General features: G+C 39.9%; 23 protein-coding genes and 2 long non-coding RNA genes across 46 annotated transcripts in view; 13 read left to right on the forward strand and 12 right to left on the reverse strand.

Moving 5' to 3' along the window:
• LOC100679396 (leucine-rich repeat-containing protein 40) overlaps positions 1–846 on the reverse strand; it is a 3,143-nt gene extending 2,297 nt beyond the window's left edge. The window contains exon 1 of one of the 2 annotated variants that reach the window (XM_008210445.4): positions 234–846. The gene's annotated coding sequence lies outside the window, so the exon portion shown is untranslated. Of the gene's footprint in view, positions 183–233 lie in introns of those variants that run through there. The other variant, XM_016982788.3, reaches the window with a different exon arrangement.
• Positions 847–903: 57 nt separating this feature from the next.
• On the reverse strand, positions 904–2,207 carry LOC100113507 (ribosomal protein S15). Its single transcript, XM_001599686.5, has 3 exons — positions 2,099–2,207; positions 1,785–1,870; positions 904–1,289 (listed from the first exon to the last, which is right to left on the reverse strand). Exons 1-3 carry the CDS (start codon positions 2,105–2,107, stop codon positions 941–943), a joined length of 444 nt encoding a protein of 147 aa, XP_001599736.1. The 5' UTR covers positions 2,108–2,207; the 3' UTR covers positions 904–940.
• A 77-nt stretch (positions 2,208–2,284) lies between these two features.
• On the forward strand, positions 2,285–3,303 carry LOC103316509 (mitochondrial import inner membrane translocase subunit Tim10 B). Its single transcript, XM_008210480.4, has 3 exons — positions 2,285–2,821; positions 2,884–2,979; positions 3,040–3,303. Exons 1-3 carry the CDS (start codon positions 2,804–2,806, stop codon positions 3,214–3,216), a joined length of 291 nt encoding a protein of 96 aa, XP_008208702.1. The 5' UTR covers positions 2,285–2,803; the 3' UTR covers positions 3,217–3,303.
• Positions 3,267–4,098, reverse strand: Ndufa13 (NADH dehydrogenase (ubiquinone) 1 alpha subcomplex, 13). Its single transcript, NM_001172328.1, has 3 exons — positions 3,888–4,098; positions 3,668–3,818; positions 3,267–3,591 (listed from the first exon to the last, which is right to left on the reverse strand). Exons 1-3 carry the CDS (start codon positions 3,988–3,990, stop codon positions 3,387–3,389), a joined length of 459 nt encoding a protein of 152 aa, NP_001165799.1. The 5' UTR covers positions 3,991–4,098; the 3' UTR covers positions 3,267–3,386.
• A 121-nt stretch (positions 4,099–4,219) lies between these two features.
• On the forward strand, positions 4,220–7,991 carry LOC100113558 (nuclear cap-binding protein subunit 1). The gene is made up of 10 exons (XM_008210517.4): positions 4,220–4,486; positions 4,572–5,535; positions 5,623–5,794; positions 5,872–6,077; positions 6,162–6,265; positions 6,344–6,579; positions 6,660–6,838; positions 6,917–7,163; positions 7,235–7,348; positions 7,433–7,991. Exons 1-10 carry the CDS (start codon positions 4,447–4,449, stop codon positions 7,544–7,546), a joined length of 2,376 nt encoding a protein of 791 aa, XP_008208739.1. The 5' UTR covers positions 4,220–4,446; the 3' UTR covers positions 7,547–7,991.
• Positions 7,191–8,472, reverse strand: LOC100678481. Its single transcript, XM_032596395.1, has 2 exons — positions 8,243–8,472; positions 7,191–8,176 (listed from the first exon to the last, which is right to left on the reverse strand). The coding sequence occupies exons 1-2, from the start codon at positions 8,441–8,443 to the stop codon at positions 7,997–7,999; spliced, it is 381 nt and encodes a 126-aa protein (XP_032452286.1). The 5' UTR covers positions 8,444–8,472; the 3' UTR covers positions 7,191–7,996.
• Positions 7,197–13,214, reverse strand: LOC100113582 (NAD-dependent protein deacetylase Sirt6). 9 transcript variants are annotated; one of them, XM_032596387.1, is made up of 8 exons: positions 13,020–13,214; positions 11,443–11,922; positions 10,628–10,755; positions 10,422–10,540; positions 10,089–10,212; positions 9,835–10,008; positions 9,628–9,751; positions 7,197–9,547 (listed from the first exon to the last, which is right to left on the reverse strand). In XM_032596387.1, exons 2-8 carry the CDS (start codon positions 11,506–11,508, stop codon positions 9,071–9,073), a joined length of 1,212 nt encoding a protein of 403 aa, XP_032452278.1. In that variant the 5' UTR covers positions 11,509–11,922; positions 13,020–13,214; the 3' UTR covers positions 7,197–9,070. The 9 variants fall into 9 exon arrangements, with proteins under 9 accessions (XP_032452278.1, XP_032452277.1, XP_008208770.1 ...); XM_032596386.1 differs by having other exon boundaries at positions 11,443–11,916; positions 12,943–13,214; XM_008210548.4 differs by having other exon boundaries at positions 12,943–13,214.
• Positions 13,215–14,001: 787 nt separating this feature from the next.
• Positions 14,002–16,520, forward strand: LOC100113646 (GPN-loop GTPase 2). Of its 3 annotated transcripts, none has more exons than XM_008210535.4 (7): positions 14,002–14,376; positions 14,532–14,639; positions 14,727–15,025; positions 15,105–15,310; positions 15,376–15,490; positions 15,563–15,758; positions 15,830–16,520. In XM_008210535.4, exons 3-7 carry the CDS (start codon positions 14,905–14,907, stop codon positions 16,065–16,067), a joined length of 876 nt encoding a protein of 291 aa, XP_008208757.1. In that variant the 5' UTR covers positions 14,002–14,376; positions 14,532–14,639; positions 14,727–14,904; the 3' UTR covers positions 16,068–16,520. The 3 variants fall into 3 exon arrangements, with proteins under 3 accessions (XP_008208757.1, XP_016837414.1, XP_032452281.1); XM_016981925.3 differs by having other exon boundaries at positions 14,179–14,376; positions 14,451–14,639; positions 15,830–16,139; XM_032596390.1 differs by having other exon boundaries at positions 14,179–14,376; positions 14,473–14,639; positions 15,830–16,139.
• On the forward strand, positions 14,309–14,892 carry LOC103316816 (proteasome assembly chaperone 3-like). The gene is made up of 3 exons (XM_008212493.1): positions 14,309–14,376; positions 14,532–14,639; positions 14,727–14,892. The coding sequence occupies exons 1-3, from the start codon at positions 14,309–14,311 to the stop codon at positions 14,890–14,892; spliced, it is 342 nt and encodes a 113-aa protein (XP_008210715.1).
• On the reverse strand, positions 16,096–18,104 carry LOC100113612 (trafficking protein particle complex subunit 13). Its single transcript, XM_001599868.6, has 9 exons — positions 17,946–18,104; positions 17,659–17,827; positions 17,515–17,599; positions 17,323–17,450; positions 17,018–17,238; positions 16,721–16,947; positions 16,560–16,660; positions 16,345–16,492; positions 16,096–16,261 (listed from the first exon to the last, which is right to left on the reverse strand). The coding sequence occupies exons 1-9, from the start codon at positions 17,986–17,988 to the stop codon at positions 16,169–16,171; spliced, it is 1,215 nt and encodes a 404-aa protein (XP_001599918.1). The 5' UTR covers positions 17,989–18,104; the 3' UTR covers positions 16,096–16,168.
• A 90-nt stretch (positions 18,105–18,194) lies between these two features.
• LOC100113687 lies at positions 18,195–19,254 on the reverse strand. Its single transcript, XM_001599922.6, has 3 exons — positions 18,961–19,254; positions 18,666–18,899; positions 18,195–18,588 (listed from the first exon to the last, which is right to left on the reverse strand). The coding sequence occupies exons 1-3, from the start codon at positions 19,129–19,131 to the stop codon at positions 18,460–18,462; spliced, it is 534 nt and encodes a 177-aa protein (XP_001599972.1). The 5' UTR covers positions 19,132–19,254; the 3' UTR covers positions 18,195–18,459.
• LOC103316528 lies at positions 19,187–20,221 on the forward strand. Its single transcript, XR_512441.4, has 3 exons — positions 19,187–19,376; positions 19,442–19,706; positions 20,043–20,221. It is a non-coding gene; the product is annotated as an uncharacterized LOC103316528 (long non-coding RNA).
• Positions 20,173–21,231, reverse strand: LOC116416397 (suppressor protein SRP40-like). The gene is made up of 2 exons (XM_031924859.1): positions 21,095–21,231; positions 20,173–20,820 (listed from the first exon to the last, which is right to left on the reverse strand). The coding sequence occupies exon 2, from the start codon at positions 20,812–20,814 to the stop codon at positions 20,191–20,193; it is 624 nt and encodes a 207-aa protein (XP_031780719.1). The 5' UTR covers positions 20,815–20,820; positions 21,095–21,231; the 3' UTR covers positions 20,173–20,190.
• Positions 21,232–22,407: 1,176 nt separating this feature from the next.
• LOC103316821 (uncharacterized protein DDB_G0271670-like) lies at positions 22,408–23,634 on the forward strand. The gene is made up of 2 exons (XM_008212502.2): positions 22,408–22,484; positions 22,759–23,634. The coding sequence occupies exon 2, from the start codon at positions 22,765–22,767 to the stop codon at positions 23,305–23,307; it is 543 nt and encodes a 180-aa protein (XP_008210724.1). The 5' UTR covers positions 22,408–22,484; positions 22,759–22,764; the 3' UTR covers positions 23,308–23,634.
• Positions 23,635–25,594: 1,960 nt separating this feature from the next.
• On the forward strand, positions 25,595–27,668 carry LOC100678804. Of its 3 annotated transcripts, none has more exons than XM_016981926.3 (3): positions 25,595–25,998; positions 26,283–26,672; positions 26,755–27,668. In XM_016981926.3, the coding sequence occupies exons 2-3, from the start codon at positions 26,292–26,294 to the stop codon at positions 26,803–26,805; spliced, it is 432 nt and encodes a 143-aa protein (XP_016837415.1). In that variant the 5' UTR covers positions 25,595–25,998; positions 26,283–26,291; the 3' UTR covers positions 26,806–27,668. The 3 variants fall into 3 exon arrangements, with proteins under 3 accessions (XP_016837415.1, XP_016837416.1, XP_031780682.1); XM_016981927.3 differs by having other exon boundaries at positions 26,286–26,672; XM_031924822.2 differs by having other exon boundaries at positions 25,595–26,672.
• Positions 27,669–29,728: 2,060 nt separating this feature from the next.
• LOC103316535 lies at positions 29,729–31,309 on the forward strand. Of its 2 annotated transcripts, XR_512444.4 has the most exons (4): positions 29,729–30,463; positions 30,789–30,902; positions 30,975–31,200; positions 31,287–31,309. It is a non-coding gene; the product is annotated as an uncharacterized LOC103316535 (long non-coding RNA). The 2 variants fall into 2 exon arrangements; XR_004226834.2 differs by having other exon boundaries at positions 29,731–30,902.
• Positions 31,310–45,884: 14,575 nt separating this feature from the next.
• On the forward strand, positions 45,885–89,225 carry LOC103315305 (alpha-1,6-mannosyl-glycoprotein 2-beta-N-acetylglucosaminyltransferase). 8 transcript variants are annotated; one of them, XM_031924816.2, is made up of 9 exons: positions 45,885–46,144; positions 70,819–70,865; positions 71,466–71,495; positions 72,682–72,871; positions 82,687–83,139; positions 83,498–83,807; positions 85,770–85,958; positions 86,985–87,235; positions 87,322–89,225. In XM_031924816.2, exons 3-9 carry the CDS (start codon positions 71,489–71,491, stop codon positions 87,563–87,565), a joined length of 1,644 nt encoding a protein of 547 aa, XP_031780676.1. In that variant the 5' UTR covers positions 45,885–46,144; positions 70,819–70,865; positions 71,466–71,488; the 3' UTR covers positions 87,566–89,225. The 8 variants fall into 8 exon arrangements, with proteins under 8 accessions (XP_031780676.1, XP_031780681.1, XP_031780679.1 ...); XM_031924819.2 differs by lacking the exon at positions 45,885–46,144 and adding an exon at positions 46,609–46,670; XM_031924817.2 differs by lacking the exon at positions 45,885–46,144 and adding an exon at positions 61,834–62,123.
• Positions 89,226–92,484: 3,259 nt separating this feature from the next.
• On the forward strand, positions 92,485–94,083 carry LOC100115457 (pleiotropic regulator 1). Its single transcript, XM_001600126.6, has one exon. It carries the CDS (start codon positions 92,676–92,678, stop codon positions 94,017–94,019), a length of 1,344 nt encoding a protein of 447 aa, XP_001600176.1. The 5' UTR covers positions 92,485–92,675; the 3' UTR covers positions 94,020–94,083.
• A 1,819-nt stretch (positions 94,084–95,902) lies between these two features.
• On the forward strand, positions 95,903–99,689 carry Rffl (ring finger and FYVE-like domain containing 1). The gene is made up of 6 exons (NM_001142869.1): positions 95,903–96,634; positions 96,755–96,947; positions 97,027–97,153; positions 97,232–97,523; positions 97,616–97,796; positions 99,446–99,689. Exons 1-6 carry the CDS (start codon positions 96,524–96,526, stop codon positions 99,619–99,621), a joined length of 1,080 nt encoding a protein of 359 aa, NP_001136341.1. The 5' UTR covers positions 95,903–96,523; the 3' UTR covers positions 99,622–99,689.
• LOC100113711 (mitochondrial import receptor subunit TOM22 homolog) lies at positions 99,681–101,715 on the reverse strand. Its single transcript, XM_001600152.6, has 3 exons — positions 101,283–101,715; positions 100,792–100,897; positions 99,681–100,653 (listed from the first exon to the last, which is right to left on the reverse strand). Exons 1-3 carry the CDS (start codon positions 101,394–101,396, stop codon positions 100,448–100,450), a joined length of 426 nt encoding a protein of 141 aa, XP_001600202.1. The 5' UTR covers positions 101,397–101,715; the 3' UTR covers positions 99,681–100,447.
• Positions 101,716–102,676: 961 nt separating this feature from the next.
• On the reverse strand, positions 102,677–104,459 carry LOC100679700. The gene is made up of 3 exons (XM_003424868.5): positions 104,307–104,459; positions 103,580–104,072; positions 102,677–103,502 (listed from the first exon to the last, which is right to left on the reverse strand). Exons 1-3 carry the CDS (start codon positions 104,338–104,340, stop codon positions 102,989–102,991), a joined length of 1,041 nt encoding a protein of 346 aa, XP_003424916.1. The 5' UTR covers positions 104,341–104,459; the 3' UTR covers positions 102,677–102,988.
• A 73-nt stretch (positions 104,460–104,532) lies between these two features.
• Positions 104,533–111,694, forward strand: LOC100115570 (protein flightless-1). The gene is made up of 21 exons (XM_001600207.5): positions 104,533–104,964; positions 105,256–105,366; positions 105,497–105,735; positions 105,818–105,979; positions 106,065–106,294; positions 106,381–106,597; positions 106,682–106,923; positions 107,011–107,102; positions 107,187–107,257; positions 107,377–107,623; positions 107,699–107,884; positions 107,960–108,262; positions 108,345–108,517; positions 108,602–108,851; positions 108,914–109,117; positions 109,200–109,321; positions 109,394–109,645; positions 109,716–109,842; positions 109,918–110,100; positions 110,181–110,294; positions 110,376–111,694. The coding sequence occupies exons 1-21, from the start codon at positions 104,902–104,904 to the stop codon at positions 110,508–110,510; spliced, it is 3,723 nt and encodes a 1,240-aa protein (XP_001600257.1). The 5' UTR covers positions 104,533–104,901; the 3' UTR covers positions 110,511–111,694.
• Positions 111,548–112,503, reverse strand: LOC116416395 (essential MCU regulator, mitochondrial). The gene is made up of 3 exons (XM_031924815.1): positions 112,499–112,503; positions 111,884–112,197; positions 111,548–111,804 (listed from the first exon to the last, which is right to left on the reverse strand). The coding sequence occupies exon 2, from the start codon at positions 112,173–112,175 to the stop codon at positions 111,900–111,902; it is 276 nt and encodes a 91-aa protein (XP_031780675.1). The 5' UTR covers positions 112,176–112,197; positions 112,499–112,503; the 3' UTR covers positions 111,548–111,804; positions 111,884–111,899.
• Positions 112,504–117,837: 5,334 nt separating this feature from the next.
• LOC116416343 (alpha-1,6-mannosyl-glycoprotein 2-beta-N-acetylglucosaminyltransferase-like) lies at positions 117,838–120,671 on the reverse strand. The gene is made up of 4 exons (XM_031924270.2): positions 120,579–120,671; positions 120,359–120,519; positions 118,687–119,139; positions 117,838–118,328 (listed from the first exon to the last, which is right to left on the reverse strand). Exons 1-4 carry the CDS (start codon positions 120,669–120,671, stop codon positions 117,926–117,928), a joined length of 1,110 nt encoding a protein of 369 aa, XP_031780130.1. The 3' UTR covers positions 117,838–117,925.
• A 3,265-nt stretch (positions 120,672–123,936) lies between these two features.
• LOC116416342 (ankyrin repeat and SOCS box protein 10-like) lies at positions 123,937–125,789 on the forward strand. Its single transcript, XM_031924269.1, has 3 exons — positions 123,937–124,239; positions 124,325–124,949; positions 125,043–125,789. The coding sequence occupies exons 1-3, from the start codon at positions 124,022–124,024 to the stop codon at positions 125,787–125,789; spliced, it is 1,590 nt and encodes a 529-aa protein (XP_031780129.1). The 5' UTR covers positions 123,937–124,021.
• The last annotated feature ends 2,558 nt before the right edge of the window (positions 125,790–128,347 follow it).

Below are 128,347 nucleotides of genomic sequence, written 5' to 3' on the forward strand. Positions count from 1 at the left end.
GGTTACCAGTGCACTTTCGGTTTCAAATAACATCGACGAGCGACGAGCTTGCGACTACTCTAGTCAGAAGCGTCAAGCTCGTGCTTTTTCCCGGACTATTTATTACCGACTTGCGCATTCTGCTTGATATTCCTGCGAACAAAATATCTCCAACGACCGCAAGTTACTTTGCTCGTTCATCTCAAGACTCTATTTTACGTGTATGTTATGTTAAGAATTGTAGCTTTCCTCACCTCTTTGACTTGGGAATTTTGAATTCACAAGCTCGAGCGTTGCTTTGGGATAAAAGCGCTTCAACGGAAATTGTTTATTACGCAGCTCATTATTTCAGCGTTTAACCTAGCGGATAAACGCTAGTAGATTGTCTTATTGCAAATCGATCATTACGATGACAAGAAGAATCGATTGAAAAATATTATCTCAACGTACAAAGCTCCGATGCCGGATGAAGAATCGGACGATTAATGCACATAATGCGCAGACGTGACCGAAAATCTGTTCGCCGATGCAGATGTGCGGTGAAGCCGTGAAGGTCACGGGCATACACTCTCCTATACTATATTTTCTCACATGCCTGCAGCAGTTCGTTCCACGTTCCTTGTACTTAACACCGGCACTTTCGCCGGTTCGTTACTGGATACTTGTGCGTTGACTGAAGTCGAGCTACCCAATTCTTATAGCGTTACTATTAAATGATACCTCGAAAGAAACGAAATAAATAAAGAAATATCAACTGTACGAGATTAAATGTCCTCGTTCACCTTTTAAGCATGTAATATTTACATACATGTGGTTGAACAATTAAAATTTTAACTTGTATATAATATCAAATAAAAGCTTTGTAAAGTAAAGTTTGTTTTGGTTTTCTAGTTTGAACGGCAGAGGGTAAATAAAAGAGTTTGATTCGATTTTTTATATAATTTTTGTTTATTATACGAATTTACTTCAGAGGTATGAAACGAGAAGAGTGGGTGGCACCAATACCAGGTCGACCGTGCTTAACAGGTTTGTACGTCACAGAGAACTCTCCCAAGTAGTGACCAATCATTTCTGGCTTGATTTCAACCTGGTTGAAAGTCTTGCCATTGTAAACACCAACAATGGAGCCAACCATCTCTGGAACAATGATCATGTTCCTCAAGTGTGTCTTGACGATTTCGGGCTTCTCATTTGGTGGGGCTTCCTTTTTGGCCTTGCGCAGTTTCTTGACAAGAGCCATGGGTTTGCGCTTGAGACCATGAGAGAAACGCCTGCGGGCTCTGGCGTGCATCAGATCCATGAGCTGGTCACTGAAAAATAAAAAAATTTAGTTAAATATTCAAAGCATATCATGTCTAAAAGATCTATTTGAAAAATCAGAAAGAATTTAGTCCTAGCAATGAAGTAACAAGGAAATTGTCATACGCAAACATTTAATAGATCTTTAAATACTAGTTTGACATGAACCGATGTGAAAAATGGTGTATTGTTACTGTACGTCACGTTTAAAAGCAAAAGTTATTCAATACTAAGGATCACTGTTATTTTCATAATAGAATTAGTAATGTTCTCTTCGTTGATTGCAGAAGAAATAAAACTCGATAGTTATAATAACTAAATAAGTAACTTATGTGTAAAATATTTTGCATAGAGCAGCAGACTAATGTAATTCATGTTTCTATCACTTTGAAACTTTTGCAACGATTATAAAACAATTGAAGGAACAAGTCTGCAGTGCTATTGAACATTAACAATCACAGTGTCCCACAACTTCAACAACAGTCAAACACTGTAAATAAACTTACTTGGGCATGTCCAGGAGCTGGTCCAGGTCGACACCTCGGAAGGTGAACTTCCTGAAGGTCCTCTTCTTCTTAAGAGTTTCGTCCACCTGGAATAAAAACAATAATTATTAATGTTAATGCGTTCGCAAACTAACCTCGAAAACGTCAAACATTCTTCGATTAATATCATTTGCAAAAACAACTCGCAGTGTCGTCATATATTAATAACAATGTAATAAAAGTAAACCGCGTCAACATTGGTGGTATTTTAATCGAAAATACGTTAGGATGATATAGATTTTTGCAGATTTCTAAAAAATATTTTTGAGCCGTACCTCAGCCATGTTGGAGCGTAATCAAAAGAGAAAATCCAGATCACTGAGCAAGGAACACACGAGAATGGACAAGAGTTGAAGTTTCTATGACTATAGCTATAGTTGAGCTCTGCTCAACAAGAGATGGCGCCAAAGGTTCAAAATTACAATTTGTTCATCATAAATATTGAATAATGCAATTGTTGCTAAATGAAATTTCATTGCCAATTATGTTAGTTCATGCACATAATTAAATACTTATAAATAACATGTGGAATACAAGGTAATATGATTCGAAACTAATAATTGGACAAGAACAAAGAATCTTAAGTATGTGATTGGTCAATGGTTATGATCTAAACAGAATATAGTGTATATACCTATACGACGTATATTTTTCAATAATATATCTAATATCATTATTGAGATTTTTTTCACAAATACCTATTGATGTTTTCTTTAACGCAAGAATACATTAATTTTCAAAAAATGGATTCATGATATACATATTGAGCCCAGTTGGGGAAAATTGTGCGAATATTTAAACTGCTCTAACCTGTGATACATGCATGGTGTATCATCTCATCCAGTACTAATACTACACATGCAGGCATAGACATCATCTTTCTCATACAGAAAGGTCTAGCTGATGAATCAAAATTCCTTAGCAAAGCATTTTTCAGCATTAGATATTACTAATAAAGTTTACAAGAGTCAATTCTTACTATGGATCAAATAAGAAATGTAATTTTAATTTAAAACAACTATTCTTAATATATAGTTTGTAATGAATATGTCTATTTCAGTTCCGAGACTTTTTGCGTCTCTACAATCAAATCTCAGACACCTGTTTTACAAGATGTACTAATACTTTTACAACAAGGGACATTGAATTGGATGAGGTATAATATTAGATGTAATAAACATTCAATGTCATTCTTTTATTAAACTGAAATTTGCAGGCGAATTGTGTTGATACTTGTGCACAAAAATTCATTCACACAAATCATAGAGTGATGGAAGTGTACATGGAAGTGCAAGCGGCAATAGTTCAAAAAAGGATTGATGAAATGAACGCTGCTCAAGCAGCGATAGAAGCTAAAAGTGCAGAAGAACAGAATGTCGAAGTTGTTAAATGATCATTTTGAAACAATTATTTCTTTTTTATAATTTAGGACTAACTTTTATTGTATGTTAATTGTAAATAAAAACAATAGCTTTAATAAGTTGATTTTATTAACATTGATTCACCTTTGTATTGTACAAGATGAATATTTTCTATTATGTAAACAAATTTTATACTATAATTTTACATCAGGTGACGACGGAAAACACGGTAGCAAGTATCAATGTAGTCTGCGTGAGCCATGAATTCAAAATAATCAGGTGAATGAAATTTGTCTGGCATGGTTATGTAAATTGGCTCCCTAAAGTATGTGCCTACATCCCACTCGGGTACATTCTTCATCAATTCTCTCTCCTCATCACGGTTGATGCGCAATTGTTTCAAGAATCTGGGTACAAGAATAATGCAATTCATTAATAATCTGTCTCTGTAAATATTGATTTAATTACCATCAAGTAACTTACGCTCTATCTCTTTCTGCCATTAAGATCGGCAGTAAACAGTTTCGAGCACTTCTCATCTCAAGCTCTTCTCTCTTGACTTGTTTGTAATTGAAGAAGTATCCGGTAAAACCGATAACAGAAGCTCCGGCCCAAAGCGCAACAGTCAGTTTCCCTGCAAAAACATGACATTATTGAATTACGTATCGTTGGAATACCCAAGACGAGCAATTCAGTTTCTTACAATTAAAAACCGTCTTCAACTTAAGCCTTTCCCAATTGATGGGCCCGTAACCACCTTTGGGTGGCATATCTTGGGTGAACCCATGCTTGGCTGCCGTCGCCATCGCCTTCCGACTTTTTCGTTATCCACTATATAAAATCAACATATACGATTTTCTGCAAATCAAAAGAACTGGCCTCGGAAAAGAGGAAGAGAGTCCATTACTGAATTTTCGTCTGGTTAAAGAACAGCTGATTCGAGGTGGGTTTTCAAGCACATCTGATTTTGCATCGATATCAGCGATTCGTCGCAAGCCCAACGTTCCAGTGAAAACTCGCTCGGGTTGACGCCACGACACGAAGACGACGACGCCTGGACGCCGCGTTTCGAAAGAACCGCAATCTGACCGCAAGCAGAGATCATTAGCCGCAAGTTATCAAGTTTAGTCAGATATACTTAGTTGGATTCACGTAAACTCTTCTTTCAAGTAGAGTAAAACAATTGCAAGACGCAAGCGAGGGTCGAAATAGATACAAGCAGATTTTTCATGTCTACTGGTGATTAATTATCCTTAGAAAAAATGAGCCGAAGGAGAGGTCACGATGATGATGATGGATATGGTTAGTTTAGCCGGATTTATTTGCATGTGTTTGTTGATTTTACCGAGTTGCGTTTACGATGATGATCGATTTATTTCGTTTCCAGATCGTGTATACAAGAAGCGTAGGAGGGTTTCCGAGAATCAGGAGATCGAGGATCGCCTTGAGTCTCTTATTTTGCGAGTCGGTGAAAAATCAACTTCATCTTTGGAGAGCAATTTGGAGGGATTGGCTTCTGTTTTGGAAGCCGATCTCGGCTTGTTTCGGAACAAGATCCTCCGCATTTTGACTGATTGTGCAATCAAGATGCCGGAGAAATGCACAATTTACACTACGCTAGTTGGATTACTCAATGCTAAAAACTTCAATTTTGGTGGAGAGTTTGTCGATTATATGGTAAAACACTTTAAAGATGCACTTAAGGCAGGCAAATGGGATGTAGCCAGATACTCGCTAAGATTTTTAGCGGATTTGGTCAATTGTCATGTCTTGTCATGCGGTTCTTTGATGCAGCTCTTTGATAATATGCTTGATGCGTCAAACGAAGATAGCGTACCTCAAGTGAGACGAGATTGGTATGTTTATGCTGTTTTGTCAACACTGCCATGGGTTGGCAGAGAGCTTTACGAAAAGAAGGAGCAAGAACTTGACCATCTTATGGTGACAATAGAAGTTTTCTTGAATAAACGCAGTAAAAAGCATCAGCCTGCTCTCAGAGTATGGTCTAGTGACACGCCACATCCACAAGAAGAGTATTTGGATTGCTTGTGGGCACAAGTACGCAAGTTAAGACAAGATAATTGGGCTGAAAAGCATATTCCAAGACCATACTTGGCCTTTGATTCCATATTGTGCGAGGCCTTACAACATAATTTACCTGTCCTTATACCCCCTCCTCACCATGATTCGTATGTTTACCCACTGCCAACAGTTGTTTTCAGAATGTTTGATTATACAGATTGTCCTGCAGAAGGACCACTGCTACCAGGAAGTCATGCTATAGAGAGATATTTAATTGAAGAACATCTCAGACAAATTATTGACACCTATTACTTGGAGAGAAAAGACTGGTATAAAGTTTTTCAGTATTTCTTGCTCTACCGTAAATTATAATTTATTTGTTACAAATTTTCAAGTAATTGTAAATTTTTTTTCAGTGCTGCTCAACTACTGAACTTTCCCTACAAAACCAAAATACCCTTGGATTATTGTATAGTAGAAGTCATGTTTGGAGAGTTATTTAAGCTTCCAACACCCAAACATCTGGAAGTATGCTATGGATCTATATTGATTGAGCTTTGTAAATTGCAACCTTCTACTATGCCTCAGGTAAGTTGAACATTTTTAATATCATTTGCGTTGCAATGTAAATCACATGCTCTAGAATTTTGATCTTGTCTCTTCAGGTATTGGCGCAGGCAACAGAAATATTATTTCGACGTATAGACAGTATGGCAGCTACTGCATTTGATCGATTTGTTTGGTGGTTCTCTTACCATTTAAGTAACTTCCAATTTAGATGGTCTTGGGAAGATTGGGACTCGTGCTTATTACGCGACGCCGAACATCCACGTCCCAAGTTTATTCGTGAAGTTTTACTCAAGTCATTGAGGTACGATAACTCGAGATTACTGCAGTCTTGACCTAAACAAATATGTAAATACCTACCATTAATTCATACGTTTTTAAATTCTAGATTATCATACTATCAGAGAATCCGAGATATGATGCCAGAATCCTATGCTGAGCTGTTACCTGCAGTACCTGAACCAATTTACAAATATTCTTCCGAGGGTGCAAGTATGTTTAAACTTGGATATTTTAAAATAACTCTGAACAATTGTAATTTGATAATGTATGACCACTTTATTTCCATAGGTTCTTTACCTGGTACCACTGTGGCACATGAACTCGTTGTAGCTATAAGGCGTAAATGTACTCCAGAAGAAGCATTAAACGTTTTAAATTCCTTGCCAGGACCAGGAGAAAATGAAGAAAATTACTCATTCAATCCTCTAAAAATTGACGTATTTGTACAAACTTTATTGAATTTAGGCTCGAAAAGCTTCAGTCATAGCTTTGCAGCTATTGGAAAGTTTCATTATGTCTTTAAAGTAGGATTTCTCAATGCCTAATCTGTCGTTTTGTCAAGCAAAAAATATTTTATGTAATATTAAACATGTAACTATTGTAGGTTCTTGCTGAAACTGAAGAAGCTCAGATCTGTATTTTGAGGAATATGTATGCCCTCTGGAAGAACCACTACCAAATGATGGTTGTGTTAACAGATAAATTTTTGAAAACTGGCATCATAGAATGTAGTGCTATAGCCAATTGGATCTTCTCAAAAGAAATGGCTTCTGAATTCACCAAGTTGGTATCTTTTGAGAAAAAAAAAACTCTTATTTAGATTACATACTATAAATGTAAATAATGGTTTTGTTTTTTTAGGCTTTACATTTGGGAAATATTGCACTTGACCATACGCAAGAAAAATAAGCACGTAATCAAATTAAGCAAAGAACTGACTGAGGCGAGAGAGAAATTGCGACGAGCTGAAAGTAGATCCGGTTCTTCTTCAGATGACGATGACAAAGACAAAGGTGAAAGACCATCTGAAGATGCAGTAGAAAGAATGGAGGAGAAATTGGAAGCAGCTCAGGCTGATCAAAAGAATTTGTTTTTGATTATTTTCCAAGTAAGTCATTGCGTTTAAGAAAAACTGTTTACAGAATTTATAAAGACTGATTTATTAATATATTTGTTTAGCGTTTTATAATGATTCTTTCCGAACATTTGGTAAAATGCGATACAGATGGCATTGACTACAACACACATTGGTATAAATGGACGATCGGAAGGCTTCAACAAGTTTTCCTTACAGTAAGCATAGATAAACATTTGAATTTCTTATTATATTTTTAAAAACATTATTTATATATTAATTATTTATTATTATTTTTGTAGCATCACGAACAAGTACAGAAGTATTCCTCGACATTAGAAACATTACTGTTCACGCCAGATCTTGATTCGCACATTTTAGACGTTTTCCATCAGTTTGTATCCCTTCGTGCGTGATTATTTAATCTTAATTTCGTATTCGACATCATCTTTAATTTCATGACTGATCATCAAACGTTGGTTAAGGACTTGCTTCTGACATTCAATTAAAAGCATTGAATAAGGATTATATATAGTATATTAGTACAAGATTCGAACTAGGAATTTTGAAAAAACTAATTACGAAATGTTTGGAAGATTTTTGCTTTGGATAGCAAATTTTAAAACATGAAGCAGATTTTTATTTGTATTGTATATTATCAATCCACATTCTTTAATCCAAAAAGTAAATGATTTATCGTTTAAATAAAATAGCTGTTGCGAAACCACTCAAGAACGGAAAGCGAAATTTCTTGAATTTGCGCGATATATTCAAGTTTTCATGTGCATATGTATATACTATTTTCTGTATATCATATTTCTTTTGATGACAATTAATAAATACTCTTAAAAAGCCAAAAAATTGTCTTAAAATCCATCCAAAGGTTCTTCCAATGCAAGTTCAGGTGGTGTTGTAAAAAGTGATCTTCTGACAAAAGGTCGTTTTTTATTTCGAAATTCGGCAGTAGCCTTTAAATTACCTTTATCAAATTGTTCTTTGTAATATGTTTGTACATTTCCACAATACAAAGGATTTTTCATAAGTTTCTGTTGAAAAATAGCTATTAATTTATGGCTTTGAAAAAATTGAATTTAATAATAAGTAAGGTGTACCTGAATATCGAATTCAGAATGTTCCATTAACGGAGTAAAGTCGTTGTCGCAAAAGTTGTCTATATATTCAGTTAAACAAGATGATTCAGGTAAAGGTGGATCACCAATAATTTCTTCTAATGCAGCTTTAGAAGCACGTATTCTAAAATATTTCATTAACAATTCTCTTCTTTTGCCTGTTACAATTATATTTTCAATCATCAGAATATTTTACATGTACAATAATCTTTTTAAACAATTACCGATTTTTTTATCTTCAACTCTGGGTAATACAAAATTTTCTTGTGTTTCAGTATTCCATTTTGTCAAATCACACGTATTATCATCTAACTTAATATTTGTCTCATCGTGCTTTACAATAGGATATGTTAATTTGGAGCAATGATTTAAACTTTCTACTGACATTTTATGTTTATAATTGTTATTATTACTATCACCTACAAGGTAGGTTAAACTTTTCAACTATGTTTACAGTTGCTTCGACGAGAAATGAAGTAAGAAACAACAGTATGGTTTCCATAGAAACACATAAATATGCCATTAGCATGGTACAGGAGTAAATTTGATTACTTACCAACTTTTTGGAAAGCAAAGAATAGATAATAAAAATAAATTTTTAATGTATTTTTTAATTAAAAGCATATAGTCATTATTAATCGCATTATCTTTTTTTCGAATAAACATTTACATCTTTTTACGCTTAAAATTTTTTTTTTGTGCACGATTACAACGACATATTACGCACATGTAAACTAATTTTTTGTTGCGTTTAAGAAATATAATGTAATAATCATCATATATATTTTTTTCTCTTTATTCAATATTTTACTACGTAACGTTACTTTCCTCAGTTGGAGCATCTATGCACGTTGTAGCCTCGTTGGAATCGTCGTTCAATGGCTCCACTTTTGGTACTTTACTTGCGTTGCTTTCTTCGTTGTTCAAGTTGCTGAAGGTAGCGTTACTGAAGGTAGAACCATGATCAATTTCTTCCTTCTTCACTGTGAATTCTTGTTTCTTTTCCTTGCGTTTAGGCGTGTACTTTGTTGTTATTTGTTCACGTTCATACATGAACGTGGCCCTGCGCTTTCGTTTAACCGGCGTACAAACCTTTTTGTACAATATTTTCATTTCTTTGATTCTACTAGTAGGTATCGTCCAATCCATCTCACGCGAGTTTATGTCAGTGTTTCGCGTAGGATCTAGCGAGCTTTCATACTCTGGAATCTCTAATCCCAATTTTTTCATGACACTCTCAATAACATCATCCAGTTTACCATTGATGATCAAATCTGCTTTCTTATCCTGCAAACGAAAATATTTGGTATTCGTATTTCGCTTAACAAAAATACTATTTCGAGAATCGCGGGGGAAATATTTCTTACATGTTTAGTTGGTTGAAGATTACATATAACTAAACGTCCACCGTATTTTTTTGTGTAAAGAGGCAAATTTCCACTTGGAATAATTTGTAGTGTTGTCCCTAAACACACACTCAGATCAGCAACACTAAAAAAAAAAAAATTGAAAGTTGTTAATTATATTTTATTAATTGTAAGAATAAAGAACTTGGCATACGGTATATTCTATACCTTGAATGAAGATCAGCCAATGCCAGATCATTGTCCGGTAAATTGTGTTCCCAATCTAGAATAGTATCGTGCATTTTTCCTCTGCAAGGCCTACCACCAATTTGTTCAGATCTGCAGACAGTTTCTAAACACTTCTTACCAACACTTTTGGTAGCGAAATTTCTAATAAATTGCCTATAAATAAAATTTTGATTAATGATTACAAATTTAATTACATCAGTTTAATTTGATTGCAAAAAAATGATTTTGCACACCTTCCACATTTATCACACTGCTCCACAAACATATTTCCGTGCAATTCTGCCAAATATTGTCTTGGGACTCCTGAACGAAGATGTAGACCATCTATGTTTTGACTTATAATAAATTTGACTTTGTCTGGAAGAAAAAGAGATACAAACGTAAATTCCAGTTAGTTAAGTTATAGAAAGCAATAATAGGTTTTAGAGTTTTGTCAATGACAAAAAAATATAATTTATCATAATTTTTACATTGTGAGTTGTACCAAGAAATGCTCTATGTATGTAAAAAGTTATATTAAAAAAAAAAATAATAATAAACAGATTGAGAGTTTTATTCTATCTTACTAGTATCAATCAGCTTCTTTAGGGCCATATGTGTTTTTGTAGGAATTGCCTCATCGAACGATGTACTTGAATCAGGCTTTAAACCCTTCTGTTCCAAGGTCCACACTCCATTTGGGCCGCTTTGGAAGGCATGAGCAACAGATATTAGGACATTAGGACAAAAGCACACAATCAATGAACATAAATGTATGTGTGAGAAGAAATACCGAAAATCAGGAATCCCAGCTGAGGTGCTGATTCCAGCACCAGTGTGAACAACTACATGTCGAGCCCCTTTGATCCAGTCTGCCAGTAGCTCGCACTTGAGTCTCAGTGTCTCATCCGTGTCAAATTTCTGAAATTTTCCAAAAAATCATGCATTTTTACGTCAGCAGAGGATAAACCGCCAAAGGATTGGTAAATTGGAAAAAAATTTTTTTTTAAATTTCTCGAAATTTTGAAAATTGTTACGCAATAAGACACTTTACGAGAAGAAAACGAATAAATAAAAAACAGTAGAAATAATCCAAATGAAAAAATGTAGTCAAAAAAAGTTTGGCAAGTATCCGGTCAGATGGCTGCAAACGTAAACATCGGTTCTTTTCCACGAGCAATAAACATTTAATTGGCGCGCTATCTAGCTTTAAAACAACAACGAGCCACAACAATTAACCTTTAAAGCCGTGTCGGAGCGGACTACTGCATCAGCGCAGCGCATCGAGCATGCTCTTGAAAAGTTAAAAAATTTAAATATCCCCGATGTAAATAAAAAATAAGGCTACCTATATACGTGCGACACGACACACACATATACATTATATACGCCACGGAATGAGAGGCGCCGATCGCATCAACTGTCATAAAGGAATCGCGGCGTTCCGCAATCTCTCCTGTGGCGTGCAAGATCCGCCGCGGCGGCGATGCCCGCCGTTGGTATATAATACAGCATTTACTCGTCAAGTATATACGGAGAAAAATAAAGGCGGTTTGGGAAGCGGGAAAGAGAAGAGCGCGAGTAAGTTGTCGCAGCTTTTCGACTCACCTCTTCGAGGCCCAAGACGCCTTTGTCCTCGTACGGCGACAGACCGTCAGCGTAGGTGCACGACATTTTGTCGCCACCGAAGATCTGCTGCCCTTGCGAATCCAGAGTTAAGGCGCACTTGTCTCTCGCACACGCTCGCTCTCTCTCTCTCTCTCTCTCTCCCTCCCTCCGTCAAGGGTCGACGCGCTCGCTGCTATACTCTCTCTCTCTCTCTCTCTCCGTTTCTCTCCCGTCCGTCGCTGCTGCTGCTGCTGCTGCTGCTGCCTACGGCTCGGACCCTTTGTAATCTCTCGCTCGCTCTCGCCCTTTTGCTGCTGCGCTGCTGCTGCTTTCTCTCCGCTAGCTTGCCGCGCGACGATGCGGGAATCAGGCGCCGCGCGCGCGAAAAAAGCCCGATGTGTGTGTCCTCCTCCTCCTCCTACTCCTCCTTCGCCACCGCTGTGCTCTTCCTCCTTCGCCCCCCACCGTCGACTCCTACAACTGCTCCGTTTCGCTATTTCTCTCTCTCTCTCGAGCGTATAATACCTACTACTCTCTCGTGTGCTCGCGGTATATATATATAGGTATATACGGGAAAAGCGAGATGTTTAGGACTTGGCCAATACTCGCCTTCGAGTGTGAGAGCGATAACGTTTGCCCGTGCGTACGTGTGCGTGTATATATGTATATCGCGTGTATGTCGCCCGCGCGGCAACGCAGGATGCAGATCCGAGCGCGCTATACTTATGTGGCCTACGTATAGGTATACAGCATACTGGCGACAATAGGTGCTATGCACTGGAAGCGCGACTCCTCTCTCTCCCTCGCGCCTCTCGGTCGCGCTCCGAAACAGAGAACGGAGCAACAATTCGGCGCACAGCACTCGCGCGTATATATATATATATATATATATATATATATATATATATATATATCTATCCAGCGACGCAGCGTACAGTGCCTATGTGTTATGCATATGTGGGTATGTGGGTATATAGGTATAGCGGTGGCGGCGGCGCTGAGCCTTCGGAAGAAAGTGAGTAATCACACGCGGGCAGGCAAGCGCGCGCGCGCGTGTGAGAGAGGGAGAGAGTGATAGAGATAGGATAATAAAGAGAGCAGTCTCTCGCGCACTCTCTTACACCCGCGCAGCTGCACACTCTACGCGAACGGCGAACCCGCCAACAGCACTGCTGCTGCGCGCCAGAGACGGAGAAAGAAGTATGTACCTGCGGCGCGAAAAGTTCTCTCTGTTTTGTTTATAACGCGACCGGCGCTGAGAGTACTGCGCGCTGCAACAAAGGGCTGACGTGTTTATATGCACGTACCGTCGGATATGCCGCGCGCAAACGTGTGGGTGCGCTGCAGGCCACTCGCGCGACTGATGGACACACCGCGCGCGCGAGAAAGAGAGTATAGCTCGCACCCGCAAATATACACAACGACAGCACACAGAGCGGCAGCGCAGCACACGGGAATATAATACCTATATGCCTACTCCTACTATCTAGCTATACCTACTGCAGCGGCTATCTACATTCGCGAGCGCGCCCTCTGCGCACTTCCGCTCGGCGCTTCGAATAATAATTCGCGCATACTTTGCACTGTACGAGACGTACAACTGGCCGACCGTATTATATATCGCGGTGCTGGCGCGCGAAATTTCCGAGAGACGCGCCGAGATAGAAGTACTATATATACTGCCTGCTGCTGCAGCGGCGAGAGCAGGCGGACGGACGCGAGAGAGCTACTGCGCGAATATTTCGCGACGGACTGTGCGGCTGCGAAGGGCTATACTGTATACAGCGCATAGCGGCGCGGCGGGTGGGAGAGGGAGACCGAGCGGTAGCGGAGAGCGAGCGAGAGAGAGAGAGAGAGAGAGAGAGAGAGCGTGCGGCTCCTTTGTGCGTAGCTAGTAGTATATACGAAGGGTCGTGTGTAGGGTTTTGCGCTATCTCTAGCGGTGGCGGCTTATCGATTTTCGCACAGCCAGAGAGAGAGAGAGAGAGAGAGAGAGAGAGAGAGAGAGAGAGCTACCTCGGCGGAAGAGAACTACCTACTCGCGCGCGCTTATGTGCCACCGCATATATATATATGTATATACGTACGAGAGTGTGTACCATACGTATGTACAGATGTATGCGTTATGTGCATGCGAGGAGAGAAGGGAGAACGCGCGGGGCGGCGGAAATTGCCGCGGCCCGAGCTGGATTGGCCGTCTACGAATTTCGCCAGCGATCTTCTTTCGGAAAAATCAATAGTTTCGCGCGCACCCACACACAGATGCGAGCTGAGCTGAGTAGCTTTTGCGATGCCGACTCGGCGCGGCGGAAGGCTTCTTCTGCGGAAAGGGAGACGCGACACGATTTTTAATGAGCAGCGAGATTTTCAAAGAGTCCCGCGTATATATACACATACTATACATATGTACATATAGAAACGATGCGCGGGCTTGCGTGTTTCACGATGACGAATGTATATATTGGCAAAAGAGCGATTTCAGCCGAGCCATAAGTATAACGGAGCGAAAGCTTTCGGTTACCTACTTTCGCCGGCTTGCGCCGCACTCTGATATGGTTGTACCACCTGCGAAGGCTGCGAATAGCTGTACCTCGCGGCCTATATAAGTATAGGTATGCCCGACGCTGTGCTTTAAGCTATTCTCCCGTTTCCATTCATTCATTCGTTCGAATTATTATATTATATACAGTCGAGCCTCGTTTTTTTGTAACTTGCACCCACTGAGAGAGAGAGAGAGAGAGAGAGAGAGAGGGAGAGAGAGTGGCGCAGCGGTATATAGCCCGCATATGCCCGCAGTTCAAGAATGAATGCGAGAGCCAGCTGATCCATTAATACTTATATCGCGCGTTGATTGTGCAGCTGCAGTATGCTCAGCAAATCTTGTGCCGTCATTATCAACGATAATCACACGGATATCGTCGTCAACGTCTACAGGTGAGTTCTTTTTTTACTCTTTTTTTACTTTAGATCGAAACTTTAGATTCACGCCCGGTTGCATTTATCGAGAGGCCTCTTTCCGCGAGTGTACAGCGCGACTTGCAATTAGCGAGAACCTAACCTGCAAATCGCCGGCTTTTCTCTCTTCTCAGCAATCGAGTCTTCCTGGTTCTGAGTCAGTACAAGAAGCTCGGATCGCTGGTGACCGTCGCCAAGGAGTCCGTTCTTCGCGAATTCAACAGCGATGTTTACAGCACCAAGTAGGTTTCTCGTTTGAGAATCTTTCTCCTACGCGACTGCGGCCAGTTTGCTGCAGCGATCCTCATTTGCCCATTTTCCTTTTACAGAGTGATTTTCGGGAAAGATGAACCGGAAATTCACGCGGCCTCGAGGTACATCGCCGGAGAATTAAATTTCGACAAGCCGCTGCTCGTCTCCATTTGCTTGAAGGACTTCCAAGTCGAGACTCTTCGCGCAGTTGTCAAGGCTGTTAAGAAAATCAAGCCCTCGTAAGCTTTCATCAAGATGAGTCTCATTTTTGGTCAGCTGGTGATAGGGCCACCTGGTAGTGGGAAAACCACCTACTGCAATGAGATGGGCAAGTTTCTTGAGAGTTTGGGCAGAAAAGTGGCCATAATCAACATTGGTTAGTGGATATTGCTTTTTTAATTGGCAAGCTTGGAGCTATTTGAAAAATATCTTGAATAAAACAACTTGATTTACAGATCCTGCTAATGAAAACATGGGGTACAAACCAACAGTTGATGTTTCTGAGCTTGTAAAGCACGAGGAAGTCGTGGAAGCCTATAAACTTGGACCCAATGGAGCTTTGGTTTACTGCATAGAATTTTTGGAAAAGAACATTGACTGGCTCATTAAAAAGATTCTCAATTTGAAAGATCACTATTTGTTGATTGACTGTCCTGGGCAGGTAAGATGGAAGTTTGAAAAAATATTTTTTATTGACATAAACACCCTGTAACATTATCATCCTAGGTTGAACTCTACACACATCATGAATCAATGAATAAGATAACTGAAAAACTGGGAGAAAACTTGGTCAGGCTTTGCTGCGTTAATCTAATGGAATCTCATCATTGCAGTGATCCAGGTATGCATTCTATATGTGATATGCATGAATCAATTAAATGTGATCATTAAAAGATGCATCATTTCATTTTAGGCAAATACCTGTCCTCTTTAATGGTCTGTACGACAACCATGTTACAGTTGGGTTTACCTCATGTGAATGTTATGACAAAACTTGATGAAATGAAACGTTTTAGTGACAAGCTGGACTTTAATATTAACTTTTACACAGAAGTTCTGGATTTGAACTATCTTCTTGAAAGATTGAATGATGATACAGTTGACCCTCAGTAGGTATTTGTTTTTATTCCAGTTAATATTTTCTGTGTATTCTTTTTTAATTTTAATCTAATATTTTCAGATATAAAAAGCTGAATGAAGCACTTGTTTCTCTAGTCGGGGAATATAGTCTTGTATCTTTCATACCGTTAGATATTTCAAACAAAGCCTTACTACTTAATGTTAAAAATGCTGTTGATAGAGCAAATGGTTATATTTTTGGTGGCAACGAACCACAGGATGTACAAACTCTTTTAGCTTGTGCTGTGGGAGCTGTTAGTGAAACAGAAAGGACAGCAAGTCTTGATACCTACATATGATTAACATTACTAATAAATTATTTTCTCCTTACATTTTTTAAACAAATAAACATTTTTTATTTCATCTATAAATATAAAATTTAATATAATAAAAATTTAACCTAATCCATGTGATTAACAAAAATCTGCGCCAAGTCATCATAATCATATACTCTTTTGAGAAAAGTATCAGTCAACTTGAGACCTGAAACCGCCTATCAAAACGAAAAAAAAAACACGTACAGTAACGTTTAAATTTATTATTAATATTTTCTAACATACGATATTAACTACTTACAACAAGACCCGATTCTAGCGGGATTAAACAAAGTGGGAGATGAACCGATTCCCCTGGCTTAAGTGTGCCAATCATTTTGTCTGATATGCCACTCCATGCAACAGAGGTATTCGATTGCAAACCCAAGAGTAAATCCATTTGCCTTTCTCTGTTGAATAAAGTTGCGTTAAACATTGGATTTGTATTTTTGTATTACATTTAATTCATATACTTACGAGGTATTTATTATGTGAATTTTGAAATTTACAGGTTCTTCTATATAAATTTTTGAGGGTATATCTTTTGCACTGACCCTTAAGTCTCCATAGTCTGGAGCCTAAAAAGATAAGCATTAGTCATTGTTCCTTTTTATTAATATTTCTAATGCTCTACAAACCATTCTCTGTAGTTGACTAGTTTGAAGTCGCCCTCTCTCTCCCAAATTACTTCTCCACACTATATCTAGTTTACCAATATTTGTTGCATTGTGCATCATCTTTGGATCTTTAGCCAAACTGGGTGTTGGCTTTAAACAATAAAGATACTGCCTGCTGTGTCCAGAATCTAACAGGTTGAGTTTGCCATATATTGATTCTTGTTTTTCGTTTGCACTGAGAGTTGAAACTGGATAGTGAAAGAAAGTATTAGTTTTGTCAAATTCTTTGAAAACTGCTTTCACAGAGGAGTTATTTACCAGTAAATAAATGAGATGATTCCAGTGCTACTTTTTCCAAGCAAATAGGACCAGCTGTCAAATTTTGAATCTGGGCTTCAATATATACTTCATCATTTTCTGCATTGTAAAATTTTGTTTTAACATCCAATGGTTTTACAACTTGAAATTTAAAGAATTTCCTAAATGATAATGGTTGACTGCCAAGTAAAAGAGGTGTGTACGTGACTTCACAAACCAATCTGAAAAAGTTAAGATTTTTTCCATGTAAAACTATAATTATCAATTGATTGACTGCCTAATGTTGCTATTATTTGAGTTCATACATATGGGTTCCAGTTTCTTTGACTTCGTGATGGATGACTTCGTCAATTGTATGATTTGGTGCTAATTCTGTTGCTTGAGAATTTTGACCAGATAATGGAATGGTTTGAGTACTTGTTTGCAAGTTAGCCTAGAAGATTTTTCAAATAAATATTAGTAAGTCAAACAGCATGCACTGTTTTATTTTAACTTACTTTAACTGTAACATCCTTTACGGCTTGATGACTACCATTATGGACACATAAATAACTTGAAAATATCTCTCCTAAATAAATATTTCTGAAAAAACACCGGGAATTATTTAGATGTTAAATAATTACTGGTTTAAAAGAACTTACCCAAAGCTTTGTGGCAAAATCATAAATTGTCCTATAGCTACAGTTTCCATTCCTTGAAGAGCAGTACAATCATTCTTTAATTCAACATTTAGTGTATTGCCTGGCAGATCCGTCGAGTCGCATGTCACAACTACTGGGCTGGCTAGAGTTGGCCTTGTTAACCTCATAACTGGAGATTGATAAAAAAATTGTTAACAAAGTTTTTTCGTTTATTTTAAGAGTAAACAGCATAACATTTTTTAATATTTTCTATTAGGTTATTACTTAAGCATTCGTTATAGCTTTACCTTTTAAGGCTAGCAAGTGCTCACTTTTTGGTTTGGACTCCATTTTGACAAATTTTACTTATTCTAAATTTTTAATTAAAACTAATGGTAAAAAACAATACTACAATATTTATAAAGTGTCTTGTGTCTCTTTGACAGACGTCAAAAGAAATAATACCTAACCTAAAATTTGTAGACACAACCTTACCTGATAATATGGCGCCAAAATAATGTAACATTGAAAATAAATTTATAAATAATAAGTAGAAATTTTACAAAGTATAGAACAATGATTTATTTCTCATATTAATAAACAAAAATTAAGAAGAAATTAGACATTGCTAATAAAAGGCTCCATGCCAATTAATTGAATTGGGCGAAAAAAGTAAAATACAAAACTTCCTCTAGGAGGAAGCAAAAATATTGATATTTTAATTGTACATTGATCTTCGAAAATATCACAAAAGTAAAAAAGCTATTAAGATTTTCAAGTTTAAAAGACACCATCAGAGAAGAAAGAAAGACTCCAAGCACTTTAGTTGCGCAAAACCATATCCATGTAGGCTCCAGATAATAAAGAATTTTCTGAAATTCCAAGATCTTTCATTAGATTTTTAGCAATTTCTTCTCCTATTTTTGGGTCATCACCATCATTTAGAACAACCTAAAATCGATATTTAAATTAGTAAATAAAACATATCCATTTATTTTATAATATAATAATATAAGGACGCACTGTACCTCCAGTTCAAGAAAATTTCCTAATCCAAGTACACGGTCAATGTGAATACGTGTTTGTCCAACCATGTAGAGATTCCTTGTCTTTTCGATAGTGCCCAGAACACCATTAGACTGTGTCAAAACTACTCTCAAATTCCTTCTTCTTTCTTCATCTAGTTTAACCATTGAGTACGTTGATGTCTTGGGACCTGTGACATCTGGTCTCTCATAATAGATAAGTTCTCCAGTCCCATCCTTTGTGATTATGTACCATGTATAATTTAAAAGTATCAAACGATCAAACGAATATTTTTACCTTGAATTGGCGCAATTTCAATCTACCACCACAAGCTGCCTGATTACTTGGTACATGAAAGAAAATGTCATGTTGATCAATAACAACTAACGGAGTATCACTAAGTTTCTTTGCCTTTTCCTCAACATGGTCGATATTATCGACCTTGGCTTTTATTTCTACGTTCTTCATAGTTTCAAAACATTCAACTCTATAAAAAAAAACGACTACTACAAGACCTAAATATGAGCACGCATATATTTACAGGATAGATCTATGGATAGTTCTGCCGGTTCTGCGTCTTTTTTCATTTTTTTGTGCCAAGTTGGTTCCTCTAAGGGCTGCCAACTTATGTTACTGATTCTGTAGTATGAATGTTGATTTTGAGTGAAGAGCAGAAGAGAACACCGCAGTACATCATACACCGAGTATAATGGGTATTATAACAGCGTGTTTCTGAGAGATATTGCAGATAACTTGATGATTATATTTTATCCCACAGTTTCAAAAACCGAGGATGAAAAATTTTATAATGATTCTGGAACTTCCGAAATTTAAAAGCATTGGATTCCATCATAAATATACACATGTATTCGTAATGACGTATGAAAGTGTGCAAGATACAAAATTTTTGAAGTATAGACGTAGGCCTGACCGCAAATTCAGCAATTAGATGCAGCGTCGCGGCTCGACAGCTGCGCTAGCCCGCCGCCATGTTTGACGGCACCAAGATCTGCGTTTTTGCATCTCGCGCGCTCGCGTGTTAGGTATGTACCCTGGACCTTTTGCTCATTAAATATTAACCAAAATCAGAGTTTAAACTATGTTTACCAGAATTTCAAAAATATTTGATTTTTCTTGATTGAGATATGTATAGAATATGAAATCAGTAGGTGCAAATGTGTCATTCAGTTGCCGAGGCATTGTACCAATTTGCATTGTTTTGAACTATATCGATGCCCTTTTTGGGTATAAAATAGTAAACAGAGTTAAATTTTAAATTATTTTATTTTAACCGGAAATTAAATATACAGTCGCATTTACACAGTATTATCATACACACACACAGTTTAACATACATCTTATATATAATTCTATTACAGATCAGCTGATATTGTCGTTGATTATGCCGTACATTAATTCTATGTCGATTATATTTAGATTGACAGTTTTCATCGCACGTTTAATATAACTGCTTTAACAACTACATTTTAACATACAAGATGTTGAGAGATTCGTTGTACAATTTAATCAATATATCAATAAACAATTAAATCTAAATCGGTTTAATTTTTTTAAAATTACATTGTACCTTAATAGAGCATACATATAACTATTAAATATCGCCAGTGTCTGAATTTTCATCGCTAGAACTGTCGCTCGAGCTAGAACTTGAGCTTGAATTAAGATTGTCATCGCTAGAACTGTCGCTCGAGCTAGAACTTGATTTTGAATTAACATTGTCGTCGCTAGAACTGTCGCTCTAGAACTTGAGCTGGAATTAAGACTGTCGTCGCTAGAACTGTCGCTAGAGCTAGAACTAAAGCTTGCATTGACACTGTTATCGCTAGGATTGCCAGTTAAGCTAGAACTTGAGCTTGCGCTAAGTCTATCAACGCTGGAACTGTCGCTCGAACTAATACTTAAGCTTAAATTGAAACTGTCATCACTGGAGCTGTCACTTGAGCTAGAACTTAAACTCAAATCAAGACTGTCATTGCTGCAATTGCTGTCGTCGGAGCTGGAACCGGACATGAGTTCTTGAAGTCGTTTCTGACGTCGTTGTTCTTCCATAATGCGCTTGCATTCTGCGACGAATTTTCGATGATTTGTCAGTAGCACTGATCGTAGAAGCGAGTTCATTGTTTGAGACATGCTGCACTGAGATAAATAGACATAGTAGAGATTATTATACACCATAGTAATTTCAAAGATCGTAGTAATCACTAAATTTATAGTAAATGTAACAATATTTATTTTAGTCAAATAATATTTATTAATATACTTAATATGTTATAGTAAAACTAACTATTCGAATAAAGTAAATTTGACTATTCGGATGTAGTAAAAAAAACCATCGATTTCAAACCGATTTTTTCAAAATTGTTTACTATAAATTTATAAGTAATAATTACTATAAAATATTGTTGTATACCTGTGTTTATAGTTGAATTCTGGCAATGGTCACTATGTATTTTTCTCGGCGTGAGGCAGGGTCCTCGTAGTCGGAGCTGTTGCGATTGAACGAGTAGTACCCGTTTTAGTATCGCCTTTTATAGGCTTGACATCCCTAAAACTGACGTGGCACTCCAACAATCGGTCGGACACCCAACCAATACTAGCTCGACTTTCTAGCCAGGTAGAAAAACGCCCTGTTAAACTAGGGAAAACCCTAGAAGAGCAGACGGGTCAGGTAGACAGAGGGGCAGAGTAGTTTTATATGGACTTGCGTCACTGGCGCCGATCCAAGTCATTAGGGTCGGGGAACAGCCCAAACGACGGCTAGACTTTACGATACTTAAGCCGGTGTACTAAGAAAAAGTGGGTGGGTTTACTGCCCGAGCGTCGCTCGCCTAATAGTCTAGGAGCCAGGGGGGGGGGGGGGTTCGTGGCCGACGGAGGTCCAGTCCATCGATATCGATTTTACTATTTTTTTTTTTAATATTTTGCATTATTATTTTTTTCCCGTAATGTTTATTATAAATATTTGTTAAGATATCGATAGAGAAATATTTGATGCTCAAAATGAGAGGTGTTGAGTTGAAAAATTTGGAATAGAACCGAAGTAATGCGGTAAATAGTGATGGAAAAGGTGAATTATGCAAGTAATATTCACTAATTTTGCAATAACTCGACTTGTAATTAATTTTTTTGATTTCTGCAAATTTGAGACTATTTCTACGTGAAAATGAATGGTATTTTCAACGTTAGAATATAATTTATGTATTATGTCTTCTTGTTACAGCGTTTTAAACAATTAAATTGTTAATAACTTTATAAATGTACACGTTCATGCAAAACACCCTCGAAATTCGTGATCAGCGGGCCAAAATACACTTCGAGAACTTTGGTGTCTGACTGGACCTCCGTCGGCCACGAAAAGCCCCCCTGGCTCCTAGACTATTAGGTGAGCGACGCTCGGGCAGTAAACCCACCCACTTTTTCTTAGTACACCGGCTTAAGTATCGTAAAGTCTAGCCGTCGTTTGGGCTGTTCCCCGACCCTAATGACTTGGATCGGCGCCAGTGACGCAAGTCCATATAAAACTACTCTGCCCCTCTGTCTACCTGACCCGTCTGCTCTTCTAGGGTTTTCCATAGTTTAACAGGGCGTTTTTCTACCTGGCTAGAAAGTCGAGCTAGTATTGGTTGGGTGTCCGACCGATTGTTGGAGTGCCACGTCAGTTTTAGGGATGTCAAGCCTATAAAAGGCGATACTAAAACGGGTACTACTCGTTCAATCGCAACAGCTCCGACTTCGAGGACCCTGCCTCACGCCGAGAAAAATACATAGTGACCATTGCCAGAATTCAACTATAAACACAGGTATACAACAATATTTTATAGTAATTATTACTTATAAATTTATAGTAAACAATTTTGATAAAATCGGTTTGAAATCGATGGTTTTTTTTACTACATCCGAATAGTCAAATTTACTTTATTCGAATAGTTAGTTTTACTATAACATATTAAGTATATTAATAAATATTATTTGACTAAAATAAATATTGTTACATTTACTATAAATTTAGTGATTACTACGATCTTTGAAATTACTATGGTGTATAATAATCTCTACTATGTCTATTTATCTCAGTGCAGCATGTCTCAAACAATGAACTCGCTTCTACGATCAGTGCTACTGACAAATCATCGAAAATTCGTCGCAGAATGCAAGCGCATTATGGAAGAACAACGACGTCAGAAACGACTTCAAGAACTCATGTCCGGTTCCAGCTCCGACGACAGCAATTGCAGCAATGACAGTCTTGATTTAAGTTTAAGTTCTAGCTCAAGTGACAGCTCCAGTGATGACAGTTTCAATTTAAGCTTAAGTATTAGTTCGAGCGACAGTTCCAGCGTTGATAGACTTAGCGCAAGCTCAAGTTCTAGCTTAACTGGCAATCCTAGCGATAACAGTGTCAATGCAAGCTTTAGTTCTAGCTCTAGCGACAGTTCTAGCGACGACAGTCTTAATTCCAGCTCAAGTTCTAGCTCGAGCGACTGTTCTAGCGACGACAATGTTAATTCAAAATCAAGTTCTAGCTCGAGCGACAGTTCTAGCGATGACAATCTTGATTCAAGCTCAAGTTCTAGCTCGAGCGACAGTTCTAGCGATGAAAATTCAGACACTGGCGATATTTAATAGTTATACTTTAGTGAACTTGTATGCTCTATTAAGGTACAATGTAATTTTAAAAAAATTAAACCGATTTAGATTTAATTGTTTATTGATATATTGATTAAATTGTACAACGAATCTCTCAACATCTTGTATGTTAAAATGTAGTTGTTAAAGCAGTTATATTAAACGTGCGATGAAAACTGTCAATCTAAATATAATCGACATAGAATTAATGTACGGCATAATCAACGACAATATCAGCTGATCTGTAATAGAATTATATATAAGATGTATGTTAAACTGTGTGTGTGTATGATAATACTGTGTAAATGCGACTGTATATTTAATTTCCGGTTAAAATAAAATAATTTAAAATTTAACTCTGTTTACTATTTTATACCCAAAAAGGGCATCGATATAGTTCAAAACAATGCAAATTGGTACAATGCCTCGGCAACTGAATGACACATTTGCACCTACTGATTTTATATTCTATACATATCTTTCATACGTCATTACGAATACATGTGTATATTTATATGATGGAATCCAATGCTTTTAAATTTCGGAAGTTCCAGAATCTTTATAAAATTTTTCATCCTCGGTTTTTGAAACTGTGGGATAAAATATAATCATCAAGTTATCTGCAATATCTCTCAGAAACACACTGTTATAATACCCATTATACTCGGCGTATGATGTACTGCGGTGTTCTCTTCTGCTCTTCACTCAAAATCAACATTCTTACTACAGAATCAGTAACATAAGTTGGCAGCCCTTAGAGGAACCAACTTGGCACAAAAAATGAAAAAAGACGCAGAACCGGCAGAACTATCCATAGATCTATCCTGTAAATATATGCGTGCTCATATTTAGGTCTTGTAGTAGTCGTTTTATTTTTATAGAGTTGAATGATTTGAAACTATGAAGAACGTAGAAATAAAAGCCAAGGTCGATAATATCGACCATGTTGAGGAAAAGGCAAAGAAACTTAGTGTTATCTTAAGTCCCAAGGTCCCAAGACATCAACGTACTCAATGGTTAAACTAGATGAAGAAAGAAGAAGCAATTTGAGGGTAGTGTGGCAGCCCTTAGAGGAGCCAACTTGGCAAAAAAAAAAAAAAATGATAATGTCTATTATAGCTGTAAAAATTATAAACCATTTTGGTGACTAGTTTTTGAGCTAAAAATCGAAAAGCCCAAAAAGTGGATTTTCTATGTGTCGTACGGGAGTAAAAATGGTTTAATTAAGTTGAAATTTTGGGAAAAGATAGACTTTTGCTTACCCCGGCTAAGTTCTTTTTGCAGCTTATGAAACCGATTAGTTTAAACGATATTAGGATTCAAATTCTTTGTCTCTCATCCTGTATACCCTGTGTAACTGAAAATTACAATTTTTGTTAAAGTTCAGAATATTTTGAGAAAATTCATGTTTCTGTCTCACTGCACCGTCAAAGTCTTCAAAGCCTCTTGTACTACATATATTTAATTATACATCGCGGTCGAGCTTCTTTGGGTACCTCCCCTTAATGCGCATGGATCCTTATCAGACAAGCGCTTTTATGCGAAGTCGTCAGTATACGTCGGACCATCACACACTATTTGCGTTAGACATCATGCGAATCTCCCGCATCTATTTATCTGAGCGCAGATTAGACGTAATTCAGTTGCACCGAGCTTTGGCTTTGCAATCTCCTTTGTGGCTATCACGTTGCGGTTTGCCACCACGGCGCCCTTATGAGATTAGGAGCCAAGGGATCAGATGCAGCCTATATGCCTACACCCATAGCGTATACCTATACCGCTCTGCAGACTGCAGTTTTCTCTCCGCTATAAATGCATATGTCTATTCAAGTGTACAGGCGTTATGAGCTTCCGTGGGGCGGACTGTGTGTTATAGAGGTGTATGCGTATGTCCTACGCGTGTTTTGGCTCGCGCTTATCTTAATCAGTGCGCACATCAATTGCGTTTCATATATACCTGCAAATTAGTTGTGGAGTTACGAAGTGGAGGGGAGAAACCATATTTTGATTAAAATTTGATTAAATCAAGGAGGCCGTAGCAACCCGATGGTAAAGTATGAGTAATGAGTGAATGCACGATTTTTCGCAACCAATTCGTCAACTGCTCGCCTTTTTCTCATTATATTATATGTCTATATGATGCACTCTTCTTTGTGTTTATCAGCGTGTAATGTAGTTAGAAGCTGATCAGCTTCATATTCGAATATCAGCTGAGCGGGCCTCGCAAAGTTTCGAGAGAAGGACGTTGAGTTTTGGTGCCGGTCTAGTAAGGTAATTACGGTATGCGAAATGGTAGCAGTGTTATTGTTCCGTCGTTAGAGCGAGCGGTCGGATCAGAATTCGGTTCCGAGCTGTCAAGGCTTTCGATTTAATTATACTGACTGTGCGCGTATGTGCGAGCCAACAGCCCAATTGTGAAACGTTTACGATTTTACGCGAAGGCGAATTGACAATTATGACGAGTGAATATAGAGGCCAACTGTCGGCGCGTAGTTTTTTGTATTTTTGCTAGTGTATAAGAATCTGGATGCTAGCCTGATAGCGGCGAGTGACACGAACGGACGAGGCAAACGCACGTTATAAGGCGATAGGTAACCGTCAGCTCAACCGCAACCTGTGAAACAACGACTGCGCATAAGAGGCTTCGTCGTGAGCGCTGTCGACAGCTGAAGCTGCATTTGCAGCCTGGTAATTGTTCAAATATCGCATGCACATAAAATACTTATTGAGGTGTATGAAAATCGTTATTGCACGTGCTCTACGATTGATCCTATTGCGTATGTATACAAGGTCTGATGAGTGTTTATATTTTATAACAGCGTTTGTGTTGTCTCGAATTAATTGCGAATAGCTATACACTGTTGCGACTATCGAACAACCTATACATTTTATTTTGGAAAAGTGATACAAGAAAGGAAATATTTACAAGCCATTGCGCGTTTATTTTACGCGAATTGCGATTTTTTTCGAAGCAGGAAACAATGGATTTCGGCAGTGTAGCGGAAGCCGGTCCCGTGTCTAATGCCGAATCCCTAACTCAAGTATTGACGGGCAATGCTCGGGGATCTGAAGACAAGACGCAATTTCGGGCGGAAGATATTTTCAACAAACTTCTGCCTTACGCGGATAAACTTGACAGTGAAGCCGATGCTCTGCTGGCGAAGATTAAAGCAAATTTGGGTCGATGCGTCATGCTGAGGAACATCAAACCAGGCTGCGTAGGATACAGTACGGTCCGCAGAGCTGCCCAAGAGTCGCTAATCAGGGCATTTTGTTACTTTCCGAACGCGTACATAGCCTTGACACCGCACATTATTGAAATCCTTGAACGCGACCCTACGAATCATCATGATGCTCAGAAAGTATGTACTGCCAATAGTGTCGAAAATATATATTATATAAAATTGCCAAGTATTCATAATCCGATGTTCATACTTTTTACAGGATATTTTGTACTTGATAACGCGAACAATAAAACGTCAGAGTCCCTGCTAGTCACACAGGATTGGGCTTTCATCAAAAGACTATCGTCTGCTTTGGTATTCTGTGAACATCAGAAAAGGCCTCTATTATCCAGTTGAAGGAACGCGTTAACGCTGAGATCAGCCTTCATTTGTATACAGCCAATATTAAAACAGAAATACCAGACAGTGTTAAATCGATCGCTAAAAGTTTGTGGACAGGTGAATCCATAAAACCGAATGAGCCTCAACCTACGGAGGATGAAGTTCAGAAAGGAGCAGAGAAGTTGCGTGAAAGAGGAGAAATGAATTTGAAAATGTACAATGAACTCTTAGATCTGCTTTTGAATGCTCTGCTAGAAAAGAACTGGAGGCAGCGTCAGATGGCTCTCAATTTCATAATTATTCTGGAACACAAGAAGGTGAAATTCTCAGCGGAAATGGTGCAATTTTTCCTGAGCTTGTTGATTAGTGAATCGATATTTGAGAGGCAAGGCGCTCTGGAAGCAATGATGCACGTGTTTAAGCTGTAGAAGAAAAAACGTTGTTAGTAATCCCATTAGATTTAACATGGATTCTAGCAGATTTTGACCTGATAATCATGCCAAAACGTCAGGTGATAATCATTTGGATATACGAGGTATAATCTAGTCGAAACTTCTTTGTTCTTTTAATTTTCAGAGTTGTATAGTTTTTTTCGGTAATATCAAAACAAATATGTAAAATCAGATTTGAAAACTGTTTAAGTTTTATTTTGTAGTGGATCCAATGGTACAAAAAGGTATAAAGAAATACAAAATTATTAAAATTTTATTCATAATATTTACTAAGTGCATCAATAATGTAACAAATTTGGTATAGGCAAAATATACATGATTCTCGAAATTTTCAAAAATATACAAATACTTTTTATTTCTCTTGTAGGTACAATAGAGTATTCTTTCTCAATGTCTTCAATTTGATGTAACTTATGATAATATTTTGCATGAAACCTTCGTGTTTTTACAATATTGCAGATTGTGAGCTCCTTTTTATTTTCTTTGTCTGTAATAAATTGTTCTAAGCGAGCAAATCTGTTATCTTTCAATAATACGAATGAATTGTTTGATCTTTTTTTCCATTTTAGCCGATTCATATAAACAATCATCTTTTATTATTTTAATATGAGCTGCTGCATCGTTTGATAAATTAAAATTCAGTAATAATGAATTATCTACGTTTTCGCCTTTGCCAATGTAAGTTGCATCAGATATTTTATAATAATTCTGAACTCGTGATTGAAGAATATCATCACAGAATAACTTTACGAGTTCATTTATACGTGGATATGCGAATTCTTGCAAAACTGTTATCGTATGATTCATTTTCATATGCCTAATTATTTGTTGTGTAACGCCCTTTGAACATTTGATCGCTTTAAGCACAACGTGATTCCCTGATTCGAAAGAAAACGTAGAATGGCACCATAAATGTCCCCAATTCAATACACTTTGAGATAAATGAAGGAGTTGATGCACGTTGTATGTCATCGCTTTCTGTCCGAAATAGTGTTCAGTTTGCGCCACAAATTCATGTAGCATCTCATCAGCTCGGTTTAACTCTTCAATATCGATTTTTTCCTGAAGTAATATATACATGCTTTCGACAAACAAAAGCCAGTGATAATAGTGATATCTTGTTAAATGCTCTGGTAAAACTACGGCGCTATAATATAATATATAATTCTCCGACTCACGGGCTTTCCATTTATCCCTTAAACTAATTGGTCGACTTAATTTCGCAATTTGATGTGATGCAGTAATCTGATTCATTTTACACACGCCAGGATGATAACACCAACTGCAAGCACATTTTCCATTAAATTACTTTGTTCCTTGACAAGGAGCACGAGCTACTGAATCTACACAGCAATTAATAATATGCAGTTCTAAAACACGCTCTTCTCCTTTTATAACACATCTAATGCCTTCTTTAGTTATTCTGTTTAACATTTCAACGAATGTGCCCAAAAATACACTCATATCTGGTTTGCTTTTATTGAACCACAACCCACAATTGACTAATTTCGACATTCTTTGTTGTTTTGGCAACTCATTAATCATAAGGAATAAAGGCCATATTGAAAATTGAGAACACTTAAATTTATTGGCACCATCTGTATTGAAAATGGCACTAAGATAATTTGTTTTTTTTTGTTCTGGCAAAGAGCGAACAAATTTTCTGTACTCATTACCATCATAAATGTCATTTAAACAATTACTTTCGTGCACTCTTTCTTTAACCGCGAACTCGTAATGATCCTAATATATACTGATCAAATCTCTTATCTGAGATGAAGGGTCCATTAAAACAAAAAAACTTATGCTGCTGGGATTTTCAAGATTTAGTTCTGTTGTGCAGATATGGCAGCTTTTTACATCCTGGATTTCACCAAATTGTCCTATGTATGCAGTACAATTCGGACATACTGCATGGAATTCAAGTTTATCATACAAATTGCTTTACAAGTTCTCAGAGTACAGTTTATCGTATTTGTAAATTTTCATGACTTATCCCAAAGCAGAAGGTTTGCTTAGCTCTGACGAGCTTACGGCAACATCGGGTTTTGAAGGCAATGCAGGTCTACGGCTTTCAGATAAGCCAAGTGTAACGCCCCGTACAAGCTCCGCAAAAAACTATACAGAATAAAAACTAAAATTTATTGAATACATTTTTAGATTTTACGCGAGTATCGCGCTCCCCCATTTTCAACTAGGATAAGCCCGCGCTACAGCTGACAGCGCAACTTCAGCAGTGCGACGAGCCAGCGAGCGGCGCTAGCAGCAACACGGAAAGAAGAGGGAGAGCGCGCAACACATCATGTATATATGTATATAGAAGCGGCGAGCGCAGCGGCGCAAGAGAAGGAGAAGCGGCGGTGGCGGCGTAGCGCGCGCATATTATACATTATTTGTATGAATGGGTTTTGTACATAGGTGTGAATGTCTGTGTGAAAGTGTGAATGTGAAAGTATTTTCGGCGGCACGATCCCCGCTCGCTCCGAGGCCTATAAAAGGACCCGCACGGCCAGTATGAGCTCACTAGCAGAAGCGCAACTTAAGCGCCAGTGCAACTAAAGCGCCTAGTCCCTGCTCCTGAGCAACTTATGCCTTGAGCAGCTAAAAGACTTAGAATATTTTCAAATATTTCTACACTTATAATAATTTCGAGTCAGGCACGATATCGCATCATAAAGCGTATCAGTCCTAGACTTAGAAAAATTCTAATTCTTGTCTAAAAATCTCTTCTTCTAACAATACGATTCAAATCAGATTACGCAACTTAAACGCGTATCTGTTTATCTTCGTTTGTAAAAATCAAAGCGGATTTACCCATTTAATTTTTGTGCTACTTAGAATATATGCAAGATATACGCAATATTTTATTATTTATTTATTTGAATATAATTATTTTCGTTATAAAGAACAAAAATCTCTTTATTGCGATAAACCTCCACTACCTTGTATCCCGGACCTGAACTATCATAATTGAGAATTATTATAAAAATTTAATCTGTTGTCAGAATCACGACGCAGATTAGTAAATGTTCGCGACTTTTCAGATAATAAAATCAATAGATTTCGTATTCTTACATAAATTTAATTACTACAGGACCGAGATAAGTCGTGACCGTTTCACAAGAGACTTTACAGGTATGTTACATTGTACTTTGAGGGCTTGTAAACTAATATTCATGGCTGAACAATGCATTGATTTATAATTATTCAAATTTTGTGCTTAAGCATAAGTGTAAAAATTTTAAGGTTAAGAGATTAGGTTATATGTATGGCAATACTTACTTATTCAAAACTTTTGCAAAAATTTTCCAAATTCCACGAAACCAACAGGTCCCTTAAGAATTTGTCACTTATTGTGATATGATATAATGCAGCAGAAATATATAAATATAGCAGAAGCCTAAGATTATTTTATGTTTTGAAACATGTATATGTTTTATAAAAAACTTGTTTATTACAGAGTCTTTACAAGATGCTGAAAATAGAGCAATAAACAAATCTAAAAGATTAATAATCCCAAATGACCTCAAGCGAGGATGAACGGAAAAAGAAAGAACCGGATGCTGTAAACCCTGTAAATATCAAATTGTCTCAGATAATTTTGTTGTAATAATAATTAATAATTATTCTACCTCATTTTATTGAGGTTAAACTGAAAATTTGTAAGAAAGTGTCACAAAAGCGAAACTTCCAACGCATTATACAAACCTATAAGAATCCGGTATTAATAAACAGTCGATTAGAATTAGTTATGGAAGACGAGAGTAATTCTAACGATACACTAAATAATGCAAACCTAGATTGTAGTGTTCAATTGACGGATTTTCTCAAAGACTATTCTCAGTGCTCTTAAACTACAGATAAAATAAAAGGTACGAACAACATAAATGTAGCTAGTGAACCAAATAAATAATAATTTTTTAACTAATATCATAATTTTTTAAATTATATTTTACAGAAACAAATCCTACGTCTACAATAGAAAATGAAAAAGAGAATGAAAGTGAAAGCGATAATTTGATGTCATCGTCCCAGCCTATCATGTCGAACTGCCAAGAAAGTCTCTCGAGCATTCCACATGATAAGCAGACTACCCAAAAGGCACAAAAATTAAGAAAAACATTTCCACTGCCATTACTAAATGTTTCTGCTTCTTCAATCAATAATACAGAACAAATTTCAACACCTCTTTCATTAAGTGCAAACTCGCCTACTCTTAAACTGACCACGACAAGATGATCAAAAACTCAACCGAAGTTCTCACTTGTTTGATAAGAGATGGAAGAAGGATTTTTAAAAGAAAGTTAAGTAGGACTAAAAGATCAACTCTACTTAAATCTCCTCTCTATACAAAACTACAATTATTTAAAAATTTATTTTTTTCTTCCTTCTTAAAAATGTGAATTTTTTTATTTTAATAAAACACTTTTCACAATAACAAATTGTATAATTTTTTTATAGAATTGAGCGCGAAAGACAATTTTATTTACTGTTTTAAGTGTATTTTAAAAATCAGTTTTTATCAACATTAATATAATGATAATCAATAAAGACAATAATAACCGTGTATTACAACATTCAAATATCTAAATGATTATCACCTGATTATCACCTGATTATCGCCTGATAATCACCTGATTATCACCTGATTATCACCTGATGTTTTGGCATGATTATCAGGTGAAAATCAGGTGAAAATCAGGTGATAATCAGGTGATTTTTTTTCAGTAGGGGCTACCGTATGCGCACCCAGCCAATACGCATGCGCACTACATAAGCCAATCACACAAAGCGTCTAACCTGGCTGCACGTCCGGTCACGACTTTCTACCGTAGGTATAGGGAATACGGAATCTGGTGCAAAATGAGATGATAAATGTATATTCATCCAATTTTCTTATTTACAAATTATTATTTATTATAATAAATTACGATACATACAAATATCGATTCGAGTTAAAACTATTGTAAAAAATTCAGAACGACACTTATTTCTTACTCAAACGTATATGATATTTTTATATCGCAATATTTTTACAATATTTCCGAATGCACTCTCTGCAATTGTATATAAAAAAAATCTTTGGCAAGTTGTCGAAGATTCTTTATCAGAGATGTTCATGTGAACCTCATTAAAAAGTCGGAATATTGTAGAAATAGCGCCTCGTAAACGAGTGCGAGTAAAAGTTATGACGTAGCAGGTATTCGCCGCTAACCGGGAAAAAGCCACACTCCCAGCAGCGCAATTGTCGTTTTGCGTGATAATTGTTTATGTGCCTGGTGAGTGCTGTCCTGCTTAAATAATGCTTTCGGCAAAATTTGCAGTTGTACATTTTCGGTGATACAAACGCTAAACTGTCTGCATCGTTTGGCAATGAGTAGAGCGTTGGCAAGTGCGACGGAATCTGAAGTTGTAGACTCTGTGGCTGTTCGTTTGTCATCTCCGTTGTTGTGCGGATGCAACCCTTATTTGTCCAAAAGGAGCCAGTACATGTTGCTGCTGGAATTGAGTGTCTGCTGTGAAATTGCTGCAAAACGCGTTGTACGTCTCACTAAAGCAATTGAGCAAATCATCTATGTCGATCTCTTCAAGTGGCGTATCAGGCGTCGACTCCGCAAGAGGAATTGTTTCGTTCAACTCGACTTGTACCTCGCTAGTGGACTCCTGCTGGTTATTTATTCCAAGCGCTTCGCGTACAAACTAAAATAGCAAAAATAATTTGGGTTTAGTTTTGCTGATCAATAAATTATAAGAGTACATGGATAGTATTTTTTTTAAATAAAAAAGTAACGATCAATTAAATAAATAACCTCGGCATTTACAAGCGAGCTTATTTCACGGGTACTCGGGGTGAGCATGTCAGTTCATGTCGCCGTATGTCGTTAATGTCGTAGAACTTCAAGTTAAATTTTACATTGCACCCGCGGCATCGTACAATGTCTCGAAGCCGATGGCGTCTCAGATGCTTGAAGTATAACGAATGATGGAAGAACTTTTTGTCCAGGCAGTATTCGCAATCGTAGACTTTCGGCCTGACGAAACCGGCCTCATCAATCTGCTTTTTGTAGTTGTTGTTTCTTGCAGCCCTCGATCTCGTCAGCTCCAAACCAGTCATATAAGTTATGAGGTTGGCACTCTCGTCGTGGTCCCTCGAGCGCTTGACGCCGCGCTCACCGTTGGGTTCGCCGCTGCGCTCGTTGCTTCCTCCTGGTGCTAAGCCAAGATATCCTGACAGCGCGTTTACCATCGTGCTCATAATTTCGTTCAATGTATTGGGCTTCGGGATGACTTGCGAGATGCTGCTCCTGACTGAGTCCTTGATGTTGAGGAGCGAATTGGCGATGCGATTCCTGTCACTGACCGGGCACTGGAACAAGTAACCACGGACTCCGGAGATTCGTTTCGTTCTCTTGAGAAAGTATCGTTGGGCTAGGCGATTCCTTGAGATCTCGACCTTCGGATCTATCTTCTTCAGCTTGGCTTCAAGGCCGATCGGATACTGTGGATCGGCTAAGTTCCTTGGTACACCTGGCAATCGGCGGAAGCTTAACGTCTTCTTGAGAGTCTGAAGATCGTTTGATGGAGTGAGAGGCGATCTTTGTGCGCGTGGCTTGGGTGTCTCGATGCAGAGTTTGCGTGTAGCTCTTGCCACTATTCGGTCGGAACTTTTCTTGACTACTGAACTGGAAGACATGGTCACACAAATTCGGCACGGAGATAGTTTCAGGTAGGAACTGAGAGTTGCGCGTGCTATCCTCAGAGGGCGCAGTACGGCAATGATTGTTTGGGCTTCTTACCCGCTGGGCATTATAGGCGAGGGAGTCGGGGTTGACGGCCAGCGCCAGAGCATCGTTGGATAGAAAGCTAAGGGGGATCGGAGCTATGCCTTCCCTTATGTGGCACGAGCGCCATTGGAGCTTCTTAGACAGTGTTTCAACAATTTGCCTTTGCGACGCTGTGCCTCCCAACACAGGTGCGCAACACCTAGAACCTCGCATGCGCTATGATTCTTATTAAACGTAGGTTTTGTCGCGATCGTCACGTTTGGGAGAACGCTAGGGAGAGGAGAAAATAATGACACACAATGGTTATAGTTTATTGCACTTGTATTTCGCCCAGCCCTTCCCTACAACGCGGTGGCTGTAGTGCATCCCGCGCTCAGGCCTGTAAGGGGTGAGGTGACCCCCCTGGATATCCCGTCCTTCAGAACGGAGACGCTGAGGAACTCATTTTTCATCAGTGCTTCCTGCCTCTGGAATAGCCTACCATCTCACCTTCGCAACACACTATCCATATCACACTTTAAACAAACAGCTAAATCATATTTCTTTAAATTGGAAAACACGCAAACATGACACAAACATACACACCCATCCATATCATTTCACCTCATTCCATTTACTCTTCACACTATCACTTCTTACACAACAATTGTTGATCTTATCTGTATTTCTACTATTTAAATATGTACAACATAATGTACAACAATAAAAACATAAATCTAAAAGAAATCTAAAAAAATCTTTCTCATACGGCTTTCGGCTCTCTCTCTCTCTCTCTCTCTCTCTCTCTCTCTTACTCGCTCTCTTCTCTTCTCGAAGCACCTGGTGGGCGTCGGTGTTTCTGTTGACATCTCCCAAGGCTTCTCGTAGACCTGATGGCGGCTGGCGTTCTCGACTCTCCCACGCCGAGGCTGCTGGCTGCTCGGGTCCTCTGGATGGTGATGGAGAGCGGGCTGGCTTCCTTCCTTGTAGATTGAGATGGTCGCTGGCTCGTCCGGGCGTTGGCACTTCCTAGTTTCAACGCGCTGCACCTGTAGCACTCTCACACTTGGGGTCGACGAGCAAAGGAGAACGCGTTGACTCTCTCAAACATCGACGAGCTTCGTTGACAGTCGGGAGAGAACTGGCGGATTTCCCGCTCGTTCTCGCGCTCACTCTCCTCTCGCGCTCGTCGGGCCCGCGCTTCTTGCTAGCGCCCGATTGGCTCTCAGTCCGCGCTGATAACGAGCCACGCATCGGCGCCCGCTGATTGGCTCGCGACAAGCGAGGACCAATCAGTGCGCGCGCCGACGAGGCTCGCTCTCGCGCCAACGATATTCACTCTCGCGCCGACGTTGACGGTTAGCTAGCCCGTTCCTCGAACTAGAGGACAGGCCGGCGCCGAAAACAACAAACTGACTCGCTTGTTTCTTCCGCGCGCTCAGGGCTTGGCCACATCGACCGAGATTCCTCGTATCGACGCGGCTGCGACGTTTGCAACGTCGCACCTTGGTAAGGACTAAGGGCACACTAGCGCTAAGCATTTACGTGTAAATGGTGGCAAAAATTGGAACATAAATAATTAGGGCGAAATACATTGTTCATATGCGGCCTCGATTAAAAAAAAAGCATAACGCAAACATCTCTTTTTTGAACCGTCAATTAATAGCGCGTCGACAGCTATTCGCGGCCGTGCTCGCAAAAAGAGCAGGCAGTAAATCGAAACACAAATTTATCTTAAATTTGGAGAAATTTTGTAAAAACTAAGAATAGGATTACTGCAGTGAAAATAACGGACGCTGTCCGTTTACGTCACGCAGGTGTTCTTGGAATGTGTGCTTTCATTTGGGCACATTCCTACAACGTGCCTAAGATAGTTCCGCCACTGTTTGAATGCCTCAGCTCGCATCGCGTAATGATCCCGAATCGATCTCCGTAAGTTTGTGTTAAAATTACTCAACTTGAGTAAACATCAGTAATCGTATTTATACATGTATGACTTTCATTGATGGAATGATCAGGGTGCGATATGTAAGACGCTGAATGACTTCAAGCGTACTCACTGCGATGGATGGACGGGTCTTCAAGGCCTTACTAAACACTTTACTGAAGCTCAATTCACTCTTCTGCAAGATTTGACAGCGCCACCTTCCTACTTCAGCTGAATTCGATCTAAGGAGAATCGCCCCTATTTTTAATAAGAAGTTTGGTATTTTTATCTTTTAAGTATTATAAAGCTATTACAATGCCGCTACCCTAAGCGGGTCTTGGGCGTTGTCATCCAGATCGGACGGGTGGGTGCCTATCACCACTACACAGCGCGTCCTTAGGTTGCGGATAGAGGAACAGCCCCTGAGAAAGAGGTTAGCTGCGAATAAATTGAATAAGCAGCCGCGGACAGCCGATATTTCACATTATCTCTTATCTCTCAATCTATCTCTTTCATCACACATTACAAAAATGTTACGCGGTAACGATGCCAGCGAAGGCGCGCTGCCTTGCAGGGGGGCGTTAGGATGCGAGAATGAAACCGTAGTGCGTCTGACGACGAGTTGACACTGTCCTCGTCAAAGTCGGAAAGCTCTCATACTTAGTTCTAGCGAGGTATGGGGGTTATCACCCCTAGAACGGTGGACTCACCTGCGATCGGAACAGGATCCGAAGCGCGCGGGTTTAACATAACATCATGGTTCAAAAAAATCAAATCCGAACCAAAAGGGACTTAAGGGTCGGAACTTGGAATGTTCGCAGTCTATACAGAGCAGGTGCGTTTAAAGAACTCGTAAAGGAAGCTGATAGGTACAATCTAGATTTGGTAGCAATACAGGAATCGCGCTGCCCAGATGGCGGAGTACTAGCATCGGGTAACTTCACGTACCTGTATGGGGCCGGGATCGGGGGATCCCTAGACACCGGATTTCTCGTAAGCAAAAGCATCATACATTCGGTTAAAAGTTTCAAATCCGTCAATGATAGGCTCTCGTACATCATTATCGAAGGGGAATGGTATAGATATGTATTTATTAATGTACACTGTCCTGCGGAGGACAAAGAAGAAGAAGCTAAGGATCTCTATTACGAAACTTTAGAGCAGGTAATCGACCAGTTCGCGTCTTACGACACAAGAATAGTATTAGGCGATTTCAATGCTAAAATAGGTAGGGAGGAAATGTTTAGGCCTACTATAGGTAAGGAAAGCCTGCACGAAGCCAGCAATGATAACGGTATTAGGGTCATAAATTTCGCGGCGGCAAAAGATCTTATAATCAAAACTACGTGTTTTAAGCACAAGAACATACACAAGGCAACGTGGACATCGCCGGACGGGGCGACACAGAACCAAATTGATCATTTCCTCATTGAAAAAAGACGTCATACTAATGTTCTTGATGTAAGGGCTTACAGAGGGGCAGATAGCGACTCGGACCACTTCCTAGTAGTAGCCAAATTAAGAGCTAGACTAGTAGCGAATCAAAATAGTAAGCGAGCAAACAAGGTAGAAAGCTTCGATATTGAGAAACTACGAGATAGAACAGAGCGAATTAGGTACCAGATAGAAATTAATAACAGGTTTCAGGCACTTGAAGAAGCAAACACATCGTCGGAGGGGAATGACGAACCGAATAGCTTATGGGGGGACATCGAAAAAACGGTAAAAGAGGCCGCGAACAAAGTACTGGGTAAAAAGAAAAAGCCAAAGAGCAAACCATGGTTTGACGAAGAGTGCGAACTCTGGTTTGAAAGGCGCAAAAAGGCTAAATTAGATAGCTTACAAAATAGAAGCGATAGGACCGTAGAAGAGTATTCTAACGTAAGGAAACAGACGAGCGCGATCTACAGAAATAAGAAGCGGGAGTATCAAAAGAATCTTATTAGGAGAATAGAAACTAACAGTAAGGAAAATAACCCCCGCGAAATGTACAGAGGGATTAACGCCATCAGAAAGGGTTTTAGGAGTAGAGCACAATTGATGAAGGACGAAAACGGGGACCTCGTAACAAATGACAACGAATTACTGTCGCTGTGGAAAAATTATTTCGATAAATTATTAAACGTGCACGAAAATAGCGAAGAATTAGGGGACGAAATTCACACTGCTGAACCCCACGTGGAGGAACCGAGCTACCAAGAAGTAGAGGCCGCGATTAAAAAACTAAAAAACAATAAAGCCGCGGGAAATGACTCTATACCAGCTGAGTTACTCAAATATGGGGGCGTCGAGCTCACTTTCAAAATCTACAAACTAGTATGTGCCACCTGGAAAAATGAAACAATACCCGAAAATTGGAAGGAATCTATCATTATACCGATTTTTAAAAAGGGGGATAAGACAGACTGCAATAACTATAGGGGTATTTCACTTTTAGCAACGTGCTACAAAGTTCTGTCAAACGTAATACAAGCTAGACTCACTCCATTCGCGGAAGATATAGTAGGAGATTATCAGTGCGGATTTCGGCGCAACAGATCGACGAGCGATCAAATGTTTACCATAAGACAGTTGTTAGAGAAAAAGTGGGAATTTTGCGAAACCATACACCAACTATTTATAGATTTTAAAAAAGCGTACGACTCTATTAAGCGAAGCAAAATGTATCAAATTCTAGTACTTCTCGGTGTACCGAAAAAACTCGTGAGATTAATTCAAATATGTCTGAACGGAAGCACGGGAAAGGTCCGAGTAGGCGGTAATGTATCAGAACCCTTCATGATACGCGATGGTTTAAAACAAGGGGATGGGCTCTCTACGGTGCTGTTCAACTTAACGTTAGAGTATGCCGTTAGAAAAATGCAGGTTAGCCAGCTGGGCGCAACGCTTAATGGAACAACGCAGATACTAGGCTACGCAGATGATTTGGATATACTGGGGGATTGTAGGGAAACGGTAGCAAGAAACGCGGAAATCCTCATAAAAGCGGTGGAGTATACAGGGTTAGAAGTGAGTGAATCAAAAACAAAGTACATGATTGTGGATAAGCTAGGCATCTGCAGAGGGGAGGAAGGTCTCAGAGTTGGGAATTTTACTTTTGAAAAGGTTAGCGAATTCAGGTATCTGGGTACGACCATAAATGATAGAAACGAGATTAATGTCGAAATCAACAAGAGACTCCTTTCGGGTAAGGCTTGCTTCTACGCCGTGAGTAATGTACTTAAGTCAAGGCTGTTGTCTAAAAACGTTAAAATAAGAATATACAGGACAATAATACTGCCGGTGGTTCTGTATGGGTGCGAAACGTGGGCTCTCACTAAGCAGGCGGACAACCATTTTAGGGTATTTGAAAATAAAGTCTTGCGAAAAATATACGGGCCGAAGAAAGATGAGAAAACCGGGGAATGGAGGAGACTACACAATGATGAGTTACACAATCTGTACGCGTCACCAAATATTAACAGAATAATAAAATCGCGCAGATTGGGATGGGCAGGGCACGTAGCGAGAATGGGAGACGACCGTACAGCAGCGCGTGTCATGAAGGGCAGGCCGATGGTAACGCGACCTCTAGGTAGACCTAGACGTAGATGGGAGGACAACGTAAAAGCGGATCTAGTAGAAATAGGACGGGTGGGTGTCGATCGGAGAGGTGCATCTTGCGTGGGGTTGACACAAGTTAGGGCAGCGTAGTAGGCTTGCGTAGATGAGGCGATGAACTTTCGAGTTCAAAATGATGTCGATAAATTCGCCGCTTATATACTGAATACTTTTTTAATTTTAAAACAAAATAAGTATCGTTAAACAAAAATTAGAGTAATATATTTTGATACTAATACACACTGGTTATGCTTTCATACTAATATATCCTTTACTTGTGACGTGCCAAATCATATACAGGGTGACCCAATTTAAACGGGCACCGCTCATAACTCGTCAGGGACAGCCACAATCGAAAAAATGGTAGAGACCAAAGTTGTAGGATATCGAGGGGACAACCCGATGGTGACCTTGGATTTGACCTTGAACGCGTTTTTCAAGGTCATTTGAAGGTCAACTTTGGATTTTTAAATAGGAACCCCATTCTTTTATTGCGGGAATGGAAAGAGCGGTAAATTTTACGTTCAGAATGGTATGTTCGGTTGCGGCACTGAAGGTCATCTCAATGTCCTGCAGCCAGAATGAAACCCCGCCTACGTAATTCCTCTAGCAACGCCAAATTAAAAAAAAGTGGTAGAGACCAAAGTTGTTGTATAGGGGGGGGGGGGGGGAGAATTGTGACCTCGAATTTGAGCCAGTCCTACAAGGTCATTTCAAGGTCAAATTATTTTTTTTCAAACAGCACCCACTTTTTCGACTCCGGATCCTGAAAGCGTGTAAAATTTTGCACTTTAAACGAAGTAGTAAATTTAAAATAGAAGAAAAGATTTTAATCATTTAGCGTACCATTTCCTGCGTTTTGTCATCATTATAAAACTTGATGTCCAGGACCCACGACGAGGACGTAGCAGGGTGGATTTTCAGGTCCCATTTTGATCCGGCCGATGAAGGCAAGAATCATAGCCCGGCCGATGAAGGCAAGACGTGAAGACACCGGCCGATTAAGGCAAGAATCATAGCCCGGCCGATGAAGGCAAGACGTGAAGACACCGGCCGATTAAGGCAAGAATCATAGCCTGGCCGATGAAGGCAAGACGTGAAGACACCGGCCGATTAAGGCAAGAATCATAGCCCGGCCGATGAAGGCAAGACGTGAAGACACCGGCAGATTAAGGCAAGACCATGAAAAAATCACTTTATAAATAGAGTTTAAGCTTTACCTAATTAAGTGTTCAAAAATCCCTCCATGATGTCTAATACATAGTTGAATTCTTCGCTCAAAGCTTCCAACAGTCAACAGAAGCACATGCCTTGGTATGCCTCTGCAAGTATTAATGATTCTTTGCATCATATTTTCTCTAGTAGTAGGGGCGTCCGCATACCCGCTGTTTTTCAAAAAGCCCCATAAATAAAAATCTGGGCTCGTGAGATCTGGGGATCGTGGAGGCCACTCAACATGATCTTCACCACGTCCAATACCTATCCATCTATTACGGTATGTTTGATTTAAAAAATCTTGAACATCTAAACTTCTATGCGCAGGTGCACCATCATGTTGAAGCCACATACGCATTCTGGTTTGTATATTAACATCTTCTAACAGATTTGGTAATTCATTTGTCAGAAAATGGAGGTATCTATCTCTGTTAACATTACCGTCAAAAAAGTAAGGCCCAATTAGATAGCCATTAACAATACCACACAATACTACAAGACTCCATTGATGTTGGTGATCGACTGCACGGGTCCAATGAGGATTTTCAATGGACCAATAGTGGGAATTGTGTCGGTTTAGTTGACCTGTATTATGGAAAGTGGCTTCATCGGAAAACATGACGTACCTGAAAAAATGTGGATCGTTTTGCAATCTTTCCTGTGCCCATTGGCAAAATCGTAACCTTCTTTCAAAATCACGTTCTGTTAGCTCTTGGGTCAAAGTAATATGATATGGATGGTAACGATGGAGTCTTGTTATTCTTCTCACTGTTTCTCTCGGGATGCCAGATCGTACTTCTATTTGTCGAATTGAAATATGAGGATCTAAATAAATCATAGCAAGCACCACCAATACTCGTGGATCATTTCGCTCGATAATCATTACTCTATGACGTTGTCGTGATCTTTGAGGTCCTCGCCTCTCTCGCTGTTCAATTCTCTGGATCGTACTTCGAGATGGATGATGATTTCTGTTTGGGAAACGCCTCCGATATAATTGTGCTGCTGCATTATAATTTCTTCGACACTCTCCAAAAATCAATAAAATATCAACAATTTCGCTTCGACTATAGTCCGGCATATTTACTTAGATTATAAATATTACAAAAATAAAAAAAATGACTCAAATCACATATTTTCAATTATTAAATTAGTATTTGAAGTCGATAAATATCTAAATAAATTTAAAAATTCTACTGCATTACTAGAACTTAGACTGTTTTCTGCAAAAAATAATAAATAAAAAACTACTTAAACAATTATTTAATTGCAAATAGTAATTATTAATTTTTTATTATAAAATAATTTATTGATTAGGAAGCTTTTATGAAATAGATAATAAATAAATATTTTGTAATTCCAAAAGTGTTAAAAGTAAATTTTAATAGATAACTTATAAAATAGTTAAAATTGTATTTTAGTAAAAGATTTATTTTAACTTATTAAATTTTATGAAGTGAAATCAAACTTATACATACATTTAAAATATGGGTAATTAATCGGAATATTTAGCTCTTAAACAATATTTTCTAGAATAATCGCTATGACTTGAAATTATATCAAACATTTTTTAATTTTAAGTAAATTGATTCTTCAAGAAATACCTTCATTACGTATTGCAGAACTTTTTTTATACAAGACATTAATACAAAAATTTTAATAGAAAATGTATATTCGTATTATTTTTAATATTAAATGAAATGATGTAAAAAGTACAATCTTCATTTGTTAACAATAATAAATATTCTGTTACGTTAGATAACAATTTTTTTACATTAACATAACTTTAGATGCAATATTTTATATTAATATGTATGTTATTAATTAATTATTATCGTGTTAAATACAATATTTTACAGCTTACATATTGTACAAGTTTAAATAATGAACATACATTTTTTAGTGTTGTTGGTTGTTTATTATTACTTATCTAATAGAAAAGTGCAAAAAATTTAAGTACCTACCAATTTCTGCTGCAAAAATATTTCTAATAGAATTAAAATATTTATACAGTGGAATTATCACTAAATAATTATATTAACTGTTGCCAGTAATTGTATGTATAAACTGTGTGACGACATGGTATGTATTACAAACTTTATAATTCTGCTTATACATATGTATTTTCAACATGCGTGTTTACATGTATGTGTGTATAGCATATGTATACAAACATACGTATGTATGTATATCTATGTATACTTAAAACAATAATAATTTATGAATAAATTAAATGGAAAAACAACAACGTTATTTAAAAAAACATAATGCAATTTATTTCTGATTCAAATAATAAATGTGTGTAAAATAAATATAAAAACTTTTTTACTTTATACTTCGATGTTTTACTTTTTCTTTTTCTGTATCGATGGCTTTTTATTGTAAAATTCTATTCATATTTTGGCATTACGGTTTATCAATTTATGATATTTTAAAAATAAAACATTTAATATTTTTTTTACGTTTTTATCAAACTTTGACGTTTTTCTACAATACTTCGATGTTTTACTTAATCTTTTTCTGTATCGATGATTGGCTTTTTAATAAAAATTTTCGTTAATATTTTTGTCGGAAGGCCGAGTGTGAGACTCTTTCGACAATTTTCGGAGGCTATTTTTATTTTTGCAAATCGAAAGTTCGGGCGGCAGGTACGGCGCGGGGCCGGGGCGCCTGCTTGAAAATCATTCGTGAGTTAAGCGTCGTAGGGGAAGGTTCGACAATCGACAGAGTCGCGGTGGCAAGACTGAGCGCGGGACTTATTTTAAAAGGCTTATTTCGGGAGCCATTTTTATTTTTCGCACATCAGGAGTTCGGGTAGGTAGGTGGCGACCATACCTAGAGGAGTCATTCGCAAGTTAACCGTCGGAAGGGATCATTCGGGGAATAGCGAGACTTATGTTTGGACGCTAGCGAGGGCTCATTTGCGTCTTGGCCGCTGGACAGAGAACATCTAAGAAGGGATTTCATCTCGGATACAAAGTAAAAGTAAAGTTTGAAAAAAAATAATTTGACCTTGAAATGACCTTGTAGGACTGGCTCAAATTCGAGGTCACAATTCTCCCCCCCCCCCCCCGCCCCCCCCCCTATACAACAACTTTGGTCTCTACCACTTTTTTTTAATTTGGCGTTGCTAGAGGAATTACGTAGGCGGGGTTTCATTCTGGCTGCATGACCTTGCGATGACCTTCAGTGCCGCAACCGAACATACCATTCTGAACGTAAAATTTACCGCTCTTTCCATTCCCGCAATAAAAGAATGGGGTTCCTATTTAAAAATCCAAAGTTGACCTTCAAATGACCTTGAAAAACGCGTTCAAGGTCAAATCCAAGGTCACCATCGGGTTGTCCCCTCGATATCCTACAACTTTGGTCTCTACCATTTTTTCGATTGTGGCTGTCCCTGACGAATTATGAGCGGTACCCGTTTAAATTGGGTCACCCTGTATAGCGTTGCATGACTCGAGTTCACACTTGTGTCACGGAAAGCCGTGACATAAGTGCAGACTTATAGGTCATGCTGCAGTGCTATGAAAATTCAATCACATCCTCGAAGTCATTAATGTCTTGCGAGATCACTTCTCTGTGAAAAGTACCTACTACTATCAGAGAAGAGAAGCTTATCTTGAGTCGGCTGCAACAGATTTGCCGTATTTAAAAGTCTCTAAATTCTTAAATTTGAACTTCAGTTGAAAAATAGAGCGCGGCTATACAATGTACATTTCTTAATAATGTCGTTCAAATTTTGTTGACTTGCTTGTTTCCATGTTTATAAACTTCAAAGAAATTTGAACGAAACAATTTGGCACAAACGAAAAATCTATATATTAGTTATAATAATAGGACAAAACACTTGCTCGGGTAAAAAGTTATCTACGATTCGAAAATAGCGAAAAATGCGGCATATTTTTTGAAATAATCAAAGCAAGTCAACTTGTCTATTTTATTCAGATTTTTGTTTGCTAGCTTCAATCGTAGATAACTTTTTAAACCTACAAATATAAAGTTTTCTGTTATGTCCTCAGATATTGAGTATCAACTTTTTAGTGAATTTATATAAGCACTTTTTGCTCGTGTCTTAAACAATATGACTTTAATTAGCAATTCGCAATATAATGACACCGAACCAACTGTACACATATAAACCCTAGACAATAGTACATTACGATACGTGTGACTTAAATGGTTTATTTTTACACGGCGCAGTTAGCACCCGAGCGCAGCGAGCTTTATAGCACAGATTGCTAACATCCGCAAGTCTCGCCTAATCGTGACTAAAGTAGTCCTTATTTGCACGTCACAGATAGGGGCGTGACTTAACAGCGGATTTTAGCCACACTGTGCTATAAACGTATTTTTCTACACGGATATTTTCAACACCGCTATTCTCAACACCGATTTTTTATTATTTTACTACACTGCAAAACTACACAATCGCATAACCTATTGTCAGATCATTTTCACCACGATAGGTTTTACGCTTGTGCAGTAAAATAATAATAAAAAAGGAGTAGAAAATATCCGCATAGAAAATATGAGTATAGAATTTTGTCGTGTAGAAAAATACGTTTGGGTAGGGTATTTATGTGTACACTTTTTTCGGTGTCGCAATAATAATAAAAAATTCAAATATTCATACCCTAAAATTACGTCAACGATTTTTCTAAAAATATGAGGCAAAAAAGTTAGTTGATCAAAGAAACGCAGAAAATGATACAGATTACATACCTATATTATATTACCCATCCTCCTTCATACTGAATGATTATATATATATATATATATATATATATATATATATATATATATATATATATATATATATATATATATATATATCTCACTCAAACCTAAAGCACAAAATCACATAAAGTTTGAGTGTTAAGTTATAACAGACAGTTATTACTAGAGTTTAGGTTTAGATTTTCTTGTGGTTTCGCATCTCTTCCGCGAGATGCCGTTCGCTCCCGCAAGCTCGTCGTAGAGGGTGGAAACACCCCTCGGTCCACTTTGGCGCACGCGTCGGTTTAACCCCCGGCCGCGAGGTGGGGAGTCATCAGCAGCAGCGGCAGCAGCGGCAGCAGCGGCAGCAGCACAGTTCGCGGGGGTCGCCGCCTCGCCAGTGCGAAAACGAGCGGCAGCGCCGACGGGCGCGATCTCAGTCTTTTCTACTCCACCAGTATAGGTGCTTCGTGTGTGTATACATATCGTTGATATATGTATATATAGTCAGTCGTCGAGATGGCCAAGAGACCCGGGCTTCGCCGCGGCCACCTCGGCTCTCTGCACCGCCTCATCTCTTGCACGAGTCGCGTGAGTAGTTTGATAGCTTTCTTCGCGTTTTACTGCTCGCACACGGCTTGATGGCCTGCAGCAGGAGAATCTATCGTGCGCAGCCTCGAGGCGAGGTTAAGTATATAGCTGCGCGTTGTTTTGGTCCACGGACCGTCCACGGCGCATCAGCGCGATGTTGTTGTGCCGCATACCCGATGCTATAGCCGCACGGACACTAGCTGCAGTCCGAGATTGTTGGATATGCGTTTTCGGTGCGAGCAACCTTCGGCTTGTACACGTACCGCACTCACGAGGCGGTTATATACACGATCGATGTCGACTGCAGCACTAGGAGCATAGCAGCTTTTTGGCATCGGCGAGGGCGTTCGCCTTGCGATAGTTATAATACGCGTAATCCCGCGCTCTTTCTCTCTGATGCTGCCTTATGCATACGCACTAACACGCACACACGTGTCGTGTCTCGTATCAACTCGCTCCCGCGCGCGTGTCCAGCTCGTGCGCTGTCCCGGAGAGGGAGAGACTGCTGCACATACTCGGCCCATACGTAAGTAGCTCTGTAACTGTCTGCGTATGCTTATAAGGTGCGTAGAAGGCGAGAAATGATCCTGTAAAAGGGCGAAACTGCATCAACTCGGGCTGACACACCGGTGATTGAGTTACTCTTTGCATTTTATCGATTCGACGCTGCTGCTCACGTACTCGGCTCAAGTTTTCACGGCGCGTGTACTCGTGTATGTACTTAACCCCGCGCAGAGTACAAGTGCACTCGCCCGAAAAATCAAGCTCGAATCTTTTCTAGATGTGCACCCGGGAATTGTTCATTTTCCCGACACAAACGCACGCACGCACAAGGGCTAATGTGCCACACACAGAAAAAGAGTCGTAACCCAGATATGGGGAGCGAGAGAGGGACAGTGCATAGTACCTATAGAGAAGTCGGTGTATACGTACGGTTCCGGGAAAATACATAGAAGGGGGGATGTATCTTGTCGGAGCTGCAGCCGCGTAGATTGGATTTTTGTGGCCTGGCGCGGAAGAGCAGAGGCGAGGATTAACTCGTTTGACAAGCGAGAATCGAAGGGCTTTGTAATGAATCGCTGCCTTTTTCCTCTCACATCTCGACGCGCTATATACTTCGAGCGGGGCTGCGCGCGTTGCGGAGAGATTATGTAAGGGAAGAACCGCACACTTCTTCGTCTTGCCAAGTCTATATCAGCACACTGCACATCTATACACACGTGCGCATTCGCTTACAATGCGGTGTAAAAAATGCACTTGAGATCGCTCGATATCCGACCTTCTTCGCGGGCTTATCTTATCTTTAGCAGAAGCGAATCTATACACCAAAAGTGGTAGCGTCTGGTAGCGGGAGAGGGATAGTTTGAAAATAGGCGCACACACGAAGGTGGACTCGACAAAGCCTTTCCTCAAACCGACGAAGCAATATTGAATATATAACATAGGCCGTGACGTTAATAACAATAACGGCATACACGAGAGAGAGAGAGAAGCCGTCAATATTCAAGCATACGAAAGATAATCTCGTAAGTTGGCCGCGCTTGAAGTGTCTCTCGCCGCATGCTATAATATACAGAGGGACGTGTAATAATAATAATACGAGGGGTCGGAGCGGGCCGTGTGTAAATTCAGCTGACCGACATTAGGTCCTGTAAACTGGATTTGATTCGAAATCATGGCGCATAGTGTATCGCTAAAATAGCTTTATCTCTCGACAGCTGCGCGGTGTTTTGGGGCTCTACTCTCGTGTCAAGTGGCCCGTTACACACATTTTCCCCGCGCGACACGTGCCGGATTTGACGATGCGATAAAAAGCTATACCGCCCCGTGTAGCTTCTCGCACGCCGCTTCAAAACGATCGCGACTTTTACCCGTTTTCACTTGTTTCTTTTTTATCATATACTTTGCGATTATTAGGACGGACGACTAACTTTCGTAAAATCCTGAGGGTAGAATGGGTCGTGTCCGTTTCGCTGCGTACAATACTGTACATCGTTCAGCGAGTTGTCGCTCAGTTTTTGCTTCTTTGTTACATTAACGCACGATGCAGGGGCGCCCATTGTTTTATTGATTTTTCATTGAAAATATATTGTCGTGCAAATGCGAGCACAGGGGGGATGAGCGTGTTTGCGTATTTGCGTTTCTTTTGAATCAGGTCAGCTGAGAACGCGTACATAAAAGCGCAGGCTTTGTTTAAGTTTATTTAAATTCACTCGATCGTTTATCCAGACAGTAGTGCGCATTGAATTTTACTGGAATTCAACGAATTCAGATACAAACATATTAATTTTATCCATATCAGGATATGACAATAGAATATAGTACCGATAAAAATAAACAAACGTATTATTGTTGCAACTAATAACGAGCAGGCGATTCCAACTCGCTGATATCTGGATCAGTTGTGTATTTATACGAAGCCCTATAATTAAATAAGCAAGCGCAACTCGCTAAGCATATATGCAAATTCAGCGCGCGCGTGTCCAGTGCGACGGCTCGAGCGTTATACGATGATTCTTATCAATTCGCGTTATAACACGTTTTCATTTGACGTTCTTTCCCCGTCAGGATTAAATATTACTCGCTCTACACTGGAAAAGCGCCATCGGCTGCGAGACAAGTCGCATCTAAAAATAAACTCACGAATCACAATTCCATTGCTGTAAATGTATTGCCATCAAATCAAGCCATTTTGTTTGTCACGGCAGAGCATGACCGCTTCTTCTATACACCTATATACACATTCGAGATTATCGATGCTACAAGTCAGAATATACTTTAGAACTCTTGCAATTTCAAATTACCGCGCGTCCTTCAAATTTCCTTAGGGACTTGCAGGCAGCGCTTGAATGATGAAATTATAAAAATAACGCTTTTCTACACGGCTGAACGGGCTGCCAGCCTGTAAAATGAGCGGCGCGAACTCTTCTTTTCGCGTCAAAATGAGGAATGCAATTAGAGCAGCTGCTCGGATTTTCAAAGACGGCCGCGCGTCCTGCTTTCGGCTGGAGAGTTTAATTGCTTCAAATTAATCTCTTCAAAACAATTTGCTCTCTCTCTCTCTCTCTCTCTCTCTCTCTCTCTCTCGGAATAATAGCTGGCAGATTTCTCGACGATAATGCAATTAATTTCGGATGAAGATTCGCGCAAGAGGTGCAAGTCGAGCTGTGAATTTCCTGTGAAAATTTCCTCGGATAATACGAAGAATTTCGCGAACTGCAAGAATAACACATATTCAGCCTAAACTAGGCGTCGCGAAGGCCGAGGATCGCTCGCGAGCAAGGCCTCGACTTCCACCTCAGCAGCAGTGCAGGCTCGCGACTTTGAAAAAAAAAGACGCGATTAAGTGCACTATACTCTCGCAAGCGAAACGCTTCCATACATCGCGCTCGCGCGACAAACAGAAGTACCGAGCAGCAGCGGCGCAGTAGAGTTTGCTTTTCATTCGCGGAGGCTTTAAAGAGATATTGACACACACACACACGCTCGCGCACACAGCAGACTGGAGAGTTTCTTGCTCTCGAGACGCCGCGTCTATTATGCATTTCCATCCGCTCTCAGCCAGCCAGTCATCCCGCCTATCTGACTCTTAGCCCCGATGCAGAGAGCCAGAGAGAACGAGCGGGAGCTGGCTCTTTTCCGATTCTGCTTTCCCCTCTCGAGGAGAGCCTTGAAGGGGAAATCTCGCGGACTGCAGCGCGCGCGAGCGCAAGCTCTTTAGAAAGCGACGAGTGCAGCTCCCTTGCTAATTGTTCGCAAAATGTTGTTCCGCGCGCGACTAGCTAAGAATGCCCCCTCGACTCGTTCGCTTCGCCTCGCGATACATCGTGCATGTATATATATGATCGCTCCTCGAAATATGCGCTCGTCTTTTTCTGATCGTTCAGTCGATCTTACTTTAATAAGCTTTCGCGAGCTTAAGTAGAGCACTGGCTGGCAATCGGCATTCATATAGGTATACAGCCGGGGCATTTTCACTCGAGCGAGCCGGAAAATCCATTTGCACTCCCAAGCAATATTCATACATACATAGTGTTTCGTCTTTTAGGTCCAGCCCTGCAGCGTCTCCTCCTCTGACGCTCCGCTCCAAATTAAATTGCCCGGCTAAACTCGCCGCGGCTGCAGAGAGGTAGCGGCGGCGCATTGTCTGGAATATTTTAAGCAGTGATCGACGCTTTGGATTTTGAAATTCGCTGTTCTCGCGAGCAAAACGGCTTCGTTTTTATAGGCAATAAAATTTTCGATTAATTAAAAAAAAAAAAAATAGACCAGGTCGAGTCTAAAAATTGCGCGTCGGAGAGTGGGTCGCCGCTGAAAAAGGCTATCGTTGTCGATATTATTACCGATAGAGAGTTATAGAGAGTATATAGGAAACTGATTCGCGGTATATATTGACGCTGGTCAATAGGACACAATCTCGCTCTCTCCCTCAGCTATACTGTAGCGGAAAAGTATAAAGAGCTCGCGACCGATCGTTTGCCGGCTCTGTATTAATAGTCGATTAAAATAAGAAAAGCGGGCTAAAAACTTCATATTTTTTCCTTTAACTATATAACTTCTGACGGTGCAGCTCGCGCGCGCTCGATGCGATATTATGATAATAGAGGTGGATTGACGACTTTATTTATATATATATATATATATATATATATATATATATATATATATATATATATATATATATATATATATATATATTCGCGCTATAAAAAGAAAGAATCGCGCAATTAACGTTCACTCGCGCTTATTCTAATCATCAGCAGATCAGCGCAGTTACGATTAAACGCCACGAGATTAAAGTGCGATAAATTTAATGATTCTTCACCAGCCGACGCGTTACGTATAAATTATTACTCAATTAATACAAATTCAGTCGCTCGGGCCATTTTACCCCCGCTTGCGCGCGCTATTCACGGTGACGTCTCGACTAGCTGATTGCGCTCATTAATCAAGTCATCAACGCGCGCGCTTCTCGTGTGTACTCAGGTAGATTCACGATTTTTCTCGCTTTATGGAGCGAACATCGATGATCGCACACATATGAACGCCTTATACGAACTGATTAGCTGCTCTATATATGTATATATACATTCGCGCCTATATAGAGACGTAAGTGCGCTCGATCACGTGTCCGTGCGAGCCTCGCACTCAAGGCTAGACAGTTCGATATATCTGCACTCTTCGCATACAGGTCGTATACATGTATATATGGTACAAGTGACCGGAGAAAAGCTCGAGCTCGCGTATACGTGAACACATTATACGAGGGGAGCTGGTCGTTTTGATTTTTGCGAAGGAAAATAATAACGGATTTATCGAATATCGAGACTTGGTCCTTTTGCAGCAGCGGTGCCCCTGGGAAATTGAATTCGGGCTTGCGCGCCGCCGTACGTATACATATATGTATATATAAAAATGCGAAGCAGGGTAAACAAGCTAGACGCTGCCGTGTGCTGAGGTCGTCGCGCAAGCTGTGTGCTTTTAATTAAAAATTAATTAACGTAAGAGTCTCCACTCTGGCGTGTGTTTTCATAAAACTGCTGATGCTGCTGTAGGTTTGTTTTCTGTAAATACGCAATACTGCAAAAATCGATACTATATATAACGGCTATTATGCATTACTATGCATCTTTCCCAGCTTCATATAAAACATCACACCCCGCGAGGCATTTTATCAGTCGAGTGCATAAACCGCCTATAGCCACGGGGCATAAAAAAAGCACCTCTCCCGCTTGCGTATAATATATCCGCAGAGCATAAAAGCGACGATCGTCGCCGCTGCTGCATAATAATAATACCACCAGTACACGCGCGATAGGCGCAACTGCGGAAGGTGATTGTCCTCTCTCTCTCTCTCTCTCTTACTCGGCTCTCCGCCGCGAGATTATTCATTCCGCGCGGAGGAATTCGTTTCGCGCCTTGCCCTCCACACCCTCGAACACGCGCACACACACACTGCACATACGTACTGCCATCAGTCGGATAATTGGTCTGGAGAGTTTTACGGCGAGACGAAAAGTTCGATTTGCTGCCGCTCGCGCTCATACGACCGGATAATTGAGCTTTAATTAGGTCAAAGCGTTTTCTAATCTCCCGGGGATGGCACACGCTGCAGAGGTAATTTTCCTCTAGTGCGGCGTTGATTATTTCAATCGCGCGCAGTACGTAGTGGACTATACACTGCGAAAAAAGAGTAAGAAGAAACGACGCGCAGCGAAATCGCTGAGCCGATAAACGATCCTCCATATCCTCCCTCGGCGCGCACTCGTCGCAATAACTCATTTCCATAACAGCCCGGCGCGCGCAGCTCTTTCGCGTCAAAGCTCGAAAATAAGAGAAAGCCGCCGCCGCGACGACGACATCGCGTACAAAAGGGACAACGCGAGTCTGGAAAATTCAGGCCCATTGTGTCCTCGCCTGCTGTACTGCATCAAAAAAGCACGAGACAGCTCTCTCTCTCTCTCTCTCTCTCTCTCTCTCTCTCTCTCTCTCTCGCGCGCGCGCGCGCGCTGCACTAATGAAAAAGAAGTCGAATATTTCCGAGCGACGAAACGTCCCCGCCGCGGGCTCCGCGATACACGCGGACATAACGGAAAAGGGAGAGATAGCGAGGACGAGTCTACGCGACAAGTGCTTTTTCATAGACGATAACGAACGACGCTGTAGGGGTACAACGAGGGGAAGAGAAAGAGGAAGACAAAGGACGGGGGAATAATAAACACGCTTAATGCGAGATGCCGGCTACATCTGCATATGCTTCTTCCCAGAGTGTTTTCGCGGGGGCCCTTTGTGTGCGAGTTCTTTCGCGGGGAAAAAGTTGATAAACTCTCGGCTGCGTACGTACAACTTGATTGCGATTTACTCCGTACGCGCTGCGCGGCGCACCACTATACATATAGGCACGCCGGCAACGAGATATCCAGCGATTATTCAATCCCAGAGGGCTATCTAGTATGTGTGTAAGTAGACCGGTTCGAGTCGCGCCTAATTACGCCAAGTCGGCTGAATTTCGAGCGCAGTCGCTCCGCTTCCGCGTAACGTAATACGCGCGCGTTTATTATAGTTATATACCTACCACGGCGCGATTCGAAAATTGCCGCGAAAGGGGAAAGCAGCGCCGGGAGATCAGTATAGGACTAATCGTCGCCGTATCCCAGCCTCGGTAAGTAAGAGGAAGTGCGCGCGAAAAGATAGCGAGAGGAAAACGCGCGTGCGATATAAGAGGACTATTAATAATCGAGCCGCGCGGTGCAGCAGAGGCTGCGTGTTATAAGCGGACTCGGAGCATAGCGTGTAGTGGGAGCTTGCAAGGCTCGAAGTGCACGAAGACGACTGCAAAAAAAGGAAGACGCGTACAGCCTGTAGGTAGGGGAGATGAGAGCGATATATGATCGCGAAATGTAGGTCAGCTGAGTCGGCTAGATGGCCAGAAACAATGCGGATGTCCGCGCAAGCTCTCTTTTGCTCTGCCGCCGCCGCTGCTGCAGCGCGCTTCGCGACCGTCTTTTTTTGAACTACAGGTACGTATTATACGTGTACCGGCTATGGCCTCCGGCGAGGCCCTTTTCATCCGAGCTTCGCAGCAGTGCGCGATGAAAGGAGGCTATACGGATACAGCGAGAAGCCCACCTTTGAGAGAGAGAGAACGCTCTTCGCTGCAGCGCGCATGCCGATTAGATTCGTGCTTTCGAGCGTATATTTTCATTCAGAAGCGCTAAACGCCGCAAAATCAAATTTCGCGCACGCGCGCTCCGAACGAGGACGTTTCTCCTTCCATAGCGCCGCGCAAATCACTTTCGACATCGCGCCGGCGTGCTATAGCCGCAAATCAATTTCCGCTGCACCGACGACGACGACGGGGGATAATTGCGTTTCTTTTTTTCACTTTTACGCAAGACGAGAGCGCAGCAGCGCGAGTATGTCAAAATCAGAGTACGCGCGCTCGATTGTGTCTGACGTGCGCCGATCGTTCGATTATATATATATATATATGTGTGTGTGTGTGTGTGTGTGCGTGTGTGTGCGTGTGTGTTTGTCTTATCAGATAAACGATGGATTTTAATTTTCCCCGGCGCGCATCGGGAAACGAGTGCAGTGCATCCATCGCGCTGATTTGAATCGAGGATTTTCCGTATACGCACGCGAACATGCAAATCGCGCGGTTTTCCCGCTGCGGAGCCATTATAAGCTCTCCGGCGAGTGCAAGCGTGGAGGGGGTATAGTCTCGAAAAGCGAGTCACTAATTTGCTTCCTGGAATTAGCTTCTTCCAAAAGTTTGCGACTCACTAGTTGGTTCATAGTCGCTCGCTTCTAACATTAATTTCTCCGCGAATTAGTATAACTTTTGATGTAAATTCCTGAATCGTTGCGAGTAAACAATATACACTCGCTCGCTTTGCTATGTAATTATACTATATATACATATACTCTATATATATATATACTCTAACGAATCTTTCTACCAGTTTAATAACGTCAAAGTATATCAATCGCAGTAGTTCCGAAGCGATATCGTGTTAAATAGCCCCTATTATTGCGGCCTGGTTATTAAAGCGTTAGTGCCGCGATCGCTTCTCGATTTTCGAATCCATGCACACCATCGCATGCGAGCCGGCAATCTTCCCGGACGGCACCTTGGAAACAAAGCGTATTTATGCATCTATTCATATAGGTATATCTCGTGACAATAATGCGTACATCGCGTCGTTTTTCATCGCTCGAGCCCGGCCGTAAAAGGCTTAATTTGCGATAATTGACTGAAAGCGCGGCGCGCAGCGTATGTGCACCAGGCTGGAAACGTCCATAATTTCAGCGCAGCGTAGGTTTATTGCAATATTCTCGGAGAGCGAATTTTGAGATATGGAAATGCGGCGGCGCTTTGAAATTCGAGCGCCGGTTGATTCTGCCTGCGTGCGCGCGGCGGCTGAGGCTTATACGCGCTATTGATTAACGTGTCAGCCGCAGATTCCCTGACCCCGTTCTCCATATACCGATACACATGCGACGAATAATGCTTCGCGCCGCGCCGGTTTAATTATTAAATTCCGCGAGAGCGCAGTCTATACAGTGAAAAATTCTCGAAGCTCGCGTTCTCACCTACAGCATATAGATGCTCGGTTCACGCACGGAGTGCATATCTCTTCGCTTCCGTTTTCGCCGACTATTATCGCTCGGATCTCGCGCGCCGCCACCGCCGATGAATAATGCATGTACGTGCGCTCGCTTCTTCTTCTTCCCTTGCACACACGCACACACACATATTCGATTTGCCTACATGGCGGGGGGCCCTTACGTAACTGTACACTGCATTCCTGGCAAAACGCAACGCTCGCCACTGCAGCATTATATCCATCTCTCCGCAAGCTGCATCTCTCACGCTGCGGCTCTTATCTGCGTACCTGCAGTGCGCGCAGGTACAGCTGCGGGCTTCCCTTTTATTCCCTTCCTCTTCTGTTCGTGCGAGAGCCTTTCCTCCCAGCTCTCTCTCGTATACACGCTATTTTTTCCGCGTTATGCTAATGCCTCGCTCTCGTGCATTTCGAAACTCTATATTGGTTTGTCTCTCTCTCTCTCTCTCTCTCTCTATCTCTCTCTCTCTCTCTCTCTGTCTTTGCTTCTTTCTTTTTCTTCGCGCGCTCGCATCTAATACAGCGTATTGCGCAAACGCAATTTGCGCGAGGAGGCCCGCGATGTTAACGACTCGCTGCGCCGGTATGGTCGATTGGTCGCGATTGCGTCGCGGACTTTTTCGACTGTAGAGCCGTTGTTTATTGGCCCGTTTGCTGCACGGCTGCGCTGCACTGCAGCTTCCGGTTATAACCTTTTATGGATTGGGAGCTCTATAATAGAGCTGAGGAGCGGCGGCGCGAAATTATACCAACGGCTGCGGAAAGGGTACTTGGAATGAGCGACTACGAGAGAGCGTAAACATTTGTCTAGCCTTGTGTGAGCAAACACGCACGCGGTCGCATTATTTAATCATACCTCTAGACGTGAATCGCGGCTTGGTCTTTTCTTATTGTAGAATACTAATTTCGCGAGTATAATAGGCGGAGCAGTCAATGCGGGGTACTTTAACTCTTTAGTAAGAGGATGCATTTTGTTGAACTCGATATGGGTGAAAGGCTTTATAGACAAAACAATTGTCCAACTGTCTGATCCGGCTGTAGAACTTTAGAAGATGATTTAATATATGATTCTTAAGAAATGTAATTCCCAAATTATAATTGTTTTATCTCGCATATGAGACAATTGCATAAACTTTATATAAATGAGCAATACGTGGTTCCAAAAATCTCTTTTGCCCCTACATAAAAAAGTCATGACCGGATGTTGTGAAGCCAAGATAGACGTTTTGTGATTGGCTCATGTAGTGCGCATGCATCTAAGTCTTTTAGGTTAGGGCGCGCGAAGTACGCTGTTCAAGCTCTAGTCCTCTCTTTAAAAAAATGACCGCGTGCTTTAAATTCATAACCTTAAAACAGTCATAACCCTGGTAGAAATATTTGAGGTGTTTAAAATGAAATGTGGAAACCTCGATGGCAGAAAAAATATATGAAATGTAACCAGCAAGAAACCTTAGTAAATTAATCATTACCAAGAGTGTAGTATTCAAACATGTGTATTGAAAAGTGGCACCATAACCCTATTTAAAAGTAGTAATAATGTGTGTGAATATTAGTCAGTTTTTTTGAAATGTCAGGGAGAAGTACAATTAAAAGAATGAAAAGTATGAAGATATAATACTGTGTCTCTATATGCCCAAAGTCACCCTCGATGAGGTTTGAGAGGTGAATTTAAAGAAAAGTTCAGTATCCGAGTCAGTAAGTTTAAATCCATCATCATACAATGCTCTTTGAATTGTAATGATAGACAAATTCACTGACTCTTATACTGAACTTTTCTTCAAATTCACTACTCAAACCTTAATGACGACGACATTGGGAATTATTTACATTAAAATAGTATTGCGGGTATGGTAACGTATCAGATGCTTATAAAATATTAGCAGAACTTAGTGTACCGCCCAACACTTATAGTTTATTTTCTACCAGAGACAGGGATAGAATCAAGAGCGCGCGAAGCGCGCCTTCATTCCTAGTTTTCTTAAAAAAAGTGATGATCAGATGTCGTGAAACCGTTAATATATAAACCGATTTAATTATTTGAGGACGATTTACCCAGTCTGAATGTAGTTACGATTTTAAAGTTATATGACCTTAAGAAAAGTAAGCGTTATTGGATTTAACTATGTAACTATTGTGAAACATTCATTCTTACCAAGTGCCTTACAAAAGTGCCTCGATCTCTCAATCTGAAGTAAATTTGTAAATCGATTCATACGGCCAGTATCTGTTTGCAAAAATTTTCTTAACGCATTTTAGCGCATCTTTAATTTAAAAGTTCAAGCAACCTTTCAAATATCAATTTTTCTTCAGGTAAGAAAAATTTGCAGAAACGTACTTTAGTAGAATGAAATAGTCATTATAACTTACGCGCCCTTGTATATTTTATTTATTATTACTCAATTACTATTAGTGTGTTTTAATAAAATAAACTCATTATAATTAATTAATAATAAATAAAGCATACAAGGACGTGTTAGATAATATAATAACTATTTGATTCTACTAAAGTGATCGACATCAAAGATCACGATGGCTCGGTGGTAAAACGATTGCTTCATAATCTTGAGGTTCTGGGTTCAAATCTCCATAAGTCCGGATTTTTTCAATGTAATATCTATGAAAAAATTAATTCTCGATGCAACTTACAAATCAACAGTATAAAGAAAGATATAATTAAGAAGTATCGAATAGGGGTAGAATAATTATTTATTTTTATGAGAATTTACGACATATCATACGACACTCATATGATTCTCATATGAGGATTCGGTCGGAAGTATCATATGATTATCATATGAGCACTCATATGATTATCATATGATTCTTTTCAGCCGGGGCCCAATCGATTTCGAACTAGTTGACGAGTTGGAGAACGCCTGAAAAAAGTGTTGAGGACCCTCGATCCGGAAATTTTAAAGCGCACTTCTAGGCCAGGCGCAGCGAAAACAGACGCCCATGCAAACTTTGCTCGCTCGCGAGGCAGATGCCTTATAAGTAGTTTACGAACTATGATGGGCAAACACTGTATATCACTCGGACCGAATAAACTGTGTGCGGCTCTTCACACACGTATACGAGTAGAATTTTTTTTCATAAATCCTGCCACGTCATGACTGCATCTTTGAAATTCGCGTGTGAAATATCTTCGATGTCGTGGAAAGTTTGATAAGAAGCTATGAAGTAAATTTTCAAAAAGGTTTCCTCTAAGATATATAAACGAGTAGGGGAAGTATAGTACACATATTTACGTTTCTGCAAATTTTTCTTACCTGAAGAAAAATTGATATTTGAAAGGTTGCTTGAACTTTTAAATTAAAGATGCGCTTATTAATGTTTCACAATAGTTACATAGTTAAATCCAATAACGCTTAATATTCTTAAGGTCATATAACTTTAAAATCGTAACTACATTCAGACTGGGTAAATCGTTCTCAAATAATTAAATCGGTTTATATATTAACGGTTTCACAACATCTGATCATCACTTTTTTAAAGAAAACTAGAGCTTGAACAGCGTACTTCGCGCGCCCTAACCTAAAAGACTTAGACGCATGCGCACTACATGAGCCAATCACAAAACGTCTATCTTGGCTTCACAACATCCGGTCATGACTTTTTTATGTAGGGACAAAAGAGATTTTTGGAACCACGTATTGCTCATTTATATAAAGTTTATGCAATTGTCTCATATGCGAGATAAAACAATTATTGGCTTATTGTAACTGCATGGTTGTATTGTTCGATGAATCATTCTTCATAAAAAAAAATGTTAATCGATCTTTTATTCTTTATCGAGATCTGCTCTCTATCGCCGTACCAGTCATGATCAAGATACACTACAATGACTTTGTACATTTAAATTAACAGTATAAAAAGCTCTTTTTCTAATTAGAGTCTTTCCTGCGAGTCTCTAACGGTCAGTATAACAAAGATGTCTCGTTCGTGAGGTTTTTTAATTGTGTTTCCTCAAATTAGCCATTCGCTTTTGAAGAAGCCTTTAACGGTCGCGTAAAAGAACGAGGGGTAAACAATTTTACTAACATGCGTATTTGATTCCCGCCGTTCTTACTGTAAAAGTGCACTAAGTTAAAATGATCTCAACGTTTTGCAATCATTAATTCAATGCGAATGAAGAAAATTTGTTTTTCTCGCAAATTACATTTCCAATTGTCTATATTCGCACGCGTGAAAAAGTCGACGGTAACAAATACGTATAGTTACAAAGAAAATTTATTAGACGCAGTCCGAGGAATTCCGCTGCAAATTGCCTTAGCGCGAAAGCATTTGAAACGTGAAACTCGCGAGACGGAGAGTATAGGATTTGGAAGTTATGGGGCAGTTAAGCGTGTATTATTCCTAATTTGAAAGCCCTCTCAGAAACACTTGCAACTGGCCGATAATTGAACTTAAATGCGGCACGCGTCGTTATCCTCAAAACCGAGAGACGTATTCCGAATAGCATCGCCTCTCTCGCGCACACGCGCGCGGATGAATAATTGCAGGCCTGAAAAATCCGCGCGCGCGCGCGTATATAATTAAAAGCATTATGTCACTCGCTACTTTGCATCCAGTTTTTCATTGAGGCTCTAAAGGAGCGAGATTTTACGCTCGCATCGCATCATTATTATTTAAGAGTTCAAGACATATAAGTATCATATATAGGTGTATGCTATGCGCATGCAGATGACGCAACTGCGCGAGTTGGCGCAGGTTAAATCGTTCTCGAATAAATAGTTCTCGAAAAATGTGCCTTTTTTCTGCTCGAAGCTCGATGTACATGTATATACAACGCTGCATTCGCCGCATATATAAATTTCAGCAAAGCGGAGAAAACGCGTCCGGCTCTGCGCGTGACAAATTGATGAAAGCCAAGATACAGGCCTGCTTGCATACGGCAGTTTTTCAATGATCCAATGCGCCGGCTGTATTTTTCTCTTTCTAATAAGCGCATACTCTAACCCATATTCGAGCTCCTTGTATTTTCAAGTTCAACAACCCCGCTATTCGCGTAAGAAGAAAGAATCTATTACGCGGTGACTCGAGAGCCGTAAATCAGCGCGCTCTTTTATATCGTCGCGATGCCGAAACAATTTCGTAATTATACACACAGACACATAAGCTCGCACGCGAGCGCGCACCTGATGGCCGCCTATAGATACATGTATCTATACAGCAGAGCGCGGGAAAAAGGGGGAAACGCGCGCCGGCGAGTCTCGCGCGTGTATTGTATATACGACAGACGAGGAGGAGGTCACGCCAGGGAGTCAGACATTTATGCGCTTAATTAGCCCGTGTGTTTATTCGCGCGCGGCTCCGTGGGTTGATGAACGCGAAATTTATCTGCGGCTGTATAATGTATTTATCAAACATGCCTCTCTCTCTCTCTCTCTCCCTCTCTCTCTCTCTCTCTCTCTCCCTCTCTCTCTCTCTCTCTCTCTCTCTCCCTCTCTCTCTCTCTCTCTCTCTCTCTCTCTCTATGTCTTCAGGCAAAAGCCGATGACTGTCGGATGCGCCTCTTCCCGCGCGCGAGGAATTTTCTCGCGGCATTGTCCCGTTGCGCCGCCATGCATACGCGGAGAGCTTCAATCGGCCGGCGAACAGCTTTATTTTTACACGAGGATTTCATTAACGAGCGGCGCATACAGTGATCGTGTCGCGATTCTCGCGGGTATGCGAAAAAGAAAAGCGTCGACGCTTCGCTCGCACTCTGCGCTTGCGTAATTTTCAAGACTGCAGCTCGCGCTCTTACGTGTATACGTATGGTTCATCGATAGCCTTGGCAATCGCGTCGGAGTAACTAGTTTTATCCAACGACCGCGAGCAGAGACTTGAAACTCCTCTCGAGCCTGTATATAGCCTACTGTGCATTCGTCACTCGCTGAATTCCAACGAAACGAAAGTCTACGCAAATACGCTATTTCACACTACTCGCGCGGTAATTACGACGTTGTACTGTTTTTATTTTAATGCGGCGAACCGGGCCAATTTCGCCTGTAATGTCCCCCGAGTTTTGCCGCGCGAGCGCGACTCTTTCTGCATCCGCTTTTTTTTCAGTCAATCAAGTGTAATTGGGTTCGAGTCTATAGTAATGGCAAATTTCATTAAAAGTGCTCGGCTGTACTGCATACACAGTCGGCTTATTGGAAAAACGCGCTATTATATCGGAGACGCTATCTTAAAAGTTAAACGGCTGTACGCAGTCATTATAGTAATCTATATTTTTCCGTAAAAAGTAATCGCTTCTCGATGTGTACCTCCATAGCCCGTGTATACCGAGTAAAAAGTCAAGGCTCGGAGCTTCGCAGGTTATTACGCTAATTAGCTCGGCTCGATCGGAAAACTTCCAGAATCGATACGCACACGCCGCGCCTAAATAGCAACGATCCTGACAAAAACACGAGCTTCATACCCGAATAAATCGCAATTGTTTTATAACCGCGCAGGAATGTTCTAAACGAGAATCTCGTCTGGCAGTACACCCTGCGTACTCTGCACACATCGCAGCGGGAGTAGGAGAGGGAGAACCGCCGCCGGGTATAGGCAGAGCCGCGAAGACGAGCCAACTCAGTCGGTTCGGGGCGTCCGGCTCATGTGCATCGGCTCCCGCTGTTATAATATTTTGCAAACTTTTCTGCAGCGAGTATTATGAGACGATCGGCGGAATTTCAAGTGCGACGCGACCTCATCCGCGCCTTACTCGGGGATTCGTGAGTGATTGCGCGAGATCGAGATGCGCTGCGCCGGACAGGTGGGCTTTTCAAAAGGTTTCGCACGCGCGTGCAGTGTGTGAGGTTTGATTCGATGCGGCCGACGGCTTATGTTGCGACCTAGACTGACTTTTGGGGAATGAGGCAAGTTATTCCATTTTTGTAACACGCGAGAGAATCTCGACGAGTATTATAAGGAGATCATCGCGTTCAAGTATATGATTCGTTGCGTAAGAATATTAATGTATACAAGTATCATCGAACTTTCGGCAGAAGTTATCGCGAAATGCATTAAGATAATGAGAGCTGTGACAATTTTAGGCGCGGAGAAAAAATCTCCGTGCAAAAAGCGCTCGCGATTTTTTGCAGCGGAGAGTTTCCGCTCGCTCTTTTATATATTATTATTCCCGTCGTGCACACAAGTCGCTCGTTATATGTGCCCCGATGTTATGAATTCAAGATGGGTATAACACGGCGCGTTTCGGAGAATCTCCTGGTGGTCATTATCTGCTTGGAATATACCCGATTTCGACTGGTTCACTCGTACTCGTGTATACTTACGAGCCTATAAATTCATTTATGCAATTCGCACACGTCACTCCTCGCCGCACGGTATAGGCCGACGTCGCTGCAATTCAAACGCGTACAGTATTATAATCGTATATCTCGTTACGACAGCGCCGCAAACTAATTCGAAACAATGGCCGCGGGCGCGCGATTGTTTTTCAATCGAGCGTATAGCGATTTCAAGTATTACTCTGCTGCTGTTGCTGCTGCTGCTGACCGCGCTGAACTTTTCATCAGTGAAAAATTCCCGCCGTAAATCACCGATAAAGCTTAATTAAAGGCTGCCCATAACTTTTTACTTTTCTCCAATAACGATTACTCTCGCTGCGCGCATTCGTATACGTGTATATCGGCGGCGCGCACGTGAACGCACTCGACCTCCAGTATGAACCTGCGCAGTGTATAGATGTATAGAGAGCGGAGAAAAAAATTGTATAGACCTCGGGACCCTGCGCAAGAGTTGCATTTTCTCTTATCGCTGACTCGTCTCTCTCTCTCTCTCTCTCTCTCTCTCTCTCTCAACTTGTGCGGCGATATATGGCCTCTCGTGACGATGTGTATGTATGCATTATATGCCTGTATTGATGAAGCGCGGTGTACATATACATGTATAATTGGTTATAGGCACTCGCTGCTGCCGCGAGAAGAAATACAAAGTAGCGCATTTATTGCAGGCGTCGAGAGCGATTTCAATTTGGGATGAAACACTCAGAGAACTATATATTAAAATTTACTACATATGTAGGAAAAATTACTATATTACATAGTAACGGCAGGTCATACTCGCTCCATGACGATTTTTACTATATTCGTTGTAAAAATTGTTAGACTTTATATATTAAAATTTTTTACGTGTTTACTAGAAATTACTACATTATATAGTAAACATTATTTTAAGAATTTCTTCGTGTGCCAAAATTTGAGGTTATAAAGTTGATTTATGCAGTAATCAGAGACCAAAATCTATAATTTTTTGTTTATCTGGTATTATTAAGTGATATAAAATATCATTCGCTGCTATTATTTATTAATTTTGGTCAATTTATTATTAATATTAACTCAAGAGTAAATGTGATTAATATATCAGATTTGAAATTTAGTACATAACAGTACTGTCTGGGTAAGTGGTCAGCGCGCTCGACTCCAATTCCAGAGGTCCAGGTTCGATTCCCGTCACCGCAGAAAAATGTCTTTCACTTAACAACATTAAATATCAATAATAATAATAATAATAATAATATTCGAATTTTAAAAATTTCATTTCAGTATAGCAATTACTATCCGAGATAGTAAAATTTAATACAAAGCAAGTATAACCGTCCGTTACTATATAATATAGTAATTTTTCCTGCACATGTAGAAAGTTTTAATATCTAGTTTTCTCAGTAAAGAGACTATAATATATGTGTGTATTTTAGATTCGTGCGAATCTCATCGACTCCTTTTTCTTCGAATATGGAAGTTTTTCATATCATAGTACATTATATATGTAACAATTACGTTCGAGAGTAGCAGGTTTTTCCCGCGGGCGAGCTTACTGCCCAAGCGAGTAGATTTTTCATGCGTATACGAAAGGCCACTATCTAAGCCTAAAAAGCAGGGTCAAAATTTTTCAAAATAAAAAAGTTTCTTACCTTCAAATTTCCGATATGGCTAAAAAAATGTCATTCCAAATTCCATATTAACGCTTGCAAATTGTTAGTCTCAAAAACCTTAAAATTTTTAAAAATATAAGATACACAGACCCAAAAGCTCATAGTCCAGAGAAACATAACCAACAGAAAAATAATACAGTCAGCAGAACAACAAATTTTTAATTCAGGTGCAGGTTATTTGCAAATAGTAAATTGTATATCTTTGAATTCTCCGACAACGCATCCATAATACGTGAAGTACGTACGTTGCTGCATTTATTTCCTGTAAACGACACGTGTCCGGGACTGTCGAGTGGCCTGCCTTCTAAATCTGTTTTGCTAAAATTCGCCGAAAAGTCTGATATATATGCAGTATAGAAATTCGCGGCTGCTGTAAAATAGAACGCATATATAACATTCACGCGGCGCAAAAACTGTTCGACCGTGAACATAAATCCAGCGCAATTACATAAGACGCGTCTCTTGTACGAGCAACGATAAACCGCGGAGAGCATGTATCCCGATACCCGATACATTACGCGCACATAACACTCATCTCTCCTTCTTCGGCATAAGATCGAAGCTCGCACGCATCCGATACGGCGAGCGCAGCTATAGGGATCGTCGAACGCGAGCAATCGGGCTTATGCTACACACGCGCACGCGTATGAGGGGGGAGTCTCGAGCTCACGGTATAGTTTCCGATAAGCGGCGCACCACACAGACAGCAGCAGAAGCATCCGCGCTTAATTTATGCGTACCGAGAGATAGCGGCGATAATGCACGCGCAGAGTCGTGTGCGCGCGATCTGCGCGCTGCGGGATACAGCCGGCGAGTGTGGGTGGGACGAGTGGCCGCGATAAACATTTATATTGTGTGTACCGAGTGCAGTGAGAGCGCGCGGTTTAAGTGCCCGCGGAGCATAAATTAATAAGCCCGTTCTATGTTACGCGCTCCGGCTTCGACGCCTAGGGACGTCGGAAGACCTGCATGATTTTTTTTGTACATGGAAAACACGCAGAGCACGCGCGTGTACGCACGTGCATACCTCGCGTAGCTTTCGTCATCCGCACCGGAGGTACGGCGCAGCATCCTCTCCTCTCGCTCCGGCTCTGACATCACGAGATCTATAAACTCTCGGCGGCGTTGCTCGCGCCGAGAGCGAGAGTCAGTCGTCCTCCGGCAGTCAGAGCGGCGAAATCGCGCGCACGTGGCTCTGTTTGTGTTTGCGCGCTCCGCCGTTCATTCGTCGCTTGCGGCTTCCTATACACGCAGCGCGGCTTGATTGGAGAAAATTGACTCTGGACGCGGAGATTTTCCGCGGGCCGAGATGGACGTGACGCCGACGGGAGCTGAGAGGCTTCATCTAAGAGATATATAAGTCAGTGTGCGGTTTTTATAGTCCTCGTACGGCGCAATTTCCATCGAGATCTCGATAGTCGCTGCTGCAATATCACTCGCCGATATCTCATCGTTCGGAGCGGAGGACGTCTATTAGTCGCGTATACACCGGCGGTTAATATCTCAGAATTGTACAGATCGATCGGCTCACTCGCCTCGACGCGGAATTAATGGGCCGACGAATATTCGCGCGAGTGCATAAGTCAGCTGTTCTCCCGGATACTCGTTGGCTCCGCGAAGTGTTATTGTGCGATCTTTTTTCGGCCAGAGAGAGAGAGAGAGAGAGAGAGAGAGAGAGAGAGAGAGAGAGAGAGAGAGAGAGAGAGCTGCCGAGCGTAATATAATACAGCGATCGATCGCGACCCTCTCCAGCACTCTCCCGCGAGCTTTTGCACGTTATCGAGAGGCATCGCGGCAAATATTTAGAGTATGCGCATCAGCAGCGCGCGGCAAACTCTCCGCCGCCGAGGCGCCTTTTAAAGTTCGCCTTAATTAAATTAAATTCCGATTGCGCGCAGCCGCGGTGTCAGCGGTATTTTAGCTATTGTGAGCGGTGAATATACTTGTTGACCGCGGGAGCGGAAAAGTTGCTTTGCATTTTCTTCGCAGCTTCGCGATTGACTTATTTCTCGTCGATGAAGAAAGGCTCTAACGATCCGCGATAAGTTTGCGGAACATTCTCTCGCGCAGTAGGCGATCTCCGTTCAACTCGAACTTTCTTGCTTTATTTTTAAACGGTTTCGATTTAGCGCACGCGCTCGCTGTAAAGCAAACTTGGAACAATGCGGAGAGCCGCCGAGATCGAGGCAAACTTTTGCGCGATCCTATATGCTCTATATTTACGCGTACGCATGAAAAATCAACGGCTGCGCCGACGAGTTCTTCCTTCGTTTACTTTTTGTCTGCTGACGCGTGCTGCCGCTGCAAGCTTCCGCGAAGGTTCGCGCTGTTTGACTTTCAAAGACTTTTTAAGCGCGCGCGCAAACAGAAATTCCGAACAAAAGCTTTTCTCATCTCTGGAAAACTTTGTTTATTAGTGGGTCGCGGCGGCGATCCAAGTGCTCTCGCGACAGTGTTTTATTGCAAACGAACGCGCGCGGCTTGAAAAAATTGAAAAGCGCTGTGCATACGATATTTCATTCGTTACGCGTCGGCACATTAAATTGCAAAGAGTCGAGAGAGGGAGAGAGAGAGAGGATAATACCGTGCACTTGGCGGACAAAGGGAAGCACAAAGAAACTCTGAAGTTGAAACAACAGCGGCAATTTTAAGCTCGAGGTCGTCGTCGCTGCGACATTTCCATAGTTTCATAGGCGCGCGCGCAAAAAACTGCATCGCTGAAACAAAGCTAGCATTATATATGCATCGCACTCTAGAGTTACACACTTCCGAGAGCAACAGCTGAGAGCTGGCTGTCATTATTATAGATCGAAATTCCCTCGTAGCGCCATCTCTCTCCGCCGCAGAATCCCCCGGCTTAATCGGACTCGGCCTGCGCCGAGTGGCGTACAGCAGCCACTCGCGACAATGGACCATTAATCAAGCCCTCTGCTCTATCCAAATCTCGCAAAAAGCGACAGCGCGCGTCCGCGTTTGAATGAATCGTAAGTACACGGCAAGCAAGGACCGGAAAAGTGGGCCAGGTCGTGGGTGCACAATGCCGAGAAGAGTTAGCGGCGAAAATTTCGGCTGACGCCATTAGGTCCTTAATTAATCACGCGAGCGAGCGAACGCCCGTGTGCTCGGAAATAGAAGAGTATAAGCGTATAACACTCGGCCTACTACACACCAGAGTGCCGCAGCAGCCATTCGGATCGCTCGCTCTTGGCTCGCGGCCAAATATATGCGCCGAATCCCCCGAAAGAGCTGGGGGAGAGAGGAAAAGCCGGATTGATAATTAACGACAGCTCGCGCCAGGTAAGGAGCTGCGACGTCGTTTTTCCGCCGCGTCGATGAGTCTCCTCAGCTGAGCTCGCGAACCTTTTGCGCCGGTAATCGCGCGGAAATGAGATTTCACGCTGCTCTCGGTTAATTACGCGTCGCTGCTCAGCTCTGCGGAGTGTACACTTGGTTCGACTGATTGCGGGAGGTCAATTGCAGATTACATGAATTATTCTGTAATACGCGTTGTGGGCCGAAAGCACGAGCGCCTGCGGCGCGGGATTATTAATAGCGAGTCCGATTGCAGGCTTGAAACGTAAGCCGCAGCGAACGCTTGTGGTGATTAGGGATGTATAAAGTATAATGTGTCAACATATTGGATATATGGAGCACGTGCGCGCCGTAAAAGATAAATAAAAAATATGTTCCTGATTGAAGTCGAGTCATCTGTATAGGCATAGGTTTATGCCCTCGTCTTTATAAGAGCCGCGAGAGCGGTGGCGGGATCATATCTGGAGCGTCTTAGCGCCACTTTATGACTTGGTGCCCCGGTCAAATATGAGAATAGTCGCGCCGCGCCACATACCGCCGATTCCACGAATCCGCGATGTGCGCCTATTTTCGTTCCGCGCTTGTAACGTCCCGCGGAGAGCTCGGATTTAATTATCGCCCCCTAGCGAACGGCTCTTTAATACACTCAACGAGCGATGATCATCAATTTACGATTGTAATAACGGAAAGCCTCTTCTCAAATCGGAGCTCATCAAAATCGCTCATACGCATAATTACACACGCATCAGTCTAGACGATCCTTGAAGAGTGCGACCGGGTGATTCCGTCATCCGCGCGGGAATCAGGCATGAATGATTCCAGTGTATCCATTAAATAATTCCGATCGTAAAGCACACACACACACACACTCGCAGCTTTGTTCGAATCCGAGCGTACATCAGCGATAACGATTCCAAAAGCCGCGTCGCTCTCCGAAACTTCGGCCGTAAATAAACCTCGTCACGCGCAGAGCCCGCAATCTCCGCAGAGATGCGAACAAATATAGTATAACAAAACTCTCTCTATCTGTCAGGCGAAAAATGACCGGTCGAGAATCGATAAGCTCGGGCCGCAGATCCATCTCTCGCAAGATACTCCAGCTTCCGGCCAATCCATCACACGCCTCTCTCGTAAACATTGGACAGTTTCCACACGTGTGTATTATGTACGGCTCGACGAGTCTCGCTCGCGATAAATCAGCTCTGTATACCGCGCGCGACTCTATCGGACGACGAGAGACATCTGTCGCGCGCGCTTCCCTTCGTATCGCGGCATTTTTACGGGGGCGTAGCTCCTTCGAGGAGAGGAAGCGGATCTTTTTTTTATTTTTTATTTTTTATTTTTTATTTTTTATTTTTTATTTTTTATTTTTTATTTTTTATTTTTTATTTTTTATTTTTTATTTTTTATTTTTTATTTTTTAGCTCCCGCCGGGGAGTGATTCATTCGGCGGCTGTATATACTTTGCAGTGTAGTGTGCACAGTTAGATTATTACTCAGTTTCACGCGATTACTGCTATAAAACTCTGCGGCGGCAACAATGAGCGATTAGCCGTTCGATCGCGAGAAGAAGAGGAGGAAGCCTGTAACAGTGCACATCACGCGCACACCGCGCCGCTTACCTGATTAGCGTTAATTCATTATAAAAATGAAAATTGCGTTTGCGGCGAGAACTGCGAAACTGGATAATATATAAGCTACTTCGCTAGATGGAGGCATCAACCCTTCTCTTGTTTCGGCCTTAATTTTATTATAACGCGCGTGTACGGAGCAGTGCAGTGCACTCAGGTATACACGGAGCTTTCGTGCAGTCTACAAGCATACCAAGCGAAGCTTTAATGCGCTCTAAAACGATGTTAAAGTAGGTTTCTTTTGCAGCATGTGGAATCATGTCAGTAGGATACCTATTGGTGCTTTTGAGCTTTTATTCATAGCTATACGGTTTACTTATGCATATAATCTCGATTGTCTTTTTTCTGGAATCAGAAATGGAGCGCTTTGTGTGCGCGGATCCGCGTAATCTTTTAATGCAGATCTAATTTTACGGCTGAACTATCTTTTCTGGCATACTGCAGTTCGACGATGTTCAGCTCTCCTGAATGTATTAACAGGCTCTGGCGCGGCGAGTTTGTTCTAGTTTTGACCGAATAAGGATCACAATCCGAGAAAAAACGCTTTATAAGCCCTGTTTGAACGCGCACTCAGAGAAAAGTAACATTGCAGCAAACATATATGTTAACTATTAACATAGGCATGTTCGATTTGAGCCAATAATAATGCGTATGTTAATAGTTAACGTAGCTATATGTTATATGTCAAATAGCTGTATGTTAATAGTTAACATATGGCTGCCCCTTACGATTTTCCATAGACTTTATGAAGTAATCAGATAAAAATTATTAGAAAACACACTTGTATAAATTTTATTAATTCTGAGTAACTTTGCAGTGATATAACGTCAAAATTCAAAATTTTGTCTTTCATCTGCCTTTTGGGTCTAAATACCAGATCTGACAGTTCTAGAGATAAAATAATACATGTTGATGAAGTTATTGGAAAAATTCACGATGAAAGACAAAATTTTGAATTTTGACATTATATCATTCCAAAGGCACTTTGCATGCTTCCTTAGTTATATTTAGTTGCTTTCGTTCAATTATTAATGATTTATTGATTATTCGTGATAAATAAACCCTTAAGAATATTTTTTGTATGAACGAGGATGACGGATTTTGAGGTTAGGCGGTACGAAAGAAACGTCATCTGCACGCTGCACTACGCACGGTAGCCAAGAAATTCATACTCGCTCGGAAACGCTGAGTCACTTTCCATTTAACATGTACATTCATTAAGTTGAAAAATTGAAACGGTTTAATTTAAATTATTCATCTGCGGGGTCGAATGAATTATTCCGGTCCGAGAATCGGTCGATCGCGTAGGATTAATAAATACAGAAATATATTCGCGCGCATTACTTCGATTGATCATCGGAATATAGCGAGTGTAAAGAGCATCGCTACTACGTCGCGCTCAAGTGATCTATACATAATAAACAAATCCAATAATCGCTTTTCAAAATAAATCAGAGACCAAATCGAACCATGGGAAATTTGCGCGTCCAAAACACACAATGAGTACATAGCAGTGGTTCACGTAACATCCTATTACAGTTATTCAGTACGTGCGAACGCGGTAGAAGAGTCAATAAACCGCGACTCCGTTATTGTACAAGCTTGTTTGAACAACCCGATACATATTAGTGCTAGCGCTTTATTTACATCGCAATTTTGCTTCTGCTGTTTCAGATTGGATGGAAAATGGAGAAGCATCCGATGCACACCTTCCTTTTGAGGTGAGTTTGAAAACTCGGCTATGATAAAAATAATATATTCTTGACCGAATGTGCGAATATCACAACGATACATCGAACACAATATTGCTACATTATTGAAACACGACATCATAAATTATTCATTTTATATACTCGCGCGTGGAATAATTAATTTCGAAATATAGAAGATGATTGCGGTACGGACGTCGCGCTAATGAATGTTTACTTCAGCATTGTAAACACTGCTCATTGCGTGCAACAAGAGCTCGTTTGCAAGCGCGCAATTTAATAAACATTTGCGTAATTCGCAAAAGTTTTCGTTTCTAATTTGAAATCTCGGCGAAAGTTTGGCGATCGCGCCAGAGCATAAAAAAGTATTAAGCTTTACGAAGACTTTTTCTTCCTATTTTGGTTAATCGCTAAACCGTGACTAGTTTGTCAGTACACACACTGTCGTTGACACTGCATATGCTTTCCATTTTGCCAAGCTCGTTTTCTTCTTCGCTGCGATAACCACAATAACTATACTCTCTAATTTAGCGAGAGCGAGCCGCGAATGCGTCCAATTACAAGAAGCAGAGTAATCTTCCCGCCTAATTGACTCTTCATTTCCCTTTCCAGGACCGCCAGTTAGGAAGGTCAGCATGAGAGGTAAGCCGGCCCGTCAGCGTCCTCCTCTTCCCCGAAGAAAAAAAATCTCGGAAAAAATCCCCGACAGACAAGAGACAAGAGTCCGCCGTTGCATTTTTTATCGCGACTTCCGGCGCGCACCGCGCACTCGAAATAACTCCATAAAGACTGGCGCATCGGGAAAACCGTACTATAGCCCCGCGCGGGATGAGAGAAACGCAAATAGATCGTAACAGCCAGAGCGATTAGTGTGGCCTGCTGCAGCCGCCGCCTCGTTTTCGTTTTTTAATTGGGCCGCTTGGCTTCTGGCGTGAACTTGACGCGCTTTGCCGCGCGTGTCGGGGATTAAACTGCGGCGGAAAAATAGACGGCTACTGGGTTCTTCTTTTTTCAGCCGGCAACTGTACGGCTCCCGAGCTATCGGACTGATTTATCGCACGCGCTTTTTTCGCGAGAGCTTTTCGCTCGGCCGCTGAACGTTTATCCGCGAAGTTGCGCGACTATAGTGTAGCTCGAAATAATTCATCGAATCGGGTTCGCCGACCTCTCTCGGGAAGGAGCGTAGGTCGCGCGCGAGAAAAGGAGACGTCAAAACGGCGCTAAAAGAAGGAACACGAGATGTACGCTGGCGTCAAACTCTCTGCAAGCATAGCGCTCCGGGAGCCAACTTCCTCGAAGCGCCGCTGACTTACGATCTCTCGAAACTTGCACCTCTCGCTATACAATCTCGCGCGCGAGCCCGTTTTACTGCCCCGCAAGCTGACTCTCGCGGTGGAGCTTTTGATGTTTACGACACGGCTCGCGTTTATTTATAACTAAATAGGTGCCTTGCAGCGTAGCATCGAAAAATGACCGGCCAAGCGTCGGTTTAAGGCTCGGTGATTTACGCACCGCGAACCGCGAGCCAAATTGCCGCGGGTAAATATTTTGCGAAGCGATTATTAACGGCGTACGAGGACCCGCATTCGCCGCCCGCTGCTGCATCGGTCGCGGAAGTGTGCTATGTGATAGGGGATCGGTCGCCTTTCGGGAAACCAAGTAGCTCCCGTTGATTGATCGCGCGAGTTGCGGCTCGCGGCCGCCGACTAGGAAGTCGTTATATTTTCTAGTTTGAAATTGTTATCCGCGCGGTGTGTAATGCATCACGCTAATCTCTCGCGCAATAATCACTCATTATACTGTGTACATCGAACAAAAAATGACGCAGGCACGGCGGTCGGAGTCGTCGTAGCGCCGAGGGCCAGTCGCGGCTTCCTGGTCAGGACACTGGCCTTCGTCTTCCTGGCGACGTTCCTCTGGCTGCAGCTGCACGTCATCAACCTGACCAGCCGCGACTGGTCGAACCAACCCATCGTCAACGAGAGCCTCTACGCCCTTGTGCCTCAAGAGCTGCACAGGTAAGACTCGCATTATATCTCCTCAGCGCCTCGTTGTCGTCCCCGCCGCCACATTTGCATAAACGCGAGAGCTCGTTTAGCGACAATTCTTTTTTTCTTTCTCTCTCTCTCTCTCTCTCTCTCTCTCTTCCTGTGTTCAACGTCGCGCTAATGGGCTTTTGAGCGCGTTACGCGACACAGGTTTATGAAAATGCGAATACGATTACGAAAATATAACCGATGAGTCGAGCCTTGTGCTTTATCGCACTCCGTACATTCTCGCGCGAGCTGATTTTAAATTATGCGATGCATATCTGGCTAAAAGGCTCTGGCATAGAAGCCGAGTGTAAAAATGCAAAATACATATCCGTTTTTTTGCCATACTCACGCTGCACGCGGCATGCAATTTGTCAGTTTACAACATCGTACGCGCTGCATAGAAAAATGCATCGATTCTCTTTAACAAGTGCATATTCCAAGTACTGGGTGTGTGCGCTAGAACGGGAATCTCGTAATTGAAGGTTGAACTTAAGCTCTGCGCGCCTCGTCGATAATACATATAGTTAGTGAAAACTTGGTAAAGTGAATTTTAATTACTTTGTCCTAAATGCATCCCTTATATATAGTTTCTAGTTCGGCTCGCCCTTTATGGTACAGCCACTTCGGAGTTTCGCTCAAGATTCAAAGCGGTGTGCGCGAGGTTTCCTTCACTTTCTGCGGTTTTCGACACGATATTAGCTGCACAATCTCTCTCGCAAGCTTTTATCATTTTATCCGCAATCCGTTTACTGTACGACGTAACGCGGCTTTACTGCTGGAATCGCGGTAACTTAGGTTTAGAGATGATGAAGGAGGTACTTAGCGCAGATGCGCCTAGATACCTGCACGTTTTTGTAGCTTATTGTATAAAAATGAATTCACAAAAGTGCATCGATTCCGTTGAATAAAACAAAATAAATTTTATTTCCTCGAATACTTCGCACACGATCAATATTTGAAATAAAAATCAGCATAATCCCTGGTAGATATCGATATCAGTTTAAAGCTACAACATACCACATATTACTAGAGATGGGCGAAAAATAGGTCCATTTTTCGACCAGCGATGAAACGCTTTTTCGGACATTTTTTACGCATTTATTGGAGTAAGAGTAGAGCCATGCCGTATTACAAGAAATTTTCAAGCTTGTAAAAATGGATTTCATTGTCTAAAGCAAAGCACAGGTGATAGCTACGAAAGTAGTACGCAAACTAAGTCGGGTCAAAAAAGTGAAAAAATAAGAAAATCACGTAATATCTTCGTATGTCGTGCTTGTATAACTCTAATTGACTGTTAATTGTGTAAACCGTTTGAAAATCGATTAATATCCGTAAGCCTCTTTGAAATTAATGTACGACACAAGGACTAGTATCAATACGAAAGATTTAAGGATAGGGAGAGAAAGGGGAGAAAAGGCGTTTCATCACAAGTTATGACTAGGCTATTTCTCATAGCCATTTCATAGTTTCCAGCCCATTTTAAACATTCGCATTTCTACCAGGGAAGCATTAATAGTTTTAGCGATTTTGCGCTGTTATTGAACCATATAATTCCTGGTAGAAACACACCATTTATAATGCCGTATAATTCCGATTTTGTGTGAATTTCTTATGTCATATACTTGCGTTAGTCCTGATGAATTGATGGATATATTTTTTTGGTTTGATTAAAAACTAGTTGTTAACAGTGCAATATTTTTCACATCAGCTTTAAATTACATAAAACAATCTTACAAAACAAAATTCAAAATTAAGTAGTACGAAAATTATAAAGAAGTTATAAAGTATATAATACACGCTGTGCAATAATCGGCTACTTAGGTCACACGTATCGTAATATACTTTAAATAAGTCAAAATTTTGTGAAAAGATAGATCTCGCTTACCTCGGCTTAGTTCATTTTGCAGCTTATGAAACTGATAAATATTAAAGATATTAAGATACAAACATTCTTCCTCCAACTAAATTTATAGTTCCAATAGATAAAATATTATTTAAATATACAATGTTAATGCTTTTTTAAATATTTTCAATCTCGATTATTTTGCTAAAGGAGCAATTAAAAAATAATACAAAATATTGTGGATCTGAATAAGTTGGAATTGAGTACAGGGCAACTACAAAATAAAAGTTTTATTTATATTTCAATTGTATTATTAATATTTTACAATATGTCAATGTTTGTGATTAATATGTTGCGTCAAATATCTCTTAGACGTAAATTTTCGATCACAAATGGTACAAACTGAACCACAAGTAGCAACGTGTCGTTTCATTGATCCACTCCTTATATATTTTTTACTTTTCGCACCTCATCATTTTAGAAGAGTGCACATCTTGCTCATATTTATATAGATTACGCACTTGTTTACCACATGTTCGTTTCTCATTGTCATGAAACTTTATGTGACGACTCAAATTACTTTTTTCCGCTCAATTTTCCGCGAAATCGATGTGTTTCTTATTTCAAAAACCCAACGACTCATTCCCATTCCTCTTTAATTATACATAATCATATTGATAAACTTTCAATAATAAAACTAGTGTATTATGTACAACAAAGATTATAAACAAAAGAGAAATGAATATTTTATTATTTTTCTAATAAAAAAAAACAAGTGAATGTCTTGAGACTTTATATTTTTACTCTACACCACTTCTTTTAGAACGTTGATTCACCATTTGCATTATTCATACACAGTGTCGTATATCAGAACTCCGAATACCAAATCAATAAAATTATCAGGTTCCAAATCTTATGGATCTGAAACGGATGAAATCGTCGAAAAAGTTTAAAATTATAATTCAAAAATTTTAAATGTATTGTTTTAATAAACATACAATATATGTTAATGAAATATAATTTGAATTCAATATATTTCCAAAAAGTATTTTTACTGCGTTTAAGCAAGCCATCTGCGCAAAGATTGGCAGTACTCGTGTACTATATGCCATACTGATGTATATATATCATTTTGACATAAATTAATAGGGAGGGACTTTAACGACGTGCAACGACACCCCTATAAGAGGAAGAAAAAGTTTTAAGAAAAATCAGTTTTTACATTTTAGCTCTTTACTTGAGAACCGCTCGACGAAATCGTTTAAAATTTTAGCAGCAAATAGCTTTTTTTATGGTTAATCACCAAATAAAATTTTGAAGCATTTGACTGCATTGTTTTAGAGATATGAGGAATCAAAAAATTTTCAAAAAAAAATTACAACCTTGATATCTTAAGAACCATAGGGGTTTGAAAGCTGCGCAATAAACTTAGCCAAGACACATAAAATATCTACTTTTTCCCAAAATCTCAAGTGCAATAAAGCCTTTTTACTTCCGTAATCGAGGCACAAAAAAAAACTCATTTTTTCAGTTTTCGATTTTTTACTGAAAAAATAAGTAGTCAAACACTTGAAATTTTAATGGGATATAGTTTGACACGTGACCCATCGACATGATTTTTTTTCGTGAGGTTATGATGTTTAGTTTCAGAGATATGAATTTAAAAAAAAAATCACCTTTTTCATTTTATCTGCCGAACAAAGCGGTCGATCCCGAGGACCAAACGGGGAAAAGTACATAATTTTATTCTCTTTCAAATGCATATTAGCTGAATTGTTTGTAACGATGGGATGATTGAAAAAAACGCAAAATAGTGTTTTTCAAAAATAAAAAATTGGCCATAATAAATCGTTAGAAAAATAAAAAATAAATGTTTTTCCCGAATTTAGAATCCAAAAATATACGTGCATGTCAAATTTTATTGATATTGACCGAGTAGTTCCAGAAATATTACGGTATACACACACATACAACACACAAATCCATACGGACATTTTCTAAAAACACGTGATTTGAACTTCTAACACACCAAAAAGTATTTTCTAGAAGTTTTGACGAAACTCAAAATTTTACTATTACAAAGCTTTATCTAGTAGGAAGAAATATTTATAAAAAGAATTAGTACACTGCATATTTGAACGATATTTTATCTGTTGGAACTGTATGTTTAGTTGGAGGAAGCTACGTGCCAAAGTATTGTCAGCTTTTTTTTCTAGGGGCGAAAGTAAGCCCTAGAAAAAAATATTTTTGCCTCAGATATATGTATATATGAATGTGTACGTGTGTTTATATGTATATATGCACAAAAAAACGCTAAAAAGGCCTTTCGCCTCAGGCTTGAAAAACTGTACTTTCACTCAACTTTTTCGTAGGCGAAAAGCACGTTTTTGATGCAAGTGTTATGAAATAGTATTTTTTCAATTTTAAGAAAATTTTGAAAAGTTTTTACCCAGTTTTTTAGGTTCAAAAAGTGGCATTTCAATCGAAAGTAGAAAAAAATACTACCTATATGCAATACGGGACGAAAGTATATTATCCCTCGACTGATTACCGCCATCGTGAGAATATTTTTTCCTCGGGTAATTAAACACACCCTCGCGAGAAATCTACTAGCTCGGGCACCAAACCCACCCACGGCAAAAATCTGCTACTTTCGCCCCTTGTTGCGAAATGTACTATTTTTGTCCGCTCTTTTAAGGCCGGTCAAGAAAAGGCCACTGTAGGATCGCTTTTTAGATCTAATAAACACGAGAATCGTGTATGTGTTACAAAAAGTTTTTTTCTCCACACCTTCACCGAAAGTACCACATTCCCTCCCAGGCGCCTGGAGAGGAATGTGCATTTTCAGTGCTGGTGTGAAGAAAAATAATGTATGCACCCTGGGAGAAAAATTGAACAGCTCATACCTCGTGTTTGACAATTTACACGAACTATAGACTGTCCAAGTTTTTTCCTCCCTAGGCAGGTAATATATTATTCCTCCTGCTGCTATGAAAAATTCGATTTTCTATTTATTTTAAATGCATGAAAAGTGTCGTTTTTCATTCAAATTAATAGGATATACTATATGCAACTAGGGGAATATTAAGCAGGGTTTCAAATCAATCTTTTTTAATTTTTTATCCATGTTTATTGTTTGTATTAAAAATATTTACAAAGATGAAAAGTTAGATAGAAATTCGAACAAATTCCAAAATTAAGTTAAACAAACATTTTTTTATAACACGTGCATAAAAAAGACCATTTTCGTAAAACGTATAAAATTAGTACATATCTACAATTTACAACCAGGCAAATCCTGGACAGAAACGAACTTTGCCAGATTCTCTATGGCGGCGTAAGTCAGATGATCCGAGAAAATCTCGCATAGGTGACTTTCAACCGCGCAAATCCGGCGCAGCTTCTTTTCAGCCCTCTCGAACTTCGCCGAGATGTAATCATTGTAGATATGGTACTGGTGCTCGATGTAGCGCGACTTGAAGGACGCCAGAAACTCCTCGTTCCTGATGAGCATGCTCAGTCTCTCATCGCTCGCCGCGAAGATGAAGAACAGCGTCACGTCGTTGTAGACCTTGAAGTTCCTCATCCTCTGCAGCTCCCGCTTGCAGGCTACGTAGTGCTCCTGCATGTAGGGCGTCCTTTCGATCAACCGCTCGTCCTGCTCGTAGATCTGCATGCCTTCGGCCAACCTTAGCGCGGCCAGACGCCTGATCATCTGGCAGGCGGCCCCAGTCGCCTGCCGCTTAATCATTTGGAAGGGCGTGCGGCCGACGTCGTCCTTCGCGAGCGGGTCTGCGCCGCGCAGGAGCAGAGTTTTAATCTCCTCCTCTCGGCCCTCGTTGCACGCGAGGTGCAGAGCCGTCTGGCCCGACGGCGTCGGCTGCTGCAGCTCGGCGCCCTTGGCGAGGAGCAGCTCCAACACGTCCAGGTTGCAGCGCCCCGTCACTGCCAGGTGCAGCGGGCGGAGGCCGTCGCCGTTTCTCGCGTTCACGTCGGCTCCCCGCTCAATCAGCAGCTTCGCCTGAAAAGGACAGAAAGTGAATATTTAGCACGCACAATTGGCAATAAAAAGTTGACGCTCGAAAGGAAGAGTCGGGATCGACAAGAAACTTACCATTGCCGACTTGCCGGTCCGCAGCGTGCTGTGCAGCGGCGTGTTCTGGAAGATCCTGTCCCTGGCGTCGAGCGGGACAAGCCTCTCCAGTAGCCACCTGGCGGTACTCACGCTCTCCGAGCGGGCATCCGCGGCGAAGTGTAGCATCGTCTTCCCGGTGTAGTGCAGCAGGGTCGTGTCGACCTCGGGCTGTGCCAGTAGCAGCTCCGTCAGCTCCTCGTGGCCCGCGCCAATGACCGAGTGCAGGTAGGTGCGCTGCATGTTGTCGGCATGCGTGAGCTCGTGTCGGGTGCCGCGGTTCAGCATCTCGAGCACCAGGTCAGCCGGACAGCCGGCGACGAGGGCGTCGAACAGGACCGTCCGGTCCTTGGCGTTCCTCGCCGAGAGATCGGCGCCGTGGTCCATGAGCAGCCGGGCCAGGGACGCGTCGAGCCGGTGCACCGCCACGTGCAAGAACGTCGTCTGCGCGTCGTAGTCGTAGTACTGCCGCGCCTCGCCGCTTATTAGGCTGGTATCACACCGCTCGTTCACGTCGGCGCCCCAGCGAATCAGCAATTCGGCCGCTTGGTGGTCATGCCACTGGAGCATCGCTAACCACAGCGGTGAGGGCGTTTCTGTTCTCCGACTGAAAAGCGAAAAAAATTATTTTAATTTTAGTTTGCAAATGCTAACTTTTTGATTTGAAAAATTTGTCCGCCTTGAATAATTACCTTAGGTCCCGATTGACGCTCGCCTTGTGCTGCAGCAGGATCTTCATCATCTCGATGTTGTTTTTGGCGATTGCGGTGTGTAGCGGCGTCCTGCCGTCCTCCAGGGCCAGGTTAACGTGCGACGGATACTTCGAGAGCAAAGCCTCCACTCCAGCCAAGTCGTTTATCTCAACCGCCAAGTTGAGCATGTTGAATTTGTTCTTCAAGTTGGAATTCATGATTCACTCTTTGCCGATCTAAGTATAATCTCGAAACAAACTTGCGTTCTACTGCGCTAAACAGAGTCACTATGAGAACTTATGAATCTGCCTTTGGTCGGACTATTTCTCTGGGAGCAGTGAACCTTTCCGGAGGGTGTCGATTTTCGAACTGAGAACAAATCTTTCGTGTCGAGTGAGTGCCGGCATGGAAAGCGGAAAATGCATAGGTAGAGGGGATGAAAAATTCGTACCATCCCCTCTTAGGGTAGAGGACAGGTATGCGCTTTTACCGGCGAAACACCAATGACCCCCATGGAGGTGGGGCTAAGGCGGAGCAGGTATAAAGTGCGGCTTGACGGGAAACCGAAGATGCATCAGGCTGCATACGAAAGAGGGTTGTGAAATTTTATTATATTTTTCGGAATGCCGACTCCGGGTGCCCTATAAATTAAATTGGGGACTAAAACTTTGACCCGGCTTTAAATATCTGCGGATTACTAGCCTGAAAACTCTCCCCTAAATAGAAATTCTGGCCTAGACAGTAAAACTTTCCTTCTGCTCTAGTGTCTAGGTATACATATGGGGAATTTTACGGGAAAAATACACTTATTTTCTAATAGTACCTGTTTAAAACAATGCAAAATCACGTTCCAACACTGAAAAAGTAATGCTGTTCTCTTATTCGCTGAAAACTAGGCATTGTTCAAGGGTATGTACTCAAGGGGCTGTTGGAGGAGCAGCCGAACGGTGCCATCGCAACGTCCAAGTGCCGCTGCGGTCAGGTGGAAAAAGCCCAATTGAACAACAAATACAACAGAACTGCGTACTTGAGATAAAAATCTATCTTTACCGCCCTTCCTTTTATCTTGCAGTAATAGTAACTTGTGCAAAACATGGTATTAAGTGCATATTTTCGACGTAGTATTAGAATTACGATATGACCTACCAAGGCACGATGACTGTATATAAATTTAAGATGGCCGCTTGTTCGGCTGTTCTGTTGCTGTAACGTAATTCCAATACTACCTCGAAAATATGTACTCAGTGCGATGTTTTGCACAAGTTATTATTACTTCAAGATAAAAGGAAGGGCGGTAAAGAGCGATTTTTTTCTTGAGTACGCAGTTTTGTTGTATTTATTGTTTAATCGGGATTTTGCCACCGTTCGGCTGTTCCTATATATGTATATATATATGTGTGTATGGGTGTGTGTGTGTGCGTATATGTGTTTGTGTGTAACTTTTGACCAAACCAAGCATTTTTCGTTTTTAAGCCTTTTTTCTCATACTTTTGTTCTGCCGATATACATTTTCTGTTTGTGCCCTCATGCATTCATGCCGTTGAACAGTGGCTATTTTTCGGTGAATTTTAGTGGCCCAAAAAACAGTGTCTTAAAACACTTTTTCAGTGTCGAAACTTGGTTTTTCATTGTTTTGAACATATAGAATTATAAAACAAGTATTACGAGCTTGTGGGAACAATTTTTTTCGCCGTTTTTTGAATTTAAGAACGATTATTTTTCCCGTAGAATTCCTTATATACAAGCTGGTCGGAGGTTGGACCCGTTATAATAACCCATCATTCAACAGTTTATTTTTGCAATATTATATTAAAAAATTTATGAAAATTGATCAAAATTTGGGATCAAAATAATGACTGAGAAGAAGCTGCGCCGGATTTGCGCGGTTGAAAGTCACCTATGCGAGATTTTCTCGGATCATCTGACTTACGCCGCCATTGAGAATCTGGCAAAGTTCGTTTCTGTGCAGGATTTGCCTGGTTGTAAATTTTAGATATGAACCAATTTTATAAGTTTTATGTAATTGCGCGGCTACAGTGGTTTGAAAAATGTTCTTCAAACTTGATTTTTGAATTTTTTCAAATTTCTCAGTAACTTTTCATCTTTGTAAATATTTTTAATACAAACAATAAACATGGATAAAAAATTAAAAAAGATTGATTTGAAACCCTGCTTAATATTCTCCTAGTCGCACATAGTTCTATACAATCAATTTGTATTAAGAACTTATTAAAATACCTATTTTCAGAACCTATCCCCTTATTACTATTAGAATTGATGATGAAATTTAATTAGCAACATCTCTTAGGTATATACAAAAACTTATAAGTATATTGTAGATTCTTTCTCACGCTTTTAAGTGAAAGTTTTTCAAAACGTGCATGAAAAAGGCCCGTTTTCATGCAACTAAAGTAAATGGCAAGCTGTTTATTTCGAGCGTGCAGGAGGGAATAGCCATTCTCTCCTGCCGCAGCGATGGCGCTACTGAAAAACACTGGAAATGAATCAAATTTTTGAAAATTTTCGAAAGAGTGTGTCTTACAACTTGAAATGCACAACTTACCATCCACTTTATATGCATAAAAATGATTGCGCTGCATGCCAACGACTACTATAACCAGACGAAAGAAAATATATCCATCAATCACACATCAGAGTACTAACGCAAGCAAATGACACAAGAAAGATACTTCGAAATTACGCAAATACAGAATATCACGGCATTATAAATAGTGAATTGTATGCTTCTAAATGGGTACTTCGATGCGCCCAGTTCAATAACAGCGCAAAATCGGTAAAACTTAATGGATCGATACTTCTTGCTGATTTCTATTCTACTATCATTTTCCATACTGCTATCTGGATGGTAGCACCTATACAATATAGGCAACCATTTCATCAATTTTAAAGTATTTTAAGTACTTGGAAGTACACCCAGTTGAAAAAAGCGATGTCATCGAATGAAGTTATTTTATGCTTCAATTTGTTCCAACCGGGGCCAACTGTCATTGTAATAATTGTAATAATGCCCATTGAGAGCTAATAAACATCTGTCAATATAGCGCTCATTATTCCCGAGTGCGATATGAAAAGCTTCACTAATCATTGACCAATGATCTGCACCCCACAGGTTCTTGAAGGAGCGTCGCAACGGAACGCTCGGCCGAGGTTCCGGTAACGGCACCAACGCGTCCAGCAGCGGCAACGGCGCCGAGGAGCTGAGCGAGCGGGAAATCGCGGACATCCGGCGTCAGATCGAGGCCGTGAACGCGGAGCAGCGCGTCCTCAACGAGGAAGCCTTCGGACCCCTCGCTCCCGACGCCCCCGTGATCGTCGTCCAGGTGCACGACCGGCTGACCTACCTGCGCCACCTCATCATCTCCTTGGCGCAGGCTCGCGGCATCGAGCAGACGCTCCTCGTCTTCAGCCACGACGTCTGGAACCCCGACATCAACTATCTCGTGCAGAACGTCGACTTCTGCAGAGTCATGCAGATTTTCTACCCGCACAGCATACAGACGCATCCCAAGTCCTTTCCCGGCGAGAGCCCGAACGACTGTCCGCGGAACATACGCAAGGAGCAGTGAGTATACTGCTTTATTGTCGGGTTCTCGCCGTGTTTGCTCGGAGCGCGCGTGAATCGTGTCGGACGTGCGGTGATTCGAATCGAGGCGGATCACGGGCTTATATACGCAGTCGCTTTGAAGTTATGAGCCTGCGTATCAGCCTCTAATGCAATTATCGGCACGTGCGCGGAGCTGCTAATAAAAATGCTCGCGGGTTTCTAGGCCTTTGCCGGCCGCGCGACAATTTCAATGTGCGCATACAAGAGCGTACCGATTTCCCGTAGCGAGAACAACGCGCGGATTGATCCGATGTCGAACTGTATTTCGCGATCGTTACCGGATATCTCCGACGACAAATTTTTCTCTGAAACACAGGGCCTTGAACCTGGGCTGCACGAACGCCCAGCACCCGGACCTCTATGGCCACTACCGCGAGGCCAAGTTCACCCAGACGAAGCATCACTGGTGGTGGAAGGCGAACCGGGTGTTCGATCGGCTGACGGCGACGCGCAACCACACCGGCATGGTCCTCTTCCTCGAGGAGGACCACTACGTCGCCGAGGATTTCCTCCACGTGCTCAGGCTCATGGAGCGCACCTGCAAGCACAGCTGCGAGCGCTGCAACGTGCTCTCGCTCGGCACCTACCTCAAGACTTACAATTACTACGCCGACTTCAGCAAGAAGGTATATCGAGTTGCAGCCAATTCCGTGTGTTACTATTCGTTTTCGTTTCTGCAGTTTTCCACGCTCCTCTCACGCACATAGCGTCGTTGGTGACCTTGGTGGCAAAATTAAAAAAAGGCCTTCGCCACGCTGTAAAAAATTCGCAAAAAACTGAAACTTTCCTACACCTCCGCACGCGAAAATTTCCACGCGAGAGAGGGGAGCCTAATTACTCCCCGTCTGTAAAATTCAGCGTCGAGAAACGAGGCTTTACATTCGAACATTGGGTAGGATCGATCCTGAGCGCGCTGTGTACGCCCACGAGGACGATTGCGAACTTGCCATTATACACAGGCCGAAACGCAAACACACCGACTGGCGCACCCCCACAACCGCAGGCTATAGCGATCTCGCCGTGCGCCCTCACGCAGCACAATGTTCCTCGAAAAATCGCACACGCACACACATGAGCAGCAGCGGCGCATTATGCATGCACCTCGTACCAACACCCTTTCTTACACTCGTCTCTCCTCTGCGCAGCTTACTTCCGAGGAGAGCAGCATAAGCTCTCTCTCTCTCTCTCTCTCTCTCTCTCTTTCTCTCGACACATAAATACCGTCTACCTGCGTTAATTCTCGAATATATGGTGCGTCAGGGGTGGAGTTAGACGGTCGAAGATGGAAGGCGGGGTAGGGGGGGGAGCTGTCGTAAAATTTACCCAGGAAATTTCCCGAAAGGACAATAAACCTCAGGTCAGAGAAATGAGGACATAACAATATAAATATATTTGCACTTACGCTTCTTCGAGTAGTAATAACAATAACAATAAAACTATGGAACTAAGTTTTAGTTTAAAAAAATAGAAATTTGCAATGAACAACACAATCCTTGCATGGACATAATTATAATCATTGATTATTAGCAACATAAAAAAATGCCAAATTATAAGTAGTTATACTGTAGGTGCTTAAATTGTCATAATTATGGTGGACCCAATTTCTCTCACTTTACTACATCGATTTAAAAAAAAAATCACCAAAATCTTTGCGCCGCGCTCGATTTGAAGCGTCGATTTCAAGTTTTGTACTCTATCCCACTCCCCGCAGATTTGACGCGCCGAACGCTACCGCTATAGTAGTTATACCGCAAACACTCTTGATCTTTGGCGTTTAGTATCTCAGCACCTATTTGGCCAAATTTTTTTTAAAAGAAACTTTTTTTATCGGTAGCCAAATCCGCTTCAAAAATTAATTATTTACAATATTGCGTATTATAGTTTAGAGGTATAAATTAAAAAATATAAGCCTGGCACGAACGCAAAAATGCCGTAAATTTTTTCGCGGGAATTAATTAACAATTCATTTTGCAAAAACTATCAGGCCAATCAAACCGGCCTTTGGCTTATTGTTTCATACTGTAATAAGGTTCTTAAATCCCAATTTATAGCGTGATTGGATGATTTCTTATCTGCGAAACAAACGCTTTAAATAACCTCATTTTTTAACTACTTTTTTTGCATTTATCGCCATTTTTCAACGAAAAAATGGAATATATCGATTTGAAACCAATTCTATCTTGCAGAGAATTTCATAAAGAACCAATTCGTAAGCATTCCTTTTTTCTCTATCTTGCATAGTCAAAGAGTTATATTAAGAAATATCGGAAAAAATTTTGTTCGCGCAATTTTTGCGTTTTTTCGCAGTTTATGATTTTTCCTGCAAATAGCACAACTTGTTCGAAAACCAATATCTAATCTACGTCGCGACACAGCCACATTTCAAAGGTTTAGGGTCTAATTCTCCTGGACTAATACTTTTTGCATTGTTTTGTCGCATCGCGCTCATCCCCGGGAAAAGAATATTGATGCGTCTCCCATCCTTCCGAAAGCGCGGTTTACACACGCGCTTACGTTGAACAGCTATAAAGTAGAAGGAGGGACGGTAGGTTGAAAATGCGACGATTTTTTTGTGATGACGCCCGCAGAAGGAGCTGCTGAGGGGTCTGAAAAGGCAGGAGACCGCGAGCGCTGGAAACAGTCTTGGCAGGCACATGCAGGAGGGTGGACTGGCGGCCGCCGCCACCTCCTCCTCCGCGAATTCCGGCCAGCAGGTCGTCGCTGCGCCTTCCTGGGCCTATCAGCTCCTGCCCGGGCTCTATCAGCACTACCAAAAGGTTCTACCTCTCACTTCTATGGACTTCCCATAATTTATATTATATATCTATTATATAGTCATTTTTATATTGTTGTATACTTTGTCAGCATTGTTTTCTTTTTTGATACTTTGATTAGCTTTGTTAAATACGCCGATCCCTCGCTGCATCAAGTAGATCTTGTTTTTTCTTTGGTATAATATGCGTGCCTGTGCATACTTCGATGTTTATATACTTTCGTTTGATGGTACGCACGGCGTTCCTCTAGCGGGGAAAATTACCACACATGGCTGTCCGAAGTGGCATCAATCATGCGGGATCAATCAAGTCGGGGAATGTGCGTCTCTCGATGATGTTTTTCCCTGTGTTTTATTTGATGAAGTAAAGAAAGTGCATGATAATTTTTGCATTTTTTGTAGCCTTCGATCGTAGTTGTGTCCTGTGACCCCGAGTAATCCCTTGAAATTTCATATTCTTTTATGCGTAACACACAGACTCTTGCACTTTCAGATACTGATTGATCACCGGCCTGTTTATTCGAACGAATCTTTCCAAGCTTGATTGATTATTATTAGACCCTCTTGGATCATTGACTTGCCTCCACTTGCGCGCGGTATAATTTTATGCTTGCTTTATGTAGATTTGACTTTTTTATCACTTTGACAATTTTATCCAGCTCTCGAATAATAGCCCGATGGTGAGCTTCGCTACCCATACGGTGTATATAAACGCATCAAAGTGTGCAGCATTCTAAACGACAGCGAATTATCGCCCGCGGCGCATCTTCGCATTACTCGTTCATTATCACGATTGCTGACTTTGACGAGTTGTCGAGCGCGCATGATCTAGGTGCACAATGTATACTATATCGTAATGCGTACCACTACTCTAGCTTGCGTAGCGATATTATACTTGTATTTACAATCGATAAGCCGATGACAGACGGTCGAGATTCCCGAGCAATATCGAACGCACTTTTTCTCTCTCTCTCTCTCTCTCGATTCGGAAAAACAATGTAAAATAACGACGGCCAATTGTCGCCCGCAGGCGGAGGTGATACCGTGGATCTCGAGCAAGCACAACATGGGAATGGCCTTCAACCGGGCGACGTGGGGCAAGCTGCGCAAGTGCGCCGCGCAGTTCTGCTCGTACGACGACTACAACTGGGACTGGAGCCTGCAGCACGTCGCCCAGACCTGTCTTCCGCCGAGTCGCGGTGCCGGCGTCGCGCCGCGACTCGACTCCGGCCTAATCACCATGATGATGCGCGCGCCGCGCGTCTTTCACATCGGCGAGTGGTCGGTGCATTTAGTATTATCTATACTATTAAATTTATGCAAGTTTTGCCATGAAAGTTGCTAATGTAAATTCTACGCTTTTCCAGCGGGGTGCACCACAAGAAAACGAACTGCGAGTCGACGACGGTGATAGCCAAGGTGCAGAACGTCCTCAAGTCGGCGCGCAGCAACCTCTACCCCTCGCAGCTGACCCTGATGGTCGCCTCGGTCTCGAAGAAGACGAAGCTGCGCAAGGGCAACGGCGGCTGGGGCGACGTGCGCGACCACGAGCTCTGCCTCAACATGACTCTCGCGGCCGAACCGCTCATGCCGCCCAGTGGACTGCTATAAATATATGTGTGTGTGTGTGCGTGTGTGCGTGTGTGCGTGTGTGTTTGCGTGCGCGCGCAAAGACGCTTTCCGCGCTAGTGCAGCGTGCGTAAGAAACGAATAAAAATACTGACGACGCGTGCAGCGTTTTCAAATGCATTTTCTAGTCAACCCTGCGTGTATGTGCAATGGTAATATGCGTACGTGCGAGTGATGTGTGCGTGCAGAGCGGAAGAAGCTGCTGCTAGACTCGGATCTTTTAAATTTTTAATGACGAGTTTGTATAGCTCCGCTCTATATAATACGACGAGCATTCTTCGCGTTCGTTTATTTTTTTGAGGTTATATTACGCATATAAATACTTTCGACTGTGATCTTCTGGATCGTCGTAAAAATTTTAATTAGGCGAGAAATCGCAGCGATTCGCATCTGTCGTTTTACAATGTTGCGAAAGAAAATACTGCTCTTCGATGACGCGCTGTATAGCATCTCTCGAATATTGTACATAATGCCTGCAGTGATTTGTATTTTTATTCTTCTCGTATATGGTATCTATTACGTGCTTATAGTTATTACTGAACGACCGCATGAAAAAAAAAAACGCCTATCTATCGTATGTATGAAAAAATGCCGATTATCAAGCGTATATCAATAAAAGGCGAGAGAATGAGGTAAGGGATTCGTATTCGCGATAATGCTAAGTGACAAAGAATAGCTGACTACTGCGCTAATAAAATAAATAGGCATTATTGAGTAGTTGAAATATGTTACATGCTTGCGATCTTCAACGTAATCATCTGCCATATTTTTTGTATTTAATAAGATCTATATAATAATGACGCTTCAAACCGACAAGATCTGCTAAATGAATTATTTAAAGATCGTGCATACACTAAATTCGTTCGACATCGTACATTGTTGATTTATGATGTTTAACATCACGATATTATATTATACTTCATATTGCGTTCGTGAAGAATTTTAAAACTTTTAACCCTATCACATATATACACGTATAGTACTTTATTATAAAGACGTGCGTTTTTAGGTACTAAATAAAAAATTATTTCTACAAATTTTGTAAACGTTATCTTGTTTGCGGCTGATCGAATAGCATCATTATTTAGAATAATGTTAAACGTCGCGGATCTCAGGAACTTGCTTTTTTGATCCAAGAAGCTCTTGATGCTGTGAAACGTCTTAAAATAATAACGTGTTCTCGATAGTTCTTTATTATAAATTGCCTTTTATAAAGCGCAAGAAGATATACACTAAAAAATTTTAAATAAACAGTTGCATTCAAGTGGAAAAATTATCCTTACTATTAAAAAAAATGCAACTACTAGTTTATTATTAGTGCAATATCATTATTGTTATTATAAATCCAAAGAGTATCAATTTTTGTTTGACAAATCAGTGAAATTCGATTAATCGTAGGATACTCAGAGCGTGATTAGACTTTTATAAATAATATGAACAAACAAAATAATGTTCCTCGACACGAGATATTTTAGAAATTTGTTTTCTTGCATCATTGAGTGTTTTGCATTTTCTGTATAAAAGTGATGCAAAGTCGACTGTAATTTTTGTTGTTGTTATATTAAACAATTTTACACCAGAAACTGGTTTGATTAAACAACATTAAAATATAAATAAATTGTTTTAAATATCAATCATGAAATAAATTATGGTTATACATCTGTCCCTCTTATTACAAAATTATAGATTTATGCTTCTTTCACTCTACTAATGCGATTCTTATTATTTATTTTATGTACATACAGATGAAAGTGCTTATGCTGCTGTGTTTCAATAATTGAAAATAAAAGCGATAGGTCATTATATTATATTATGAATAAAATATGGGTCATTGATAATTTATTTATTTATTTAACCAGTACAATAATACTACATGTTTGTCTATCTAGCTATAGATAACAGTTGCATATCCTATAGAGGCAAAACAAGTTTACCTGTACATAGGGCCGGTTTACAAAACTTAAACTTAAAACTTACATACTAATACTAAAACTAAACAATTCAAGATTTGTTTTTATAAAACTAGTTAACGGTGTTATAGCCTTTATTTCAAATTACATTTATATTTAATGAGTTGCTTTATAACTATATTTGATATTTTTAACCAATATTTTTATTTTCCTTTTTATCGTTTTCTTATTGTTTGATATAACCTTAAGTTCATTAGGTAGGTCATGAAATAGTTTAATAGCTATTATGTAACTATTCTTGTTACTTATCGCTTTTGTTATTCTAGGTAACAGAATGCTCGTATTTCTAGTATTGGACTTACTTGTCTGATATAGTGCTTTTAGTTTGGAATGGTGATAATATAACGCATCTGTATAAAAAATTCTATGTTAGGAGGGTAATTATTGTTAAGAAAGGTATTTTTGCTAATAGTTTTTATAAGTCTGGTTTGCAGCCTCTGGAGTAGGTTCAGACAATTTTGATACGCACCTCCACATGCAATAATTCCATAAGTTGCTATACTGTGGAATAGTGCATGATACAGGGTAGTTAGTACGTTAGTGTTCGTAAAATTAGAAAATTTGGCAAAGATATAGTTTAGATATTTTGTTTTGTTTATTATATACTTAATGTGTCTGCCCCATTTCATGTTGTAATCAAAAATTAGGCCTAGGTATTTACAGCTTTCTACTCTTTCTATTAAAAAGTTTTATTTAATTACAATGAAAATATAAATAACAAGTATACGATCTTTACTAGACCTCAAAATTCTTGGTGCTTAATTAGATGCTTAATTAGATCTGGTAAAATATTTGTCAATTTAGATTTTTTGCATATATTTTATTTGCCTTTATGAATTTTTAATAAATTTTTAATAAATTCAGTTGTGAAATATTACAACCTTTTTGAGTGAGGTAAGTAATTAGATAAATATTATCAGCTATGATCATTTATAGATATTAGTAACATTATACCAATTAAAGTGCAGTAGCAAATATTCTATTTAAGATTCTTTTTATACGCGCACAGTCTGTTTAATTTATTATTGCTCGAAATACCTCTGAAAGTGAATCTTATCAAAGATTTCGACGATTATTCTGGTAATTTAGTGGTTTTAACAATGAAAGTTGAATATATGTGAAAAACATATGCGGCAAAAATAAGTCAGAGATTACGTGTAGTCCAAAGAAAGGCAAAAACGTTCAATACTAATGATTGGAAATTTAATAAAGCGATTGTATCACCTCTTCCAAGGTAGGAATTACATTGACAAGATAACCAGAAACCTATTTACTTGCGTCACGCAAAATTGCGAATTAGCCAGCTATAAGAAAGTATTATATTCAAAGATCCCGCGTTGCTCCGCCATACTGTGTATTATAGTGTTCTTATTTTCTTAAGTATATCAACAATCGAGGGCTGGAACATCGGGCGACCGCGACGATGCTTACGGCGGTTCTTCAACTTCTGGATAGTTCAATATACCTATAGCTATAGCCGCCTATCTACAAAGCGTTCCGTTCCTTTGTTCTGTGAGTTCCGTTGCGTTGTGCCGTGTGTTCTTGTTCTGCACAGGTTGTTTCCAATCTATTGTTGCAGTTCATGTTCGTACTATTTCATTTCAAAATTTTGTCAACAAAAATGCGAACAAAAATCAATTGCTGTACTAAATGTATTAGGCTTGTTGATAGATTTAACGATTTTTCACAAGAGGATAAGAGACAAAAAGATTCAAAAGTGGTGCGGGGGTGAAGTCACATTTGCAGGCTATGTTTAGAGACAAATGAGGTGCGCGCACAGTCATTCATTTGCTTTATTTGTTTTAAATGGCTATGAAGAGTTCTTTTCGATTTATTTTCACTATTTTCAGCTGCCTTTTTGTTGACAAAATGTTGAAATGAAATAGTACGGACATGCGCGGGCTAGAACAATAGATTGGAAACAACGTTTCTGTTCTGTGCAGAACAAGAAGACACGGTACAACGCAACGGAACTCACACAACAAGGGAACGGAACCAACGAAGATAGACCTTCCTTAATAGAAGAGCGCAAAGCCCCATCCTAAAGTGAGGCACCCCGAGAGTTAGTAAGCACCCCGACCACCGCGGCGCGTCAGTCTAGTTTCTTGGGTTCTGATGGTAACAGAGTGCAGCTTAGTCGGTAACATATCGGTCATGCTTATCAACGAAATCAAGGAATAAATCTAAAACCGAAATGCTTAAACCCAGCTATACCCAAGGGTCGCGATTATTCTTAATGAGAAAAGTAATTAATTTAGAAAATACGTCGGCACATCGAAGAATATAATAATAAGGCGAGTAAAAGCGAGGAATACATCTAACACCAAAACCCTTAAACCGAGCGCTAGCCCACGCGTCACGATTTTTAATAAGACGAGCTTAATTTAAAAAAACGCGTCGCTATTTTTTGTGATAGAATATTATTTAAAAAATTCGTCGGCACGTCGGAGGAAAGCTAGCGAAAGCGAGGAGTATTCTTTAAAAAGAAGATCTTTTATTAAAACATATTATTCTCTAAAATCTCGAAGCGTGAAGTAGATGGGTTTTTGTTTTAGATTTATTCCTCGCTTTCGCTAGCCTTCGTCCGATGTGCCGACGTCTTGTTTAAATAAATATTTTATCACAAAAAATAGCGACGCGTGGGGTAGCTGGGTTTGAGGGTTTTTGTTTTAAATGTATTTGCTGCTTTCGCTAGCCTTCTTATTCCGGTGTGCCGACGTATTTTCTAAATTAATTACTTCTCTCATTAAGAATAATCGCGACGCCTTGGATAGCTGGGTTTAAGCATTTCGGTTTTAGATTTATTCCTTGATTTCGATGCGCCGATTGCATATAAAAACTAAGTTGATAAGCATGACCGATATGTTACCGACTAAGCTGCACTCTGTTACCATCAGAACGCAAGAAACTAGACTGACGCGCCGCGGTGGTCGGGGTGCCTCATTTTAGGATATGTGTGATGCTATCACAGCATGAACTAACCTGTGAACGGCCAACAGTGTTGTGTTATGGTGCCGCGAGAAAGCTTTTCAGTTGTCTAAGATACTTAGAAGAAGACGTATGAAGCGAATAACGAAAAGAGAAATTAATGTTAGAATAAATATTAGATAACAACTAATAAAATGGATGTGCAGCGTCACTCGGTGCACACGTTGGTGTTCCGTTCGCTGAAACGGACACACGACATGTTTCTCGCCAACCAAGGAATGCTACCACCAGTCGACCCATCGATGGAAAAGTTGAAAATGGCAGTAAAAGCCAAAGACAGTTATGGCACAGTTCTTCAACAAGTTAATTTACAAAATGAAATGAAGAAGAGGAAAGAGATCAACGCAAGCTCTACGCCGAGCGAGGCCGAGAGCTCGAGCAACAGCACCAGCAACAGCTTAGCCATAATAGCCTCCAGCACTCCTGCGCAAACCGATAACACAGTGGCGAATATTATGACAAATCCTATCAAAAAGGTCATGCCCATGGCCAAACCAAAGTGGCACGCCCCATGGAAATTATACAGAGTTATTAGTGGTCACCTTGGATGGGTGCGCTGCGCTGCAATCGAACCTGGCAATGAGTGGTTCGCCACTGGTTCGGCTGATCGTGTTATCAAAATTTGGGACTTGGCTACAGGAAAGCTAAAAATTTCACTTACTGGTCACATTAGCAGTGTGAGAGGCCTAGCCTTTTCTCAAAGGCACCCGTACTTGTTTTCATGCGGAGAAGACAGACAAGTTAAGTGCTGGGACCTTGAATATAACAAGGTCATTAGACATTACCATGGTCACCTATCAGCTGTATATTCTTTAGCTCTCCATCCTACCTTAGATATTTTGCTTACTGCTGGCAGAGACTGCACTGCTAGGGTATGGGATATGCGCACCAAAGCAAATGTCCACACCCTTACTGGCCACACAAACACTGTGGCAAGCGTTATCACTCAAGTGCACGACCCTCAGGTCATCACCGGTAGCCATGACTGTACAATCAGGTTGTGGGACTTGGCAGCAGGGAAATCAAGAGTGACTCTCACTAACCACAAGAAAAGTGTGAGAGCATTGACATTTCACCCAACCCTCGACATGTTTGCTTCAGCATCTCCTGACAACATTAAAGAATGGAAGTCTGTGGACGGCAAATTTATACAGAATTTGTCTGGCCACAATGCCATTATCAACTGTCTTGCAGCCAATGAAGATGGAGTTCTAGTTTCTGGAGCTGATAACGGAAGTATGTACCTTTGGGATTGGCGTACTGGGTATAATTTCCAAAGGCTACAAGCTCCGGTTCAACCTGGTTCTATGGATTCTGAAGCAGGAATATTTAGCATAACTTTTGACATGTCAGGAACCAGAATGATCACAACTGAAGCTGACAAAACAATCAAAGTGTATAAAGAGGACGATACAGCTTCAGAAGAAACGCATCCAATTAACTTCAAACCAGAAATTGTCAAACGGCGGAAATATTAACTCTTATATTTTACGTATTTTTTTAATTTATCAGACTATAATAAAATAATTTCTACGATAAAAATTTTTGGCAAATTCTTAAAAAAAAAAATATTCCTAGTACACCTCAAACCTTACATAAGAACCCTGTACAAGATGTACATTTTTTCTGCTGAAGTAAGCAAATATATTTTTGAGTTGTGAATCGCACAAGATTTTTTTCAAATTCGATGTCTTTTGATTTCATATTTCACGTGCGCAAAATTAAACTCCCTGCCCTCGAAAAAAACAATGTCTTGTATTTCGTAGCGTAAGAATAAAAGTCAACGCAATTAAATTAAAAAAAGAAATATAGGAAACTGCTTGATGTAATAATGAAAAGCCGCTCCCAGGGTTGAATGATATACCTGTTATGCTTGCAACTGACGTAAAATTTCATAAGCTGCGCGTATAATCGCGTGCGCGGTGCGTGTGCCCCTTGGACTTCGGTCTTGACATCTCGGCCGGGCCGCGACTTTTCTCTCTTCGACCTATATATATGTGCGCATGTGCACGTATGAAAAAACATAATAATAAATATAGCATAGTCCAAGTTGAGATATAGGTACAGGGGCCGTATTCTGTAAGGATTTTCGTTCGAGTAGCGCTGCGCGAGCGGTGACATTCTGGGGAATAAATGTTACCTACTTTTTCAGGACGGCTCGTACATATTTGATGAATGCGAATACTTACGCGCTTTACTTGCGCTAAACGCACACATTAAAATAACAATGTGATTAATGATGAATAAATTAATAATGAATAAATAATAATAATAAATAATAATAATCATAATGAATGAATAATTCGAATTTAATAAGCTTATGAGTAAAAGAAGAAACACTAAGATATGAAATTTTTTTTTATTTCAAGTAGAAAAATTTATTACAAAATTTTTTATTTAATTTTTTATTTATTTAAAATAATAATGTTTTTTTATTCAAAATACAAAATATAGTACTATAATCAGAATTTAATTTATTCTTTTTTAACAGTGCTGAGGTGGTTTAAATTTTTTTTAGTATCGTTTTGTTAAAATTGTAAAAAGTCTTTTGGAATACAACATAAATTTTTATGCTCAACTCATGGCTTCTGCCATTAATCTGCAAGATCTCAAAACAATTAAATTTTTTTTAGACAAATCATATTTATCAAAAACAGTTTCAACTTCTAAAGAGTCTTGCGCTGACTTAAAGTAAACATGGCAATAGCGTACTTCACTATTTAGTAATGATAACATACCACCAATACGACAACGTAATGTTCGTTTACTTCAACGTCCAAGAGATCACCCTGCTGGGATTGCAGAGAGGCAAAGAATAATACAAGCTTATTATCGTTGATAAACTGCAGAGGAAAATGTTTTTCCTCTGCTTCAACTATCCCTCGGTAGTTATATTTTAATAACTTCAATATCTGTAATTTATTATAGATTCTAAGAGCTATGGATAGCTTCTACATTGCCTTAATTTATATCTTTAAAAAATGATAAAACTTTGTAATTTTCTATTAATGTAATACATTTTTCTAGTTAAAATAAACAAAAAATTTCATTTCTTTTACTTTTATTATTTTATTATTTTTCTTTACTTCTATTCTTTTACTCATAAGCTCATTAAATTCGAATTATTCATTCATTATGATTATTATTATTTATTATTATTATTTATTCATTATTATTCATTCATCATTAATCACATTGTTATTTTAATATGTGCGTTTAGCGCAAGAAAAGCGCGTAAGTATTCGCATTCATCAAATATGTACGAGCCGTCCTGAAAAAGTAGGTAACATTTATTCCCCAGAATGTCACTAGGACCATGGCTGCTCGCATACCGCTCGCGCAGCGCTACTCGACTCGAGTCAGTACGACTCGAACGAAAATCCTTACAGAATACGGCGCCAGTGCGAGAAGCGCGATCGTAAGAGTCAAAGGGACGAGTGCCGGAGTGCAGCGATTTTTCGGAGCAAAAAGGGAAGGACAAATGAACGAGAATCGACGAACAAAGCGCGCGAATGATAATGGGCCTCGCGCTCGGTCGCGGCTGTTGACAGTAGTAGTAGCAGGCGTCGGAAATCGCGCGGAGATAAGACTCCGTTGACGCAGGTGAAAATCGAGGCATACTGCAGTGTATATACTCCGATTTCACTTCGTATCAGCAGCAGCAAACCAGTGCTCCGCACACACACACACACACACACATACTTCTATATAATAACAACGCGGGTATTTTTGCCTGCTTATAAGTAGCTGCGCGTATCTATTGTCAGAGTGAGCCAACAATTAATACCAGTCCGTGATAATCAAAAGGGTTTGTCGCTGCTTCTCACAGTGCGCAATCCTCGCTGACGCTTTTTCGGGGGACGACGACAACTTGTTTTTCCGAGTCCACACTGACGACTCGAGGCTACAAGGTGGCGGCTGCGAAAAAACGATTATAAAAAGCATTCCAGAAAAGCTTTCGACCATGATCTGACTAACCTCCATGCGAGCATCAGCCGCGAGCCATCAGAGAACCCGGTTCTTTTCACGAGATATACATGTCGAGATGGCTTGCGAAGCTTGCGCCATCAAGTTCACCTTCTTCAAGAGGAAAGTAAGTCCTTTGTTTTTCTGCTTTGGATGATCCCACCAAAGTTTCCATCTGGCTTTCTTTGTTGTGCCTGGAAGAGTCTAATGTGTTTTGATTGTCACTCCCATGTTTTTTGCTTTGCAGAAACAATGTATGGATTGTTTAAGGTATTTTTGTACAGAATGCGTTATAAGACGATTTGACAGAATACTGAGCTGCGACAACTGCAGTATGCTCTCTCGTAGACCACTTATTAGAAGTCAAATACTACAAATGCGCTCCAAATATTTAAGACAATATCTCTTGGCAAAGAACGTATCTCTTAGAGGCTGCATAGGTAAGGCTCTTAAATTCTAATTGCATGTCTATTGCTAACAAGTAGTTAATTATTTTGCTACATTATTTTGCTGTTTCAGAAAAAGAAGATTTAGTAAATTTACTCATTATTTTTGCAAATGGCCCGGAAGGTAGAAGAACTAGTGAAAGGATAGAAAATACACCAAGAAATCAAGTAAACGAAAATAGAACAGAATCAAACGAAACGTAATTATTGCAATTTAAGAGAATTAAATCCACACTTGCTTGATCATAGTTGAATATAACTTTTGTTTCAATTGATAGGAGGCAATCAAATCGTTCTACACCACCTGAAACTTTTGAAGATTCACCATCTAGTCGATCTAGAAGTCCACAAATAAATGATAGGCCGATGGGTGAAGTTACTACACCTGACGATGTTCAAGAGACACCAGAAAATAGAGTAGCCCACAATATTGAAATCGAAGAAGTTTCAGAAAGTGAAGAAATTGTTAATGGAGGACCTGAACCTGTGATAACGGAGCAAGAAGAAGTTTCTGAAACAGCTCAAACAGCTCACATAGAGCGCACTGAAATGTTTACAGAAATACAAACGGTGATTTTGATTATCCAGTTGTCTAAAAAAAAGTAATATTCTATAGCATAAAATATAGTTCAATATTTTATATGTTATGATTTCAATTACAGTGGACTGGTATTGTTAAACTATCAGATATTAAAGAAATTCAGGAGCTTGAAAGTTTGACAGTGAAACAGCTCAAAGACTTATTAAGTGCTAACAGAGTAGACTTCAAAGGCTGTGTAGAAAGGTGTGAGTTATTAGACAGAGCTTGTAGGCTATGGGAAGAATACAGAAAATCTAGAAAAGGTAAGCATTTTGAAGGTTCATGAATAATATTAATTCACATTCAAGCAAGATTTGATTTTTACTGAGCTTGTCTTTTAGTTGAGTCATTCGATTAGTGAGAGCATCTACAAATTTTGTGAACTAGTGAGATAAATTACTTTTTTTTTTAATGCACTATTGCATTAACAATGTGCATTTTAATAGTACATTACGATACGTGTGACTTAAATGGGTTTTTTTTACACGGCGCAGTTAAAACTAAACGTGGCCTAAACAGTCCATTTTTGCACCGTGCAGTTAGCGCCCGAGCGTAGCGAGGGCGATCAGCACGGTGCAATAATGGACTCTATTTATGCCACGGATAGGCGTGACATAGATACGGATTTATGCCACACAGTGCTATAAAAAAATTTACAACTAGGTAAATATTGATGGAAATGAGTCCAGTTTTGATACTCAGGAGTTCTTGGGGTCACTGAACGCGAATATCGCAACGGCAACGGTCTCCGAAATACCTGGTGCTCAGGGTGGAAGATGTGAACGTCGTCTCCTTTTTTTTCGGAAAATTATAACATAATGAGATGAAACTCGTTATTCGAAGTTTTTTGGGGTCGCTGAACACGAATATCGCGATGGTACCGGTATCCGAGGTACCTGTACTAAAATATTATAAGAAAGGTGTAGATTCAAACAGTTTTGAGAAATAATTAATGAAAACTCCAAATAGTCCTTGTCACCAGAATCTGCGCCTTAGTTTATCGTGTTAAGCGATCTAGCTCGGAAACCCCCGAGTAACTAGTTTCGATTCTAGTCTAGGCGCTGAGCACTTTTCGTCGGAATTGAATTGCCAGCAGATCACTAAGGTTTTTTCTATATATTTTTGCCTCCTGAACACGAATTTCGAGGGTGGAATGCCCAAAAGTGGTCAGGTAATTCGCGTAAAAGAGTACTAAAATCCGGTCAAAATCGCGATTTTTTTCTCAATTTTATCAAACTTGATCAATTTTTACTCAAAAACAAAGCCTTTTTCAGAAAATCTTATAAGAATATTTTTGATTTAGAATCATATAAAGAATCTAAAAAATGTTTCCTGGTTCGAAATAACATAATTTTGTTAAATATTAACAATTAATTTGTTAATAACAAATTACCTGGCCACTTTTGGGCATTCCGACCTCGATATTCGTGTTAAATACATAGAAAAAACCTTAGTGATCTACTGACCATTCAAGTCCGACGAAAAGTGCTCAGCGCCTAGACTATAAGTTACAATTTTTCGTAAAACTGTAGGAGACGACGTTTACATCGTCCACCCTGAGCACCAGGTATCTCGGAGAACGAATTTTGTTATTTGATGTCTCCTCGAAATGTCCTTTTAAAATGCATATTATTTATGCAATAATGCATTTTCAAAAAAGTAATCAATCTCACTAGTTTAAAAAATTTGTAGACGTTCTTACGAATCAGATGCAAAAGACTGCGTTAAGATCCATCTTACTGCTAAAAAAATCGGTGGTCCACTGCTTTATTTCCTCAACTATTCATCTTTTGAATAGACATGTATTATTGATAGAATTGAAGGAAAACTCTTTATCTTATTATACAAATGCACAGCTACAGCTACTAATGAACATCAGTTACATCAGCTTTATGATTTTTTTCTTTTTTAGTGATTGAAACTGCAGATGAAGATGCACTATGTAAAATTTGTTTGGATGCTCCAATTGAGTGTGTAATTTTGGAGTGTGGCCACATGGCTTGTTGTATTCAATGTGGAAAACAAATGTCAGAATGTCCAATATGTAGACAGTATGTTGTTCGAGTTGTAAGATTTTTTAAGGCTTAAGAATTTGTTGTAAGATGGAATAATTTTAATGAACTAAATTAATAAATATTATTCTTTTATTTGATTCATTGTAATGAGTATTTATTGCTTAGGGGAGATAGAAGCGTAGTCTGCGGTATTTTTGGTCTTTTCTGGCAAGAAAATAATAAATATAAGTGTAAAAAGCGTAGTAGGTTAAGCAAAATGAATAAATGTATTTAATTATCTTCTTTACTTTAAATTATGAGTTCATTGCTGTTTTTAATAAGTAAGCTTTGAATAATTTTATTTGGGATTTTTCACATCTTTTATTGTAATTTGCAATTAATGTCATAACATTAAATGATATGGTACAAAATCATTTGATTGTGCGATCGTTCGCAACATCAAACCATGCTGGAACTATGAATGATTTTAAAGGTGATTTTATGTCACATTGTATATAAAGTTATGCCTACAGTCATCATAAACAAAAAAAGAGCATACTAGCTGAAGAATGCCATGATTTGGAATGATGTAGTTTGTAAAAGATTTACTGAGCAGAGCGCTACGTAAATAAAATGCTACAAACTCCATAAGTGACTTCTATAAATATATATTAGATGTAACATTGTGAATTTTTGGTAATTATCATCAGTATTATACTACTATATTACACATAATTTTAAAACTCAGCACTAATAACAGATTTTTTATTACTAAAACGCTTTTAAATTGTTCTAATTCACATGACATTATCTGTTGTAAGACATATTTGTGAACAAGAATAAATGTATCAATGTGACAATGCAATAATGGTTCAAAAACAACTGTTTAAAGTTGTTTCATAAATGCTTCAGTGAGATAATTATCTTTGAATAGGAGGAGCCATCGGGAAACCAGACGGAGTTGGTCCAGACATAGCCGAGGTTGGTCCAAGTAAAACTTGCTTTTGTTGATTGCGCTGTGCTTCTTCCATTTGCGCACGTTCTATTTCGAAAATCAAGGGTGCAAAAAGGATGGCAGAGGAGCTGAAGATCAACCATGTGGCAGTACACGATAAGGAGTACAAACCTGTAAAATTGAGATTTCATGTAATGACATTGGCAGCAATTATTACATTATCTTGATTGATATCCAATCTCAGTGAGCAATGCAAGACTAAAGCGCAATAGAATGCATAGTTGCCATAGAACATCGAAAGCTTCTAACCTTTAACGCAGTTCTTCATGCAGACAGCAGTGTCGTAACTGATGTTCCTGACTTTCTCAGGGAACATCTCTGTGAGTCCGATGAGTCTCTCGGTAAGGGTTTCATCCTGCAAAAGAAATAAAAACCAATAAATCTCATTTCCATTAATGATGAACGGAGATCAAGCAGTCCCCATAAACACAGATGTACGGGAGCCATTTAAAGCGTCGTCGAGATTCACCGAGTCATTCCCCAGCAGAATCTTAAAAGGCCGCCCCGTCAACAAGCGGACCAGACGTCAATCCTCGGAGGACAAGCCACTTTTCACAAATGAAATCGGCGTACTACTGCTCATATAACCGAGAGTTATCTCTCTCACTCTCTCTAGAGACACGGAGAGCAAGTACTCGTTTCACGCGGATGAGCGAGCCATCAGCGCTGAGTTTCCAGAGATTGTATAACAGGCGCGGGGTCCGATAACGACGTGCATCGTAAATGAGAAAGAAACGAACCTCTTCGTCTTCCTCGTCGTCGAAGGGTAGCAGGGTCTTGACTTCGGGTGAACGCGCATCGCTGCTGCCCATGCCGCTGTCCAACTGCTCGGGCTCCTCGGTGATGGTGGCCATATAAGCGCACTACTGTCGCCGAGCTGCTAGAGCTCCACGACTGCCGACACTTGTCACTGACGTTCCTGAGAGAAGCCCTGAGCTCTCTCGCGTGATTGCCGATGAAGGAGAGTCGCCGAACTGGACTGTCGAGCTAAGCGAAAATCGGTGCCCAAGTCGCACTCGCACACCGAGATTACACACGCAGAGGTACAGCACAGGCTATCTGCTCTGCTGCCTGGCTGCTTTTCGAATGAGCCGAGAACGGAGAAATATAGACAGAGACAGAGAGATTAGATGTGCCGTGACCCTCGTGGTCTCTGCGTGCTACGCTCGATTGTTTAAGGTTCGGCCCGCTACGGCGTTAGTCAAATTTAAAAATGCCAGCACCGCCTAACTGTATTTATTTAGTTTAGATTATACGTGAAAGAAAAAGATAGAAAAAATCTTTCCAAACGGACATGCGGGCTTTAGGAAAGGCTTGCAGGTCAGCGATGGGTACAACACACAAATGGGACAAAATAGAGGAAACGGGAAAATAGCTGGAAGCTGCATTATGAAACCATCAAATAGATACCTGTTCAATTAAAAGGGTAGAATTTTTAAAGAAACTATACCAAATAATAATGTAAGGATATAGGTACCTATATGGAGCCGGAAAAATTTACTGAAATTGGCAAGGGGTACGCAATCGTCTTGAAGAGTCGTATCCTATATTTTGTACCAACGAATAAGTATATATAAGTACATTTTTTAGAAAAAAGAAAGAAGGTTTGTTGAAAGCAGATTCTATTTTTCTGTTAGCTGCTGGCCAACACTGAAAAGTTTGGAAAGAAAAAGAATTAATCATGAGCATATAAGTAGATGGCTGGATTCTTGTAATTTTGATAAAAATAAGAAAGTTATAGTGTAATTTTATAGTCGTGTTGTAACGGCCGAGATCAAGCTGCAGGGCTGGTCAATTTTTTTCTAATATATTTTTGTTTTTGTCTTCAACGCGATATTATACCGAAACAATGCTTTGTACATATATTTCAATAAAATGCATCTTACAAAAGTACATATCGTCGCTCCCAACGAAGTCTAGCGCATAATTCCAAATTACTCATGAAGAGTAAAACATTTTACGAAAACACTAGCATTGAGTCGTGAAACGTGCTAGTCTTCAGCACGAATAACAAAATCTGCTTATACTTTTCCTAGGGAGCAACGATACAGCGTATGTTACGTTTCTAAGTATCCAACTCTCTCCTGTACATTTTTGTTTTGGGATTGGTTAATTAAAACTTACACACACGATGTACGTTTTTATTTATATACTTCTTCATAATTTATTTGCGATTGTGTAAAAATTGACGCATGCGCTGACATTAATAAATTATATACATTTTTTACAAAGTATGCGGTCGCTTATTGTAACTTCATCACGAATTCAAAACACGAGAAAATACGCATATTGTTTACAATTTTCCGTGATTGACTTTGTAAAAAAATTTCTTATTTAATACTAACATTTGTATAAAAATAATTAATTGATTCTACTATTCGTCTTATATATAATTAACAATACGTCGCTTTGACAAAGCAACAAATTAGCTGTTACATAAAATCTATTATAATTTTTCCAACAAGTTCCTTTTCTTTTTTACTATATGGCACATATCTAAATACTTCCTCAAAATCTCATCGTACTCTGTATTATTCAAGACGTCGTATGCTTTCTTCAGTTCAATTTTTTCTGCAATCTCTTCATTAACCCTAGCAATTTGTTCATCTAGGCTTGCATTGAGTATTCTAAAGGCTTCAACAGTCTCTGGGGTTTCTTTGTACATACGTATAGTGCAAGTCAGTTTTGATATGATAACTTTCATCTCTGCTATTTCCGCCTGGAGTAATAAGTTTTCTGAATCTTTAGTAATTTTTTCATTAATTTTGCATCTGAGTTCATTCCACTGATTTAACATTTTCCGACAATGAAGCAAATCTCTTTTGTGTTCCATGCATACTTCATCAATCTTGTCTTTCCAATGTATATTATCTAATTCTTCTTTTTGCTGCAATCTAGAACGAAGTATTGAGTCATTGTTTTTCAATACTTCTTTAGTAGACCCTGCAAGATTTTCATACCTGGAATTGATAAAAATAACATTTTTAGTCTTATTAATTTATATGATGTGATGATCATTTGTACATGCATGAATTACATTTTAACAAAACTGTGTATTTTTTCACGTATTTTTGCCTCCAAGCAACTTTTTATAGACAATTGTTCTTCATAGCTGAATTCATACTGCGGCAGATCAATAATCCCCAACAAAGTCAATTCTTCTTTTAGGTCTTTTGAAGTATTTGGTAAGTGTAAGTACTTTTTCACCTCGTGGATTGTGATCAGTTCTTTTAACTTCTTCATTGTATTTTTATCAACAGTAATACTATTAGTAGACACAACTTCTTCAAGGCACTGATAAATAAGCTTCAATTTGGCATAATCACATGTACTTTCCTCACAAGAGTTGAGAGCTTTGTTGATTTTTGTTGATTCGGAGGGCCTTCTCGCATCTAATTTTTGACTCTCTGTGGTAAAACTTTTGTTAACATCGCGACACATACTTCGCCATTCAGAAAGATTACAAGTGGAGTCAAATTTATAGAGAGATGCGCCAGTAGCTCTGGATATTCGAGATATGTTAGATATGCCTAGAATTCAATAAAAATGTTTTGTTATTAATTGTTGACACAATTGTGACTTAAATCGACTGAAAATTTGTACAGTAAAGCATCCAGATGGAGTTTCATTTTGAAAAACCATATAAAAAACCAAGAACAAACTATATGGCATTTGAAATGCATAAACGGCCCCCCTAACCTTAAAAGGAATACAACCGTTAGCACCATTGCATTGTAAAGCCAAATTGGAGTATATCAACTTACCTGATATCAGGCTCAAATCGTCAATGCTGCTCATGACTTTTTAGACCAAAATAACAAAGTCGCCACTTAAAAAAACTACTGGCCGCGGCTATAAGACAATCGTTGATGTTACAGCTTATTGTTCGATTTTGTTTTTGAACAAATTCAAAAGCCGCCTTGGCAAGCCTGACCTCGACATCGATTATTGTGCGGCTGCAGTGGCAGCATTGTCAAACGGATTCATCGGCTATGTTCGAGGCGCGGGTTGGACTGTCTCTCCGAAAGAGATCGAGGAATTCGTGCTAGTTCTCTCTCTCTTTCTATTTTGGAGTACGTATTTTGATGATAGCTCGTATAGAAGATTAAAAATACAACATAGTGTGACTAATTCTTTGCATTTCCGGTCGTAAAAACTACATCTAGCCCATGATCACGGCCTCATTTACAGTGCAACCGCGAATTTCGCGCATTTTACATGTATTTAAACCTAACCTGCTCGTCCTCCAGGGAAAAGGCCTTCGAAAATTGTCTGCCTTGATAAAAAAAAACATCGCCTAATAGTTTTCCGTACGTAGCATGATTTAATTCTGAGGCTTGGGCTGTTCAAGCGGAAAAAATGGCCAATACCGGAGTTTTACCATTCGTCCGAGGTGTCGACTTTAGCAGAAATGATTTTGGAGTAAGTGATTTTTCTTTTTCCAATACCAATTAATCTTGACGATAAACCATTAGATCTTTATTTTTATCTGCTCGTGATGCGTCCTGTGCGGAAGAATTTGTGCTCAACATGGCTATTGTTAAGTTATTCTTTTTTTTTATGAACTTTTCAATCATTTGTTGCTGTAGATTCTCAAATTTCATCATAGTAGAAAATAAACATTTTAATGCTTTCTTTTTATATCTTGAGAGCAAATATTAATCTGTGTCTATTATTAATGTCTATTATTAATACATTATATTAAAATTACAGGAAGGGAAATTCCCAGAATCAGTTCGTTTGATGACAGGAATACAATGGCTAAAGCTAGACCATACAAACCTGGTGGAAATACCAGTGGAAATGGGAAAGCTGTTAAAGCTGGTAAGATTAGTAAATTTTGTACATCATCTTTAATATATCTATAATTATTGGAAATTGTTCAAATTTACGTTTTTAAGTATATACCTATAAATTACAAAAGCAAATAATAATATGAAAATGCGATTTTCAGGAACATTTATCTTTAACGAAAAACAGACTAGAGAAATTATTTGGAGAATTAACTGAACTAGGATGCTTAAGGACATTAAACATACGTCAGAATAATATCAAATCTAGTGGAATCCCAGCTCAGTTATTTCATTTAGAAGAATTAACAACCTTAGACATTAGCAAGAACAATTTACATGAAGTTCCAGAAGGACTTGAAAAGGCCCGCTCATTACTTAATCTTAATTTAAGTCATAATCAGTGAGTATTGAAAATCATAAGAACGTAAATTGTAAATTTTATTTTGATCTGATTTATTTATTTATTTATTTATTTTTTTCAGCATTGAAACAATTCCAAATACTCTATTTATTCATTTAACTGATCTGTTGTTCCTGGACCTCAGTTATAATCAGTTAGAAACGTTACCTCCTCAAACTCGTAGATTAGCCAACTTACAAAGTTTAAATTTAAATCACAATCCCCTCGGACATTTCCAGCTAAGGTAACGTTGGAAGATGCCCAAAAGCATTCTAATTCAGCAAATATATATTTTAAACATTTTAATCCTTTTATTTATGTTTGCACAGACAACTACCATCTTTGATGAATTTAACTACACTACAAATGCGTGATACTCAACGTACTCTAAACAATATTCCCTTGAGCTTAGAAAGTTTAACCAACTTGCAAGAATTAGATTTATCACAAAATGCCTTGCCTAGAGTACCAGATGCTCTTTATTCTCTCCCAAATCTTCGTCGACTTAATTTAAGTGATAATCAAATTTCTGAACTGGAACGGAAAGATCAGACTATTGGTAAAATGCAATTTTTAATAAAACTGAACTATTTAACTATTGTACAATAAAAAAAACGTTTATTTATTTTCATTTTATACTTTCAGAAATGTGGCAAAAATTAGAAATTTTGAATCTTTGTAGAAACAAACTGACAGCATTACCTGTATCTCTTTGCAAAATTTCATCATTAAAAAGATTATATGTGAATGATAATGAATTAGATTTTAAAGGTATTCCTTCTGGCATTGGTAAACTATCATCCTTACAAGTTTTTTCTGCAGCTAAAAATCGGTTGGAAATGATTCCAGAAGGGCTTTGCAGGTAAAATTATTATTTTTTCCATGTGTAAAATTAAAGAATATTGAAAATAGTGTTATAATTCATTTATAAAATTTTTAATTTTAGATGTGGATCATTGAAACAGTTAATCTTAACATCCAACAGACTTATAACCTTACCAGATGCTATACATTTACTTACAGATTTAGAATGCCTTGATTTAAGAGATAATCCCAATTTGACAATGCCACCAAAACCTATAGAAGTTCAAAGAGGAGCAGGAATTGAATTTTATAATATAGATTTTTCTTTGCAACATCAATTACGACTCGCTGGAGCAAATATACCTGCGCCTGCACAAACAGCTAGTGAGTATATAAATTATATATTTAAACTTCAAATCAGTAAATTAATAGAAAAATATTCTCTATTCAACGTAAATGCCTTTGTTACAGATAGCAGTAAAGATCCTATAGCTCGAAAAATGAGATTAAGGCGAAGGCGTGATCAAGAAGAAGCTGATCAAGATCAAGCTAAAATTTTAAAGGTACATGCCGATGTCTGTTAATGACGAGCTTTTTTTCATTTAACTATGTAAAACTAAGTATTTAAATTTGCTTAATTTATTTAGGGTATGAAAGATATTGCAAAAGAAAAAAATAAGGACAGCAATTGGGAAGATGCAAAAGCAGAATCATTAAAGTGGGTTTATTTTGTTATTATAAATATAAACAATATATATATATATATATATATATATATATATATATATATATATATATATAATCTATGACACTAATGGATGAAATTTGATTTTGTAGACCGAAAAGATGGGATGAAACACTAGAAAAACCTCCTTTAGATTATTCTGAATTCTTTGATGAAGATGCAGGACAAGGACCTGGCTTATCTATATGGGAAATTGAAAACTTCCTACCAAACCAAATAGAAGAAGTTGCTCACGGTAAATTTTATGAGGGCGATTGTTATATCGTTCTAAAAACTAGCATTGATGAGAGTGGTTCAATGATATGGGCAATTTATTTCTGGATTGGAGATAAAGCTACAGTATGTATACATATTTTGCTCGTTTTATTTATTAACGTTCTCTAATTTGTTAAAATTCAAACGTATTTATTTAAGCTTGACAAACGGGCGTGTGCTGCAATTCACGCTGTAAATTTACGAAATTTTCTCGGTGCACAATGTCGAACAATAAGAGAAGAACAAGGGGATGAATCAGACGAATTTTTAATGCTTTTCGAATCTGGGATTACATACATCGAAGGTGGAAGAACTTCGTCTGGTTTTTACACCGTAGAAGACACGGTAAAATTAAAATATTAAATTTGACATCTTTACTCATTTTCAAAGCTATTCTAAGATTAATAATTTTATATACAGCCAAAAATTTTGAGGCTCTACCGGGTTCATGCTGCTGGGGCTTCTATTCATTTAGAGCCAGTTGCTGTATGTGCAGAGTCGCTAGATCCTAATTATGTGTTTGTTCTGGATTGTGGTAAAAATATTTATATGTGGTATGGAAAAAAGGCAAAAAATACATTGAAATCAAAATCGAGATTAATGGCCGAAAAGATCAACAAAAACGAAAGAAAAAATAAATCTGAAATAATAACAGAAATGATGGGTTCAGAGTCTGAAGAATTCTGGAAGAGTTTAGGCGCGAAAGGTCCAGTAAAGCCAGTGGTAAAAATTTTGTGATTTATTAAAACTTTTTTATCCATATATTGTACCTTAAAATATTTGAGAAGACAAATTATTTTTGCAGGAACATGTTGATCCAGATTTCACACCTGTTGTACCAAGACTGTATCAAGTTAGATTAGGAATGGGTTACCTGGAATTACCTCAAGTTGAGGTGCCTCATGGAAAACTAGTCAATACTCTTCTTAATAACCGAAATGTTTATATTTTAGACTGTTATTTGGATGTTTATGTTTGGTAAGAGTAAATTATACATTTAGATTCTCTATCTGTAAGACACTAGTACATTTTTGCGAATTACCGACTTTCTTAAATTCATAGGTTTGGGAAGAAGTCAACTAGATTAGTAAGAGCAGCTGCAGTTAAGTTGTCTCAAGAATTATTTAACATGATTCAAAGACCAGAGTATGCATTGGTCACAAGATTGCAAGAAGGAACAGAGTCTCAAATATTTAAGAGTAAGTTTACTGGTTGGGATGAAATCATCGCGGTGGATTTCACAAGAACTGCTGAATCTGTAGCCAAGACTGGTGCTGATTTGACAAAATGGGCGAAACAACAAGAAACTAAGGTATGACGATCATAAAGCTTTTACTGATAATAAATCTAATAAACACAATTGTCTACTTGTAGGCGGACCTCACTGCATTATTCATGCCTCGTCAACCACTCATGTCTCCAACAGAAGCACAACAACTGATGGTTGAATGGAATGAGGATTTAGAAGCAATGGAAGCCTTTGTTTTAGAAGGCAAAAAGTTTGTGCGACTACCAGAAGAAGAGTTGGGACACTTTTACAGCGGAGACTGTTATGTTTTTCTTTGTAGATACTGGATGGTATGGATTTCATTGTCACAAAGCTGTAAACATATTGTTAAATTAGTTTAAATAATTACTCTCAACTGAAATTAATTTACAGCCTCTGGATGTCAATGAAAATGACAATGAAGAAGAACAGTGTGAAGATGATTTCCAATGCATGGTTTATTTCTGGCAAGGAAGAGATGCTGGCAATATGGGATGGTTAACATTTACATTCAGGTAAGCAGATGCTCTTTGAAAATAATTTATTTATATTGGGTGAATTTTCATTTTAAACATTTCGCATTTTAGTTTGCAAAAGAAATTCAAATCTTTATTTGGTGAAAAATTAGAAGTAGTAAGAACTCATCAGCAGCAAGAGAATCTGAAATTCATGGCTCACTTTAAGAGAAAATTTATTATCCACCAAGGTAAGAGGAAAGAAGTGAAATCAAAAGATCCAAACCAAGTGGAATTTTATCATTTACGAAGCAATGGTAGTACTTTATGTACAAGACTGATACAAATCACTCCAGACGCGAGCTTATTAAATTCTGCCTTCTGGTATGTTATACACATGAAAACTGTGAAAGTCTAATAAAATATCACAAATTAATAATTTATGTTTTCTCAGTTACATCTTAAACGTACCGTTTAATAATGACGATGAAACGGGAATAGTCTATGTCTGGATTGGTTCTAAATGTGATAATGAAGATGCAAGATTAATTGAAGAAATTGCAGAGGAAATGTTTAACAACGTAAGTTTTAAGCAACTAACAAATATTATGGTTGATATTCGATTACAATAAAATTTGTTCGTTCCTTTTCATTAGCCTTGGATTAGCCTTCAAATTTTAAATGAAGGGGAAGAGCCTGAAAACTTCTTTTGGGTGGCATTGGGGGGTAAGAAACCTTACGACACGGATGCTGAATTCATGAAATACACTAGACTGTTTCGATGTTCTAATGAAAAAGGATACTTTGCAATTAGTGAGAAATGTACAGATTTTTGTCAGGTAAGCGAAACTTTTACAGTGATAATACTTTTACTTGAAATAAACATTTAACGGAAATTGAATACACTGACATCTTGCAGGATGATTTAGCAGATGATGATATTATGATACTCGATAACGGCAAACAAGTATATTTCTGGCCTGGACCTCGATGTTCAGATGTGGAAATTAAATTAGCCTACAAATCAATAATGGTAAATTAATTTTTTTCAAATAAAACTAGTTAATCGATATCAGAATATAATGATGGAAATTATAATATCGTTCTTATATAGGTTTATATTCAACATTTGAGAGTCAAGCAGCCTGAAAAACCTCGAAGGTGTCTTCCAGCTTGGAAGTGGAGAGAACCGCCTGATTTCACCAAATGCTTCCATGGATGGGGTTTGCACAAAAGACCACTAGATTAATTAATTCAGGTTTTTATTTGTATGCAATTTAATTGTAATTATAAGGTCTTCCTTCATGGACACACAGCAATGGTCCATATTTAAACAACGACAAATCACCATTCTACTGCAAATAATGGGCATTTAACTTTATTGAAAGGTATTTGATAATATTGATTTAATACATTGTGAGATTCAATTTACAAAAATGCTCTTTTAAGCACCTAGAATAATTTCATTGATCAAAATTATACTCATGTTAGCTTTTCCAAACACTAAACTTAATTTATTAACTTTTATTAATGGAAATTGCAGTTATAATCCAACTAAGAAGAATGTGTTCATCAAAAATACATTATAATAAGCATTTCTAGAAAAGTTTTAAAATTTTATAAGCATTTTACACATTATTGTGATGAGCGAATCGAAGAAAAATTTTATGAAAGTACTTGTATAACTTATCAAGTTGAAACTTGAAATTAAATACATTTAACGTTTGATTCTACTATATTAACATTATAAATAATAATGTTACAAGTTTGCAAAAAACGAAAATTTAACACTGGTTCAATAGCCGTGGATAAATTATCTCCAGAAATGCTTATTGGGTTTTATGCAATCAAAAATTAAAGTAATTAAATGGCCAAATTGAATAAAAATATTTTAATTTTAAACTTTATTTTACATTTATGGTGCTGTTCAATCTACAAAGTAATCGTACCATAAATTTTCACAAATATTAATTCTTGTAAATATGTATAGCAAGTGAATAGTATCTTGTATAAATATGACAGAAAATTTGTTGTTAAAAATAGTGTTTTATAAATTTATTCATACTTTGTCTTTGCGAAACTTTATGCTGAAAATTTCTAATTTGATGATGATACATTAGGCAGGCCGCATAAAAAATTGTTAACGTTTTAAAACCAATTAGATTCGATATATAATTTTTAAAGCATAAAAAGAAACTAAAACGAATAATTAAGAAGGCAAAACTGAAATGAAACACTATAAGAATTTATTAATGAGGTATTGTGAGAGTATTAAGAAATTCTCAGTACTGTACTATTGTACAATATTTATTTATTTATAATTTCGTTTTTACTTAAAAACATAAACATTTGTACACATTAATAAGTCATGTAATTATTTTTCACTCTAATATCAGTTGTATTTATAAATAAATAAATTTTACTATTTAAAAAGTGTAGCATTTTCTTAAATAAATTCATCTATAACAATAAGGCTTAACAAGTAATGCAGCTTATGTGCCTCACAGCATCAAGATTCAGAGTACACTGACGAGAGAAACAATCTAAAACAATCCAAGGCATATAATACATGAGTAAGCATTGCATTCAATAAAATACATTGATCTGAATGCGTGAACTCACATTTTTCTTGCTTGCTTTAATCATCATCGTCATCGTCTGAAGGAACAAACAGCTCGTTCTCTTCCAAAAAGTTGGCTACATTCTTGCTAATAGTAGCCCCTATGAAGAGGCCTATAGTGACTGCACATATGACACCTAGGTATCCAAAGCGAGGCTTCTTTGGTTCAGGAAGTATGGATCCGGATGGTGATGTAGTCGCAGTGCGGATTTGAGAGCAATTTGCAATAGCTGCAGCCTTCGAATGACTACGTGCTACTTTGTTCATCATGCTCACTACACGAACGAAGATCATTTTTGCAGATGAAATTTGAGATCTATAATTATTTATTTTTATTTAACAATAATGAGCAATGCTGATTGCTGGTGTTGCATATATAGATAAGGTTATAACTTTACACTTATTACAAACTGCTCTCCAGAGTTGTTTATCCGCACTGAGCAACTTGAGAAATTTTTCGAATCCCAGCCAAACTTCCGAGTCAAAAATAAAATTCTAGCTCTCGGGAGCTGGTCATTATTAAGAGATCAAATAAGGAACGTTCCATTCGGTTTTATACTTATTACGATTTGTCAAACTGCGGGGATTGCGGTGTATTTCGACTGCACCTGCTTTACCGGCAGAGCGTTGAATTTGCATTAAACTAGAATACTCCAGTTATCGGTAGGTACTGGGTCAATAATTTTTACGGCATTCGAATCCATTCATCGCAATGTTTTATTCTTTTCAATTTAATTCATCAACAAATATACTTGAGTATACATTCATACATAGAAAGAATAAATCAGCTTATTTTAATTCAAAATAGTTTCAAAGCAATTATATTTTTGTCCCCGAATCATATAAATTATTATTGAAGCCTATTCCTAAATATTAGATAATGCGTCTTCGACTCTTTTACTTATCGCTTACGAACTGTGCCAAATAGTTGTCAATACTTGTTAGGAATTTACTTGATATCTGAAATCCTTCTTTCGCTCCTTTACGTACGTTTTTCCTTTTACTTGTATTTGACCTACATCTACATATCCTAATCAGCTAAAATAGAAAAATACGCGATTATAGCTGGCAGCATAAACTTGTTTGGAAAAAAGGAGAAACCATTCTAATGCTTTCTATATATACATATGTGCCTGCGGCACCCTCGACTCCAACTCGTGCTTAAATCTCACCCTCGTTAGAAATAACCCCCCCCCCCTAGTTGCACAGTATACTTTTCTTAACACGTGCATGAAAAAGACACGTTTCCATGCCTCTAAAGTAAATGGCAAGCTGTTCATTTCGAGCATGCGGGAGGGAATGGCTATTCCCTCCCGCTACTGATAAACACTCAAGAATAATCAAATTTTTGAAATTTTTGATATTTTTTTAAAGAGAGTGGTTTACGACTCAAAATGCGCAACTTACATTCACTCTATATGCATGAAAACGGGTCTTTACAGGCACTTGTCAAAAAAAGTACAGTGTGTAACAAGGGGGGAGGGCAATTTCTACCTCGGGTGAGATTTGAGCACTCGACTATAACTCGAGCTCACATCTCACCCTCGTTAGAAATAGCCCTCCCCCCCCCCCTAGTTGCACAATATACTAATTTCCCCGCTTGAGGAGTAGCGGGGAAAAAATAATTTTCTCCCCTGTTTTAATACCCGTTTTTCAAATATCTCAAATTTTCCCAAATTTGTTAGACATAGCTTATATTTTTCCCCTTGTTACACAATGTACTATTTCTTAACATGTGCATGGAAAAGACGGCCGTTTCCATGCATCTAAAGTGAATGACAAGCTTCTCATTTCGAGCGTGCGGGAAATAATCATTCCCTCCCGCTACTCAAAAATCCTCTTCCTCCTCCTCCTCTTTTAAAAAAATGATGGCCTTTGTTGTGAAGCACTTAATACGTGATTCTGATTGGTTGCTGGTTGGTTTCCTAGGCAACGAGATCAGAACCGCGCTTTAAATTCATAACCCTCAAAACAGTCATAACTCATAACCCTGGTAGAAATGTTTGAGGTGTTTAAAATGAAATGTGGAAACCTTGATAACAGATAAAATATATGAATATAACGTAGTATTACAACATGTGTATTGAAAATTAACACCCTAACCCTATTTGAAGTAGTAATAAATTGTGTGAATATTATTTAGTTTTTTTTTGAAATGTCAGTGAGAAGTTCAATTAAAAGAATAAAGAGTTTGAAGATATACTGTGTCTCTGTGCCCAAAGTTGCCCCGGTGAGGTTTGAGAGGTAAATTTAAAGAAAAGTTCAGTATCCGAGTCAGTAAGTTTAAGTCTATCATTATACAATGCTCTTTGAATTGTAAAAAGGCTACTAGACAACTAAAATATAACACTGCCACTTCCTATGTTACCTAGAAATATGTAACTTAGATGATTCTGATTTAACTGTTTTCGTTTATATTTTCACATCCAGGCTCATGCGAATTTTATAATTGAGCAGGTCAAATTTTACTTATAGCCAGTTACGCAGAAACTACTATCTCTAGCACATTGTATTTCTGGTTTCTAGCATATTTTTACATGGAGAAAGTGATAAATGTTTTGGCTTTTTTGTCAAGGTTTTAGGTAATTAGAATTTTTACTTTTAACAGTTGTGAGAGATTTTGAGACCGATATGGAATGCAAAAATGGAGAAACAGGCATTGGTCTCAAAATCTCTCACAACTGTTAAAAGTCAAAATTCTAATTAATGTCTTGACAAAAAAGCTAAAACACTTATCACTTTCTTCATGTTAAAATACACTGAAAACCAGAAATACAATGTACTAGAGATGGTAGTTTCTGTGCAACTGTCTACAAGCAAAATTTTATATGCTAAATTAAAAAATTCATATGGACCTCGATGTGAAAATATGAATGACAACAGTTAAATCATAATTATGTAGGCTACATGTTTTCTAGGTAGCATAGTAAGTATCTGTGTAAAATTTCAGTTGTATAGCTTTTTTATAATGCAAATAAATGGCATTTTAATGATTGACAAACCCACTGACTCTTATACTGAACTTTTCTTCAAATTCACTATTCAAACCAATGATGACGACATTGAGCATTATTAATATATTTATTAAAAAATAGTTTTGAGGGATTTAGTAACATGTTACATGCTTATAAAATATTAGCAGATGTTAGTGTGCCGCCCAACACTTATGGTAGATTTTCTACCAGTGTTATTAGACAGAGATAGAATCAAGAGCGCGCGAAGCGCGCCTTCATTCCTAGTGCTTTAAAATGTTCAAAAACTTTCAAACATATTCAAAAATTTGTATATTTTGTAAAATTTTCTCTATATGTTCAAAAACGGGTCTTTATGCACTTGCCAAAAAGAGGGACAGTGTGCAACAAGGGGGGGGGGGGCAATTTCTACCTCGGGTGAGATTTACGGGTGGCGCTCTTGACTCCAACTCATGCTCAAATCTTATCCTCGTTACAAATAGCCCGTTTCCCTCCCCTAGTCGCACAATATACTATTTTTCTTTCTTTTTTAAATATATGAACAGGTACGGTTTTTCTATTCGATTGTTGATTTTACATCCCTGGTAGAAAATAAACCAACTAAAATGGCTTGCTTACTAATTATTGGGCAACTCCGTAAGCCAACGATTTGCATCGATACAAGCCAACCGTTATAGCCAATGCTTGGGGAAAATAAAATTACAGTAATTTGAAGTTATACAATTTTGATTTTATCAGCCTGTTGAAAATATATACCTGGATATCCAGGTGGATTTTCCATATGGATAATCTATATGGATTCATGTGGATTCCATATGGATATTCCATATGGATACCCGCATGAATATCTATCTAGTTTTTTCAAAAGTCAAGACAATTAAAATTTTTTTTTTGCGCCTGTTATGTATAGTTCATCTAACCATTAATGGAAGTACCATCCGGATGATAACACCTATACTGGGGTTGTGAACTCCAAAATTTTCACTTTTTAATTATTTTATAGAAATTAAAATTGTTTGTAATGCTAAAAAATTATCATCCGGATGGTACTTCCATTAATGTTTAGATGAACTATACATAACAGGCGCATAAAACATTTTTAATTGTCTTGACTTTTTAAAAAACTAGATGGATAATTATCCATGCGTATATCCATATGGAATATCCACATGGAATCCACATGAATCCATATAGATTATCTATATGGAAAATCCACCTGGATATCCAGGTATATATTTTCAACAGGGCATGTATATTTATTATTCAGATTCGTATCATAACTATCCTAATTAGTCTTACGAATGTCAAGCTCTCGATGTCTACGCAGTAGATTATGACTCTGAGTATACGTTCCGGTCACCCGGAACTAAAAAAATGTTGTCCAGGTGTTTATTATGAAAACAAATGTTATTTTAAGCGCTTCGTGGTTTTTGGCGTGAGATATATTAAGTTCTACTCGAGGATAATGGAAATGTTATCTGGGCTCTTGTAGACGATGTCCAGGTGTCAAACAGAAATAAGGCTAGGCGCTGAGCACTTTTCGTCGGACTTAAATGGCCAGTAGATCACCAAGGTTTTTTCTATGTATTTTTGCCTCCTGAACACCAATTTCGAGGGTGGAATGCCCAAAAGTGGTCAGGTAATTTGTTATTAACGTTCGTTGAAAAATGGCGATAAATGCAAAAAAAGTAGTTAAAAAATGAGGTTATTTAAAGCGTTTGTTTCGCAGATAAGAAATCATCCAATCACGCTATAAATTGGGATTTAAGAACCTTATTACAGTATGAAACAATATGCCAAAGGCCGGTTTGATTGGCCTGATAGTTTTTGCAAAATGAATTGTTAATCAATTCCCGCGAAAAAATTTACGTCATTTTTGCGTTCGTGCCAGGCTTATATTTTTTAATTTATACCTCTAAACTATAATACGCAATATTGTAAATAATTAATTTTTGAAGCGGATTTGGCTACCGATAAAAAAAGTTTCTTTTAAAAAAAATTTGGCCAAATAGGTGCTGAGATACTAAACGCCAAAGATCAAGAGTGTTTGCGGTATAACTACTATAGCGGTAGCGTTCGGCGCGTCAAATCTGCGGGGAGTGGGATAGAGTACAAAACTTGAAATCGACGCTTCAAATCGAGCGCGGCGCAAAGATTTTGGTGATTTTTTTTTTAAATCGATGTAGTAAAGTGAGAGAAATTGGGTCCACCATAATTATGACAATTTAAGCACCTACAGTATAACTACTTATAATTTGGCATTTTTTTATGTTGCTAATAATCAATGATTATAATTATGTCCATGCAAGGATTGTGTTGTTCATTGCAAATTTCTATTTTTTTAAACTAAAACTTAGTTCCATAGTTTTATTGTTATTGTTATTACTACTCGAAGAAGCGTAAGTGCAAATATATTTATATTGTTATGTCCTCATTTCTCTGACCTGAGGTTTATTGTCCTTTCGGGAAATTTCCTGGGTAAATTTTACGACAGCTCCCCCCCTTCCCCGCCTTCCATCTTCGACCGTCTAACTCCACCCCTGACGCACCATATATTCGAGAATTAACGCAGGTAGACGGTATTTATGTGTCGAGAGAAAGAGAGAGAGAGAGAGAGAGAGAGAGAGAGCGAGCTTATGCAGCTCTCCTCGGAAGTAAGCTGCGCAGAGGAGAGACGAGTGTAAGAAAGGGTGTTGGTACGAGGTGCATGCATAATGCGCCGCTGCTGCTCATGTGTGTGCGTGTGCGATTTTTCGAGGAACATTGTGCTGCGTGAGGGCGCACGGCGAGATCGCTATAGCCTGCGGTTGTGGGGGTGCGCCAGTCGGTGTGTTTGCGTTTCGGCCTGTGTATAATGGCAAGTTCGCAATCGTCCTCGTGGGCGTACACAGCGCGCTCAGGATCGATCCTACCCAATGTTCGAATGTAAAGCCTTGTTTCTCGACGCTGAATTTTACAGACGGGGAGTAATTAGGCTCCCCTCTCTCGCGTGGAAATTTTCGCGTGCGGAGGTGTAGGAAAGTTTCAGTTTTTTGCGAATGATTTTTGCGAATTTTAATTTTGCCACCAAGGTCACCAACGACGCTGTGTGCGTGAGAGGAGCGTGGAAAACTGCAGAAACGAAATCGAATAGTAACACACGGAATTGGCTGCAACTCGATATACCTTCTTGCTGAAGTCGGCGTAGTAATTGTAAGTCTTGAGGTAGGTGCCGAGCGAGAGCACGTTGCAGCGCTCGCAGCTGTGCTTGCAGGTGCGCTCCATGAGCCTGAGCACGTGGAGGAAATCCTCGGCGACGTAGTGGTCCTCCTCGAGGAAGAGGACCATGCCGGTGTGGTTGCGCGTCGCCGTCAGCCGATCGAACACCCGGTTCGCCTTCCACCACCAGTGATGCTTCGTCTGGGTGAACTTGGCCTCGCGGTAGTGGCCATAGAGGTCCGGGTGCTGGGCGTTCGTGCAGCCCAGGTTCAAGGCCCTGTGTTTCAGAGAAAAATTTGTCGTCGGAGATATCCGGTAACGATCGCGAAATACAGTTCGACATCGGATCAATCCGCGCGTTGTTCTCGCTACGGGAAATCGGTACGCTCTTGTATGCGCACATTGAAATTGTCGCGCGGCCGGCAAAGGCCTAGAAACCCGCGAGCATTTTTATTAGCAGCTCCGCGCACGTGCCGATAATTGCATTAGAGGCTGATACGCAGGCTCATAACTTCAAAGCGACTGCGTATATAAGCCCGTGATCCGCCTCGATTCGAATCACCGCACGTCCGACACGATTCACGCGCGCTCCGAGCAAACACGGCGAGAACCCGACAATAAAGCAGTATACTCACTGCTCCTTGCGTATGTTCCGCGGACAGTCGTTCGGGCTCTCGCCGGGAAAGGACTTGGGATGCGTCTGTATGCTGTGCGGGTAGAAAATCTGCATGACTCTGCAGAAGTCGACGTTCTGCACGAGATAGTTGATGTCGGGGTTCCAGACGTCGTGGCTGAAGACGAGGAGCGTCTGCTCGATGCCGCGAGCCTGCGCCAAGGAGATGATGAGGTGGCGCAGGTAGGTCAGCCGGTCGTGCACCTGGACGACGATCACGGGGGCGTCGGGAGCGAGGGGTCCGAAGGCTTCCTCGTTGAGGACGCGCTGCTCCGCGTTCACGGCCTCGATCTGACGCCGGATGTCCGCGATTTCCCGCTCGCTCAGCTCCTCGGCGCCGTTGCCGCTGCTGGACGCGTTGGTGCCGTTACCGGAACCTCGGCCGAGCGTTCCGTTGCGACGCTCCTTCAAGAACCTGTGGGGTGCAGATCATTGATCAATGATTAGTGAAGCTTTTTTATATAATTTGGCGTGGAATAAAACTCGTCATATCGCACTCGGGAATAATGAGCGCTATATTGACAGATGTTTATTAGCTCTCAATGGGCATTATTACAATTATTACAATGACAGTTGGCCCCGGTTGGAACAAATTGAAGCATAAAATAACTTCATTCGATGACATCGCTTTTTTCAACAGGGTGTACTTCCAAGTACTTAAAATACTTTAAAATTGATGAAATGGTTGCCTACATTGTATAGGTGCTACCATCCAGATAGCAGTATGGAAAATGATAGTAGAATAGAAATCAGCAAGAAGTATGGATCCATTAAGTTTTACCGATTTTGCGCTGTTATTGAACTGGGCGCATCGAAGTACCCATTTAGAAGCATACAATTCACTATTTATAATGCCGTGATATTCTGTATTTGCGTAATTTTGAAGTATCTTTCTTGTGTCATTTGCTTGCGTTAGTACTCTGATGTGTGATTGATGGATATATTTTCTTTCGTCTGGTTATAGTAGTCGTTGGCATGCAGCGCAATCATTTTTATGCATATAAAGTGGATGGTAAGTTGTGCATTTCAAGTTGTAAGACACACTCTTTCGAAAATTTTCAAAATTTTTCAAAAATTTGATTCATTTCCAGTGTTTTTCAGTAGCGTCATCGCTGCGGCAGGAGAGAATGGCTATTCCCTCCTGCACGCTCGAAATAAACAGCTTGCCATTTACTTTAGTTGCATGAAAACGGGCCTTTTTCATGCACGTTTTGAAAAACTTTCACTTAAAAGCGTGAGAAAGAATCTACAATATACTTATAATTTTTTCTTTATACTTAAGAGATGTTGCTAATTAAATTTCATCATCAATTCTAATAGTAATAAGGGGATAGGTTCTGAAAATAGGTATTTTAATAAGTTCTTAATACAAATTGATTGTATAGAACTACGTGCGACTAGGAGAATATTAAGCAGGGTTTCAAATCAATCTTTTTTAATTTTATTTATGCATGTTTATTGTTTGTATTAAAAATATTTACAAAGGTGAAAAGTTACTGAGAAATTTGAAAAAATTCAAAAATCAAGTTTGAAGAACATTTTTCAAACCACTGTAGCCGCGCAATTACATAAAACTTATAAAATTGGTTCATATCTAAAATTTACAACCAGGCAAATCCTGCACAGAAACGAACTTTGCCAGATTCTCTATGGCGGTGTAAGTCAGATGGGCCAAGAAAATATCGCATAGGTGATTTTCGACCGCGCAAATCCGGCGCAGCTTCTTCTCAGTCCTCTTGAACTTCGCCGAGATGTAGTCGTTGTAGACATCGTACTGGTGCTCGACGTAGCGCGACTTGAAGGAGGCCAGAACTTCTCGTTCCTCATAAGCATGCTCAGTCTCTCATCGCTCACCGCGAAGATAAAGAACAGCGTCACGTCGTTGTAGACCTTGAACTTCCTCATCCTCTGCAGCTCTCGCTTGCAGGCTACGTCGTGCTCCTGCATGTAGGGCGTCCTGTCGATCAGCTGCTCGTCGATCTACCTGCCTTCGGCCAGACGCCTGATCATCTGGGCTTACGGCTGACGTCGTCCTTCGCGAGCGGGTCCGCGCCGCGCAGGAGCAGAGTTTTGATCTCCTCTAGGCCTTCGTTGCACGCGAGGTGCAGAGCCGTCTGGCCCGACGGCGTCGGCTGCTGCAGCTCGGCGCCCTTGGCGAGGAGCAGCTCCAACACGTCCAGATTGCAGCGCCCGGTCACTGCCAGGTGCAGCGGACGGAGGCCGTCGCCGTTTCTCGCGTTCACGTCGGCTCCCCGCTCAATCATCAGCTTCGCCTGAAAAGAACAGAAAGTGAAAATTTAGCACGCACAATTGGCAATAAAAAGTTGACGATCGAATGGAAGAGTCGGGATCGACAAGGAACTTACCATTGCCGACTTGCCGGTCCGCAGCGTGCTGTGCAGCGGCGAGTTCTGGAAGATCCTGTCCATGGCGAAAGAAATTAAAAATCACCTAATGAAAGACATTTCTAAAAAATATTATTATCCATACGTTGTATACGTAGCTAATAAATTTAATTAACATTTTTCGCACTGTTCTTGTTGCTAACAACATTTATTGATATTATTTTGAAATATCTTTCATTAGGTCTGAGGGGGCATGTTTATGGTACATTTTAAGCCCGGGTAGAGTTAAGAAGACGGTCCGGATCTTTCACAAGGCTGTGGCACGTGACTAAAAACACTAATTTGACACTCTGTCTGCGAAATTCGATTTCTCCTAGCTGCATAGCATGCGCGAAAAGCCTGATTTTCACACTAGTATGCGAAATGCAGATTTCGTGCGCAGAGTGAGCAAAATTTTAAATTTCACGCACAGCATGTGCGAAACTTTAAATTTGGCGCACGCTCATCTGCTAAGAACGTGGATTTACACACTCGTGTCAAAAAATAGTACAGGTTACTCGTGCGCGTAGGTGATCATCACGCTCGCTTTTTTGTCACTCGAGCGTAGCAAGGTAATATACTAAGTTATATAGTAAAATCTCAAGAATTTTGGTCGGTAATTTTGTAGAGTATATATACGATATTTTTCGGTAGATATAGTGTATATTGTAAATATTTAAGCTCCAAAGGTGCAAACAGAAAATGTATCAGATTAAGATGAAAGAAAGGAAAAGAACTTTAATTAAAAAAAACTGCGTTTAAAATGCTTGGTTTGGTCAAAAGTTACCTACAATTAAAAAAGAAAACAAACAAAAAGTCATAAAAATTTCAGCAATTTTCGGAGACAAGAAATTTGTAACTTTTTTCGTGATTGCTCCATATTTTCAATTGTGTGTAACTACTGACCAAATCAAGTATAATCAACGCATGTTTTTTTTAATTAAAGCTTTTTTCTCGTACTTTTATTCTGCCTTTATACATTTATTGTTTGTGCCCTTATGCATTCATGCAGTTGAACTGGTTTTTTTCAATGAATTTTAGTGGGCCAAATAAATTAGAAAATAAGTGTTTCGGGCGCGTGTCCCAACAATTTTTTTTTCGCTGTTTTTAAAGTCAAGAAAGTTTATTTTTCCCGTAGAATTCCTCATATACAAACTGGTCGGAGGTTGGACTCTTTATAATAACCCATTATTTTGATCCCAAATTTTGATCAATTTTCATAAATTCTACGGGAAAAATAAACGTTCTTAAATTCAAAAAACGTCGAAAAAAATTGTTTCCCACACGCTCGTAACACTTATTTTATAATTCTATATGTTTAAAACAATGAAAAACCAAGTTTCAACACTGAAAAAGTGTTTTAAGACACTGTTTTTTGTGCCACTAAAATTCACCGAAAAATAGCCACTGTTCAACAGCATGAATGCATGAGGGCACAAACAGAAAATGTATATCGGCAGAACGAAAGTATGAGAAAAAAGATTTAAAACGAAAAATGCTTTGAAAATGCTTGTTTTGGTCAAAAGTTACACACACACACACACACACACACACACACACACCTTTTACACGGATTAGGGTAGAACTAAAATGCCCTCTGGGCTGAGCTTGCATGTCAACATTCCTAATTGCAGGTAACTTTTGACCAAACCAAGCATTTTCAAAGCATTTTTTTTATTAAAGCTCTTTTCCCGTTCTTTCATCTTACTGTAATTCATTTTCTGTTTGCACCTTTAGAGCTTAAGGGGCTGTCGGAGGATCAGCCGAACGATGTCAAAATCTCGATTAAACAATAAATACAACAGAACCGCGTACTCAAGAAAAAAATCGCTCTTTACCGCCCTTCCTTTTATCTTGAAGTAATAATAACTTGTGCAAAACATCGCACTGAGTACATATTTTCGACGTAGTATTGGAATTATGTTACAGCAATAGAACAGCCGAACAAGCGGCCATCTTGAATTTATATATAGTCACCGTGCCTTGGTAGGTCATATCGTAATTCTAATACTACGTCGAAAATATGCACTTAATACCATGTTTTGCACAAGTTACTATTACTTCAAGATAAAAGGAAGGGCGGTAAAGATAGATTTTTTTATCAAGTACGCAGTTCTGTTGTATTTGTTGTTCAATTAGGATTTTTCCACCTGACCGCAGCGGTACTTGGACGTTGCGATGGCACCGTTCGGCTGCTCCTCCGACAGCCCCTTAAGTACATACCCTTGAACAATGCCTAGTTTTCAGCGAATAAGAGAACAGCATTACTTTTTCAGTGTTGGAACGTGATTTTGCATTGTTTTAAACAGGTACTATTAGAAAATAAGTGTATTTTCCCGTAAAATTCCCCATATGTATACCTAGACACTAGAGCAGAAGGAAAGTTTTACTGTCTAGGCCAGAATTTCTATTTAGGGGAGAGTTTTCAGGCTAGTAATCCGCAGATATTTAAAGCCGGGTCAAAGTTTTAGTCCCCAATTTAATTTATAGGGCACCCGGAGTCGGCATTCCGAAAAATATAATAAAATTTCACAACCCTCTTTCGTATGCAGCCGGATGCATCTTCGGTTTCCCGTCAAGCCGCACTTTATACCTGCTTCGCCTTAGCCCCACCTCCATGGGGGTCATTGGTGTTTCGCCGGTAAAAGCGCATACCTGTCCTCTACCCTGAGAGGGGATGGTACGAATTTCTCATCCCCTCTACCTACGCATTTTCCGCTTTCCATGCCGGCACTCACTCGACACGAAAGATTTGTTCTCAGTTCGAAAATCGACACCCTCCGGAAAGGTTCACTGCTCCGAGAGAAATAGTCCGACCAAAGGCAGATTCATAAGTTCTCATAGTGACTCTGTTTAGCGCAGTAGAACGCAAGTTTGTTTCGAGATTATACTTAGATCGGCAAAGAGTGAATCATGAATTCCAACTTGAAGAACAAATTCAACATGCTCAACTTGGCGGTTGAGATAAACGACTTGGCTGGAGTGGAGGCTTTGCTCTCGAAGTATCCGTCGCACGTTAACCTGGCCCTGGAGGACGGCAGGACGCCGCTGCACACCGCAATCGCCAAAAACAACATCGAGATGATGAAGATCCTGCTGCAGCACAAGGCGAGCGTCAATCGGGACCTAAGGTAATTATTCAAGGCGGACAAATTTTTCGAATCAAAAAGTTAGCATTTGCAAACTAAAATTAAAATAATTTTTTTCGCTTTTCAGTCGGAGAACAGAAACGCCCTCACCGCTGTGGTTAGCGATGCTCCAGTGGCATGACCACCAAGCGGCCGAACTGCTGATTCGCTGGGGCGCCGACGTAAACGAGCGGTGTGATACCAGCCTAATAAGCGGCGAGGCGCGGCAGAACTACGACTACGACGCGCAGACGACGTTCTTGCACGTGGCGGTGCACCGGCTCGACGCGTCCCTGGCCCGGCTGCTCATGGACCACGGCGCCGATCTCTCGGCGAGGAACGCCAAGGACCGGACGGCCCTGTTCGACGCCCTCGTCGCCGGCTGTCCGGCTGACCTGGTGCTAGAGATGCTGAACCGCGGCACCCGACACGAGCTCGCGCATGCCGACAACATGCAGCGCACCTACCTGCACTCGGTCATTGGCGCGGGCCACGAGGAGCTGACGGAGCTGCTACTGGCACAGCCCGAGGTCGACACGACCCTGCTGCACTACACCGGGAAGACGATGCTACACTTTGCCGCGGATGCCCGCTCGGAGAGCGTGAGTACCGCCAGGTGGCTACTGGAGAGGCTTGTCCCGCTTGACGCCAGGGACAGGATCTTCCAGAACACGCCGCTGCACAGCACGCTGCGGACCGGCAAGTCGGCAATGGTAAGTTCCTTGTCGATCCCGACTCTTCCTTTCGAGCGTCAACTTTTTATTGCCAATTGTGCGTGCTAAATATTCACTTTCTGTCCTTTTCAGGCGAAGCTGCTGATTGAGCGGGGAGCCGACGTGAACGCGAGAAACGGCGACGGCCTCCGTCCGCTGCACCTGGCAGTGACGGGGCGCTGCAACCTGGACGTGTTGGAGCTGCTCCTCGCCAAGGGCGCCGAGCTGCAGCAGCCGACGCCGTCGGGCCAGACGGCTCTGCACCTCGCGTGCAACGAGGGCCGAGAGGAGGAGATTAAAACTCTGCTCCTGCGCGGCGCAGACCCGCTCGCGAAGGACGACGTCGGCCGCACGCCCTTCCAAATGATTAAGCGGCAGGCGACTGGGGCCGCCTGCCAGATGATCAGGCGTCTGGCCGCGCTAAGGTTGGCCGAAGGCATGCAGATCTACGAGCAGGACGAGCGGTTGATCGAAAGGACGCCCTACATGCAGGAGCACTACGTAGCCTGCAAGCGGGAGCTGCAGAGGATGAGGAACTTCAAGGTCTACAACGACGTGACGCTGTTCTTCATCTTCGCGGCGAGCGATGAGAGACTGGGCATGCTCATCAGGAACGAGGAGTTTCTGGCCTCCTTCAAGTCGCGCTACATCGAGCACCAGTACCATATCTACAATGATTACATCTCGGCGAAGTTCGAGAGGGCTGAAAAGAAGCTGCGCCGGATTTGCGCGGTTGAAAGTCACCTATGCGAGATTTTCTCGGATCATCTGACTTACGCCGCCATAGAAAATCTGGCAAAGTTCGTTTCTGTCCAGGATTTGCCTGGTTGTAAATTGTAGATATGTACTAATTTTATACGTTTTATGTATACCTTAATTGCGCGGTTACACGAAAAAAAAGTGAGCCTGGTGGGACACCGGCACTTGTGTGCAGAATCAGGAAAACTGAATAATGCCGATACAGCGCATACGCGTGCCATTAGGGCTAGTCTAGGCGCTGAGCACTTTTCGTCGGACTTCAATGGCCAGTAGATCACCAAGGTTTTTTCTATGTATTTTGCCTCCTGAACACGAATTTCGAGGGTGGAATGCCGAAAAGTGGTCAGGTAATTTGTTATTAACAAATTAATTGTTAATATTCAACAAAATTATGTTATTTCGAACCAGGAAACATTTTTTTAGATTCTTTATATTATTCTAAATCGAAAATGTTCTTATAAGATTTTCTGAAAAAGGCTTTGTTTTTGAGTAAAAATTGATCAAGTTTGATCAAATTAAAAAAAAATCTCGATTTTGACCGGATTTTAGTACTTTTTTACTAGAAAACAAAGCCTTTTTTAGAAAATCTTATAAGAAAATTTCCGATTCAGAATTATATAAAGAATCTAAAATACTGTTTTTGGGTTGAAGTTTTTGGGAAATAAGATATTTTTGTTGAATAGTTACAATTAATTTGTTAATAAAAAATTACTTGACCACTTTTTGGCATTCCACCCTCGAAATTCGTGTTCAGGAGGCAAAAATACATAGAATAAACCTTGGTGATCGACTGGCCATTCAAGTCCGACGAAAAGTGCTCAGCGCCTAAACTAGGCACACAATCGTGCCGAATGAGAACGGTCTGAGAGAAGCCGATACAGCACAGACCCGGTGCTGTTTTGGCACCAGTTTTTGCGCTACCTCGTTCGCAGCGCGCTCTCTCCGAAGCATGCGCACGCATAGTGTCACAGAGGCAATCTTCCACTCGGTTCGGCGTATAGCATCAGAGTTCTAGTTGTGGCTTATTATATAATTGTTATAATTTTGTTCAAAGATGTATCAGTGATACACCTTTAAATAAAATTATAACAAATATAAGAAGCTACAATCCCAAAAAAATACCAGAAAATAGCCTTTATTGCGCCCCGGGAAATTTATTACCTGGCCAAGCGAGCATTATTTTTCTGGCATAACTGAGCAGCCCAGACGATTCTTACCCTATTTTTAATTGCTTGTAGTCGTCGTACCCTATTTTAACTCGTATAGAATGAGAAAATCCGACAAAAAACCGAAAATTCTCGTTTCAGCGTATTTTTTAACATTTTTAGCCTATTTCAAAATGCTCGTATCTTTCGATAGGGGCGGCTAATTACGACAATTTTTTTTTTAATTCAAGATCTTGGGTTAAGCTGCTCAGTTATGCCAGAAAATCCCGGGGCGCAATAAAGGCTATTTTCTGGTAACTTTTTGGGATTGTAGCTTCTTATATTTGTTATAATTTTATTTAAAGGTGTATCACTGATACATCTTTGAACAAAATTATAACAATTACATAATAAGCCACAACTAGAACTCTGATGCTATACGCCGAACCGAGTGGAAGATTGCCTCTGTTGCACTATGCGTGCGCATGCTTCGGAGAGAGCGCGCTGCGAACGAGGTAGCGCAAAAACTGGTGCCAAAACAGCACCGGGTCTGTGCTGCATCGGCTTCGCTCAGACCGTTCTCATTCGGCACGATTGTGTGCCCTAATGGCACGCGTATACGCTGAATCGGCATTATTCAGCTTACCTGATTCTGTACACAAGTGCCGGTGTCCCCCCAGGCTCACTTTTTTTCCGTGTACAGTGGTTTGAAAAATGTTCGTTTAATTTAATTTTCGAATTTGTTCGAATTTTTATGTAACTATTCATATTTGTAAATATTTTTAATACAAACAATAAACATGCATAAAAAATTTAAAAAGATTGATTTGAAGCCCTGCTTAATATTCCCCTAGTTGCATATAGTATATCCTATTAATTTGAATGAAAAATAACACTTTTTATGCATTTGAAATAAATAGAAAATCGAGTTGTTCTTAGCAGCGGGAGGAATAGTATATTACCTGCCTAGGGAGGAAAAAACTTGGACAGTCTATATTCCGTGTAAATTGTCATCCGAGCCGAAGGCGAGATGAGCCATGGCGTCGATGGCCAAAATCGACGTGCCGACCTCAAAAAAATTCACTAGCAGCATGGCTCACTACTCCACGCCCAGCGCGGCCGTGTCGGTGTGAGCGCTCGGCCGAGTGATGGCCAAGCATGCGCAGTGAATTCGGCCAAGCCAAGGCACGGATAAAAATTTTTGAATTTTGCAGGATATGTGAAGTATGTGTTGCAAAATATGCAGAAAGAGTGACTTTCTGTTTGATAACTGAGCTGAATAGCTTGTTATTTTATTTAAAATCACAGTTGTTAAAAGATTTCGATTAAACATCGAGTCTGGATAATGCACAACATTTGACTCATGCAATTTTTAGTCGAAGAAATTTTTAAAAACTCAATTTATATGAAAGTGATGTATCGTATAAACTTGAAATTTGATATTCAAGCCATTTGGATGTAATTAAGCACATTTATAAAGTTTCAACACTTAAG

Source organism: Nasonia vitripennis, chromosome 2 (genome assembly GCF_009193385.2).
Source record: "Nasonia vitripennis strain AsymCx chromosome 2, Nvit_psr_1.1, whole genome shotgun sequence".
NCBI lineage: Eukaryota > Metazoa > Arthropoda > Insecta > Hymenoptera > Pteromalidae > Nasonia > Nasonia vitripennis.

Coding starts and splice junctions, on each gene's coding strand:
- LOC100113507 (XM_001599686.5), bottom strand. Junction 1,290..1,784: donor CAGCTCCTGGACATGCCCAA/GTAAGTTTATTT, acceptor TTTATTTTTCAG/TGACCAGCTCATGGATCTGA.
- LOC103316509 (XM_008210480.4), top strand. Junction 2,980..3,039: donor GGGACATTGAATTGGATGAG/GTATAATATTAG, acceptor TGAAATTTGCAG/GCGAATTGTGTTGATACTTG.
- Ndufa13 (NM_001172328.1), bottom strand. CDS start 3,990: ATGGCGACGGCAGCCAAGCATGGGTTCACCCAAGATATGCCACCCAAA. Junction 3,819..3,887: donor GTTGAAGACGGTTTTTAATT/GTAAGAAACTGA, acceptor ATGTTTTTGCAG/GGAAACTGACTGTTGCGCTT. Junction 3,592..3,667: donor ATGGCAGAAAGAGATAGAGC/GTAAGTTACTTG, acceptor TCTTGTACCCAG/ATTCTTGAAACAATTGCGCA.
- LOC100113558 (XM_008210517.4), top strand. CDS start 4,447: ATGAGCCGAAGGAGAGGTCACGATGATGATGATGGATATG. Junction 5,536..5,622: donor TACTTGGAGAGAAAAGACTG/GTATAAAGTTTT, acceptor ATTTTTTTTCAG/TGCTGCTCAACTACTGAACT. Junction 6,266..6,343: donor ATATTCTTCCGAGGGTGCAA/GTATGTTTAAAC, acceptor TTATTTCCATAG/GTTCTTTACCTGGTACCACT.
- LOC100678481 (XM_032596395.1), bottom strand. CDS start 8,443: ATGATTGAAAATATAATTGTAACAGGCAAAAGAAGAGAATTGTTAATG. Junction 8,177..8,242: donor ATTCTGAATTCGATATTCAG/GTACACCTTACT, acceptor ATTTTTCAACAG/AAACTTATGAAAAATCCTTT.
- LOC100113582 (XM_032596387.1), bottom strand. CDS start 11,508: ATGTCGTGCACCTACGCTGACGGTCTGTCGCCGTACGAGGACAAAGGC. Junction 10,213..10,421: donor AAAGAAGCTGATTGATACTA/GTAAGATAGAAT, acceptor TTTTTCTTCCAG/ACAAAGTCAAATTTATTATA. Junction 9,752..9,834: donor TTGGCTGATCTTCATTCAAG/GTATAGAATATA, acceptor TTTTTTTTTTAG/TGTTGCTGATCTGAGTGTGT.
- LOC103316816 (XM_008212493.1), top strand. CDS start 14,309: ATGCTCAGCAAATCTTGTGCCGTCATTATCAACGATAATCACACGGAT. Junction 14,377..14,531: donor ATCGTCGTCAACGTCTACAG/GTGAGTTCTTTT, acceptor CTCTCTTCTCAG/CAATCGAGTCTTCCTGGTTC. Junction 14,640..14,726: donor AGCGATGTTTACAGCACCAA/GTAGGTTTCTCG, acceptor TTCCTTTTACAG/AGTGATTTTCGGGAAAGATG.
- LOC100113646 (XM_008210535.4), top strand. CDS start 14,905: ATGAGTCTCATTTTTGGTCAGCTGGTGATAGGGCCACCTGGTAGTGGG. Junction 15,026..15,104: donor AGTGGCCATAATCAACATTG/GTTAGTGGATAT, acceptor CTTGATTTACAG/ATCCTGCTAATGAAAACATG. Junction 15,311..15,375: donor TGATTGACTGTCCTGGGCAG/GTAAGATGGAAG, acceptor TTATCATCCTAG/GTTGAACTCTACACACATCA.
- LOC100113612 (XM_001599868.6), bottom strand. CDS start 17,988: ATGGAGTCCAAACCAAAAAGTGAGCACTTGCTAGCCTTAAAAG. Junction 17,828..17,945: donor GCACTTGCTAGCCTTAAAAG/GTAAAGCTATAA, acceptor ATCAATCTCCAG/TTATGAGGTTAACAAGGCCA. Junction 16,948..17,017: donor ATCATCTCATTTATTTACTG/GTAAATAACTCC, acceptor TTCACTATCCAG/TTTCAACTCTCAGTGCAAAC.
- LOC100113687 (XM_001599922.6), bottom strand. CDS start 19,131: ATGAAGAACGTAGAAATAAAAGCCAAGGTCGATAATATCGACCATGTT. Junction 18,900..18,960: donor TGAAATTGCGCCAATTCAAG/GTAAAAATATTC, acceptor ATAATCACAAAG/GATGGGACTGGAGAACTTAT. Junction 18,589..18,665: donor GAAATTTTCTTGAACTGGAG/GTACAGTGCGTC, acceptor TATCGATTTTAG/GTTGTTCTAAATGATGGTGA.
- LOC116416397 (XM_031924859.1), bottom strand. CDS start 20,814: ATGTCTCAAACAATGAACTCGCTTCTACGATCAGTGCTACTGACAAAT.
- LOC103316821 (XM_008212502.2), top strand. CDS start 22,765: ATGTCTCAAACAATGAACTCGCTTCTACGATCAGTGCTACTGACAAAT.
- LOC100678804 (XM_031924822.2), top strand. CDS start 26,292: ATGGATTTCGGCAGTGTAGCGGAAGCCGGTCCCGTGTCTAATGCCGAA. Junction 26,673..26,754: donor ATCATCATGATGCTCAGAAA/GTATGTACTGCC, acceptor TACTTTTTACAG/GATATTTTGTACTTGATAAC.
- LOC103315305 (XM_031924816.2), top strand. Junction 72,872..82,686: donor GTGCCTCAAGAGCTGCACAG/GTAAGACTCGCA, acceptor TGCACCCCACAG/GTTCTTGAAGGAGCGTCGCA. Junction 83,140..83,497: donor CGGAACATACGCAAGGAGCA/GTGAGTATACTG, acceptor TCTGAAACACAG/GGCCTTGAACCTGGGCTGCA.
- LOC100115457 (XM_001600126.6), top strand. CDS start 92,676: ATGGATGTGCAGCGTCACTCGGTGCACACGTTGGTGTTCCGTTCGCTG.
- Rffl (NM_001142869.1), top strand. CDS start 96,524: ATGCGAGCATCAGCCGCGAGCCATCAGAGAACCCGGTTCTTTTCACGA. Junction 96,948..97,026: donor ATCTCTTAGAGGCTGCATAG/GTAAGGCTCTTA, acceptor TTGCTGTTTCAG/AAAAAGAAGATTTAGTAAAT. Junction 97,797..99,445: donor ATACAGAAAATCTAGAAAAG/GTAAGCATTTTG, acceptor TTTCTTTTTTAG/TGATTGAAACTGCAGATGAA.
- LOC100113711 (XM_001600152.6), bottom strand. CDS start 101,396: ATGGCCACCATCACCGAGGAGCCCGAGCAGTTGGACAGCGGCATGGGC. Junction 100,898..101,282: donor ACGACGAGGAAGACGAAGAG/GTTCGTTTCTTT, acceptor TTTCTTTTGCAG/GATGAAACCCTTACCGAGAG. Junction 100,654..100,791: donor CATGAAGAACTGCGTTAAAG/GTTAGAAGCTTT, acceptor TCAATTTTACAG/GTTTGTACTCCTTATCGTGT.
- LOC100679700 (XM_003424868.5), bottom strand. CDS start 104,340: ATGAGCAGCATTGACGATTTGAGCCTGATATCAG. Junction 104,073..104,306: donor CGATTTGAGCCTGATATCAG/GTAAGTTGATAT, acceptor ATTGAATTCTAG/GCATATCTAACATATCTCGA. Junction 103,503..103,579: donor ATACACAGTTTTGTTAAAAT/GTAATTCATGCA, acceptor TATCAATTCCAG/GTATGAAAATCTTGCAGGGT.
- LOC100115570 (XM_001600207.5), top strand. CDS start 104,902: ATGGCCAATACCGGAGTTTTACCATTCGTCCGAGGTGTCGACTTTAGC. Junction 105,980..106,064: donor CTCGGACATTTCCAGCTAAG/GTAACGTTGGAA, acceptor ATGTTTGCACAG/ACAACTACCATCTTTGATGA. Junction 106,924..107,010: donor TGCGCCTGCACAAACAGCTA/GTGAGTATATAA, acceptor CCTTTGTTACAG/ATAGCAGTAAAGATCCTATA.
- LOC116416395 (XM_031924815.1), bottom strand. CDS start 112,175: ATGATCTTCGTTCGTGTAGTGAGCATGATGAACAAAGTAGCACGTAGT.
- LOC116416343 (XM_031924270.2), bottom strand. CDS start 120,671: ATGCAGGAGCACGACGTAGCCTGCAAGCGAGAGCTGCAGAGGATGAGG. Junction 120,520..120,578: donor CGCTGTTCTTTATCTTCGCG/GTGAGCGATGAG, acceptor GCCTCCTTCAAG/TCGCGCTACGTCGAGCACCA. Junction 119,140..120,358: donor GCCATAGAGAATCTGGCAAA/GTTCGTTTCTGT, acceptor TGCACCCCACAG/GTTCTTGAAGGAGCGTCGCA.
- LOC116416342 (XM_031924269.1), top strand. CDS start 124,022: ATGAATTCCAACTTGAAGAACAAATTCAACATGCTCAACTTGGCGGTT. Junction 124,240..124,324: donor AGCGTCAATCGGGACCTAAG/GTAATTATTCAA, acceptor TTCGCTTTTCAG/TCGGAGAACAGAAACGCCCT. Junction 124,950..125,042: donor GGACCGGCAAGTCGGCAATG/GTAAGTTCCTTG, acceptor TGTCCTTTTCAG/GCGAAGCTGCTGATTGAGCG.